General features: G+C 53.3%; 3 protein-coding genes across 7 annotated transcripts; 1 reads left to right on the top strand and 2 right to left on the bottom strand.

The window, feature by feature from the left end:
- Window positions 1-100,368: 100,368 nt before the first annotated feature.
- On the bottom strand, window positions 100,369-114,251 carry SLBP (stem-loop binding protein). 2 transcript variants are annotated; one of them, XM_053577803.1, is made up of 8 exons: window positions 114,062-114,251; window positions 113,794-113,910; window positions 109,098-109,202; window positions 106,155-106,214; window positions 105,713-105,850; window positions 104,586-104,735; window positions 103,218-103,284; window positions 100,369-101,324 (listed from the first exon to the last, which is right to left on the bottom strand). In XM_053577803.1, the coding sequence occupies exons 1-8, from the start codon at window positions 114,118-114,120 to the stop codon at window positions 101,208-101,210; spliced, it is 813 nt and encodes a 270-aa protein (XP_053433778.1). In that variant the 5' UTR covers window positions 114,121-114,251; the 3' UTR covers window positions 100,369-101,207. The 2 variants fall into 2 exon arrangements, with proteins under 2 accessions (XP_053433778.1, XP_053433779.1); XM_053577804.1 differs by lacking the exon at window positions 109,098-109,202.
- A 2,939-nt stretch (window positions 114,252-117,190) lies between these two features.
- Window positions 117,191-123,259, bottom strand: TMEM129 (transmembrane protein 129, E3 ubiquitin ligase). Of its 2 annotated transcripts, XM_053577801.1 has the most exons (4): window positions 122,171-123,259; window positions 119,301-119,775; window positions 118,702-118,861; window positions 117,191-118,622 (listed from the first exon to the last, which is right to left on the bottom strand). In XM_053577801.1, exons 1-4 carry the CDS (start codon window positions 122,574-122,576, stop codon window positions 118,374-118,376), a joined length of 1,290 nt encoding a protein of 429 aa, XP_053433776.1. In that variant the 5' UTR covers window positions 122,577-123,259; the 3' UTR covers window positions 117,191-118,373. The 2 variants fall into 2 exon arrangements, with proteins under 2 accessions (XP_053433776.1, XP_053433777.1); XM_053577802.1 differs by lacking the exon at window positions 118,702-118,861 and having other exon boundaries at window positions 118,357-118,622.
- A 50-nt stretch (window positions 123,260-123,309) lies between these two features.
- TACC3 (transforming acidic coiled-coil containing protein 3) lies at window positions 123,310-140,977 on the top strand. 3 transcript variants are annotated; one of them, XM_053577795.1, is made up of 17 exons: window positions 123,310-123,528; window positions 124,178-124,708; window positions 124,821-124,983; window positions 125,115-125,257; window positions 129,229-130,239; window positions 131,194-131,269; window positions 131,416-131,548; window positions 133,305-133,357; window positions 133,750-133,853; window positions 135,330-135,417; window positions 135,713-135,820; window positions 137,198-137,274; window positions 137,356-137,399; window positions 138,213-138,373; window positions 140,176-140,282; window positions 140,376-140,496; window positions 140,569-140,977. In XM_053577795.1, the coding sequence occupies exons 3-17, from the start codon at window positions 124,822-124,824 to the stop codon at window positions 140,632-140,634; spliced, it is 2,454 nt and encodes an 817-aa protein (XP_053433770.1). In that variant the 5' UTR covers window positions 123,310-123,528; window positions 124,178-124,708; window position 124,821; the 3' UTR covers window positions 140,635-140,977. The 3 variants fall into 3 exon arrangements, with proteins under 3 accessions (XP_053433770.1, XP_053433768.1, XP_053433769.1); XM_053577793.1 differs by lacking the exon at window positions 124,178-124,708; XM_053577794.1 differs by lacking the exons at window positions 123,310-123,528; window positions 124,178-124,708 and adding an exon at window positions 124,009-124,118.
- Window positions 140,978-141,311: the final 334 nt, after the last annotated feature.

Genomic DNA, 141,311 nt, shown 5'->3' with positions numbered 1-141,311 from the left:
AGAGAAGATTTCAAGACTTCTGGGAAAATAATATCTTGGTGCATCTAAGAATCCATTTTCAGTCAACATAAATATGTTAACTGCCAATCTTCACATGGAAAGCACAGAGCTGCAATCTGACATTCAACATAAAGAAAAATTTGGTCATATCTCTTTACTGGACTTGTGTGGGCCCTGTCTTCCCAGAGACAAATGCCCCTCACTTCATAGTCCCACTTTGGTCATGTTGTTGCTTTCTGGCAGCACCTACATTTGCGAGCAACTATTTTCAAGAATGAAGTACAGTAAGGGTAAAATTAGAACCAAAATACCTGATGAGCACCTGAAGAACTCACTGAGAATTGCAACAACTTCCAAACCAGATATTGATGCATTAGCTTCTCAAGTACAATTTCTAATATCCCAATAGCTTTCTGTTGCCCGTTTAACTTCTATTATTAAAAAGAAAGAAACTTTATTACTTAGATAGATAAATTTTCTATATTACTGATTGCAAACTTGGGATCTGCTCTATGATTTTAAAAGACTCGCTGAACAGGCCTCTGCATAATTAGGATTATTATGTTAGGACTTTATTGCTTATCCGTGGAGGGGGGTTATCACAAAACTTACGTGCAGACCTTTATTTGCTTCATCAGCATTGTTGGCCCTTAGGTGTCCTCTTTTTGAAGCATCTGAGTTTCTTACCAAATTTTCACATTGTGTTATCTTTTTCTTACAGGTTTGTAGCAGTCCTTGTGTGTTGTGATAATACAAGCCCTTAGATTATGATATACAGTGATTTTCATGAATAAAAGCTCTGAATTTCTAAATTTTAAAATAGCTATTATTTTGTGTATGCTATTTAATATTTTTATTCCCCAAGGCCATGAAGACATTTTTTCTATGGAGTCAAATTTTCAGTTTATTTCATATGGATACCAGTCATTCCAGCACCACCTATTGAAAATATCTCAAAAAAGACAGATTTAAGACAGGAGCACCATGGCTCACACCTGTAATCCCAGCAATTTGAGAGACCAAGGCAAGGGGATGCTTAAGACCAGGAGTTCAAGACCATCTGGGCAATATAGCAAGACCACCATCTCTACAAAAATAAAATCAAGAAATTAGCCCGGGGTGGTGACAGGAGGCCGAGGCAGGAGGATCACTGGAGCTCAGGAGCTTGAGCCTGCAGTGAGCTAATATTGCGCCATTTTATTCCAGCCTGAGTGACATGGCAAGACCCTATCTCTTAAAAAAAATGGGTTTAATGTGACAATTTTGAGTATTTTATTACTAATTTCACATGAAGAGCCCTTTCAATCTTATCATTTTCCCTCGGTTGCTGAGGCTGTGAGTATGCATGTAAGACTGTGAATTTATCTTTTAACATTGTGATCAATTATGTCAGACTTACAGGTAAGTAAGTCTGTAAAACATAGCACAGAGAGTTACCATGTCTGAAAACATAGCACAGAGAGTTACCATGTCTGAAAACATAGCACAGAGAGTTACCATGTCTGAAAACATAGCACAGAGAGTTACCATGTCTGAAAACATAGCACAGAGAGTTACCATGTACCTTTCACCCAAGTGTTAGAATTTACCATACTTGTTTCCCACACCCTCCCTCTCATCTACACAGCGGGCACTTCGTGAAAACAAGGGCATTCCCCTACTGCAATACAACCATCAAAATCAGGGGATCACCACGCATAAAAGATTATTGTGTAATCTATAAACATTCGAATGTTGTTACTCGTCCTACTAACATTCCCTATATGTGTGTGAGTTTGTCCCCTCCTAGCCTTTCCACCGAAGGGCTGGGCCCAGTGACAGCCCAGTGACAGACACGACACTGTTCAGACCCTAGATGCCTCCCAAGAGCTGGACAGGAGGCAAAGTCCAGGGCTGGGCAGGGGAATCATCAAAGCAGAGAGAGCAGAAGAAGCACAAGAGTGACACACTGCAGCATCACTCCCTGGGGACAAGCCAGCTCACAGTGACACCCCACAGAGAAGCTCCCTGGGGTCAGGCCAGCTCACAGTGACACCCTGCAGAGACGCTCCCTGGGGACAAGCCAGCTGACAGTGTGTTGACAGCTAGCCAATCTTTCTTTACTTGGATTTTAAGATCTTAATTTTGAAGTAGTTGATGTTTATGTAAGACTGTGAATTGCTATAAAAGTTAGACAGCCCCTGCTCTGGGTGGTTCCTGGGTGCTCTGGACAAACGCTGCCCATTTTGGGCCCTTGCCCCGAAAGGTCCCATGTTCATCGTACTGATGGTGCAGAAGGTCCGACCATGTGGGAACCCTGCCATGTCTCCAGGCTGGGGTCGGATGGGGTAGGAGTCCCGGCACTAACCACAAGGCCACTCAGATTTAAGCCTCCTCCCGGAAGAAGCCACTAGTGCCTCTGCCTATGTCTGTCCCCAACTGTTTTTATCCAGAAACTCTTCACACATTCTGGGTTCTGACCCTTTGCTCATTCTATGCATAGAAAACTCCCCTCCCGGTGTATGTTGTGTCCTTTGATGGGGAAAGTTTGGGGTCACAGCAGCTGAACGTGGCAGGGCTGGCACTGGGTTGGGGGGCATTCAGTCTGTGAACACTGGGTTGGAGGGCATTCAGTCTGTGAACGCTGGGTTGGAGGGCAGTCTTTGGGCGCTGGGGGGCATTCAGGCTGTGGGCGCTGGGTAGGGGGGCATTCAGTCTGTGAACGCTGGGTTGGGGGGCATTCAGTCTGTGAACGCTGGGTTGGGGGGCATTCAGTCTGTGAACGCTGGGTTGGAGGGCAGTCTTTGGGCGCTGGGGGGCATTCAGGCTGTGGGCGCTGGGTAGGGGGGCATTCAGTCTGTGAACGCTGGGTTGGAGGGCAGTCTGTGGGCACTGGGTTGGGGGGCATTCAGTCTGTGAACGCTGGGTTGGGGGGCAGTCTGTGGGCGCTGGGTTGGGGGCATTCAGTCTGTGAATGCTGGGTTGGAGGGCAGTCTGTGGGCGCTGGGGGGCATTCAGGCTGTGGGCGCTGGGTAGGGGGGCATTCAGTCTGTGAACACTGGGTTGGAGGGCAGTCCGTGGGCACTGGGTTGGGGGGCATTCAGTCTGTGAATGCTGGGTTGGGGGGCATTCAGTCTGTGAACACTGGGTTGGGGGGCATTCAGTCTGTGAACGCTGGGTTGGAGGGCAGTCTGTGGGCACTGGGTTGGGGGGCATTCAGTCTGTGAACGCTGGGTTGGGGGGCAGTCTGTGGGCGCTGGGTTGGGGGCATTCAGTCTGTGAACGCTGGGTTGGGGGGCAGTCTGTGGGCGCTGGGTTGGGGGCATTCAGTCTGTGAACGCTGGGTTGGGGGGCATTCAGGCTGTGGGCGCTGGGTTGGGGGGCAGTCTGTGGGCACTGGGTTGGGGGCATTCAGGCTGTGGACAGTGGGTTGGGGGCATTCAGGCTGTGGACAGTGGGTTGGGGCATTCAGTCTGTGAACGCTGGGTTGGGGGGCATTCAGTCTGTGAACGCTGGGTTGGGGGGCAGTCTGTGGGCACTGGGTTGGGGGGCATTCAGGCTGTGGACAATGGGTTGGGGGCATTCAGGCTGTGGACAGTGGGTTGGGGGCATTCAGTCTGTGAACGCTGGGTTGGGGGGCATTCAGGCTGTGGGCGCTGGGTTGGGGCATTCAGTCTGTGGGCGCTGGGTTGGGGGCATTCAGTCTGTGAACGCTGGGTTGGGGGGCATTCAGGCTGTGGGCGCTGGGTTGGGGCATTCAGTCTGTGGGCGCTGGGTTGGGGGCATTCAGTCTGTGAACGCTGGGTTGGGGGGCATTCAGTCTATGGGCGCTGGGTTGGGGGGCATTCAGGCTGTGGGCGCTGGGTTGGGGGGCATTCACGCTGTGGGCGCTGGGTTGGGGGGCATTCACGCTGTGGGCGCTGGGTTGGGGGCATTCAGGCTGTGGGCGCTAGGCTGGGGGGCATTCAGTCTGTGGACGCTGTGTTGGGGGGCATTCAGGCTGTGGGTGCTGGGTTGGAGGCATTCAGGCTGTGGGCGCTGGGTTGGGGGGCATTCAGGCTGCGGAGATGCCACCTACAGGCTCATCAGCGCACCTGAAGATGACCTCAGTGTGCACTTGAGGGCCTGCTGGTGACAGCAAAAACCACACTAAGAAGCTTAGGAATATGCTTGTTTGAAATGAGTGAGTTCATCTCTCCCTGGCAGCCACACAGCCGTCTGCTGGGCTGCCCTCCTCACATGGCAGGACGCGGCTCCCACAGAGGAGGCTGGAAGTGAGGCCCCAGTAGACCAGGTCTGGGTAAAGCCCGCTCCTCTGGAAGGAGGAGGGAGAGAATATTGGGGCTCCCCATCCTGTGGGGATGCCCTTCCCCAGCAGAAGGGGTGGTGGATCCATCCCCACCCTGGACACAGGAGGTTGCACATCTCGGGGCCCCAGGTGCTGGCTAGAGAGACCTCATGGCGACCAATGCCTGCCTGTGTCCATCCTGGCGGTGTCCGTGTCCAGGCCCCACCTCTGCCATGGTTAGTGTCTCTGTGATACCCCAGGGATCTCTGGGACAGGGCACCCCAGGATGGCAGAGGAAGCCACAGGGCCTGTTGTGGGGGTTGCTGTTTGCACTTGGACACTGAAGCACCAGAGGTCCTGCTGGGCCAGTTGAGATGGCTCAGGGGTGTCTTCGGGAGTCAGGGCTGGTGGAGCAGGGGCCCAAGGGCAGTGGACACACCAGGCAGGTGCCAGCTTTCCCTCTTTGGAGCTGGCCTTTGCCTGGGCTCAGTGATGGGCGTCCTGGCAACTGGGCAGCCAACCAGGTCAGTCCTGTTTGAGAAGCCACTGTTCTGGCCACCCCAGGGCCCAGCCTCCAGCCTGTTCTCTCCTGCCTGAGTGCCCAAAGAGGGATACCTGTCCCCTGCCTCAGCAGCTGTGCCTGCTTCTCAGGAAATGCCCTGGAAGGGAGTGGGGCTGGCAGGCATCACGGGCAGCTCACCTGTCCACCACCCATGGTGGCTGACCACAGCCCCCCATTTCGAGGCTCCCTCCATGCTGTGCCCTCTCAGATCAAGCCACAGTCCTCTCACTGACCCCAGGAACCCATGCCAAGCTCTGCTTTGTCCCCAGAGGAGCCATCCCATAGCATCCATGGCCACCCACTCACCTGGCTTTGGCTTCTGAGGGTCAGGCTCTGGCTGTCTGGACATGGATTCTAGGGGCATAGGAGGGCTCAATGTGCCCCAGGAAAGCGCCAGGGTTCCTAAGACATGAGAACCCAGACAGGGCTCTCACCTACCAGAGGTGCTCCCTCAGATCGCCCCTCCCCATGTCAACTGAGGTGGGGCCCAGGGTGGGAAGACTGGGCAGTGGGGTTCTGGCCCCCACTCCAGAGGGGACCCCTGAACCCTGCAATATGGGCAAATGGCAGGGTCTGGGGAACGCAGCCAGGGTCCATCAGGAATATTTGTTCCTGGGGTCTCCAGTGCACCTGAGTGAGGCTGAGCTTACAAATTATACCCACTCTCCCACCCTGCTGTCCAGGAGTTTTCTCTTGCCTCGGTGGGCACGCTGGGCACCCAGGGCCAGCTGCCTGCACCATGTTCCCACCAGGAAGCCCCTTATCATATTTGGGCTCTTAATTACAATCAATACCCAGAAAAGCAGCTCTCTCTGCCTAGCCTCGCCCACAGCAGGGCGGTATGCAGATGTGGTAGCCAAGCATTGGCCTGGGGTTCTCATCAGCCCCAGCCACCCGCCTAAACACCGCTGGCCCCTGCCCAGTGTAAATCACACTCTTATTGCCACGGTGTCCAGGCAGTGGCTCCTGCTAAAAGCAGTGTTACTGTCTCCTAAATTCAGAGGCTGGTGATTGATGCCTCCTACCTGGCACACGCAGAAGCCACCATCTGCTTACAGGGAAACATAAACTTTGAATAAGTGCGTCCTGCTGATTTTAACTGGGCTAATTTATTGCTCACAAGCAAAGGAGCTGAGTTCTCAGGGACATCTCCAGCCGCCCGGAGCCCCCGCCTGGCCCTCTCGCCTGTACCTGTGACTTGAGAAGGTTGTGGTCAGCCACTGCAGGACATCACACCAGCCTTCGGCCCCCAAAGTGTGAGAGCAGGAGCTCAAGAAGTGCCTCCTGAAGGGGATTTATTTCTGAATCACATGCTCCCAGCCCAGAGGAAGCTTGTTCCCTTCACAATCAGCTCCTTCTTGTAAACAGGCTCTTTCTGAAACTTCTGCATGATTTTAATCACAGATAAGTTTCTCTTTAAAGGCCAGGCATTCATGCTTGGGTTGCTAAGCTGAATTCGATACATCTCTATGTTAACGGTGTCCAGCAGCTGGGCTTGGGCCACCCACCTGCTGGCCCAACCTGGCAGTCCAGGGTTCTGAGAGCTCCTCCGCCTAGAGGCACTGAGGGACCCAGCAGCTCCTGCTGCCTCATGGTAGTTCTGTGTCCCCTGAAGCCACAGCCAGGTGGGGAATGCAGTGTGGTGCTGGCCCAGACTTACAAGACAGACCACCTCAGAGGTCACAGGGTTAGGGGGACTCTGCTTCTGCCAAGGGGCAAGAGACGGGCCGCAGGAGGGAGGCTCAGCACAGAGCCAGCAGTCTCCCCCCTCCCCACCATTTCCTGCAGGAGGCATTTCCTCAGTGTTTCCTGCCCCCCACCAGAATCTCCACTGCGATTCCTGGACTTGTTCCTTCCCCATGTGGACAGCTAGAAGCTGAGAGAGCCACTCACTTGTCATTCTGGCCCCCAGACCAGCAAAGACCTCTGCAAAACCACCCCTGCCCCCTAACACCTGGGAAAAAATCCAGGTGAGAGACACCTGCCTCCTGGGGTCTTGGCACAGAGAGGTGTGGAGGGCCTATCTCCATCTACTGCAGGCCCGGTGAGCTCTGGGCAAGGGGTGCTTCAGAGGAAGGTGCTTGTGCAATGGTTGGGTGGACTGTTTACCAGCATCCATTGCATGCTCTTGCAGTGGTGTTGAATCCAGGGACACCCAGGTACTGGGGAGGCCTCCTGGAACCTCCTCCAGGGAGCATTCCTCCTTCTCAACACTAAAAGACAAAGCCCTGCCACCACGCAGTGACTCTCTGGGGCCTCATTGGGTGGCACCACACAGTGACTCTCCGCTGCCCTGGGTGAGCCCCTGTCCCAGGGCAGGCATGAGCTGGCGGGGCAGGGGACACCTGGGTCCCACTGGTGGCTGATGCTGCCCCAGGTGTCGGCCAGATGGTAACTGGCATTGGGCTCTCTTGATATACTGACCCTAAGGCCATAGTATGCTCTGAAGTGAGATGCTCCCTGGAGGAGGTTCCAGGAGGCCCTCAGCCTCCACCACATCCAGGCAACTCCCTCTATCTGACAGGCAACACATGCGGAGAGCCTGGTCCTCCCCGTCACCCTGTCCCCTCTCAGCTCCCAAGGAGACCTCAGGATGGTGCACCCTCGCAGGCAGCAGGCCAGGTCCAGCTCTGGCTTTGACAGGTGAGAGACGAGGCCACAGGCCAGGCAGGCTCCCCAGCAGCAGGTCGGCTGCATAGCTTTTGGCCATGGTTGCTTGTGGGGGGAAGGGGGAGAACATTTCTGGCTCCTGCTGGGGGTCCCTCCATGGACTTGGGCCCCAGAACCCCTTGGCAACTCACAGGGTGCGGATGGTGAAGTGGAGGTGGTGAAGAGACAGTTCAGCTTTTGCTGAAAATGTTATGAAATGGCTATTTACTTCCATTTCTGGGGCCCCCAATGCCCCAACCCCCACACTCCACAGGGGCTGGCATGCTGGCCATCCAGCTTCTGGGAGTACGCAGCAGGAAGTGAATGCCCCATGTGACTGAAAGCAGAACCAGGCCACCCCACCCCCAGGGGTCCTCATGCTCCCCAGCAGGGGACCTCGGCCCTTGCTGCAGTCATTCTGTCCACACCTGCTCATGAGGGAAGCTGTGAGAGGCACAGCGCACATGTGTACACAGTTGCACAGTTGCCCCCCACGCACACACACATGCGCACGCTCACACACACACAAACATGAGTGCACATCCCTGCACTAGGCACCCTCCTTCCACCCTGTGGGTCATTGGCTGAGAAGCGGGGCCTCTGCCCTGAGGCCTTGGGGCAGGCACCGTAGGTGTCCAGGGCTGGTCAGGGGCATAGTGCTAGGCCGTGGATGTGTAGGCTTCTGCCCCAGTTCCAGATGCTTTGGTCTCCACCTTGCCTAAGCCTCTGACTTCTGACTGCCCATCTCCCCCATAGCCTCCTAGGGTCCTATTCAGGGTCTATAGTCTTTTGTGAGTCCTAGCCCTTTTCAAAGCCAGTGTAGGAAGGACCACTGCCTTCCCTTTACAGATGGGGAAACTGAGGCCCAGTGACATGCGGCGAGTGGCCAGGTCACACTGTGAGAGGTCAAGGACTGAAAATAAAAGATTATTCCAAAACATGAATGAAAGGGAACAGAGTCCACATTCTGTGTGGGCAACATCAGCCTTTATTTCCACCCAGGTGTGGGTGAGCTGAGCTCCAGAAGGATGTCACACGTGGGCTGAGGTGGATGGGGGTTTTAAGGGTCAGAAGGATGGGGGTTGGCCCATTCCCCTTTCCTAGGTGGGACATCAATTTGGGCAGGTCCCTACATTTGACTCTATCACACTGGGGTGGTGTCTTCCTCCCAGGACCCCCTGTGGCCCTGAACACAGAGTGCAGTCCCCAGCACTGTAAGTTGGAGGTCTCTGACCTGACATTTGGACCTTTTGTGCTCCGGGCCCACCTGGGCCGTGGCAGTGGCCGGTGGGCAGTGCTCCTGGCAGGTGTGGAGGGGTAACTCATGACAAAGACAGTGAAGACAAGAGGTGGGTCTCCAGTTGGGACATGCAACTCTAGGGCAGCCCTGAGGCCCTGCTATGGGCTATCGGGAGCAGTCCATGTTACGGAGGGGGAGGCCTGACAGCTGCCCATTGGGCTTGGCCCCAGAGAGCTCCTTCCTGTGGCTATCTATGCCCTACCGGGCCCTGGGAAGGCCTGGTATTTCTCACATGGTGAGACACTGGTGCTAGACCTGTGACCTGGGGCTATTGGGCAGGGGCTATGGGGGGAGGGCCACACAGGGAGGTCCACCCTACCTCCCCAGCCTAACCTGTGTCAGGAAAGGTGTCAACAGAGCGGAGCTAACCGGTACCTGGGCCAGAAGGTGGGCACAGGTGTGTGGTGGGGGCACAGCGGGAGGGGTACAGGTGTGCTGTGGAGTTTGACAGGGGGTAGGAGGGCTTGGGACATCCTCCTTGAAATCACCTCTGAGGTCAGCATCAGGGCAGGACCCCAGGTACGTGGGAGTGGCGAGGGGCCACAGTGGGCATGAGACTAGCACCCAGGCTCTCAGAGTGTCTGGGACTGACCAGTAGCTGGGCAGAGACCCAAGGGCCCAGGCCCGGCTGCCTGGCTGGAGAAGAACAGCAGGGCCCAGGAGGACCAGGCACAGGCGGGCCCACCTGTCTAGCTCCCCTGCCTCAGCTCCCTACAGAAACGCTGCCCAGGCCGCAGGAGGCCCCCCAACCTGCCGTCTCAGTGATTTGGAAGTGTAGAAAATGGGATTACCCAGGAACAGATGTGCACAAAGGGGGTGAAATGGAAAGAGTTGCGTGGAGCTGCCTTTGATTACCTCTGACTGCCGGGCTGTCCACGCCCCCCCAGTGGGCGACTAAATTCAGCGAGCCCGTGAGCTGGCGCCTCATTGAAATTGAATTGATACTTTGTGAACTTCATTTGTGAATAATGTGATCTGACAGGGACAAATGTGACGGGGAATTGTTTTCAAACCTCCTCCAAATGAAACTTATTATTGGGTAAATACGATCCCTTTGTCTCTGGGCCTCTCCCTTCCACCGCCCTGAGTGTGCATCAGCCCTGGAGGTAATTGAATTGGGGGTGGGGCGTGGTGGGGGTGGGACGGTGCCCCCCCTAGGCCACAGGGCAGAGCGGTGGCCTGTGGCCCAGAGGCTGCCTGCCCAGCCTGCCCAGCCTGCCCCCACCCGCATCAGGCCTCAGATGTCTTACATATTAATTTCCCTTTGCAGAACATTTGCCGAGCGCAGCTCAAACCCAGTTAGCGGGATTGATGAAGGCGGCAAAAGGATACGACGCACGCTGATTCCACCTTTTCAGCTTCGATTAGCTCAGCCAGGGAGTTATTCCCGTCAGAGCTCTGTTCACCATTACGAGCGGCCAGCGGGCGGACGGGCTGGGAAGGCTTCCTCAGCCATTACCCTAACAGGAAGGTCCCTAAAGGCAGGTGGCACCCTGCGTTGTGCGCTGCTGACGGTGGGTCCTGCTCAGACCTGGCAGTTCCTCAGTTCCTTCCTCCTTCCTGCTCTGCCGGCTGGTTCCTGCACTCCTCATCCCTCCCTGGCCCCGCAGAGCCAGCACATTCTGAAGATCCTGGGACGTCATCCACCTTGCTGGAGGGAGCGCCTCAGCTCAGACCGGGGCAGGCCCCAGTGCCCTGGCACCCCAACTTTCTGCCGTGGGACATCTGCATTTTGGGTGATAAAAAGCACCCATGTCAGTCTCACCTGTGCTCCCCATGTTCCTGGAAGGACCAGGATGATCTGCCTTTCCAGTCTCATATAGGGCAACTTGCATCATACCCCTGAGTCTTCCTTCTGCTCCTCCCCAGCCTCTCCTGTACAGCAGCTGAGTGGAGGGCAGGGAAGGACCCGGAAACATCTGCCCACACCCTGGAATGAAGGAGCCAACACTGTCCCCTGAGGACCGTGAGGGGGGACCCACAGGGGTGAAGGACAATCCGCTGGGACCCCACCCCACAGCAGTTCCAAGGGCTCCTCCAGGGCCTGGAAGCCCTTTCTTATTCTAACAGCCCTAAAAACACCGTTAATTTTGGGTCCTTACTATAGGTTTCCCTGGAATACAGTGGTTCTGGGGTCTGTCTCATCATGTCATCTGTGTTCTCTGAAATGCTGAAGGTTCAGCCCCTGGGACACTCGGGGTTTCTGGGCTGGAGCCTTGGGGGCCACATCATCCTGGCTCCAGCAGCCACCCAAGCAGGTAAGTGAGCTTGGAGCTCTGGGGCACTCAGGCCCCAACTAGAATGGGTTTTGTCCATGCCCCACTGTTTACCCTCACCACCCTCCAGCAGGGAGAACTTCCCGAGAGAGGTGGGCTGTGCCAGGCCCCTTGCCCCCACCCTTCCTTGGAGATAAGTGCAATGTGTTATAAGGCCACCCCTGCCCCAAGTGGGGTACAGGTCACTGAAGGTACATGGTGCCCTTGCCCCTGAGAGCGCTAGGAAGTTCATCTGTGACCATGTTCCTGCAAATCCCGGCCCGGGTTGAGCACCCTCCAGGTGACCTTGGGCACCCCTCCCCTCGGCATACTCCCCGTGGCATTCTTCTATGTTTGCTTTATGCAAGACTTTGTTGGCAAGTGACAGGCATCAAACTGGGACATGGCCACAAACACACTGGGTTTATATCAGATCGTGGGATTGACCGCACCATCTGGGCTACCACCACCAGGGACAGCCCTGGGTCTGTGCCTTCCAGCCAAGGGGAAAGAGGGGTGTTGGGGGTTGGGGCTGTGGGTGTGGTCGTGTGGAAAGGGCATCAGGGGGTCAGATGGGTAAAGGGGTAGGAGGGGTGGGGTGGGCAGAACTCTGGATCACGTGACTGTGAGGAGCTCTCACTTTTTTTTAAATAATTTTTTTTTTAAAAATTGTATTTACTTAGAAGCATTCAGAATGTCAACAAAACAGCTGCAACTTTTTTTTTTTGCAATTATAGAATGGTATTCAGTTAATAGAACAATTATTTCGTATAAGCTGCATCAGAGACAACTGAAGATGAAAAAACTACCATCCCCATATATAACTAATTTGTACTGTGCACCAACAAGAACCTGCTTTAAATTTCCATGCCAATTTACAACCCACATACTGTACCAGGCAAGGTTTGTGGCTATTGAAAATACCACCAGGACAGGGCTATCTAAAGACACATTCAGTAGTGTATTAACAATACCAAAAAAGACACTGTACAGTTTAAAAATGTTACACAACCTTACATTTCAATTTTTTTCTTTAAAAGGAGTGAGTTGTGTACAGGGGGGTTAAATACTTTATAGACAAGAAAAAAAAAACTTCACTAGAACCAACTTATTCATCATCTTCTTCACCTTCCTCCTCATCCTCTCCATCTTCCTCATGTTCCTCTTCTTCTTTCTTTTTCTTGCTTTTTTCAGCCTTGACGACTCCCTTGTTTGCTGTGTCAGGCTTTCCTTTACCTCGGTCTGCAGCAATATCCTTTTCGTATTTTTCCTTCAGCTTTGCAGCCTTCTTTTCATCAGGCTGCTTGTCATCCGCAGCAGTGTTATTCCACATCTCTCCCAGCTTCTTTGCAACATCACCAATGGACATGTTCTTTGATTTGGGGGCAATACAGAATAAGAAAAAGGCCGAAGGGGGCCTCTTGGGTGCATTGGGATCCTAGATCTTCTCTTTTGTTTCCCCTTTAGGAGGGATATAGGTTTTCATTTCTCTTTCATAACGGGCCCTGTCCGCCTCTGCCATATCTTCAAATTTTCCTTTCTCTTTAGCAGACATGGTCTTCCACCTCTCTGAGCACTTCTTAGAAAACTCTGAGAAGTTGACTGAAGCATCTGGGTGCTGCTTCTTGTGCTCCTCCCAACAAGTTTACACAAAGAATGCCTATGATGACATTTTGCCTCTCAGCTTCTTAGGATCTCCTTTGCCCATGTTTAGGTATTTTTCCTCAGGGCACAGAGTTACCCAGTGCCCATCTGGCTCTCACTTGCCCCGGCGCTGTCTCTATCAGAGCTCTCACTTCTTGAGCTCCCTGTTCCCCAGGACTGGGGGTCTGTCCCACTTCCGCTCTGTCAGGCTTACAGCCTGGTGTACTCTGCCCACCTCCTCTACTGCCCCAGGGCACACATGCCCTGAATGCCCTCTAGGACTCCTGGGCCTGGGGGTGAGCTGAGAAGCCCCCTGCATGCTCTGGGCTATTGGTCTCCAGGCTCTGACAATTTCCCTGACCTGGGCCCCCGACCTAGGGCCAGGGTCCTGACAGGGCCCCTGCCCTGGTAAGACTAGGCCCAGGTGTACACCTAGCAACAGAGGGAGTCTCTTTCCAAATGGCTGCCCGTCCATTCCACCAGACACCACCAATGAGGGCAGCCCAGGAGAGTCAGACATCCCAGGACCCCAGGATGGGGGACCATGGGCCCCTGACACTGAGGTGTTGAGTGAGTGAGCAGTGTCATCCTCCCCCAGGACACCAAGAAGTCCCCTGGTAGAGCCCCACAACGGACATCACGTGCACACCCTGGTGTCCTTCTTGCTTCCCCCCAGCCAAGGGGCTGGGCAGCTGCCACTGACACTTCCGAGCCACCAAGGGTGTGAACACCTGGGACAGGCATTGAAAGGGGTGGAGACAGAGCCCAGAAATAAGGGCAATGCCTTTGGTGGGCCTTCCTGAGAAGGACAACACCTGTCCTGCATGATTCTTACCCAAAATCCATGAGGGAAAAGACTGACCTGGGTCCCAGGACATTCTACACAGGCCTGAATAGCACTCTTCAGAGTGGTCAGGGTCCTGAGGCAAAAGGACGGCCCAAGGACCAGTGTAGACGGGGCTCCAGGGGATGCGATGGCCATGTTGCTCTCAGAACAGAAGCACGTGGGTGGGAGGCTGGTGGAGACTGCTCAGCAGTTATCTGCCCAGCAGCGATGTCACCACTGACCTGTGGCCACACCAGATGTCAGCACCTGGGGAAGCGGTATATGGGAACTTTACTGAGATTTTTTTGGTAAAACTAGTTCAAAATTAAAGGTTTTCAAAAACTTTGAAAACGGGCATCTGTTATGTGTTGGCTTATGTGCCTTGAGAGGATGTTGGTGTCCCAGAACCTTGGAGAGTGACTGCATTTGAAGAGGGGTCTTTTCAAAGGTGATCAAGTTAAAATGAGGCTATTAGGGTGGCTCTAATCCAACATGATGTGTGTCCTCATAGAAAGGGGAAATTTGGAACCAGACATACTCAAGAGGAGAGTGGAGAAGGCAGTGGCCAGGGTGAGGCTTCCACATGCCCAGGAGCGAGGGACAATCTGCCTTAGAGCCTAAGTGCCATGGGGTGAGGAGCTTTGCAGACTAAACACATTTGTGTGATCCTCCATGTGCTGGGCCCCAGAAGTCTCAAAATATAATCTGTTTTCCTTTTTACCTGGGCCAGGTTGAGGGCACAGATGGGGCTCCCAGACCTGTCACTCCCTTCCCTGGGGGTATGTGGGTGGCTTTCAGGCACCTGCTACTCACAGCCCATGAATGGCAAAGAGGGCGGCTGTGGCCTCTTGCCCTCTTGGGTTAGTAGCAGACTGCGTCTCACCTGCAGCCTACCAGGGAAGCCCACCCCACTTCACTGCTCCCACCCAGAACCTGAAGCTCCAGTCCTAGGAACGGCTCCCTGAGGCCAAATCTGCACTTTTATTGCTGTGGGAAAATTCTGTTTGAACCAGAGATTACTATTCTTCTTCCCATGCCAGTCCCCTGAAGACCTGGCAGGTGGTGGTGGACCTCAGGTGTCAGCCACTGAACCTCGAGCTCTAGTGGGTGAGGGCTGAGTTTACTGTCATCCTTCCATGTTAACCCCAGGGACATTGCCACCCCAACCTGACAGCCTGGGGCTCCTGATCTGGAGGCCAAGGAGTACTTCTGGCACAGATTCACAGCAGACAAGCCGCCTGGTGCCCAGAGAGGTGTTGGGGGAGGGCAAAGGCTCTGGGTGTGCAGGGACCATAGCAGTCCACCTGCTTGTCCAGAGCAACCACTGCTCTGAGCAGCTGCTAGACTGGGACAGTGATTCAGCCTCCCTGTTGTGAGCCAGGTACATCCCTGTCACCCTGGGCAGGGCAGTACCACTGTCAGTGGCTGGAGTTCCCAGGGCTCTCTCCCCCCAGCCCAGAACCAGCCTGCCCTAGACTTTCACTGATGATGCTCCCAGTCTTGGGGACCTCACCAATCCCAGGCAAACCAGTCCACTTGATCACACTGCCCAACTCCACACTGGCACTCAGCCCTGGGTAGAGGCCTCCTGTCCTCAATAGGAACTGACCCACCAGCCCGAGCCCTAGCCCCAGGCGGTCAACATGCATTGACTCATGTGGACTCTAGGACATCTCAGGCAGTGAAAAGCTGCTCTTGAAGGCTTTTCTGGTTTTTCCATTTAGAAAGCAGAGTGAGGTTATAAATCAGAAAAGTATTTATAGGAGACACACAGCTAGCAATAACAGGTTTGAGTGGCCAGTGCGTCTCTGTGACTATTTCATCTTCCACGCTAACTTAAACACAAGAAAAAGGGCTTTCCAGCCCAGGGCTCTGCTGCACGGCCGAGGGGGCTGAGTGCATTTGTAATAATTCATAGACTTCTCCCTTTCATTTTTCTGCTGCCCGGGAATTACATCCACTATTACAATGTGCTGTGACTGCCTAGCCAGACACAAACTTGCTCAGATACAAGCGGGAGACCCAGGCGGGGTGGGGTTGGGCTCACTGTGTTGGACACGCAGAAACTGCAGGGCCCCTGAGCACTGGAGGAGAGAAGATGCTGTGAAGACCATTCCTCGTTCTGGCCAGCACTGGTGGCTCTGAGATTGGGTGCCAGTTCCCAGTGAGGAAATTGCCCAGTGTCTAGTCCCCTGGGCACTCCCCCAGGCACCCTAGGGGCCCCTCTGGCTCTGAGGTGATGGCTGGGGTGCACTGCCCCAGCTAAGAGGCACAGGAGACCCAGACTGGTGCTGGTAGGTAAGGCCTGCTGGGGCGGGGGGTGGGGGTGATGGAGAGCACCAGGAGATACTCCACCATGTGGCCTGGCCCTGGGCCTTCCTTACTGAGGACCCAGTGGTTCCACTTCCCTTCCCTTTTGTTACCAAAATCCCAAAGGCCACTGGGGCCAGCCTGTGGCCACATAGAAAGTTGGGGGCAGAAATGAAACTCCTTCTCCCCCAGGCTGTAGGCCAGGGAAGTGGCAGGAGGGGCTGAGCCAGGCCTGAGGCGTGGGCAGGCCCCTCCCTGGCCCCCCACACTCAGAGCTCACCACCACAGTCAGACCAGGGGCTGGGAGGGCCCGAGCCCAGGGGCCCAAGTGCTTGGGACACAATGCCAACACCACCTCCTCCAGGAAGCCTCTCCTGCCTGTGCTGCCCAGCAGTGGCCCTGAGCTGACCAACTGTCCCCTGAGCCCTTCCAGCCCTGGGAGTGGTCACTCAGCTTGTGTTACCCTCTAAGACTGGGGACATTTCTGTTCGAGTCCCAGTGGCTCTCCCGGAAACAGCTGCTCAATGAATGAACATATGAGGCCCCTGCTCAGGAGTCCCGATTTGCTGCCGTGTCCTGTCCCCCATTGGATAAGGGGTTGGGGGGATAGAGCCAGGCCAGGTGTCCCACAGAGGGGCTGTACCTAGGGAGATGGGGCCCACTCTGGGGCTTGGGTCCTGCTGCCACCTGGCCAGCCCCTAAAGGAGGGCAGCCTGAGGCCAGCCCCTGCCCCAGCGGGGCACTCTCCAACGGTGGCAGAAGTGCAGTACAACCTCAACCCTTGCACAGACAGGAGACTGAGGTGGGGAAAGAGCTGGAGAAGAAGCAGGCCTGGAGCCCATCCATCCCCAGGAGTACAGACGCCTGGGAGCCACAGCCTGCCCTCAGCTTGTCTGGGCTTATAGAGGCCTGGGAGCCCCAGGGGCTCAGTGTGGTGAGCTTCCTAGCTCCTCTGGGTCCTAGGGCCCACCTACCTGGCCTCACCCTGCCCACCGATGCTCAGGCCCAGGCTAGGGGCTGGCTCAGTAAGGAGTTGGGTGGGCAGGGCAAGGTGGCAAGGGGATGTCAGGACCCAGCCCTGAAGTGGGGATGGATGTGGTTGAGTATGGCTGGAACAGTAATGAAGGCCCGGCCCTGACCTAGCTGTGTACACGTGTGGGTCACCGCACCCATGGAGCCAACAGAGTGGGCAGGATGCCCTAGAAGGGCAGGACAAGAGTGTGGCTTCCTCAGGCAGAGGGCCCCCATGTACCTACAGATACCTTCAGGCAGATGGCCCCCAGAATCACCCCAGACAGCCCTGGACAGCCCCCACTCACCCACCCATGATTATCGGCCCAATGGCCCAGGCACCACCCAGACCCAGGGCCTAGATCCATGCTTGCAGCACACCTACCCCCAAGAGACCTGCCTGGCGGAGCCAGGCCCAGAGGCCCCCTTCCAAGCTGCAGAGACAGCTGGAGACAACACCTGCCCTCCCTCCTTTCTCTGTCCTCCCAAGAGGCAGCCGTGGCCAGGGGAGGGGCCCAGGGGCAGAGGCTGGAGCTCCCAGGCATGGTGCCCTCTGCAGCCAGAGGCTCCAGGATACGGAGACATGAAGTTTGTCAGGGGCCTCTCATGGATGGGGGACAGGAAAGGTATGGGCTATCCCTGAAAGCAGCCAGGACCTTGAGGTGGCACCGTTAGGACCCAGCATCAGGATCAAAAGCTGCTCTGCACTGATGTCTCTCGCTCCCACCTGGTGCGCTGATGCGCTAGCTCAGAAATACAATATTTGAAATGTCTTTTTCATAAAGGTCTTTATGGGTTTGGAAATTTAAACACCACAGAGCCTGAGTTGAATTGGAAAGCAAAAGTCTCTAAGCTTGTACATCTTAGAGGAAAAAAAATTCAATTAAGTGGGATTTTAGCTGTTTCAATAAAATTGGACTCTCCCTTTTCAAGATAAGAGCTCTCCAGCGCAGAACAACCTTTATGCGCCAGAGTATCCACTTCTCCTAAAGGCATAATCCTAGCTCAGGACACAATACCCACAACAGGAAATCAATGTATAGTCGAATCAATTTGAAAATATAAAATAAACTAATATATGAGTGGAAAATTGACTTCCTATGGATTAAAAGCGCACAAATACTAGAAAAACCTAGCATTTTAGCAAGAGGAAGTGGCTAGGGGGTGGGGGTCTGGGGAAAGGGCCCTACAAAGCTCTCTTGGCCTAGAAGACAGGCATTGGGCCCAACCCACCAGAGCAAAGGCTGCTGTGGTCCTAGAAGGATAGAGGTCAGGTCCCCAGCACCAGACACCATGCTTAGAGTTACGAGTGCATACAAATGCTGCTGTCCTAACCACTGACTTGAGTGTGTGACTGGACGTGTTAAAGGGCGTCAGAGTGGTAACCGCTGAGGTTAACACCTCTCCCTGCCAAAGCCCAGGACTCGCCATAGCCACCAGGTGGATGCAGGGAAGACCCCATAGGCCTGTAAATCTCTGTGAGGTCCTTCTCTGACACACCCACCCAGTCCGGGTGCCTGGCACAGGAATGTCCTTCTACCCCACGGAGGGGCAGGCCTAACCAGTGTGGGGACCCTGGACCTAGGGGTGGGGAAGAACCCCCCCAGCAGGCTGGGCCTGGGCAGGGGCCTGCGCCCCACTGAGGTAAGCCCCGTCCTACCCGTGGATGGTGAAGAAACCCGGTGGGAGTATGGTTGGAAAATGCCCCCTATGCCCAGGAAGGACAAGATGGTATGGGCAGAGGCTCCCAGGACGAGGACCACCATGGAGCACCAGACTGGGGCTGGAGCCTGCCCTGCAGGGTATGACTGGGGCCTCCCGGGCCTCTGCAGTCTGCACAGCTCTGTCTCTCACCCAGACACTGCTCCAGCCCCCACGCCCCATAGCCCCCAGCCCCTGCTACCTCCTCCAAGGAGCCTCACCCGTGCCCTGGCCTCCTCTTGGACCCTGGACCCCACATGTCCCCTGACCTGGACACCCACGGGCAGTGTCGACTCTGCTCCTAGAGCTACACTGTCTGTCCCCCTCAGTTCCCCCATACTCTGCCCCGTCCCTCGTTCCTCATCTCCCCAGCTGGCCCCTGTGGCCACACACCCCAGCCTGTCTACTCAGTAGGTTCCCCCCTATTGGCCTCAACGCCAGCAACTCTCTCTTGGTTTGTTTTGGTCCCAAATATGCCACCTAGGGAACAAGAGCCAAGTAGAACAAGACAAGCAAAGGGTGTCCCTTTTGGGTCCCACTTAGGCTTTTGGTCAAGGGTGCTGGCTTTGTCCCTGCCTCATCCTGGGCTAGGCTCTGACTGCCATCACATCCCTGGGACATCTGCCAGTCAGGCCTCTCCCTGACCCTCCATGCACTCAGCAAACCCTGAGTGAACTTGTAAAGATAATGAGGAGAAAACAGCGGTGACAACCGAAGCAACATTCAAGGTACGGATCACGGGCCTGCCGGGTGTGGTCCCAAGGATCTCCCTGGCCTGTAGTGTGACAATAGAGCCCCACATGAGCACTGGAGCCTTACCCAGACCCTGGGAGGAAGTGCCCTTCTTGACCCATTTTACAGAAGAGTAAACTCAGGCCTCCGGGTCTTAGGCTGGGGCCTCCTTCAGAGAAGCCCAGAGAAGTGAAGTTGTTGGGAGGAGCCTAGGGCTGCTGAGGACCTGACCCTGCCTGCCCTTTTCCCCCAGCCCTCGGGCTCTGCTTGCCTGGCCCTCTGTCCTGCTGCCCACTCTCTCTGCAGACTGTTCCTCCCATGTCTCCTCTGCTCACAGCTCCCAAGTGGCCCCAAAACAGATGTGTCCACATCCAAATCCTTGGGGCCTGTGAATGTGCCCAAATTCTGGAAAAGGGTCTTTGCAAATGTGATTAAGGTAAGGATAAGGGTGGGCCTAATCTGGTGACTGGCTTCTGCAATGGAAAACAGCAGTGATTTTTGAGTGGCGCCTGTGACTCAAAGAGTAGGGCGCTGGTTCTTTGCCGGAGGTGGTTCAAACCCAGCCCCAGCAAAAAACAGCAAAAAAAAAAAAAAAGAGAGCAGTGATTTTCAACTCGTGTGCCCTGGCACAATGGTGTGCCATGAGAGGATCTTAGGTGTGCCTTGAAAAATTTTAAATATCATTAATTAAATTATTTTCAAAAGAAATTCAAAGCATAGTAAGTATATTCTTTTTCTTACTCTTTTTTTGATCAACATATTTAAGCGTGCCATGGAAAATTTAACTATAGGTTCAAGTGTGCCCTGAGATAAAGAAGGTTGAAAAATACTGGAACTGTGAGGTACCAGAGCACAGAGCAGGACAGCTGAGGCCACAGGCAGAGGTTAGAAGTCACAGTGCTACTGCTGCAAGCTGGGGATGGCAGGGACCACCATCTCCTCCTGAAGCTGAGAGGCAGGCGGATCCTCCCCGGAGCCTTTGGGGAGTGTGGCCTGCCCACGCCTAGGCCCCAGACTACAAGGGGACTCTGCTGCCTTTAGCCCTGCCCCACCCCAGTCAAGGTCCTCCTGATACTCCCCCTGCCCCATCCCCACCCACCCTCAGGATCTGCTCACACTCCCTCCTCTAAGCAGCCCCACTGGACTGCTCCAGCTCAGAGACCCACCCTCCCCTATTCTGCTGCTCTACCTGGCTATGCCCTGGTCTCCTGACAGCAGGGCCCAACAGCATCCAGGCCAGGCACCTGGTTCAGAAGCACATGCAGCTCCTGGGAAGGCCATTGCCCTAACAAGCGGGGTCAGGGCAGGGGAGGTAGCTGAGACTCTCAGCCCCGTCAGCTGGACACGTGCCCCAGGCTCATTAGTGGAGTTAATGGTTAAGCATATCATGGGGAAGCTCACTTTGTAAGTGCCTGAACAGTATGAATTAACACCAGCAGGGTGGATTTGGGGATAAATTGGGCAGTCCCACTGGCTGCATCCAAAGCCTGGCAACAATAGGTAAATTAGGTCGTCCTTAACTTATCGAGAAGGAAAAATGCATAATTGGCAACAGTGTGGTAGAAAGATGATGGTTATTTACAAAAACCACCCTGTTTGCAAATTTGTGCGGAATTGTTTCTAGCAGAGCTTTACAGAGCTATCTGCACATTATCTCCGCCCGAGAGTCCTAGACCTGCATATTAACTAATGTCTGAGGTTTAATTGGAAAGAGAACGGGCCACATTGTAAATCGCTTTTCTGTTGTCTGTCTCTGTCTCCCTGCTAGGCCCAGATGTGGAGGCAGTCAGGGCCAGCAGGTGGATAGCCAGGCCCTGCACTGCCCAAACCACCTCACCTCCCTCCTGAAAGCCTCACACTCACCACAGACCCGGCCTTGGAGCACACAGCCACACCCATAGCAGGAAGTGGCCCTCGTGGGTTTCAGGTGGCCACAGGCAGGGGATATTTGTAGCCCTGAAATCCAAAGAGGCTCAGTGGCTGAGCCTGACCACAAGTCTATCTGGTAGGTCTTTCTTCTCTGGATTGACTATTAAAACAGGGAGGGTACAGAGTGACACTGAACAATGGGTCACCAGGTAGCTCCTGGGTGAATGCAAACAAGGGTGAGCCCACTTGGGCCTTAGCCTCACACAGACCCAGTGACAGTGGGGTGGACAGGCCCCTGTCTGCTCTACTGTGCCCAGGCTGGTATGGGAAGTGGGCAGGGGTGCTCAAGAGGCCTGGAGGTGCCCACTGCCCACCGTGCCAGGCCTCAAAAGTTCTGAGAATGCACAGGGAGGGCAACATCTGAGCCATAGATGGCTAGGGCGCTAGGCCCTTCTACAGGTGGCCTCTATACAGGGCATACCCCTGCTGCCCCTGCACAATGCCATCTGCACACGAGGGTGCACCTGTGGGCTTGTTCAGTTTGAACCAAGGACCGAAGTGCCTCCAGTGCCTAGAGCCAGAGTGGTAGGAGCTTTCCCTGGCCAAAGTTGTGTTTTTAACTGATTCATATGCTTTGTGACACCCATGTCTGCATAATGAAAAAAATGTGTGCAGAGGCTCAACGCCTGTAGCTCAGCAGCTAGGGCGCCAGCCACATACATTGGGGCTGGAGGGTTCTAACCTGGCCTGACAAATGACAATGACAACTACAAAAAAAAAAGTGGCTGGGCATTGTGGTGGGCACCTGTAGCCTCAGCTACTTGGGAGGCTGAGGCAAGATAATCGCTTAAGCCCAAGAGTGTGAGGTTGCTGTGAGCTGTGACACCATGGCACTCTACCAACGGTGACATAGTGAGACTGTGTCTAAAAAACAAAAAAATGTATGTAGAAAGGCTCAACGTAAAAGGCCAAGCTGTGGGCAGGGCCAGGGAGCCCCCACTGTGGCCCCACATTAACTTGGCTATGATTCAGAACAGACATGGCTGAAGACCTCCTTCTGTAACCTCTTCCTCACACCACAGCCCTCTGCAGTATGGCCTGAAGGCCTGCACCCCGCTTTTCTGCCTCAAGCACCGTCCTCCCCATCCCAACCCCCATGCTAAGAACTGCCTTCTCAGACCTTCCCTCCCCTCCTGCCATAGCTGTTTTCATTTCCTCATCCCTTGCCAAGTCCTGTCTTCCTATGAGGCTGTAGCCAGCACTCCCTGGGCCCACATGGAGACGAGACCATCAGACGCACCTGCTTGTTCTCTGAGCTTGGTGCTCCCTGCCTGCCACATTCTGGGACGCAGCTGTGTCAGAACAGTCCTGCCCTCTGCAACTGACCCCCAGTGGGGATGGGGTTGGTCCCAGCCCAGGTGTGGTGAGAACAGAGAAGGTGGAACATGTGAGGGATGGGCCAGGTGTCACTTGGCAGCTGCTCCAAGCCAGGAACAGCAAGAGTAGAGGCCTGAGGGGCCACGCAGCAATGCCTGACATCAGAGGCATAGCCAAGTCCCATGCCATCCTGACATCAGAAACATAGCCAAGTCCCATGCCACCCAGAGGGGAGGAGAGCCGCAGGGACCTGCCCAGGTTGTAGGACCCATACTGGGCAGCAGCAGGTGACAGGATGGGACTTCACTTCAGCACCATAGCTCTGGCACCATGTGGGACACAGGACTCATAGAAGGCTCTACAGGAGAGGGTGGGTGCTGAGGATGGCCCAGAGCATAGAGGTGTGACCATAGGAGTGGTACTGGAATGAAGTGGGCAGGAAAGCAGGTGCAGACTCCAGGGCCCACGGGGTACACCCTGGAGCACTGGAGTGACCCTCGCTGAGGGGTTGGTGCCTCAGCAGAGCAGGCAGGGCGGGAAACCAACTTTGCCTCTGACCATACAGGAGTGAAGATTCTCCAGGATGACCAAGCAGAACATCAAGGGCGCAAGAGGCCCAGGATGGAGCGGGGCACTAAGCCCGCAGGGGGCCGAGGGGCCTGGCTCGGGTGGGGAGAGCAAAGCCCTGAGTCCATGCCCGAGCTCCAACAGGGAATTCACCCGCCGGTGTGTACCGAGGGCGGGGGGCATCTGTACATGTCTATTGTGTGTCCTTACGTGCCTATGTGTGAGATTCACGTTTCTGCATAGTGTCTCTGACTATGTTCATAAGTGTGGGTATTTCGTGTCTCTGGGTGAGTATGTCCACGTGTGTCTTGTGTCGGCCCTCCTCTGGGTGATATAGGCCTGGGGCTGCCGCAGCAGGAGCCAGGGTGCTGGGGGCTGTCCCAGACTGAGCCTCGTCCCAAGCCCTATGCAGCCCATGCAGCTGCAGGGTGCGGTCCCGGGGCCTCTGGTCAGAAGGCCAAAGTGCCCACCTCTGCCACAGACCCCGTCAGCCCCAGCAGAGTGTTGATTCTGCACTGCTAACTCATTGATCGCCTGGCCCGGGTTAATTAATTAATTAGGGCAGCCGCGAAGGACAGTGGGCTAGAGCCTAGGGAATGATCCCACCACCGAGAGCTTTATTAGTACATAAAATGAGTGTTTAAAACCCACACGGCCACAGTGCACTGTGAGGCTTTTCATTAAACAAACCTATAAAATTACTTGCCTCATTATGTATTTTCTCGACTTCCCCTGCCTTTGGCACTCCCTCCCCACCTGCCTCCCAGCGCTCTAAGTGCCTATTTGAAATCAATTTCTCTAATAATGGACTTAATGAGCTCATCAATTAGGGCTGCCATAACCGAATGTCGCGGGCTCTGCGGTTATCAGTTAAACTCTGGAACTAATTTCCACGCTTCATCCATCACGGGGCGCCCGCATGCGGGCTGCTGCTCCGGGACGATAGGGAGACCCCAGGCCCTTCCCTCCAGGCCTCCCCGGCAGTCCCCAGAAAGGACAATGAGGACAGACGCCCACCTGGCCCAGCACAGCCGCGCACAGGGTGGGCGCCGGCAGTGTAATTAGCAGTAATGGATGGCCGGAGAGGCCCAAGATAACGCGTGTAGCTCCACACAGAAAGTCCCATTAGGCCCTTCTCAGCTCGGCATGCCGCCTTCCTCACGCTGTCTTTGCCCAGCCCTTCACATACTGTCCAGTGCTGCTCGAGGCCGGCTGAGGGGTGCTCTTGTCCCCTTAACCCACAAGGAAGCGCGGCCAGGGCAGGCAGAGTTGGAGGAAACCTGGGAGATGGTGCAGCAGCCGCTAAGAAGGTTCCAGAAGCTGACTAGGGAACGTCAGGGAGGGAGAGACAGTCTCCATGGCTGCGTGTCCCACTCTGGTCTACCCCCTTACCACCTGGAGAGGGACAAGGGGACAGTCTGAGTGTCCCCAGTGCCACACACCTGCTGGGCCGGGAAGTGAGCCAGGGGCCCTTACCTCAGGGTGCTCTTGGGAAACCAAGGCACAGAACTTGTTCTCCCTGCCAAGCCAATGACGGGGGGTCCCTACACTGTCCCTCACCTATTCCTGGCCTAGCAGTCATCTGGCCAGGGTTGTGGGGGCTGTGTGTGCCTCCTGATCCAGTTGCCCAGCATGTCCTCCCTACAGCACCTGCCAGCCCAGCTGCAACTGAGCACCCCTTCTGCTGTCCTGTCTGGAAAAGCCTGAATGGTTCAGTGTCCCCAGGATCCCTACCCTGTTGCAGCACCAAGGCACTATCAGGGAGGGACTGGGGGATGCCGGCAGGGCACAGGCTGTGGACTGAGGGATGAGTGGAGTGCCCCCTCTTGCCCTGGGTGTCCTAGTGTCTCCCTTAGCCCATTGCTAGCTGTAATTTGTCATAATCAGCCCAGCTTTTCTCATTAGCACGAGGCCATTAGCCGGCTTTATCAGCAGCTGGAGGCATCTCAGCCCAGCCTAGCCCTTCCCCAGAGGCACCTCCAGTCACCCTCGGGGTAAAGCAGCAGTGACCTGTGGCCCTTAGTCCTCTCTGCCCCAGCAAAAGCACACCATAGCCCAAACCTTGGGGTGAACTGAGGTGGGGTCCCAGGAGACAGCCCCACGGAGGGATGGCCCTGGCGGCCCCAGCCCTGTGAAGTTACCCCTGTGGAAAACTCACAAGACTTGAGGGCACTATGTGCCAGGCAGCAGCCAGGTACTGGAGCACAACCCTGGACCTGGCATTGGAGTGAGGACTCTAAGTCCAAAGGCTGGTCCAGGGTGACAAGGACTGTGGAGATGCCAGGCAGAGTGAGGCAGTGAGTAGGGAGCACAGGACACACTGCTCAGGCTTCTGTGATATGGCCAGAGCCAGGTGGCCTCTGAGCAGAGGAGGGTGCAGCATGTGCAGACGAGGAGCAGGTGCAGAGGAGGAGCACGGCAGAGGAGGGGCATGTGCAGAGGAGGAGCATGTGCAGACGAGGAGCAGGTGCAGAGGAGGGGCATGTGCAGAGGAGGAGCATGGCAGAGGAGGGGCATGTACAGAGGAGGAGCACAGCAGAGGAGGAGCATGTGCCAAGGAGGGGCATGTGCAGAGAAGGAGCACGGCAGAGGAGGGGCATGTGCAGAGGAGGGGCATGTGCAGAGGAGGAGCATGTGCAGAGGAGGAGCACAGCAGAGGAGGGGCATGTGCAGAGGAGGAGCACGGCAGAGGAGGGGCATGTGCAGAGGAGGAGCACAGCAGAAGAGGGGCATGTGCAGAGGAGGGGCATGTGCACAGGAGGAGCACGGCAGAGGAGGGGCATGTGCAGAGGAGGAGCATGGCAGAGGAGGGTCATGTGCAGAGGAGGGGCATGTGCAGAGGAGGAGCATGTGCAGAGGAGGAGCACAGCAGAGGAGGGGCATGTGCAGAGGAGGAGCAGGGCAGAGGAGGGGCATGTGCAGAGGAGGAGCACAGCAGAAGAGGGGCATGTGCAGAGGAGGGGCATGTGCACAGGAGGAGCACGGCAGAGGAGGGGCATGTGCAGAGGAGGAGCATGGCAGAGGAGGGTCATGTGCAGAGGAGGGGCATGTGCAGAGGAGGGGCATGTGCAGAGGAGGGGCATGTGCAGAGGAGGGGCACAGCAGAGGAGGGGCATGTGCAGAGGAGGGGCATGTGCAGAGGAGGAGCACAGCAGAGGAGGGGCACAGCAGAGGAGGGGCATGTGCAGAGGAGGGGCATGTGCAGAGAGGAGCACAGCAGAGGAGGGGCATGTGCAGAGGAGGAGCACAGCAGAGGAGGGGCATGTGCAGAGGAGGAGCATGTGCAGAGGAGGAGCACAGCAGAGAAGGGGCATGTGCAGAGGAGGGGCATGTGCAGAGGAGGAGCACAGCAGAGGAGGGGCACAGCAGAGGAGGGACATGTGCAGAGGAGGGGCATGTGCAGAGGAGGAGCACAGCAGAGGAGGGGCATGTGCAGAGGAGGAGCACAGCAGAGGAGGGGCATGTGCAGAGGAGGAGTATGTGCAGAGGAGGAGCACAGCAGAGAAGGGGCATGTGCGGAGAAGGGGCATGTGCAGAGGAGGAGCATGTGCAGAGGAGGGGCATGTGCAGAGGAGGAGCATGTGCAGAGGAGGAGCACAGCATAGGAGGGGCATGTGCAGAAGAGGAGTATGTGCAGAGGAGGAGCACAGCAGAGAAGGGGCATGTGCAGAGGAGGGGCATGTGCAGAGGAGGAGCACAGCAGAGGAGGGGCATGTGCAGAGGAGGAGCACAGCAGAGAAGGGGCATGTGCAGAGGAGGGGCATGTGCAGAGGAGGAGCATGTGCAGAGGAAGAGCACATGTGGAGGGCGTGGGTGAGTCCTGGCTGATGTTCTTGGACATCAGTTGTGGATGCTACCTGCACTAGGGTCCAAAAAGTAGATATCACTATAAATTTTCCCAGGTGTTCAGAATTGTTCATGGGATGATCCATCTGCCCCAGCAGGACTCTGCCCTCCACTTGTAGACAAGGAAAGAGTAAGGGGCAGATGGTGGAGGCCCACTTGGGGCAGTGGCTCGCTAAGTTTAATGTGAATGTCTTCCTTCCCACACAAGGAGGTGCCAGAGTCTGTCCTTTCCAAGTCGAAACCCTAGTGCCCCTTCTTTGCCTGCATCCTTACAGTTAACAGGGGTACTGAAAACAAAAGCCTGAGCAGTGAGGATTGTGTGAATAACATGAGCACAGCACCACACATCAGGCCAGCACAGAGCAGCCGCTAAATGTGTGTTAGTGCTGCCACTGCTAGAACGTGACACTGGTAATAACCACGCCCATGGTGCCACCTGCCACTGCTGAGAACATGACACTGGTAATAACCACGCCCATGGTGCCATCTGCCACTGCCGAGGACATGACACTGGTAACAACCACGCCCATGGTGCCACCTGCCACTGCCGAGGACATGACACTGGTACTAACCACGCCCATGGTGCCACCTGCCACTGCCGAGGACATGACACTGGTAACAACTACGCCCATGGTGCCACCTGCCACTGCCGAGGACATGACACTGGTAACAACTACGCCCATGGTGCCACCTGCCACTGCCGAGCACATGACACTGGTAACAACCATGCCCATGGTGCCACCTGCCACTGCCGAGGACATGACACTGGTAACAACCACGCCCATGGTGCCACCTGCCACTGCCGAGGACATGACACTGGTAACAACCACGCCCATGGTGCCACCGGCCACTGCCGAGGACATGACACTGGTAACAACCACGTGCATGGTGCCACCTGCCACTGCTGAGGACATGACACTGGTAATAACCACACCCATGGTGCCACCTGCCACTGCTGAGGACATGACACTGGTAACAACCACGCACATGGTGCCACCTGCCACTGCTGAGGACATGACACTGGTAATAACCACACCAATGGTGCCACCTGCCACTGCTGAGGACATGACACTGGTAACAACCACGCGCATGGTGCCACCTGCCACTGCTGAGGACATGACACTGGCACTAACTGCGCCCATGGTGCCACCTGCCACTGCCGAGGACATGACACTGGTAACAACCACGCCCATGGTGCCACCGGCCACTGCCGAAGATATGACACTGGTAACAACCACGCGCATGGTGCCACCTGCCACTGCTGAGGACATGACACTGGTAATAACCACACCCATGGTGCCACCTGCCACTGCCGAGGACATGACACTGGTAACAACCACGCGCATGGTGCCACCTGCCACTGCTGAGGACATGACACTGGCACTAACTGCGCCCATGGTGCCACCTGCCACTGCCGAGGACATGACACTGGTAACAACCACGCCCACGGTGCCACCTGCCACTGCCGAGGACATGACACTGGTAACAACCACGCCCACGGTGCCACCTGCCACTACCGAGGACATGACACTGGTAACAACCACGCCCATGGTGCCACCGGCCACTGCCGAGGACATGACACTGGTAACAACCACGCCCATGGTGCCACCGGCCACTACCGAGGACATGACACTGGTAACAACCACGCCCATGGTGCCACCTGCCACTGCCGAGGACATGACACTGGTAACAACCACGCCCATGGTGCCACCTGCCACTGCCGAGGACATGACACTGGTAACAACCACGCCCATGGTGCCACCGGCCACTGCCGAGGACATGACACTGGTAACAACCACGCCCATGGTGCCACCGGCCACTGCTGAGGACATGACACTGGCACTAACTGCGCCCATGGTGCCACCTGCCACTGCCGAGGACATGACACTGGTAACAACCACGCCCATGGTGCCACCGGCCACTGCCGAGGATATGACACTGGTAACAACCACGCGCATGGTGCCACCTGCCACTGCTGAGGACATGACACTGGTAATAACCACACCCATGGTGCCACCTGCCACTGCTGAGGACATGACACTGGCACTAACTGCGCCCATGGTTCCACCATGGCTGATGCTATCCACTGACCCTAACTCTGCTGATGGTGAGACTGCGGCTGACACTAACTACTAACTGTGCTGATGGAAGCACCAGGTGAGGCTGCAGCCCACGAACTCTCCTGTCATAGGTGAGAGGCAGGCCAGAAGAATAGGTAAATCCAGACTTCCCAAGGGCCTGAATATCAGAGGGAACCTACAGGAAAGGAAGCCTTGGGATATCGGGCAAGGCTCCAGGTGGGGGGGCTCTAGATGGGGAGGCTGTAGGTGGGTGGAAGTCCAGGTTGGTGGGGAAGGGGGAGCTTCAGGTTGGTGGGGTACCTGTGGGCTCCAGGCCGACTCCTCTCCTGGCTGTTAGGGAATTCCTGTGAGTCAGCCTGACCCTTGTGAACCTCCATGAACTCATGATCCTCCATGAACTCAGCCAGGGGTCTCCAGCCTGTGCCCCCTCATTTTTCCGATCAGCTCTAGATCTTGAACCCAGGCTCCACCTCAGCTTCCACCTTCCCTCTTGACCTAGACATTAGGTATCCCAGTCCTGGCTGCCACCCTGCCCCTGCCCCTGCCTCTGCCCCAACAGCCCTGCCTGAGCCCAGCCCCACAGCAGCGGCCCTCCTCAGAGGAGGGGGCTCTGCAGCTCAGTGCCCAGAGGAAGGCAGGGAACAGAGGAAAGGGAGGGCTGGCAGGTGGGTGAGAGGCGGCCCTGAGCAGGAGGGATATGGGTGGATATGGGCGTGAACAACACCATCTCACTCCTCACTGCGGAGGGCAGGGTAGCCTCACTCCTCCACCCTCTGCACTTACCCCATGGAGACAGTCTCTCACAACACTCCCCCCATGCCATGCCCCACCCCACCAGGCCCATCTGCTAGGAGCCAGAATCCCCGAGGCTCTCTTGAATCTCCCCTTGGCATTTGTTCCAACTCTGCTGAAACCACAAACCAAGCCAGGTTTGGGGGACTGGAGAGGCCCCTAATGACAGCTCAGGTTTAGGCCTCATCTGCGCCCATCTGAGGGCCAGGACACACATAGAAACCTCCGAGAGGATCTTCCAGAGGAGCAACCCCCAGGCCTTCCGCCCTTCTCCTCTATATGGGGGTGACACACACTGTCCACATATGTGGACCAGAAGGGCTGGGCAACACATGGCATCAGCCAGGGCAGCCTTAGGAAGGGCCTCAGTGACATCACTGGCTCAGCCTCACCTGGGCTTGCAGGGACAGACCCAGCATGTTGTGTCTGGACCACAGGCAGCGGGTGATGCAGCCAGCAGAGCTGCCCTCCCCCCAGGAAGCAGGGCCTGGCAGGGATGGAGTTAAAACTGTGGTGCCTCCCAGGCCTCCCTCCCCATTCCCTTTGAAATGGCTCCCTGGTTCCAGAATGACTCTGGCTTCCCTCTTAATCTGTATTTTACGAGTGAGAAGCTTTGCATTATGCAAATCGTTAGATAGGAACAGGTGACATTTCAGCAAAGAACATGAGCAGCGGCAGCCGGCCAGGCGGGCTGCTGATTTAGACATTAGTATTTGTCACCAGGGTGGTGGGGCGGAGGGGGACTCGACCACTGAGTGCTCCTCACACCTTAAGGTGGAAGTTTCAGGACTGGGCTAGGCCCACACACCCTGCAGCCCCATGCTCAGCAGCACCTCCCAAAGTCCATGGGGCCCAAGGCAGGGCTGCACAGCCCCACTTCACAGATGAGGAAGCCAAGGCATGGCAAGGTGATGGCTGGCCTGGGCTCTCTGGCTAGTGAGTGGGACAGGACCCAAGCCAGCCGGGTCGTGCATTTGGCTGCACAGGGCCCGCTCCCCAGGGCTGCACAGCCCATTCTGTGGACTGTTCCCCAGCAGAGCCCCCTCCAAGCCTCACCCACGCCCCGTTCCATGCCCCTGAGCTCTCCTGGGCAGGCACAGTGCTGGCCATCCATCATCCTACTGTCGGATGCACCCACCGTCTATTTCCCAGGAAGTTGTTGGAGAAGAGGTGGAGGGGAAGCGGGTAGCCTCCATACTTCTGGCTGCCAAGCCACCAATTTTCTGGCTGCCTGAGGCTGCCTGCTCTCTCCTCTGCTCCCTGAGCGCCAAGCTCTGATGGGAAGTAGGGAAAATTGAAGTGTCGATCCCAGTGGCCAATGAGACTGGACACCACGGGGACTTCAGGGGCCAGATAGGCATGGTGCCCACCAAGGCAAGCTCTCTCCTGGAGACCCATGGCAAGGCTGTCAACTGGGCTGGGCCATGTCACAGCCAGGCATCACGGCACAGGCCCCACAAAGGGCACAGGTGGCCTAGCCTGCCAGGATCTCTGGCCAGCTGAGACCTGAGATGTGTGCCCTCTTGGGTGCCTGGCTCTGCTCTGCAGGACCAGGCCTGGCCCAGGCTCTCCACTCTGCCCCTGCCATCAGAGCCGCCCTCCTGAGTGCTCAGAGGATCTTCAGGGAATGTCATCCTAGGCTCCCACTGCTGTGAAACAATTGGATTTGTGGCCTAAGTGGAAGGTTCAAAGGCCTTCCAGCTCAGACGGCCCCTGCACACCTGGTGTGCAGGATACAGGGCAGGGATGGGCACAGGCACAGCCAAGATGGGTAGCGCTACAGTGCAGGAGGCCCAGCCAGCACCATCCTGCCCCCAGGGAAGAAGAGAGGGGCAACATGGACTCTGGTGGGAGCCTGTCCTTGCTGAGCCAAGCAGCCTGGAGGGTGAGTGAGCCTTACCCATCCCTGGGGACCCACGATGCCCCCAGCTTCAGGCAAGAGTACAGGGCATGGGGGCACTTTCCCTTAGGGAGACTTTGGGGAAGAAGTGAACACACAAAGAGTGCCATGGGAAAGGGAGGGCCCAGGACTCAGGAAAAGCCTAACATGGTCATCTGTCCCCGAGGCCACAGGAACAATGGGGAGCCTGACCCTGCCTGAACCCCAGCCTGTCCAAGCCTTGACCAGGCTGTTGCAGAAGAAAATCCTGAACGCACCCAGCTCAGGGGCCTGTTTGAGGGCTCCTGTGTCCCTGATGCCCACTCAAAGGCCCACAGTGCTGGAGGTGGCTCAGGAGGTGAGCAGGGCAGGATTCTGCTCCAGCCTGGTGGCTCCCCTGCAGCTCACAGCCTCACAGCCCCACAGCCTGATGCCCTGGGAGACTGGCCTCTCTGTGGACCCTGTTATACCCAGTGGGACCCTTCATATGGCAGAACTGTGCGCACCAGTTATCTGCGGTGGGGTGAGTAGGGTATCTCCTGTGGCTACAGAAGATACTCGCTATATGAGCAGAAGTGGGGAGCACAGGGCAGATGGCGCTCTGCAAACACCCCTTACAGTATGTCATTTGGCCACTCAACAAACACCATGAGTAGGGTAAAGGCACAAGAGACAAGGGAAGCAGACTGCAGTCAGGGCCAGCCATGCCCTGGGCTCACACCTGCCCCTGCCTGACCACGGGGCTCTATGGCTTCCTCTCAGTGCCAAGGGCTCACACCCCTATCCCCAACTGATCCCCATAAGTGGCCCAGCCATCTCTCCCTAGGGCAGAAAGAAGCCAGCTGTCCCCAGAGACAGGAGTGAAGGGAGCACCAGGAGCCCAGGGAGGCCACTGGGACTGGATTTGATCCTAGAGTCCCCCACAGGGGGGGAAGGGGTGGGTGGAAGGGAAAGGCTGCCCCACCGTTGGCGCCGGCCCACGGGGTGAGGGGTGTGCTGGGTCACTTTGACCCCCATCTCCAGTTCCCAGGGAATGGGGTAGATGGTGGCCACCTCCCCCAGTAATCTAGCCCCATAGTACAGCAGCCTGGAGCTGGGCGAACAGCCAGGGAGGTGGGCAGGGGTGAGCCCAGCCAGTGTCCACCAGTGTCCACCAGAGTCCTGGCCAGGTTCCCCCCAGGCTGCCTGGGGAGGATTGCCTATGGTCTCTACCTCCACAGCCCTGTGCCAGGGGTGGTAGGTGCCAGGCCCAAAGCTGGTGCCCTGGCCTTTTTGCCCTGAGCTCTTCTGCTCTTCCCCATACTAGTGGTTAGGGTGGGTGGGGCCATCATGATGTTTCCCTGCACAGATGTTCATCTCCACGGCTGCTCATGGTGCGGGGTGGGGGTGGGGGGGCTTCATCAGCAGGGGATTGGGGAATGAGGAGGGCGGAGAGTTCTATCACTTATGGAGAGACCCAAGCCACTCTCAGGAAGCCCCCCAATCGGCACTTCTCCCACCAGTGGCTGGGACAGCAGCCACCTGGGTCTTCCTCACCCTGGAGCAGGTGTGCATACAGCTGGTGCTCAGTGAATAAGGCCACACATGGGCTCGTCTTTTTGTTTCCTTTTGAAGTGCTCTCCTGGCTGACCCCTGGAAGGCAATGGGCCCTGCCTCACTCTGCTGGGGCTGTGCTGGAGGCCAGGCGCTCTGATAGCAGGCAGGAGACCCAGCACCCTGAGCCCCCTCCCAGCCCCAGGGACCCACTCGCCCACACAGCAGAGGGCATCAGTCTCTTTCCAAGGAGTACCCTGGAGCTCTGCAGTGACATTTAAGATGAAAAGAAAAGGGAAATGTTCACTGCTCTAATAGTGTACGGTCAGGTTTGAAATTAGCATTAGAAAAGGAAACAGGCTCCCTTATCACTGGTGGGAGTCGTGTGGAATGGGTTCCTTACCACCCCTTTGTCTATTGTCAATAATCACTTACCTTCAGGCTCATAAATGTCATTCTTGAGGTGCTCACAAACAGCCTGTTCCCTTCTTAAATTAGCAGTAGAGGTACTTGGGTGATGAGCTCTCCACCCAGATGATGGAAGGCTGGGGTCTGCAGGAAGCACCAACCCTCACTGTCCTGAGGACAGGACAGTGGCCACACTCCCAGCTTGGAAATCACACAGAAAAGAGCCGCTTGGTGGGAGAAAGGGTGGAATTTGAAGGGGGGAAGTGTCTCCAGTGCCAGAGGACCTGCAAATCTCACCCGCTGCCTGCCATGGGCCACCTAGTCCCCATGAGCCAGTGTCAGCAAGCCTCTTTTGAGGCAGGTGGCAGCCCGAGTGGGACCGTCAGGCAGCAGCAGCTTCTCAGCTGGCCCTGCACACACAAGTGCACATGCACCCCACACTCACACCCTTGCACTTGGAGTCCCCAAATACACAGCCCTCCAACTAGCCCAGAGGCTGAACCACTAAGGTATCTCTCCACACCTGGCTCCCTTCCTACCCCTCCCGCATCCCAGCTCCTCCTTCATCTCCAGCTCCCTCCACCCTCAACAGCTTCCCATCCCAGCTTCTCCCTCCTCCCCAGCTCCTCCCTCATCTCCAGCTCCTCCCTCATCTCTAGCTCCTCCCTCATCTCAGTTCTTCCTCAAACCCAGCTCCTCCCTCATCCCCAGCTCCTTCTCTGTCCTCAGCTATACTCCACACCACAGCCAGAGTGAATGTTATTCCACTTCTCAATTAAGAATGATTTTAGATTTACAGGTGAGTTATGGAAAGAGAGTGTATAGCATTCCTACCACACACACCACTTCTCCCAGTGTCTGTCCTCCTTGCATCTGTCACCACTCAGCATCTTTAACTGTACTAGCCCAGACCAGGCTCTGATGTTCTGCTTTCTTCCCAGTGTCCTTTCTTTGGTCAAGCCCCACGCTGTTCCCTGAGGCCCCACTGTTCTGTTTGAGGTAGGCAGCTTCAGGGTATGCCATGGTGTCTTGTCGTCCGGGCTTGTCTGGCATGTTTCAGGGTCTGACTGGCATCTTGGTGCCCCCCCACCCACCAAGGACAGGAGTGGCTACCAGCCTCTCTTTGGTCATGAGTTGCTCCTCCCAGTGACCTATGCCTGGGGGTCACTAGTACAGCCCCCTCTTGAGGGGTCAGCTCCTTCTGGGGAGTCTGCTATACTTCCTGAAGCCCTTCTAAGCCAGAGCTGGCTTGGCCCCCCAACACACATCCAGGCCCCAGACCCAGAAGCCAGGGTGGTCAGTGGGCTGCTGACTGCCCTGCTGTGGACAGCCACCTAACCCTCTGGCTACAGGCAGGTCTCATAAGGGACACAGAGGTCACAAATGTGCGGAGAAGCAACAGGTTGGCTTCACAGGCAGATGCCACAGAAGCTCCAAACCCAGGTCCTGAATTTCTAGAGACAGTGAGAACAGCAGCCCTGCTTGGGGAAGGGGACATGTCTACCCGGCAAGAAGAATGGGGTGCAGCCCCCTGGAAGCCACCTGAGGGGGAGGATGAACTGCACAGACACACCTGGCTGGGCCTTGGTCCCTCTCTGGAGAAAGTGCAACCTAGATGGGAAACCATGGCCATAGGATGGACATTATATGGACTCAGCCTGAGGTCCAGGCACATTCTGAGCCTCATTCACTTCCCCCATCCCCATGCTGTGCCAGAAGAGGGAGACAGGCTGGGAAGATGGCAGGGCATCCTTCCAGGGGGTCAAAAGCAATGACAGGAGCAGACCGGTGCCCAACAGTGGGCAGCATGAGGAGAGGGAGTGTCCAAGGTATGGCCAGAGGCAGGAGGCAGGATGGGAGGGCTGTGGCAACAGCTGAGTAGGTGGGGGGCTGTGCAGCTATTGGGGGTCCCCAGGGTACAGAGCAGGAGAGATCAGTGCTGGACACTGCCCCTAGGAATTCCAAAGGGCAGCCAGGAGAGAGAGATGGGGCTAAAGATAAAGGCTTGGGCAGTGTCCCTCCACGTGGACAGGAGATGGTCTGATGCCAGGGGTCCCACCTGAGTGAGGCTGAAGAGGGAAGGCCTGTGTGGGTCAGCTATCTGTCACCACCCAGGAAAAGGCCTGACATCCCAGGGCCTAAATGAACCAATCTCCTTGCCAAGGTGCATTAGTAGGAGACTAGGAACAGCGAAATGGCCCTGGGATCCTAAGGGTGGGCTGCTGGGAGAGCCATCCACTGTGGCTGCCTAGCCCCACAGATGGGGAGTGGGAGAGGAGAGGGCCACCCTGAAACCTCAGGAAGAAAGGACGGGCCCTCCCAGCCTGGGCACCTGAAGCCCTGCAGCCACCCAGATCACAATGGCCACAGCAGGGTGCAGATACCACGGTTGGGGTGGAGCCCTACAAGGTGGCTGCAGTATCCTGCAGCCCCGCCTGGGCAGTGATTCCACCTTAAATGGGTTTGATCAGCCCAAGCACCGTGGCCGCATGCTAATATCGGCTCCAATAAAGAGCAAATCAGGCCCCCAGTCGACTGGTCTTATCACACAGTCAGAACTGATGGCTGCAGAAGTCATAAGGATCCCATTTAATCTCGCGTCTATCTATCACGGCCGTCTTCCTCCTCTTTGTGCTGGGGTAATATGTGCTCATTACGGAAGCAAAGCAGACCTGGCATGAATAAACGCGGGATGAAGTGCTCACTCGGAATGTGACAGCATGATCAGTGGCAGCAGTAATCGCAGAGAATCGAGGGCTAAATTATTCCATAACCGTGATTTGAGGGGACAGCCTGGAGCACCCCACAGCTGCCTGCGGCGCAGCGACGTGTCCTGATAAAACATCCTTCCCAATTTACGGGGCCGCGCTTGACTAATCCGCCCCGGCGCGCACACTGTCTAATCATGCCATCGGCACGCAGGAAAGGGTTCGATGGGGACTCAAATGGAAGGAGATTGGAAAACTACCCTCAATTGAAATTACATTTGTAAATGAGGCAGAGTTTTCTGTTTGGAGAGTGAACGTTAAGGTAAATGTACCCAAGAAGTCATGGCAGAGGCAGCAGCGGGTGGTGGCAGGGCACATAGGACGTGGCCCTGCCAGGGGTCAGGGGTGCAGGGAAGGAAAGGGTCAAGATCCACATTCTGTAGAGATGGCTGGAAGTATCTTGGCCCCAGGGATATGAAGGAAGACTTGCTGGGACCCCAAGGAATCAGCCTAGCCTCCCAGAGATGGCACCCCACTTTCCACCTCTAAAGTGGGGTACAGGTAGCCCTGGTGAGGGGGCTGGACAGGACAGACAACCAACCTCGCCATCTTCCCTTCCTTCCCAGCTGAAGCTGCTCAGTCTGTGTGGTAGGGAGGGCTATGGTAGGAGTTGGGCTGGTAGTAGAGGCCCAAGTCATGTCCCTAGGTCCAGGCACTCTTGCTGGGGACACTCTCAAGAGTGCAAGTGATGGGGGGGTGCCCCACAGGGTGGCCACATCACCCCAGTGGATGGCTATGATATTGGGATAGTGAACCATGGCTGAGGTGACCTTGGGCCCTAGAAGTTTTGGCTCCCAAGATGGACACAGGGGCTGTGCTAGGGCACAGGGGAGCCACCGTCCAGAACAGGGAGAGCTGGGCAGCAGGCAGGGCTGAGCCGAGGGCATGGCACCTCATGCCAGGGCCTTGGCTCAGGGATGGCCTTGGGGCCCCAGCCGCTAAAGGTCCCAATGTCAGCCCAGCTCTGTGTACCAGGGGCCATGACCCCCCACTCCCTCACCCTCCCCCCCCACCTTCCCCACCTCGCTCCCTCTGCTGCTGGCCAAAGTGGCCCCAGAAGGAGGTGAGGTGCCCACAGCTTCTCCTCACAGGCCTTTATGTAAATCAAGGCCTAATTAGCCCATCCCGGGTTTGTGTAGAATATCATTTTTTTAATTACCAGCCCTGGGCAGGTTTGGCTGCTGCGTGTTGTGGGGCCAATTACCATAAATCCCTTGGTAACAATTAACAATGTTGGAGCCTCAGCATGTATTTCCAATGTTATAATTATGCGTGGCGCTCTTGTTAATTGGCCTATCTGACTCTGTACTTTTTATGCTGCTCATCTGCTCATTACCAAGGCCATTTAATTCAATTAGCACCTTAATTAGAGGAACAGCCTTGTCCAATGTTGGGGCCTTGTCAGGGAACCGGCCTGATGAGCAGAGACAAACGCAGGGTGCTGGGAGGCAGCCCGGTCTTGGGTGCTGCTGGGGGTGCTGCCAGGTTGCCCCAGACCCCAGCCACCCTTAGAGGCCATGAGCCCAGGAGGCCCCTGGAGTGACTCCTGCCCCAGCCCTGCCAGTGCCCCCATGACCTCCAGGCTTCCCACTAGGTGGGCCTCCTCTCAGCCAACACCTCCAGCCATCCTGAGGCTGGACACAGCCCCCAGACAGCATGGTCCAGGCTGGGTTTTGTTTTGTGCCAGTCTATTGAAATCGCTATTCTCTGCCTATTAATTCTCCTAATTAGAATTAAATGAAGCATGCTAAATTGCTAGATTAACCAATAATTAAGCAGCCACCACACTAAAACTGAACACGATGTGGCCGGCAGCCCCCTCTGCCTCCAAGTGTCAGGGGCAGCCATGACTACTGGACAGGAAAGACCCAGGGGCTGCTCAGAGAGACAGCAGGGACTGAGTGTGAGTGTGAGCAGTGGCTGCAGGAATGACAGTGAGCATGGTGGAGCCAAAGGTAGGGGGACCCTAAGGGTGATGTCCCCATCCTGATCTGGAGTGGACCTAACCTGGGACGGTGAAATCATGGTGTGGGGAGGTAGAGGATTGTCCTAAGACCCAGTAGCAGCTCTGCCTATTCCCAGTTGGAGTGCCCTACCCACTAAGGCTGCCCCAGGAGGTCACCCCCACTACCTGCCCTGGACACGGAAATGAAGCTCAATGGAGGCAAGAAACTGGCCAAAGCCCTTCACCAGCTCCAGGAAGGAAGGGGAGGAGTCATCTGTGGAAGATGGGAAAGGGGACACAAGTTCCCCCAACAGCCCTGTGCCCCCTGCCCAGCCTCCTGTAGCCCCCAGGCTCCCCGCCCAGCATTCCTGGTGCCCTCCACGCTCCCCCAGCCCTCCTGCAGCCCCCCTCCTCCCGCGCCCCCTGCCCAGCGTTCCTGCAGCCTGGCCCCCCATGGCGGTCCCTGCCAGGGTTCCTCGCTGTGTCTGCGGGAGCCCCCTGGCGGCCGCCGCTGCCACCGGGCCCGCCGCAGGACACTGCACCTGGCTCTCTAGTGCCCCCCCGACCCCCCGCCCAGGCCCACTCTGCTGCGGGACTCTGCAAGTCCTGTCCGACCTTGGGCCCCCCAGTGCTGAGTGACCTGTGCCCCTCAGGAACCAAGCCCCACCCACCCTCTGCACCCCATCCCCGCGTGTCCAAACGCAGCGACCTGGTTGGAGGATTGTGCTACAGCCCCATGCCGGCCTTGAGGCCTAAGGGTCACGTCAGCAAATCTAAGCTCTATTTCCCCAGTGACTCGCCAGCTGTGTAACCACAGATTGCTCACCCTCTCTGTGCCTCGGTTTCCCCACCAGTGAAAGGGGGTTGCGGAGAGAATTAAATGAGTTCCCACTCAGAACACCGCGAGACACGAGGTACAGTCACGCGTGTCCGCGGAGCACCTCCTCTCACGGAGACTCACCCGGAGTGCGGCGGGTGTAGGAACCGGGGGTGGGGCAACTTGGCGCCAAGCCCAGAGAGACCTCAGGCGGTGGTTGGAGCATGGCTGTGCGGTAAGCGCGGCCTCCAGTGGCCAGCCTGGGTCCCCAGTGCCGCGGGACCTGTGCGTGCAAGTGGAGGGGAGCCGCGTGCACCTAGGAGATACAGCTCGGAGGACCCCTGCAGACTCGGCGTCCCCAGGGCAGACCGAGTGCTCCCGGCACAGAACCCGTGCTCCCCGCGCACACGCTGTGCTCCCGCAGCGCACACCCGCGCTCCAAGCGCAGACCCGGCGCTCGTCCTGCTCTCCTTCTGGGCGCGGCCCCCACCCGACCCGGCCCAGCGCGGCCACCCCCCTCGCCACCCCCTAGCAGGGCAGGCCGTAAACCTCCTCCTAACAGCCCTGTTCCTGCAGCTGAGAGATACTGACTCGGAGGAGAAACAATGGCACGAATAAAATAAAAATAAAAAAGTTAATTATCCTTTGTGTTTGTAATTTAATTAAAGATGCAGTAAAGTTTTACTGTTTTTCCAGGTGATGATGTTTAGAGCCCCGAAAAGCTATTTGTGCTGGTGAGATTAAAGTGCATTTTAAAATGTTCTTCGAGTACTTTCACATTTGTTGATAGATTTTTAAATTAAACTTTAAATTGTAATCTAAATTACCTCCAACAATTCATGGTCCCTGTAATGAACTCCCACCGTTCCCGCTGTCATCCGTCGATGATGGAGTGTGAGCCGCCCCAGCCGCGAGCGCCCGGGAGCTGCGGCCCCGCGGAGCAGCCCTGAGCCGAGGCCGGGCAGGCCGGAGGCGGACGGACGGACCCGGGACAGACCCGGGCGGACGCTTTGGCGGGGAGAGGGGTGCACCCGCCAGAAGCGCCCAGAACCTTCGGGCCGCGAGGGCAGCAGAGCAGAATCGGGAGCCCCGACCCCTCCAGCCACCACGCCCCCTGCCGGAGCCCCGGCAAGTGGAGGCCACGCCCCGTAGGCCAGGCCACGCCCCCGCCGTCTCGGGGGCCTGGCAGGCTGTGAACTCTCAGACCACGCAGAATTTGATAATCAGGCCCCAAAAGTAGAAGCTGAAGCCAAACCAATTTTGAGTTTTTAATTTTCTCTGAACGTCTTCCCGAATGTTTCATTTTTTAAAGTTTGTTACCTGAGTTTTCTCTTCCTGCACTTCTTTAATAATATTGGCAAAACCTACTTAGACTTTTAGCGTGTATTTGTGTTTCTAATCAGGCAAAATATCTCCAGATCAGGGATGTGGAGGTCCTTGACCACTCGGCAGCCAAGCTTTGCAGTGCCTGGGAAGTGTCAGAACAGCAGGAGAGTTCGTTTCAGCATCTGGTACCTAGCTAGTGCTACCACGCATCCTCACCGCCCACTGCCCCTCTGTCCCACTGACCAGTTCACAGAGCCGCAGTGCCCACGCCGCCTCCCTGCCCTGAGAAACTGGGAAAATAACCACAAAATGGGTCAGTAGACCATCTTGGCTCACCATGGATTGGATCTTAGAGTCCCTACCTTGACGGGAGGGGTGCAGTGGAATTTTGGGTCTCTGGGAGTTAGCAGCAATTCAAAGCCAGTGTCCAGTCATCCCCTCAAAATTTGGGCACTTCCTCTTCTTCAGTACACAGGCACCAGCAGCAGCACTGGTGGGACTTGATCTACCTCCAACCAAGAAACCCTGGGTCATGGATTGATTTGGCCTGGACCTTGGGGCCAGTTTCTCCTTGTGGAGACACTCCCCAGACCCTAGGAGGCTGCCTATATTTCCTCCCTGGGGACACCTTGATCAACTGGCCACCACCAAAGATCTCTGCTGTGGTCCAGACGTGCTGAGCCAGCCCATCCTGCTGGACAGCATGGGTCACGTGTCTCTGCAAGCTTCCTCTTAGCCTCTGCTGTTCTGGGGCCTCAGTGGCACACAGGAACCAGCCAACCAAGCCACACAGGGACACTGGGCTATTCATTCTCTAATCAGCACCTTTGGGTCAAGGACCACCTCCCCCCACCTCCTCCCTGAGCTTCTTTGGAATTACACTACAGTCAGAGATGCTTCCAGCTAACTTCTTTCCTTCATAAGGGCCAGACACACATAATGTCCTAAAGGCTTTCCCAGCTTCCCCTCTTCTAATCCCACCTGTCATCTGTCTCTCAGAGGACCTAGAGCAGTGGCTTAGAGAGGGAGCTGAGGAAACAGGAACTGAGATGGGGTGGTGGGGCCAGCCCACTCGCCCCCCCAGGTGAAAGGATGCCCTCCAGATGGTGGACAGAAATGATAGCTCCTGGCTGTAGATGGGTCCCAGTGAGTCAATATCTCACAGGTGGTGACCTGAAAGTACTCAGGGTACACCAAGGCTGGTGTGGTGGCTCAGGAGTTTGAAAGATGGGGGAACAACACCCAAAGGACAGTGGAGTAAGGTGGTCACTACAGTTCACTGAAGCTCTGCAAAGGGATTATGAGAAACTGAGGCAGTTAACCAATAGCAGAAGGCTAGACATGAGAGCAGAGGCCCCCACAGTCGGCAGAGCACCCGTGTCTCCTGCAGGGCAAGGGCAGTCACAGCAGAGCATCAGACTAAGGACCTAACTGCGACAGCCTGGGGCTCTGGGATGTTAGACGACTAGGCAAGGGCACATCTCTTCCTTGGAGGGCAGGGCCATGAATCATGGGAGGGGATGTCAGCATAGAAGCCTGAGGACACGGGCTGCAGACCCCTGAACACTCCGGGTGTGGCAAGCCAGCATTCACAAGAGCCAGGACTTCTTCTGCGAGTAAGATGCCCCCCAGTTACCCCCCTAGGAGGCAGCCACTTCTGAGCTGTCAGGACAATAACAAATGTTAGCCCCTAGCTTGACTGGTGGTGCCCGGCCTGCAGAGGGAGGCAGGACTCCCCCAGAAGAGTTGCCGAAGAGCTGCAGTGAGGGTGCGTCAGGGATTTCTAGGATCCAGGGGCCACACTGATGAGCAAGAATGCATCAATTTGGAGGCTTTCTGGGGACTCTGATTGGCTATTTAACATCCTGGCGAGGACCTGAGCAGTGGTGCATACTCTCAGCTGAGTAGCTCCTGGGAGCCACTCAAAGTGCTTATCGGTCAACTCTCAGTGAAATGGCAAAGCCTGGTTGTCCTGGGAGGAGGTAGGGGAAGGGCAGGTGTGTGGGATGGGCATGTCATGAGGGCTGGAGACCCACAGATCATGTTTCCTGGAGGGCCCAGAGCACACCTGTCACCAAGGCTGTCAGCAGTGTGGTGAGGAGGGGACCAGCATCACTGAGAGAGTAGGCTGTCCTCTGCAGGCCAGGGGGATGCCAGAGCAGGGAGGGAAGAAGGGAAGCAGGGAGGTGGGGCCCCAGGTCAGATGCCTATGAAGAAGAGGGAAGGAAGGGCAGCAGAGGAGTCTCTGGCTGCAGCACAGTTCTAAGGTTGTTCGGCAAGGTCAAAGTCATAGACAAAAGAGTCCTGAGTCTCCCCTGGGAACCATCCATGTGCCCTGCGGGCCCCGTGCCCTGCACTTACAAGGTGCAGGGAGTTTGTAAAACTCCCCAAAGTCCTACAGCTGTTCAGGAAAGAGCCCCTCTAGTTCTCCTCCCCCCTGCCATGCTCAGTGACTGTTCCTTGCTCCTTGGGGATGTGTGAGGGCAAAATTTCACAATGCAAGTAGAGCATCCAGCTTAAAGCTTGGCCCGGAGCAATGAAACACCCAGGTCTGCCAGCTTGGGTTACCTGTGCCAGCTCATGGGGCAAGGGTTGCTTTCACTACCTGCTGCCAGGGTGCTCCAGCCAGACGGGGCTCCCTCTCCCCACGTCAATTCTGGGAACTAAACATAACAATCATCTAATTTTTGCTTTTCTGGCGGGTGCACAGTTCATCTTGTAGTTGTTTCTGCTGGTGTCCTTTGCTCCACTGGGGAAGCTGGTCGACTGTCTGCCCCCCAGCTGTTCACGTTCTCTCTGATGACGCCTGTTCATGTCTTTGCCCATTTTTCTTTTGGAAGCCTTGTCTTTTCAAAGATGATTTATGGCAGTTTCCTGTATATTCTATCAATCCCTTGTGGGTTTCGGATGTTACAAATATCATCTGTTAGTCTGTCACACATTTGCTACATGGTCTATTGAATTCTTTATCAAACAGAACCCTTCATTTTGATATAATCAAAACCATCCATTTTTCACTTTATGATTTGTACTTTTGGAGTCTTGTTTAAGAAATCCTTTCATACCCAAGGTCACAGAGAAATTCCCCACCATTTTCTTCTTTAGCCTACACTTTTACCATTAACATTTAGGTATTTTATCTCTCCGTTTAAGTTTCCCTTTGTATGTGGTATGGGGTAGGGATCCTACTTTGTATTTTTCATAAATTGAGCCAGTTTTCCCAATATTATTTTTTCCAGTTACTATTTGCTGCATAAAATTATTTTAAACCCTACAGCTTAAACCAAGCATCCTAGTTTGCCTCCATTTCTGAGCACTGGGAATTTGGGTGGGGTTCAACAAGGGCAGGTCTGTCTTGGGAAGAGAGAAGAGTTGCATGAGGCTGTGGCCAGATGCCAGCTGGGGCTGGAGTCACCTGGGCTGGAGTCATCTGGGCTGGAGTCACCTGAGCTGGAGTCATCTGGGCTGGAGTCACCTGGGCTGGTCTGGTTGGTCTCTGACTTGGCGGGCAGCTGCCACTTCTGGTGGCTGGGAACTAGGCTGGGCTGTTAGCACAAGCACATACATGTGGCCTCTCCAGCACGGTGGTCTCAAAGTAGTCAGACTTTTATTTTGTGTCTGGTTGCCTCAGAGAAGGTGACTCCAGAGAACCCGGCAGATGCTGCCAGGCCTGCTCCAAGGCATAGCCTCAGACGTTCCACACAATCACTTGTGTTGCATTCTGTTGGCTACAAGTGAGTCTTTAAGGTCAGTCCAGAGAAGACAGACTTTACCTCTCAGTGGGAGCAATGTCAAGATTTTGCATACCTATTATTTATATTTTAATTCATTAATTTTTAATTGATGAAAATTGTACATATGTGTAATGGACAACAATGAAATATGTATACATTGCAGAATGAGTGAAATAACATATGTATAACCTCACATACTTAGCATTTCTTGTAGAGAACACAAAATCTACTCTGTTAATGATTTTCAAGAGTATATCATCAGAGCCCTCTCCACACATGCACACAGCATGGAGACACCACTTATGAAGCAGAGCGTGCCCCTGATTTTGGACTTCCCAGCCTCTAAAACTATAAGAAATAAATTTCTGTTGTTTATAAGACAAAAAATAAAAGAATACATTAACCAGTAGCAGTGTGTACTGGGAGGTTCACTCAAAAGGTGGCCTTGATCTAATGAAGGCTAGTGTCACAGAGCGACAGGCAGGGCGGTCAGAGTGAGAGGCAGGAGCACAAGGCCACTCTGAAGTGGTACTGAATTTGAGAATGTTGTGGAAGTACCACAATGGAGGCGTGTGCAGCAGAACCTCCACACGCCTGACACCTGCACACACTCGTGGTAAGTTTGAGGCGTGTGGTGCTATGTGTGACGTGCACAGGGAAGACCCAGGAGGCCTCGCACAGCAACACGTCCTGCTGCTCCTGCTGTGGTGCTGGACAGTTCACACACGGCAGTCTGCTGGACTGTGTCCGCACCAGGCAGGAGTTGGTGGAACGAGCATACGATGCAGTCTTAGAACAGCGAAATGGAAAGTTTCCATCCGAAGATCATTTCACGCACTGAGATGTGAGAGCTCACCTTGGTGAGAATTTGCCAGGACAACGGACAGGACGAAGACGTGAGGTTGAGTCCCCCCAGCTTCCTCTGACTTAAGACCCCTTGACTTCTACCTGGGGGAGCCTTAAAGGATATGGTGTGCCCTAGAAAAAGGGCCACACTGGCGGCACTTCAGGAAGAAGCTGAAATGGCACACACAGTGATGTGAGTGGAAGCTTTTGTCAGCATTGCTCAAGCAGCAGTCTGCATGATCAGAAGTGTTTGGACACTGGCGGTGGCTGCTCTGTGCACCTCTCATAACTGCACAAATCAAATGTGACTTGTATTTGCGTTTGTTAGCAGTGTACATGAGCATTATAGTTTTAATGCAGTTTTTTCCCTTTAAGATGTGCAGACATAGTTTTGACACCCTCCATTTGTGCCATGCTTTCTTTTTTTTTTTTGTTTGTAGAGACAGAGTTTCACTTTATTGCCCTCGGAAGAGTGCTGTGGCATCACAGCTCACAGCAACCTCCAGCCCCTGGGCTTAGGCGATTCACCTGCCTCAGCCTCCCGAGTAGCTGGGACTACAGGCACCCGCCACAGCACCCAGCTATTTTTTTGTTGCAATTTGGCCGGGGTGGGGCTTGAACCTGCCACCCTCTGTATATGAGGCTGGCACCCTACTCACTGAGCTATAGGTGCCGCCCTGTGCCATGCTTTCTTTATCCACTCATCCCTTGATAGGCATCTGGGCTGTTGAGAATGATGCTGCCATGACCATGGGAAGGCAGACATCCCTCACGGATATCAACTTCATCTTCTTTTGATATACACTCGGAACTAGAATTGCTGCATCATATGCTAGTTCAATTTTTAGTTTTGTTTTTTGAGACAGAGTCTCACTCTGCTACCCAGGCTAGAGTGCTGTGGTATCACCCTAGCATGCAGCAGCCTCAAACTTCTGGGTCCAAGTGATCCTCCTGCCTCAGCCTCCTGAGTAGCTGGGACTACAGGCTCCCACAACAACACCCAGCTAATTTTTCAATTTTTTTTTTTTTTGAGACAGAGCCTCAAGCTATTGCCCTGGGTAGAATGTCATGGCGTCACAGCTCACAGCAACCTCAAACTCCTGGGCTTTAAGCGATTCTCTTGCCTCAGCCTCCCAAATAGCTGGGACTACAGGTACTTGCCACAATGCCCAGCTATTTTTTGGTTGTAGTTGTCATTGTTGTTTGGCAAGCCCAAGCTGGATTCGAGTCCACCAGCTCTGGTGTATGTGGCCGGCACCTTAACTGCTTGAGCTATAGACACTACCAATTTTTCAATATTTTAAAATAGAGACAAGGTCGTGCTCTTGCTCAGGCTGAGCTCAAATGATCCTCCCGCCTCCCAGAGCGCTGGAATTACAAGCAAAGATTTACTATGTCACCTCTGTTAAACAGCAAATCACCCCAAATACACGGACTTGTCTGGGGGATCTGTCTTTGTGCCAGTGCTGTCAGCTCTGGTTCCCTTTTCACGTCTTCAGAGTATTTTTTTTGTTTGTTTGTTTGTTTGTGGGTTTTGGCCGGGGCTGGGTTTGAACCTGCCACCTCCGGCATATGGGACCGGCGTCCTACTCCTTGAGCCACAGGCGCTGCCCCGTTCAGAGTGTATTTTAATTAACGTGGAGCAATGTTTCCTTCTTTTGTTCTTTCTTTTCAAAAAACATCTAAGATGTACATCAAAAAGGATACTCATTTTTTTTTTTTTTTTTTTTTTGTAGAGACAGAGTCTCACTTTATGGCCCTCGGTAGAGTGTCGTGGCCTCCCACAGCTCACAGCAACCTCCAACTCCTGGGCTTAAGCGATTCTCCTGCCTCAGCCTCCCAAGCAGCTGGGACTACAGGCGCCTACCACAATGCCCAGTTATTTTTTGGTTGCAGTTCAGCTGGGGCCGGGTTTGAACCCACCAGTCTCGGTATATGGGGCCGGCGCCCCACCAACTGAGCCACAGGCGCCGCCCAAGATGCTCATTTTTTAATGGAAGTTTTAAGATTGGTTTGTTACATTTCTCAAAAATCTTTTATTTGAATTATATTTAATTTATTGGTAAATTTAAGGAACACCAGCAGACTTGCTGTGTTGAGTCAGCCACTGAGAGCACCACATGGCTCCCCACGTCCTCAGGCCTTTGCAGCAGATTGGAGTGTCTTGTTCTATGTAAGGATGTGATGAATTCTCCTTAAAAGTAATTCCTAGGTTCTTTACTGTTTTAATGCTACTGTGGTGATTCCTGTTCTCTATTTACATTTTCCAACTCTATATTACTGGTCCAGAAGAGTAGTGATTTTTGTGAGATAATTGTAGTGATTTTAAAAATATGTCCACAGATTCTTTGATACTCTTGACAGATTTTTCTAATGTTGAACCATCTTTGCATTCCTGGAGTAAACCTATTTGATAATGATTTTTTAAGATATGCACTTAGGGTTGGCTATATTTTATTTATAATTTATGTCACTAGCTCATGAAAGGAGCTGGGGGGCTACCCCTTGCTTTCTGTTTTGTAAGAGAGCTTGCATAAGAAATAACTTATCATTCATGAAGATTTTTAATGGAGAATTGTTTGCATTCCACTTCAATTTTTTTCATGGACAGTGGTCTTTTGAATTTTCTATTTACTCTAGTATCCATTTGGCATTTATATTTTTACAAAAATGAATTCAATTTATTTAGGCTTTCTGGCTGCATTAGTGTACGGTCATTCATGATTCTCCCTTTATTGTTTGTGCAGTTATTTTCCATTTTTCATTCCATGTTTTCCTCACTTGCTGCTTTTCTCTTTTGTTGACAGTCTTGTCACGGGTCTGCCTGTCTTACTATATTTACAAAGTCCAGTTTTAGCTGTGTTAATGTTTTCTGACTCTAATGTTAAAGCTGTTTTCTATTTCACTGATTTCTGCTCTCATCTTTTCTTACTTGCCTCTTGTTTCTTTAGATATATTCTTTGGTTATTTTTCTAGCCTCTTGAGTTAACATGCTTTGCTCACTTCCTTTCAATCTTTATAAAACCATAATTTTTTCTCTAGGTATTGGTTTAGCTTCATCCCACAACTCCTGCTCTGTAGTACTTTACGTGTTTTACAATTTCCTTATGATTTTCTGTTAACCCAGGGGTTATTTAGTACTGAGAATTTTTTCTTCCCAGACATCTGGAATTTTTTTCACTGTTCTTTTATTTATTTTATCACATCATAGTTAAAAGATACAATCACTATTATGCTAATTATTTGAAATTTATCACATTTTCTTTTGTTGCCATCATGAGCAGTCTGGCTCCACTTTGGTTCTTTTGTTTGTTTGTTTTTGTTTTTGAGACAGAGTCTCACTTTGTCATCCTCAGTAGAGTGCTGTGGTGTCACAGCTCACAGCAACCTTAAACTCTTGGGCTTAAGCGATTCTCTTACCTCAGCCTCCCAAGTAGCTGAGAGTACAGGTGCCCACCACAACGCCCGGCTATTTTTAGAGATGGGGGTCTCGCTCTGGCTCAGGCTGGTCTCGAACTTGTGAGCTTGGGCAATCCACTCACCTCAACCTCCCAAGTGCTAGGGTTATAGGTGTGAGCCATTGCACCAGCCTAGCTCAAGTTTTTGATGTCTGGCTGCTGACAGCTTCCAAGCCTCCCCCAGCCCCTGCCCTACTTCTTCTCCTTGTGCCTATCTGGAAATGCTGGGGAGAAAGCCCAGGTGCTCCCCCATTTGGTGCTAGTGGGAAATTCAAACCATACGAGGCCCAGCCTGCACATATGAACTCTTACCCAGCCCTTAACCACAATGAAAACCTCCCCTCCCCTGCTTTCTCAAGCTTGGGAGGCCTGCCCTGTGCTCCTGGGAGACCTCAATTATGCAAACCATCCAAACTGTCATGCACTGTAGGTGTGCATGTGTAGTGCTACCAGTTCCAACATTTGAACTGACTTCTGGGTAGGGAAGTCCACCAGTCACTGCAGGTGACCATAAGAGTGGCCTAGTATGTGGACTATTTCTGTGAATAATAAGTTATATACAAAAGACACCTGTATTCTCCATGAGGTCTGTAAACAGATAATATATGTAATTCAATTAGTTTAGTAGGCCATTCGAATTCAAATATCTATGCTTACTTTTATATATTTAATCTATCATTTTATAAGTTTATTAAAAATTCTAAATACCGGGCGGCGCCTGTGGCTCAGTGAGTAGGGCGCCGGCCCCATATGCCGAGGGTGGTGGGTTCAAACCCAGCCCCAGCCAAACTGCAACAAAAAAATAGCCGGGCGTTGTGGCAGGCGCCTGTAGTCCCAGCTGCTCGGGAGGCTGAGGCAAGAGAATCGCGTAAGCCCAGGAGTTGGAGGTTGCTGTGAGCTGTGTGATGCCACGGCACTCTACCCGAGGGCGGTACAGTGAGACTCTGTCTCTACAAAAAAAAAAAAAAAAAAAAAAATTCTAAATACCATATTTAGTTATGTATTTCTTCTAGTAATTTTGTCAGTTGTAGTTTTACATATATTTTAAGAATATATCATTTAATGCACAAATATATATATAGAGAGAGAGACAGAGTATTACTGTGTAGCCCTGGGTAGAATGCCATGGCATCAAAGCTCACAGCAACCTCAGACTCTTGGGCTCAAACAATGCCTCAGCATCCTGAGTAACTTTTAATGATTTTTTAAAAATCATTCTATGTTTCTTGATTCTTTGTCCTTTTGAACTGGTGTCTAATATTCTTCTTTGTCTCTTCTGAGTTTTTAGCCTTAATTATATTTTATCTGATGTTAGAATCACTATCCCTAATTTCTTTGTTCTTATTTACCAGATATAGATCCTTTTCCATCCCTTGACTTTCAATATTTCTGCGGGGGTTTTTTTGTTTTTGTTTTTTTTTTGTAGAGACAGAGTCTCACTTTATGGCCCTGGGTAGAAAGCTGTGGCATCACACAGCTCACAGCAACCTCCAACTCCTGGGCTTAAGTGATTCTCTTGCCTCAGTCTCCTGAGTAGCTAGGACTATAGGCACCCGCCACAACGCCTGGCTATTTTTTTGGTTGCAATTCAGCTGGGGCCGGGTTTGAACCCACCACCCTCGGTATATGGGGCCAGTGCCTTACCGACTGAGCCACAGGTGCCGCCCTATTTCTGCGATTTTTCCTTTAAAATGTGCCTTTTATAAACAACATACAACAGCAGTTTCTTTTTCTTTTTTTTTTAATTTATTATTAAATCATAGCTGTGTACATTAATGCAATCATGGGGCACCATACACTGGTTTTATATACCATTTGACATATTTTCATCACACTGGTTAACATAGCCTTCCTGGCATTTTTTTAGACAGCAGCTTATTTTTCACCTAATCAATGAATCTCTGCTTTTAGATCAGTGAGTCTAACTCATTTACATTTATTGTACTGTCTGTTGTAATAGAATTACTATTTCTGCCATCTTGTTCTGTATTTTCGAATTTCTATACACTTGTGTTTTTTCTTCTTTTTTGCCTTGCCTACTTCTCTAGGGCTGAAAAGATTCTGCCTCTCTCTCCTCTTCAACTCCACACTCTCCAGGCTAAACAGCCTTAGTGCTACAAGCATAAGGAGGGGATGCACTACAGACATCCTGCATTCCAGGACCTTTGGGGGAGAAGCAAGACAGCGGGAAGAGGGTGTTGGCCGAGGCATGGTGAGCTCTACAAAGACAGGGTGGCAGTCCTGCTGCACCTGCAGCATCCCACACAGTGCCCACCTGCACACCCAAGACTCCAGTCTGTGTCACGGTGAGCAGATGAATGAATGAGTTTCTTCTGAACACACAGTTGTACCTGAGGCCCTGCCTTACTTGTGCTCCTTCCAGCTATGAGCTCAGGGTCCATCCAGGGGGCTGAGAATCCTGAGAGGAAGAGTGTGATCCCCTCCAGAGGTGGCCAGGGAGCCATCTTAGCAAAAAAGGAAACAGAGTCCCTGAGCTAAGGAGCTCACCAGGAGCCCATGAGGTGACCCCTCCACAGCTCCCCATTTTGACAAACGGGAAGCTTGATGGACAACTCCTGGCCCCATGCCCACCCCTTCCTGATAGCTGGTACAAGTATTTGCAGACTCATCCTTGGGTGCAGGGCAGAAAATGAAGACTTTGAACAGAGAGAGTTAAATGGAGAGCAGAGGCTTAAGCCCAAAGCAGTCGGTCACCCAGCCCATAGGCAGGAGCCCAGCACCATCTGGCTGGATGATAAATGGATGCTATTTTTAAAGGGAGACACTGCAAAGATCATTTCTATTTGTTTTTGTGGGGTTTCGTCTAGGCCACTGTGCCTACGTATTAATGCGACTCTCTGAGGAAGACAAACTGGAGGCGCTCGGCCCTGAACCTGCCTGATACCATCAAGTGCCACAGGGGAAAAAAATGCCACCTAATAATCTCGTGAAGGTTTTCTAAATTAAGACCAAACTGATGACCTGCAGCGTATCACCCGCATCAGCACGTCCGGCACGGGGCTCCCATCTGTCTCCCCGGACACGGAGTGAAGGCTCCAGCAAGACAGTGTCAGGAGGCGTGTATCATAGCCACGTGGCCTAGAGGGCATGGCTCTCATCAGTGGCCAGGCACGTGGGCTGAGACCACACAGACCATGCCCAGAGTCCCAGAGGACAATGGCCCAAGTTCAGGGTTCCTGAGCAGAGTGAGAGGGTGCGAGTGGGTATTGCTAGGACAGCACCTGTCTGCCCACCAGGTCCTTCTTCCTCGAGCCAAAACAAACGACTCAGGACTGGGTCCTCTGAAGGCTCAGAGGCCATGACTGTACCAGCCTCTGTGCCCCTGTGCTGTGCTCCAGCCAAATGTTGACCACATTCAGGGCACAGTGGCTCCCATCCAGGCCCTGCTCTCCAGGCAGAGACAAGCCCAGGGCCATAGGACCCAGAGAGTCTGTAAGCCATGGGACCAGAGGGGCAAGACCACCACTGGCAAGGGGAACTTGTAAGTAAGGCCAGCACTGGGGGAGGAGGGAAGCTAGCTCAGGGCTAGGGGCCTGCTGCAAAGGCCCTGCTGTGCAGGAGACAGGGTGACCTGCTACACAGGTGCCTGAGCCCGGGACTTGGGGCAGCCCCCCTGACACTGGCCCCACAGGAAACTGGGGTGTGTTTGCTACCCATGGGTGCTAGGTGGAGGGTTGGGGGACAGTGGGGGCTGATGGACCCTGCTCCTGTCGTCACCAGAGCCCTTCCCATGAGGCAGAGCAGCTCACTGCCCTCTCCCCAAAGAAGCCTCCCAGCCTCCAGGTGCCCAGCACCTGTTCCTTTTCTCCTAAGGGGAAGCTCAGGGCTTAGAGATCTTGGCTCCAAACCCCACAGAGCCTCTCTCGACCCAGCTGGATGCACAGGGCTCAGGTGTTCGCAGAACAGCAGGCAAAGGTATCCTTCCATGTGGGAGCAAGTGACAGCAAGCAAAGACCAGGCACCAGGCCCGGGGGCCAGTGGCACCTGAGGCCTCAGTCCACCCTCCAATCTCCAACATGGGTCTGGCATGTCCAAGCAGGGAGGCCAGGTGCCATGCCTGTAGCTCTGGAGGTCTAGGGTCAGCACCTACATCTTCACCCACCTAGAAGGGAACCCCCAGGATGCAAGCCCTGGGAGGCAGGTCAGCACCTAAGGGTGGGACAGCAGAGGTGGGACAGCAGAGGTGGGACAGTGGCCTCCCTCAGGAGGCCTCTCAAGGCCCCCATACTGGAGAGCTCAGGGGCTGGGGCTGCTCCTAACATCCTGCCCCACACCCCAACCCAGATCCCCCCTCAGCAGATCAATAGCTTTGGAAATCTGAAAAGAGCCCAAACAAAGAAGTGGGCTTGTAAGTATCCAGCTTGTATCAGCTGATAAATGGTCCCCTCTTTAAGGGACTTATCTCTTTAGGACTTGCGGGATGAGGGATGGCGTCATTTGTCCTGGCGGCTCGTCTGGGCCAGCCAAGCCGGATCTATTTAAAAGATAGTGCGATACTGTCGACAGCAATAGACAGGGTAATTGCAGAGCGACTGCTGGGGTATAAATTACATGGCTCTAAGTGGTGGAGTGGCCGGGGAGAGTGGAGAAATTCCTGACAATTTACTCGTCCCTCTGCCCCGCCACCAGCTTATCACGGGCCAGCAGAAGAAATGCGCTCCGGGTGAAAAAATTAAGTATTGATCAAATTAACAGTTTTTACTGATCTTTTTAAGGGAGAAAAGGCGTGCAACAATTAAATTTAGAACACAAAGGACGGGGCAGGATAACTCTTGACCCTGTGTGGCAAAGTCTGTGACACCAACAAGCAGGAAATATAGTCGGGCAGGACACCATCCATGGGAGATTTACCTGATGGAGAGTGGCCACTTCTTGGCCCATCTCCAGGCGCCCAGCTACAGGGAGGGACGCCTTGGGGATCTCCGCACCAGCACAGGCCAGCTGAACTGGTGGCCAGGTTGACTGCCCCTTCCACTGTCCCCAGGCCCTCTCTGAGCAGACTCCCTCCTCCTTCAGGACAAGGCAGAAGGCAGGATGGCCAAACAGGGCTCCATAGGTCACCAGACCACAGCACAGCATGGAAGTCTTCCTGTAGGCAGAGGAGGCAGGACCCAACACAGCCCGAGTTTCATCACTCGGAACCCCGGACAGAGGCTGAGCACCCCCAGCTCCAGCTTCCCCTCAGGAGAAGAGGGCGCTCATGGGCCTAGCTCCCAGGGGGAGTGTGGGGTATACCAGGGAGCCCCCAGCGTGGGGTGGCAGTGGTGGTTGTTATTATTTTGGGTCCTTTTTTCTATCTCCTTTTCAAAAATTTGGTAATGTGGATCTATGGTTTAATCATTTTAAAAGATGTTTAAGTTCTAGAAAGTTCACACCTTCATCGTGTGTCAAAGGAGGACCCTCTGGCATAGATGGGAAAGTTCATTTCTGCACATGCCCACCTGGCCACTCTACTGCCCCATTCCCACCATTCCCAAGCAGGATGGACACAAGGCTCATTCACCCAGGATGGAGCAGGGCACTGGGGAGGCCCACAGAAGCCAGGGCCCACCTGGGCTCACAGGGCAGGAGACACCACACTCCAGTACAGGAAGGCCACATGGCCCCGGCCACACCTGCTATAAGAGTCCTTCAGTCGCCTCTTTGTACAGAAACCACTGCAATCCTGAGTGCCTATTGGACAGTGACAGTGAGCACCAGGACAGCTCCCAACACCCAGCAGCACCCCCCCCACACCACCATTCTTCCATATCTCAGGCTGAGAAAGGCATCACAGCCCTTTGCCCCACTGGGATGGCAGGTCTGTGCCTCCCCGGCAGTCACAGCTGGAGCTGCCCCTGTGCCAGGCTTGCTAGTGCTGGGCACTGCGAGCCCACGGACACCTTCAGAAGGTGGGGAGGGGGTGCTCTGAGGAATTGCCACTGGTGCGTAATAGTGTCAAACGTCAGATAAGTAATGGCACCAAGCAGGGTTTGGCCCGGCTGCTGCCCTTCCTACCAGGATAAGCCTGTCTAGGACCCTGGACTTCAATGCCCTGAGAGGGCAGCAGCACAGCTGCAGGGCCTAGCCAGGCAGGAAAGAGTGCTGGGGTGGGAGCCCCCATACAGGCACCACCTCTGCAAGCCCACCTGTGGTCCACTGGGGCCCTTTGTCTCATCTTCTCCCTTGTCCTGTCAGAGGAGAGTCCCACCCAGAGCCCCAGACTGTTCTTCTCTGTGGTCCAGACTCTGAGCATCCCTCAGAACCAAGAGTGACTCCCAGGTCGCCACCAGCCCAAGACCAGGCTGAGCTTAGTGGGTACCAGCGGGACAAGAGTGGCTGTTCTGCCTCTGCAGCCGGCCCCTGCTCCTGGGCTGGGCTGACATGCACACGGCGACGGAGGGTAGAGCTGGAGGCCTGCTCAGGGAGTCTGGGGCCACTCCCAGGCCACCCACAGGGATCACCATGTCTGGGGCCACTCCCAAGCCACCCCCAGGGCCACTCTTGTGGCCAGCCCACATGGTATCTCCACGTCCTCCAAGGGGCTGCCATGCTCCCCTGAGACTTGCTGTTCCTGAGAGAGGCAAACCTTCCCCTCAGGCCATCCGTGCCTCACACACTCCCACTATGCACTCCCTGCAAACGGGACCCATGCCCAGCAGCCAGGAGGCCTTGGGTGGTGGCCCAGGCAGGACCTCAGCAGCACCACCCTGCACAAAAGGCCACTGTGCCCAGCTCTGGTCTGCAGTGGGGCCTGAGCCTGTGAGAACTGGGGCTTGTCCACAAACCACATGTCCGGGGTGATGTCCAGGAGATAGGTGGCTGAGTCCAGACTGAGGGGCAGGGAGCCTGCCCATGTCCTACATAATTCCATATTGTTGGGAAGCTTTATTACTACACATCGTGGTTTGTTTTGTTTTTGAGATAGAGTCTCATTCTGTGCTCTAGGTAGAGTGCCGTGGCATCACAGCTCACAGCAACCTCAAACACCTGGCTCAAGTGATCCTCCTGCCTCAGCCTCCCAAGTAGCTGGGAATACAGGTGCCACCACCACAACTCCTGGCTAGTTTTTCTATTTTTGGTAGAGACAGGATGCTTTTTTTGCTCAAGCTGGTCTTGAACTCTTGAGCTCAAGCAATCCACCTGCCTCGGCCTCCAGTTTTGTTTAATTAAAAACAAATAGGCCAGTGGGAGGCTGAGGCAAGAGGATCACTTAAGCCCAAGAGTTTGAAGTTGCTGTGAGCTGTGACACCATAGCACTCTACTCAGGGCAACAGCTTGAGAATCTGTCTTGAAAAAAACAAAAACAAATAGGCCAAGCATGGGCAACAGAGAGAGACCCCATCTCTAAAGGGAAAAAAAATAATAATAAAGAACAGAAAAGGAAAGAATATGTATTTACATGCATATTGATGAGATGTGATGTATAGTGATAGTAGTGATGAGAAACAGCACAAAGTACCCAACACACCTTCCACCCACCTGCCCCTCGTGATGCCTGGGGTGGGCCGTGTGAATCTCAGAGATGCATCCCTCCCTCCACCTCACGGCCACCCCCAACCCTGACCAGTGCTTGCCTGCAGCCCGTTTCTACAGGACAGCTTATTCCTCTCAACGTGTTCTCTTGGGTCCAACCGTAGTTGCTCCACTCAGGGCTGGGCCACACCCCCTGCCATCAGGACACCTGCGTGTTTCCAGTTTCCAGCTGTGTCATTTTCAAAGTGAGACGTCCTTAGAGCAGACGGACAGAGGGAGACAGAGAGAGAGAGACAGTGGGACAGAGAGAAAGATAGGGAGAGAGATACAGAGAGACAGACAAGGACGAAGAGAAAGAGCCACTCTCAGAGCATGCAAGCTCATGAGCAGCTCACACTGTGCACTCTGCAGTGTCCCTGCATTATGGCTAACCCCCCCACTCCAACTACCAGGCCACCAAAGCTCAGAGAGGGGACAGCCCCTCCCCAAGACCCCAGGTGCCAGACAGCTGCTGTAGGTCTAGGGTCCCCCGTGGGCATCTGAACACCCCTGGCATCCAGGCAACACTTGGCCCCACTCAGAAGACGCCTGCAGGCCACAGTGTGATACTAGACCATGTCCTCTGTCAGAGGTGCTGCTCAGGGATCCCCTCACTGCTCTTGCACCCCTCCTCCCCACCCACCCCTGCCAGGGTGGGGACCTCCTAAATTCTAACCTAGCAGGCCCCAGCGTGAGGCCAGTCCTGAGAGCCTGTCCAGGGTCCCCCACTCTCCAACTTCACTGCACCCCACATGTTGGCCCCTGATACAGGCCTAGCACACACAACTGCCAGTGGGGCTGGACCCCTCTCCCAGGCTAGAAATCCGCACAGCGAGGACCAAGCTCCTGCCGACTTCAGGGCCCTAAAACCCACAAACCCCACACAGGTTGTGCCCCCCTGGATGCCTGGTCCCCAGATCTCCTTCAGAAATAACTGAACACAAACGATGGCTGTCCCTAAATGGTGCCAAACCTCCGAGGGGCTCAAACCCAGGGTCTGTGCTCCCACAGACCCTCCGTCTAGCTCAGGCCAAGTGGCTTCAAAAGTGGCCCAAGGCATCATGGTCCATTGTCCTCAACAAAATCAAGGACATTGAGGGGACTATCTTATGGGGGAAGGTGGCAGGAAGCCTCAGGCCTTTGGAACCACAGCCTGGGGCCCCTGTAAGCCCTGGGCCTGTTCCACAGGAAGACCTGGAGGGTGCCCTTCAGGAGCAAGGCCATGCCAGGCCAAGCCAAGAGCCGTGGGTGACACAGAAATGTGCTCCAGGGAGGAGCCCCCAAGCCCAGCCACCCCTCTCCCCTGCTCAGGCGAGGAGGTGACAGGGCGAGAGGAAACGGGAGACACACAGATCCAAGATCCCGAAAGTGGCACTTTGGGAAGATCCCTGCAACCATGGCCTGAACAAACAAGTGGGGCCCCACCACACACTGCTGGGAGCAGTTTAGTGAACGGGACAGATTTCAAAACCACCCTCCCGTGCAGATTCCTGGGCAGGGTAGGGGGCAGGTGAGGGCCAGGACCCCCACTCTGATTCAGGAGCTACTTCAACGCATCTCCTCAGAGCATAGGCTCGCAGGAGTGATGTGACCCCAAACAACAGGGAGGCAAAGGGAATTGGAAATACAACAGGGAGAGAGAGGAGGCCGTGCTCACAGGCTACGCATCCCTCAGGAGACAATTCTTAAGCGTGAAGAATTGCTGTCGCTGGGCCCTTCCAGAACGCAGCCTCCTACGTTTGATGCCTCTTCTCTGCATAGTAATGTGTCTTTAAAAAAAAAAAAAAGAGCCACTGATATATGTTACAAGAAGTGTATCTCTTTCACCAAGACAGAACATTTTAATTCCCCGACACCTTTTAGTGATTGCTTCAATTTCCGAAGATTTTGATAAAATCATGCGGTTTAAGAGTCGCAGGCTGGAGCGCCAGCGCGGGCAGCACGTAATGAAAGCTCCAGTTTCACAGCCTCCATCTGACACAGCCCAGCACCGGGGGCTAATAAACGCCGCGTGATAAATGTTGGAGCCACAATTGTAAAAATATACTTGTAATTGGGTTAATATGCCTTAAAATACTACCCATCAGTTATCTTTCTCCCTGCTCTGCAGCGTGCACAGGGTATGGGTGGGGGCAACACACAGCCCCCTCACTCCTGCCTCCCGGCTGGCAGATTCTCAATCCCCTGAGCCAGTGAGTTGGGCGCTGGGGGCACTTGGCTGGGGATCGAAAGCACACAGAACACACGGGGGTCTGTCGGTAGGGGGGTCCTGTTGGTGGGGTGTCCCATATGGCCCCAATGGCAGGGAACTAGTGGCTCCCTCCCAGGTTGGGGTGCCTGCTCCTGCCTTATGGGTCTGGAGAGACCTGCAGCATGCTCCCCTCTCACAGCCCCCCACCTCCACTGCCCTCCAGGGGCACTGTCCCAGAAGGCTGGGACCCCAGAGATCAGAGGAAGCAGGGTGCTAGTGAGGCAGGGTAAGGGGAGATGGAATTGAGAGCAAGGGGGCTTTGTCTCCTCCGCCCTGAGGGTCCAGCAGGCACAGGGCCAACTGCAGGGTGATGTGGCTCTGCCCTGGAACAGCAGCCAGGGATGCACCAGGCCCAGCCTGCCTCCTCCTTTCGTCCCCTTGTAGGAGCCGTGAGGCCACAGCATGTCCTCTGCAGCTGCTAAGAATCTGGAGCAGGCCCTCAGGACCTCGGCCATGGCCTGGCCCCACTGGTGTCCTGTACATGTCTGTGGGCTCGGTGATCAGGTGGGTGAAGGGCTGGCAAAATAGATCCCTCTCCATCCTCCCCTTCTCTCTCTCCTTTCCTTCTTCCTCCTGGAAGGAGACATGGTTCTCCCAGGGGGCCCCACACCCACACTGAACCACCCTGGTGTGATGGCAACGTAAATTATCCACTCCACCTTCTGGGCCTGGAGGCAGCCCTGGAGGGAGGGCCATCACCCATCAGGTTGGGGGGGTCAGTGCCAAGCCACCACATGCCCAGGACACCCTGCTCTACCACCCCAGACTCCACCAATGTACCACCCCTGAGCCCCCTGCTTTGTCAGCCCACAGTGCTCCCCAACATGCCATCCCTGAGCCCCCTGCTCTGTCACTCAGGGTGCCCTCTAATCTACCACCCCTGAGCCCCCTGCTCTGTCACCCAGGGTGCCCTCTAATCTACCACCCCTGAGCCCCCTGCTCTGTCACCCAGGGTGTCCTCTAATCTGCCACCCCTGAGCCCCCTACTCTGTCACCCAGGGTGCCCTCTAATCTACCACCCCTGAGCCCCCTGCCCTGTCAGCCAGGGTGCCCTCTAATCTACCACCCTTGAGCCCCCTGCTCTGTCACCCAGGGTGCCTCTAATCTGCCACCCCTGAGGCCCCTGCTCCGTCACCCAGGGTGCCCTCTAATCTGCCATCCCTGAGCCCCCTGCTCTGTCACCAGGGTGCCCTCTAATCTGCCACCCCTGAGCTCCCTGCTCTGTCACCCAAAACACATCGCTTGTGGCATCACCCTGTCCTGTGAGAACCTGCGTGCACTGCCCCCTATCCTCTGGGGGCAAGCTATGTGCCAACAGATAGTGCAGGTGTCCTGGGACTGCCTTTGGAGGCCACAGTCTGGAAGGAGGTGCCAAGGGGCTCAAGCCTCCTAGACCACCAAGTAGAGGCCCTCCAAGGCCCTGGACACCTGTCCCCTCATGAACCCCTAGGATGAGCCGGACAAGGGCTGCCCAGGCCTCCAGACTGCTGTCCTCTGGGCCTCACCTGTCAATAGGACCTGAGACCCTTCCCCACTCCACCCTCCCCCAGAGTGGAGGTGGTGGTGGGATCAGCTGGGAGGCTCTCCAGACCTGTCCCACATGACCAACCCCTGCCATGGCCTGGGCTAAGGGTGGATAGGCAGGCCTGGGACCTCCCGGGGGACCTCAAGCACCACGGCAACCCTGACACCCACCTGGGTCCCCACCAGAAGAAATCACATGTTCTTAGGCACTGCTTTCTGTGGGCCTTCCCCCCACACTCCAGTCCTATGATGGGGACACCAGACAGTAGGCCTTGATCTTCCAGCCATGCCAGCCCACAAGGGTATCCATTCGCCCTTCCATCCACACAGGCCCAGGCTGAGTGGGCAGCAGAGGAGCGCCATGTGACCCAACCCACCTTCCCCAGGTCCAGCCCTGCTCTCGTCCCCAGGCCTGTGAGGACTGCTCCCCTCCCAGGCATACTGTACCTCTTCATCGTCTGTCTGGAAAGTCTGCAGGACATGCTCCTTCTCCATCTGCAATACCCCACCCTCGAGGCCCACCAGGGTGTCCATTCCCCAGGAGCAAAGTGTCTCTCCCAGCCTCCTGTGCCACCTACTTCTGGGCCGTGAGCTCCCTGAATGGCAAGGATGTGCCTTTCCTGGGGCTCTGGGCTCTGGCAGGGTCTGACACGTGGGCCACCTGCCCTGAAATGCCGGATGGAGCCAGGTGGTTTGGCAAATCCACCTGCCTGGTGAGATGGCAGGTGTAGCCTTGCGGGGCTGGTCGGCACTCGGGTCTGCAGCCCCACCCCAGGGCCAAGCCTGCCTCGGGGCAGTGTGGTCCTCACAGAGGCTGCGCCAAGGCTGGGTACAGGGGGGGGTGTAATTGGATAATTCCATTTTAAGAGATCAGGGGAGGAAGGCCCTCCGGGGCTGAGCCCCCACATCCCAAAATTGCCTCCAAATGAAAGTCTGTTTAGCAGCTATGGGGGGAGGGGGTGGGGGTGACAGCCCCTCTGTCAATTCCCAGGCCAGGAAGGAGATGACAGGCTGGGGTCTCTGGCCCACACAAAGACTGCGGCAAATGAAATGGTATTTGCCTGTTTATGTGAAGAGTGATGAAACTTTAAATGAATCGCTGACCTTTCTGGAATGACAGGTGACCCGAGAGATATCTGAGGTGGGTATCGGCAGCAGCCTCGAAAATTGCTCCTGCTGCCCGAAAATAAACAATAAGAGACCAAATGTGGTTTGAAAAAATTGACTGCCTTCACCATGGGGGTGGGGGGTGGCAGGGGAGAAAGTGGGTGATCTCCAGCCACGGCTGACAGCTCTCCCCTCCCTGCACAGGAGCCAGGGAGCCAGGCATGGCAATGTGGGCGCAGTAGCCCCAGGTCCCAGGGATCTTGGCCCATCCACCATAGGGAAGGAGGCACCACTGAGGACCCACTGCCCACGGGGGCCGGAAGGAGATGGGGAACCATCTAGCCAGGGTCCTCATGGTGACAGCCCACCAGGGCAGCAGTTCTCACAACCCCAGGGATGTCCCGTCCTCTAGCCAGGCCAGCCTCTGGGTGCCTGGGTCCTGGGAGCCCACGCACCTGGTTGCCTCACCTCCATTTTTCCTGTCTACTCAATGGCCTGGATGTGAACAGTGTGGGACACTGAGCTCCCCTGAGGGGAAACCCAGATCCCAGTGACATGAGGAAGCAGGGTCTATGGGAACCACCACATGCCTCAGTTTCCCTAGGGTGACATGGGATGGCAACAGCCAGGAGGGCGACCACGTCACTCCACACAGCAGGAGGCAGGGCCAGAATGGAGCCAGGACCTGCTGAGGTGCCCTCCAGGCCAGCAACAGGAGCCGCCTTGCTCTGAAGGCCCACACAGCTTGGCAGCATAGCTTTGGGAGTCTGAGGGTGGCCCCTGGAGCAGCAGGCCCTGCAGCACAAGTTCACAGAGCCGGGACTTATGGCCCTGAGGCAGGTGCCCCAGCCTGCTGCATGCTCTCTCTCAAAGTGGGGGTCAAGAATGCTTCTAGCTGTCCCAGACTCAACCCAGCAGGCCAATCCCAAGGAGAGGAGGTTTGTAGAATAGGAAGAGATGCCAAAATGTGTCCCAGAGTACCCCGGCGTGTATCACCCTAATGGATGGTCAGAGCCCTGAGCAGTGTCACCTGCCAGAGAGAGCAGCAGGCAGCCTGTAGCCATCGACACAGGGCTGCCGCCAGCCACTACCTTGCGGGCTATCAGAGATGAGAGGGGCTGTGGCTACCTTGGGGCTGCCAGGCCTGAACAGGTAAGCCAGGCCAACATGCTCCCTCCTTGGCAACAGTTCACAGCATGGCCACCAAGATCCCTCCCCCCAGTTCCCCTGTGAGCCCACAGCCAAGCTAGACCCCTGAAGTGTTCAGCAGCTCAGACAGGCCCCCAGTCCTGCCCACCCCACACTCTAGGAGCCCCCAGGGAAGGTCCTGTGCCTGGAGAAAGGGCCTGGCTGGCAACCTAAGAGGCTCCCAGGTGGGGGGGGTAGCAGCGTCCCACCAAGCGCCATCTAAGGACCCAGACACGGTTCTGCCTACCTGGGGGTGCTGCAACACCTGAGCTGAGGGTGTGAGACCAGAGTGGGGGATCTGTACCAGGACAGGGCCTTGGAGTGAGGGCCTCAGCGTGTGGGGCTAGGGTGTGCTGTGGCCAGGTCCCAGGACTCCCAGGTCAGCACACACCCACAAGGGCGCATGGGGTCCTGCTTGGGCCCTATGCCCCCAAGCCCCCGACTCCTCTGCAACTGGCTGCAACCTCCTCTTCTCTGGTGGGCCCCAGCCCTCCTCGGGAACCCCTCCCATGCCCTGCTATGTCTCCTGCCCTCAAAGTACCTGACATAGTCATCCCCCATGCCCCCTGGAATGGGTCACTGCTGCCGCTGCCCGAGATGAACCCCTGAGTTCCCTGCCGCAGAGGAACTCAACTATGCTGGGCTGCCACCCTGGCCGCTCCCTCACTTGGCCCTCTAGCCAGATGTCAGTTCCCCTGCAGCCATGTCACCCACCCATGCCTCCCTCTGCTGGGGAATGCTGCTATTGGACACAGCAGGTCCCTCTTTCACAACACCCTCCCAGCCACCGGCACCACCCAACCAGTCCTGATCACTTCTGCATCAGTGCCCTCTCTTGCACCGCAGCCTAATAAGCCGCCCTTAGGCCGCAGCCTAATAAGCCGTCCTGGCACATGCGCCACATCCAGACACACAGCCACAGGGCCAGCTCCTCTCCCCTCTGCTGCCCACGCCCCACCTCACAATGCCTCAACCACAGAAGCTCAGAGGCTGGGGCTGCTCCAAGTGAACCAGACATCGTCACCTGCACAGACATTTATGGTTGACGCTGGCTGTTGGCTGGGTCCTCAGCGGCAGCTATATCCACGAGCCTCAGGAGCAGGTGCCCCACAAAGTCCAAGAAAGCAGTCTCACTTACCACAACCCAGCCTGGAAATCACCCAGCTTCACTCCCAGCAGAGTTCCAGTCAGGGGCCCAGGACCTCACCTTGGAGGGGTATGGAAGGCCCGGGGGAGAGCGCGCAGGGATGGGTGTTGCTGCAGCCACTTCTGAAAAATGTCATCTGCCGTCATCTGCCCTCTGACAACAATTTCTATCCTCCCATGAGAAAAAAACTTCCCTCCAAGTTTTACCCCAGCCCCCACAGCACCAGCTCAGCCTCCGCTCAAGGTCCCATCAGAGAGATGCTGTCCTAGAGTGGCAGAGTGACCAGTGGTCTTAAACACCTGACCTCAAACGATCCTCCTGCCTCAGCCTCCTAGAGTACTGGGATTACTAGTGTGCTTTCTTTGTTTTTTAAGCAGTATTATTGTGATACAATTGGTCTACAAGTGAACTATGGTGGGGCTGCTATCAGAAATTCTCTCAAAACCTGAGTTTCCTGTGATTCTGATCTGTTTACGCCATTAGATAAAAGTCACAATACTGATCAAGATAAACTCTTCTCCATCTTGGACTCCTGGGGGGCTGCTCAGACAGCAGAGACAGTGCTGGAAGATTGTAGAAGCTCTGTTGCTTGATGGGAAGGACCGGGCCACATGCTCCACTGCCAGAGTCCACATCACTGCCACATCACTCACATAGGGGGTCATAGTGTCTTTGCTCTGTGTCTGGCTCATGTCACGTAGCATGTCCTTGGTTTATCCTGTTGTTGCAGCTGGCAGGACTCCCTCCTTTTTCGGGTTGGCTAATATTCCATCACACGGGTAGACTACATTTCACCATCCCACTCTGCCGGCGGGCACAGCCTGCATCCACCTCTCAGCTATTGTGAGTGAGGCTGCTGTGAACGTTCGAGTCCCACTTTCAGTTCTTTTAGGTCTATGCCCAGAAGGAACTGCCAGCTCATACGGCAATTCTAATTTTTCAAGGAAACGCCACTGCCCCATCTTACATTTCCACTAACAGTGGACAAGGACTCCAGTTTCTCTGCGACCTCACCCATCCGTTTTCTGGGTTTTAGCAGCAGCATCCTAATGAAGGTTTCCCCACTGCTCCATCACTATGGGCATGTTCACCCCCCCAGGAGGTGGGGACACCTGTACACTGGACTCCAGGTCATTCACCCACTTTCCTTCAGTCTTCTTCTCTGGACCCACACCCCACATGACAGCCTTTCATCTGCAGGTGCTTCTGGAAATATTTGTCATAACTCTGATACTCCATTCACTAAGGTGACGACCACCAACTTACCCACAGAAGTGACTGTCCAGTCAGTGTGGAGTTTCCAGGCATCTGTCTCAGCCATGTTTGCTTGGCAACTGGTTTGTGACCTCCACAAGGCCACACACACCCTGCATGGATGAATCTCCTGATCCATACGGGTCACATGGAAACCAGGCCATGCCAGGCCTCAGCTCCTCAAGGAGGACAGAGGCTGCTGACAGAGGCCCCAGGGCCCCACTTGGCTCCCTTGCCACAACCAGCCTCTCTGGTCTCCTTAATGTGCTCTCCCCAGATCCTCACCCTGGCTTCTGGAGAGAAGGCTGGTCCTGGAGCCACCACCCTGGGATTTCCTTCCCAAGGGGCTATGACCTGAAGCTGTGTGAATCTGTAGTTTCCGTAGGCACCAGCTCAGTGAGGTTCAATGGCAGGTGGCCTGTCTATCCCCAGGGAGGGCCCAGTGGGTGAGATACCCAGATAGAACAAGACCAGGTCAGCCAGGGGCCCAACCCCAGCAGAACCCTCCAACAGCGTACAGAAGGTGCAGAGTAAAGGCTCCAGTGTGGTCCTGACAGATTCAGACCCACAAGCTGGACACAGTGGTCTGCAGGGGAGGGCACCAGTGCTGGGGAAGTCAGGCAGGTAGAGTCCAGGAGGCCGGGCTCCTGAAGGGACATGCGGGCACAGGATAGGGGCACATAAGCTTCCCCAGGCCTGAAGACAAGGCGGGGCCCAGACAGGTGCTGGGTCCCCTTAGTCCTCAGAGGGAGTAGAGAGAGGAAGCCGGAAAGGGCCGGAAAGGGCTTCCTCTTTCCACTGGGTTGGGGGGGGAGGTGGCAGCAGACCCGAGGGGGATAGGCCTGTGGTCAGTTCTGGCTTGAATCCATCCAGTCCTGCCCTGGCAGAGCCCTCAGCTCCCCAAGAGGCAGCAGAAGCCTCTGCTCAGGGATCCCCAGGGCTGGCACTGCTGTCCAAACCCCTTTCCCAGGCTCTCACAGGCCCTCCCCAGCCTCACCTGGCCAGGTGGGAAGGCCATGGGTGGGCAGGGCCTGACGCCCTCTGCTGCTGCCAGCATCTGCAGCCACAGCCTGTTCATCAGCCCTGTCCTTCACCCGTCCCTGCTCCTCGCCTGAGGGAAAGCCATTTGGACCTGCCCGAGCTGAACAATACAATATTTCTGTTGAGCTGTGAAGTTGATTAATAATTTGGAAATGAAATCAATATGGGCTCTGCCGCTTGTTCCTGGTGTATCCTATGCACGTGGCGTAGGCTGAGAGGCCACCAGCTTACAGGACAGAGGTTACAAGGCACCAGGGATGGGGCCACATGGCCTCAGAGACTAGGCACGTCGGAGGAACAGGGGTGGGGAGATGGGCAGCCCAGGCCAGGCCAGCTGGTGAGTAGGAGTCACGGCTGCTGCCAAGGTCCAGGCCTGGTTTCCCTCTCAGGAGCCCAGGAGGCTACAGAGCAAGTTCCCTGCAGTGATTGTCCACCCCTACCTGGGTCCCCACACTCCAGGATGCAGAGCTTGGGAACCCAGGGTCCTTCACCCTCCCTCCAGCTCCAGAGGCCTCAATATCCACATTCTCCATCTCCCAGCAAGCCCCAGGGCCACCCAGATCCGACACCTGCCCCAGGGCCTCCCTTGAAGCCAGGCCTTTCACTGACGCCATGTGGGTAAATGGCTCAGCCACTGCAGCTCCCCTGAGCTCGTGGTCACATCTGGCCTCCTGATCGTCACACTGAGCTCCCTGCCAACTCGTTTTTATCTTTCCTAACATGGCACTCGGGACAGTGGGGCCTGTCCACAGATATCCTCAGACCCTCCTTGCCCCACCTAATGTGCTGTATCTCCCATAACCCAACCTGCAGGAGCCCAGGGGCAAGGCTTCTCCATGCTGTTCCCTCCTCCTGAGGACCCCCCAAACTGCTGGAGGGAAGACCTGCCCACCCCTCAGGACCTCAAGTTCGGGCAGGTGAGCACCAAGGAAACAGATACTTGGACAATGTGGCACAGAGGGTGAGGCTGCAGAGATGGGACCTGGGAAGCCAGGGGGCCCACCTTTGGGCAAGAACAACAAGAGACACCCCAACTCTGGGGGGAGGCCCAGGGCCTGGAACAGGGAGGGCAGTGGGGAAGCCTGAGTGGGGGGAGCAGCAGAGATACCAGGCAGAGAAGTGGGATTGGGAGGGATGCCCCAGAACAGGTAGGCAGTCCTGAGCTGCAGGAAGGAGATTTAAGGATGTCCCAGGCTTGGTGGCCATTCCACTGTCTTCATTGGGCCAAAGAGGCAGCTATGACCATAAACCTGGTGCTGAAGGAGCATTTCCCAGGCCCATCTCCAGTGGACGGCTCTATCCCAGTACCACGGCATCCTGACATCCCAGCCCAGCCTGCCCATCAGGGTCGATGCCCTGCCCCACCCTTGCACAGAAGCCCTACCCTGAATGCCAGCCCTCGACCCCCAGGCTGGGCTCCAGCTGCCCACCCTCCTGCTCCCTGCCCCATGGATGCCCCCACAGTGCCCATAAGGACTGGACTATGTGGAGAGGGAGTGGACCACATGGCCTTGGACCCTGCCCAGTGATTTGGGCAGATCCCTGAGGCACCTCACAGAACAGAACCCCCAGGCCACACTGGGGACAGTCTCCATCACCTGGCACAGACAGGGTAGGGAGCGGGAGACACCCTGATGCCTCCTCCCTCATACAGGCAGCTGGGCTGCGCTGGCCTCCGCCACGCATCCTGCTCAGCAAAGTCCATGGAGCACAGGGCAGGCTGTGGCGTGGTGGGGTTCTGCCCCTGGGCCCTGAGAGACCCCAGGCCATGCTTTGGTGTTCAGCAGTTAGTCTGCCCCCAGGAGGTCCCTTGTGCCAGAGACCAGCTCTAGAACCCAGAGTCAGGCTGTAAAGGGCAGCTCAGGCCTGGCCCAAAGGCTCCTTACCAGCTCTCAGGGCAGAGCCCCAAACTGTCTGTGGCTGATACAGCTGCAAGGCCATTCCTGAGCATGGCTGGTGCATGAGAGGACAGGCAGCCTCTCTGGCCGAAGCCTCACCTGTCCCCACCTAGCCCAATACAGCGGGGCACTGAGGCCCTGAATCTTGAGTCCGTGGTCTCTGTCCACTCAGGAGACCACAGGCTAGCAAGGAGTGGTGAGGGCCTCCTGCCCCTGGCCATGCCAGAGACCCTCGGCCCAGGCTGAGAAGGTGGTCCCTTTGCCAGTGTGTGGCAGCAAACAGCAGGCACCGTCAGAGAGAAGAAACGACTCCAGCCATGTGGCCACGTCGTCCGCTGACAAGCTCCCTGAGAGCCAAAGTGCCTTGACCTGCGCCAGGCTGGGGGTGGTTTTATAGGCGCCATTGACCAGCAGCATTGATCTCCCAGAATGTATCGCACAAATCATTTTGCACTAAACTGCGGAATCGATGGAGAAATCTCCCGGAAAATTTATATTAAAAGTCTCTGTTTGCCTAAATGAGTTCCCTGTGCCCATATTGAATATTTGGCTGATGAATTGAATGGGTTTAAATTTGAACATTGCAGACCCATTAAAGAATGAATTCTTAAATCAAACCCTGCCATTTATGATTGAAATGAGATTTCCTCCACGATGGACCAGCCTCTATATAAATCAGCTGTGCGTTTTATACCGAACCATAAACAAGATATAATTCTTTTAAATACACAACAGGTGCCTTAAATCTTTTGATGCATCTTGTATTTATCTGAAGTGTGGATTGCTGTATTTACACCGGGTTGTGCGGGGAAGTGAAGGTTAAAGTTGCCACACTCCTGGGTCCCATCACCCAGAGCCTCTATAGAAGCCAGCAGGGGGCCAAGACAAACCCAGATTCAGGGCGCCACCAGAACTCTCAAGGTGAGCTCAGTCCCATCTGACATACACACTGACTTGCACTCACACAAAGTACCAGACACACAGACTCACACAAGCCCTCCTGCATGCACACACGCTTGTGCACACCAGATCTGTATGCTTGCACTGACACACACATCACCCACATGAGCATGAACGTGAACAAGTGTGTGCACTGTCGCACATTTACACACACAGGGCAGGTTCACAAATGCACACATGTACACACCTGCACAATAGGTGGCCCATGAGCAGGCCATGTAAGCACACTCACGTGCAACCCCAGAGGCCAGGGCTCACACACACTCACAAAACACACACACTGACACACACAAGCACACGCACAAGGCAGATGACCAGACACACACACCCACACCCCTGCACAAATTCCCCAACACACACGTGCACACACACATGCACACAAGCTTGCACAGCACACACGTGCTCATATGATGTGCATACACCTGTGCCTGCACCTGCACACACACGCCCTTATCTCCCAGCCCTCCCCAGCCCCGATAGCACCCCCACCGGCAGTACAAGCTACTCTAGAAAACAGAAAACAAGGAAGCCCCCACCTCTACCACAAGGCAGGTGTGACTCTTGTCTTAGCCCACTCTTGCTGCAGTAACAATCACACCCAAGGTAATTTATAGGCATAGAAATTTATCTCACAGTTCTGATGGCCAGGAAGCCCAAGGTCCAGGTGTCGGCAGGCTGGTGTCAGCTGAGAGCTGCTCTCTGTTTTCCAGATGGCACCTTGTTGCCATGTCCTTGTGTGGCAACAGAGTGGAGAGCAGAGCATTCTGCTCCAGCCCTCCATAAGGGGGTGGATCCCACCCATGAAGCCAAGCCCCCAGTTCCTAGTCACCCCTAATGCCCCCACCTCCTAATACCGCTGCATTGGGATTAAGTTTCAACATGAAGACTCAGCACCTGTAGCTCAGTGGCTAGGGTGCCAGCCACATATACCGGAGCTAGCAGGTTCGAACCCAGCTTGGACCTGTCAAACAACAATGACAATTACAACCAAAACAATTAAATTTAATTTAAAAAGTTTCAACATGAACTTTGGAAGGACATAAACACTCAAACCATAGCAACCCTGATGCCAAAATAAAGCACACGCAGACAGCACAAGAAAGAAAACCATGTGTGTGCATGAGATGCGGGCAGTGTGTGTGTGTATGTGTAATATGGAGGATTCTACAAATGCCACATGTGTGGACGTCTACCTCCAGTGACTATGTCACAAGGAAGGCATACGTTTTAAATGAATCACTGCTAACCAGACCCAGTGGTTCAGTTTAAATAACACTTGTCACATACTCCAGGGTGTTTCCACCCCAGAAAATGTGTCACTGGGATGTGCTCCATCCAGAGCCTCCAGGAGCAAAACTGCGCACAGACACAGGACATGTATCTCGTAAAGTTCAATATCCCTGTTTTTTTTTTTTTTTTTTTTCTTTTGGCCAGGGCTGGGTTTGAACCCGCCACCTCTGGCATATGGGACCGGCACCCTACTCCCTGAGCCACAGGCGCCACCAATATCCCTGTTTTTAAATAACTCAAAAACTAGGAATAAAAGAGAAGTGGATTATTTTATGCAGAGAAATATAACTACATCCCTACCTCAGATCACACACAAACATCTAGAGGCTGAGATCACATCAGTGAGTTTTAGAAACCCACATGGAAAAGTCAGGGATTGTGAAAGGAACAGCCCACAGCACAGAGCAGCCAGCTCCCAGCAGAGTTCCAAGGCCACCGTGAGGGGTTGTTGCTAACAAGGGTCAGATGCAAAATCAGACACACAGGTGCCTTCAGAGCAGCAGGCTTGGGAAGGTCATATGACAGCCAGTGAGGCAAGGGCAGAGGAAACAGGGACCTGCAAGCCACACCTCGTGCAGCTGACCCCAAAGGCCAGGACTCCAGAAACGGGGTATCTGCTAATCCTCAGGCTCCACCACCAAGCTCACAGGAGCTGCACCAACGACAACCCAGCATCCAGAATACCAGAGGGAGGTGGCCACGAGGCTGTTCTCCCCACACTCAGTGGATGAGCTGGATGGTGCTGCATTCTCCTGATTCTGTCCAGAGACTCTCTGTGAACCTGTCAAGCACACACTGACCACTGCTCCTAGGGGCCACATTGGGCACGTTGCCATGAGCCTCTGGTCACATTTTCACCCATCGAGCAAAACACAGACCTGCTCCATGTGAGGCTCTGTTTCGGACACCTCAGGGACAGGTACTGCTGACCCACGCCTGGGGGAGGCTCACCTACGTGTGTTTTCTCTGTGAGACTCATCATGGCCTCTTGTGCTGGGGACATAGGACTGGACTCAGAGCTATTTCAAATAGTCTTTTTTGTTTGTTTTCTTTTCTTTTCTTTTCTTTTTTGAGACAGAATCTCACTCTATCACCCTCAGTAGAGTGCTGTGGCATCATAGCTCACAGCAACTTCAAATTCTTGGGCTCAGGTGATCCTCCTGCCTCAGCTTCCTGAGTAGCTGGGACCACAGGCGCCCGCCACAACGCCAGGCTAATTTTTCTATTAGTAGAGACAGTATCTCACTCTTGCTCAGGCTGGTCTTGAACTCCTGACCTCAAGGGATCCTCCTGCTTTGGCCTCCCAGAGTGTTGGGACTACAGCGTGAGCCACCACACCAGCCTCACTTCAGTTAAACCCCCAGAAAACAGCACATGAGAGTAAACCATGGCACAAACAGACCACGGAAAAGACTCTTGTCAAGCTGAGGGAACAGGAGAGTACAGGCTCCACCTCCCTGAGAACACGCCCACCGAAGGGCTCGAGTTTCTCACTCTCTGTGCCTGTCCCAGGATGACTGTGGCGGCTCCACAACTGGGACGCCGACGCATTGTAGCACAGGGGCAAATTCACTTATTTACAAACCCAGACTGGGAGGGTAGACTGTGCTAACCAATGCAGCACTGTGCCCTACCCCAAAAAGCCACATGTGAGCTGAGCCTTAGACCAACCACATTGTGGCCAGGGCTGGCAGTGCTGTGGTGGTGCTCTGCAAACAGTGGTCTGGCCATTTTTATAGAGACCAACTGTTCAAAACTCAAGGCCCAGATGCTGCGCGTCCCCGGCCTGCTGTCCAGACCTTGCTCAACCCAGCCTCAGAAAGTCAGCTCCCTGTCTCCCCAGACCACCTCACGTCCACCTACAGCCCTTGTCATGAAGCCAGCCAGCCCAGTGTGGCTGGAGGTGCTGTGAGATGGGGAAGGCAGGACAGCAGGCTGGACAGCGGTGGGACTGAGCTCTCAGGGCAAGCCAAGTCAGGTGGGGCCGCTCAGAGGACAGGGAAGTGTGAGGCAGACAAGCCGGGCAGAGCGAGTCAAAGAACAGGGAAGTGTGAGAAGAGAAGACGCACGGACGTGGACACCACAGAGCAGGGAAGAACAGACGCACAGATGTGGACACCGCAGAGCAGAGAAGAGAAGATACACGAACGTGGACACCACAGAGAACAGAAGATGCACGGACATGGACACTGTAGAGCAGAGAAGATGCACAGAAGTGGACACCACAGAGCAGGGAAGAGAAGATACACGAACGTGGACACCACAGAGAACAGAAGATGCATGGACATGGACACTGCAGAGAAGAGAAGATGCACGGACATAGACACCACAGACCAGAGAAGAGAAGACACATGGACGTGGACACCACAGAGCAGAAAAGAGAAGACGCACGGACATGGACACCACAGAGCAGAGAAGAGAAGATGCACGGACGTGGACACTGCAGAGCAGAGAAGAGAAGACGCACGGACGTGGACACTGCAGAGCAGAGAAGAGAAGACGCACGGACGTGGACACCACAGAGAAGAGAAGACGCACGGACATGGACACCACAGAGCAGAGAAGAGAAGACGCACGGACGTGGACACCACAGACCAGAGAAGAGAAGACGCACGGACGTGGACACCACAGAGCAGAGAAGAGAAGACACATGGACGAGGACACCACAGAGAAGAGAAGATGCATGGACGTGGACACCACATAGAAGAGAAGACGCACGGATGTGGACACCACATAGAAGAGAAGACGCATGGACGTGGACACCACAGAGAAGAGAAGAGAAGACACATGGACGTGGACACCACAGAGAAGAGAAGACGCACAGACGTGGACACCACAGAGAAGAGAAGAGAAGACGCACAGACGTGGACACCACAGAGAAGAGAAGACGCACAGATGTGGACACCACAGAGAAGAGAAGAGAAGACGCACGGATGAGGACACCACAGAGAAGAGAAGACGCATGGACGTGGATACCACAGAGAAGAGAAGACGCATGGACGTGGACGCCACAGAGAAGAGAAGAGAAGACGCACGGACGTGGACACCACAGAGAAGAGAAGACGCATGGACATGGACACCACAAAGAAGAGAAGACGCACGGACGTGGACACCACAGAGAAGAGAAGAGAAGACGCACGGACGTGGACACCACAGAGAAGAGAAGACGCACGGACGTGGACACCACAGAGAAGAGAAGACGCACGGACGTGGACACCACAGAGAAGAGAAGAGAAGACGCACAGATGAGGACACCACAGAGAAGAGAAGACGCATGGACGTGGACACCACAGAGAAGAGAAGACGCACGGACGTGGACACCACAAAGAAGAGAAGACGCATGGACGTGGACACCACAGAGAAGAGAAGACGCACGGACGTGGACACCACAGAGAAGAGAAGACACATGTACGTGGACACCACAGACACACTCAATCCTGTGGCTGCCACAGGAACTGAGAGACCCAAATGTGACTGTCCTCCTAGGCAGAGCCTTGTGGTCCACCAACCTCTTCCAGAGCAAACACCACTGAACTTACCATGCCACAAAGCCGCCGAGTCTCCCCTTCCCGGCCTCCTTACCTTCCCAGGGATGCTGACCACTCTGAGTGGCTCACGGCCCCTTGAGGGTCCTCCCAGAGGACACTCTTCAGACAAGACCACAGCCCACGTTAGCAGCCTGATGGCGCCCACTGAGCCGCGTGGCTATTAAACTCGGAAGTGATGAGATGATCAACGGTTGCCGCGTTAGGCAAATGGCTGGGGGTGATTTGCTGTGCAGGAGCAAGCGGCAAGTATACAGGGATCCACACAACAGCCACCAGGATGAGTAAGTGGATTAGCAACACGGCAGGATATGAGGTCAGCATACAGATGTCAATTTTATTTCTATAAGCTAGCAGTAAACTGTAAGAAAAAGGAAAAAGTATTAATCTATTTGTATTAGCAACCCAAAATAAATACATGGCAATAAATGTAACAAAACAAGATGTGCAAGACCTCTATGCTGGGGATTGAGAAATCCACATCCGGGATTGCAATACTCAACACTAACATCACAAACGTCACCACCATCAATAAGAAAACACTGCCAGCAACGAGACAAGCAAAACACCATCGAAGCCACCAACAATGCCACGAGTACAACCGATGACAGAAGAACACAAATAACACCACCACCAACAGCAACAGCGAAAGGCAAGAGGGCTTATGTGAGCAGGAGGTCAACTTCTCTCTCATGAGGCAAGAGTCAGGGGTGGTCAACCAGGGCTGGGGTGGGGCCTTTATAGCCATCAGATACCCAGGCCCCTCTGCCTCTCTGCCCCGCGTACCTGGTTTCCTGCCTAAGGTCACCTCATGGCTCAAATGGCTGCTGGAGCCCCAGCCATCACATCTCCATCTCTGGAAACAGGAAGCAGGCATGGTGGAAGGAAGCATTGTCCACTTGAGTCGGTCACTTCTAAGGAGTCTTCCCAAAAGTTCTGCTCAACACCTTTACTCACATCTTATTGGTCAGGGCTTAGTCACATGGCCACACTCAGCTGCAGGGAAAGTTGGAAATAGTGTCCAGGTAGGTGAGGGCCCAGCAGCTCAGAGCAAGTGCCTATGGGATGGGTCCACCCTTCACCTGCTGGATGAGGATTAGTCTAGGTCTAGACAAGCCCCTCCCTGAGGGACCCAGGCAGCCCCACACCCTGCCCTGGTTGTCTTCGGGCCCCACCCTCCAGCTCCAAGTCCCCAGAGTGGGGCCAATGCCTGGTCTTGTGGAACCCAGCACTGTCACCAGGGGCCGTGGCCTGGTAACCCTGAGTTTCCACCCACTACACGTGAATGTGTCCCCAAAGTCCATGAGATCCCCAGTGTGGGGTGTAGGGAGGTGGGCCCAAAGGGAGAGTGAGCGGATTAGGGCCCCCCAGGAGGGGCCTGTTCTGGCCCCTTCCATCTTCTGTCTACTCTTCTGCCTTCCACCACGGTGTGACAGAGCAAGAGTCCTTCACCAAGAGCCAGGCCCCTTCTTGGACGTCCACCCTTCCAGACATGAGCTAACACCTTCTGATCACCACCAAGCAGCCGTCTGAGGTGCTATTACAGATGAGACCAAGATGGTGCCCTGCGGGCTCTTCAGAGCCTGGCCTTGGATTGCACTGTGCAGCCAGTATGACTGTGGCCACCACTCAGAGCCTCAGCATGGGGACAAGGACAAAGGTGGTACCTTCCTTGTGAGCCACAGTTGGGCCTTAGCTTGCACAGGTACCTTTACTGGAGTTCCTCTGTGGCCCCACAGGCTCCCAGCTGAGCCCTCCCTAGGGGTAGGGCCCCATGACCTACTTCCACTGAGCCCCTCCCCACCAGAGCCTCCCAGGGCCACCACACACAGCCCTGACACTCAACCTGGCCCAAGTGCCAGCTCCCAGGGTCCCATGGAACACACATTTCCAAGCCCTCCACACCTGAACCCTCCACCAGGGCTGCGTCCAGCTGCAGATGGATCCAGAGACCTGTTGAGGCCCCTGGGTTAAAGCCTGTCCACCTCATCCCTCCAGAGAGCACTCAGCAGAAGCTCTTTCTAATGCCTGAGGGACAGGGGCTGTGAGGCTTGGCAGTGGCCAAGGCCCCAGGGCTTGTCTGTGCTCTATTGGGACAGCCACTGGCCAAGAGGCTTTCAAGAATCACCTGGCCACCCACTGTGGGGCTGCCCACCTTCCCAGGCGGCCTGGCTAACACCTCCCGCAGCAGGCAGCGGCTGCACACTGACCTTGTGGTAACCCGAGTGCCATCTGTCAGCGGCCGGCCGCCAGGCTCCGGAACACTGCAACAGCTCATCTGAATTCAAATTACCCCAGGAGCGCACGACGGTGCCAGCCATAACTCAGCGCAGCGAGGAGGAGCGTGGCCCGCCCGCAGATTGGACATTACCATACATTCCTGGGGCGTCGGACAGGGCTGCTAATGAAAATATCAATCAAAAACTCGGCTGACTTAATGGTCAATTTAAATTAATTAATTGGGGAGGAGAAAAAAATTGAGGCGGGCAGCATTGACGGGCTCCCTCTCTGGGCCAGGAGGAGTTCAGTGCCACTGGGCACAGCCCCCAGGCCAGGAGTGGGGCAGTCCCCCCCAGGGTCCAGGGGCTGGCGCCTGCCTAGGAAAAACACAAGGCCCTGGCTTCCCTTCCAGGTCATCTGTGGGTGGCCTGTACTACTGTCTGCTTTTCCATTTGGAGGGAAAGCTGGTGGCCTCTCACCAGGTCCCCCTCCCATAAATTTCTGCCCAGCAGGACCAGGGAGGGGCCAACTCAGCCCCCCTTAGCTCAGGTCTCCTTTGGGTCTTGTCACCTCATCCCACATCCTCCACTCAGGACACTGCTGGGCCAAGGGCAGGTAGGGCTTGCTGGACTCGAGGCTCACTAGGGATTCCCCAAGGTCAGGCGTCTGCTGTGACCTCGAGGTCCCTGGAACCTCCAAGTGAGCGGGGGCCCCTGCTCAGAGATGCTGCCTGCGTAGTCCCAAGCCCCCACAGAGAACTCACCCCCTGCTAACCAGCAGAGACTGAGCCGTGTGCCTGTCCATGGGAGGGTCCCAGCCAGGGTGTCTGAGGGCAGGATTGGCCCAGGCTTGGCAAGGAGCTGCCACCAGAGGGCAGAGTGAGGCCGGCCAGGGCTATGGTGGACTCAGGCCAAGGAGGGCACAGGCAGGACTCAGGTCTTTCAGGACACTGCGCCCCACCAGCCTCTAGCCTGTCCAGCCACACTTCCAAAGCCCTCAGCCACCCCATCCCCACAGGCCCAGCAGGGGGCACTCAGGGCCCTCCCAGCTCAGCTCCCAGTCTGTTCCAGCCAGGTGTGTTCCTGCCCATCCACGGACACATCTCCGAGGGACATTTATGGACTAAGGACACTTTGACAACTGCAGGGTCAGCACACAAGGAGCCTCAGAGCAAAGGACCCTAAGGTAAGGGCCTACTCCACCTACCCCACCAGGCCCCACCCAGGCCTGACAGGAGGCCAGGTGGGAGTGGCAGGTGGCCTGAGCCCATCCTACTTGTCCTCAGCACACCTAGACCAAAGTCTCAAAGCCAGACAGTGTCCACATGGGGTCCCAACAGCCAGAGTTGTAGCTGAGGCCAGCCTGGGAGGGCCAGGGGGAAGAGTCCAGGGCCCAGGGGTTTCCCTGGCTTCTGTCCCTCCCCTTCTCTCACCACTGGGCCCAGAAGCAGCCCCTTCTGGGGTCTCCACTCAGCAGATGGCGCCTCCTAGGTCACACGGAGACCTAGGACTTGAGCTTCAAGGCTCTCCCACACCATGACATGACCCAAGGAGGGACCAGCTCTGCCCGTGAGATGTGGGGCATCGAGCATGCCTTCCTTCTTGTGGGTCAACACCTGCCTCACACCTGCAACCCCTCTGGGGTCACAACCAGAGGCCCCCAGATCATGCCTAGGGACACCCTGGGGTCATGCCCTCAGCCCACCTGGGGTCCCACCTGCAGCCCACTGGAGCAGCGTGGGCAGGAAAGGTGGCTGCAGCTACACCCTCTCCCAACCCCGGCCCCAAATTAACAAGTCCCCTTGATGGCCTGGTCTCCATGGGGTGGGCCATGGGGGCCCTTCCCCATCCCCCCCAGATGGCCAACATGCACTCTCTGATACAGCACCTGGATCCCCTCGAGCTGACGCCCAGGTCACTGAAGCATGTTTCTGGGGCACTGGACACCAGAGGAGGGAACCCCATCCCCACCACACCTAGGCCAGAGGGCCTGCACTCCCGCACCCCGGCTCCAGGACTCTCAGGCCAGCGTGGGTAGGCTGAGGCCGTGGCCACCAAGGGGCAATCTTTGGTGCCACCCAGTGGCCACTGAGGGCATCTCATGAATTGCCATGGGGGCAGCACTCCCTTGACCTTGAGAGACCAGTAGGGAAGCAGAGCTGCTGGGTCTCAGGACTTGCTCTGGGGTGGCCAAAGCCAGTCCTGGGCCTGGACTGTGTATCCTAGGGGCCTAGCCAGAGGCAGTTGGGACCTTGGTCAGGATACATTCTGGACACAGTTAGCCACTAGCCACAGTCCCTGTCTCAGTGGAGGTCCTCCTGGCTCCACCAGTTCTGGGGCCCTGCCTGGGAATAGACGGGGATCATGCTGCCCTTGGCTTCTGTCCTGCATGCACGTCCTGCCTGCGGCTGTCCCACAGCCATGTTAAGGGACACAGCCTGGGAGCCCACTGATCACACACAGGTACAAATGTCTTCGAGCTGTGAAGCCCAAGTTACCATTGACCAGGACAGGTGACACTCAGGCCTAGAGCCCCCAGGGCTCCCATGTTGTATTCCAGGGCCCTCAGCCCTGAATCCACAACCTCAGAGGTGACCTCTTCATGCCAGGATCCCCGGGGCTGGGCCACACTTGTTTCTGCTACGCCTCCAGGTTGAGGGTGCCCACAAGCCCCTCCATGACCTCCTCTGTGCCTGGGTGCACTTCCCTCTGGCTCAGTGGGGCTGTAGGGTGGGGTGTACTCACACTCCCCAGCGTAGACACCCCCCCAGACCTTCCCCACCCCTGGGACCAAGCCCGACCTGCCAGGCCTCCCTTCACACCCCTCCAACCACATGCTCCATCCCAGATGGCCCCTCTGTGCCTGGATCCTGGTGCCTGCAGAGCTGCCTCTTGCCTCACTCACAGCCTGGCAGCCCCGGGGACTGGCACACAGAACTCTCAACAGACGGAGCTGCCTGGCCTGGGAAGGCCTTGTCAATACCCTGCTGGGTTGAGGGGCTCCCGGCAGGGGACCAGGAATAGCCCTGGGGCAGAACAACCCAAGCATGGCTCTGAGAACAGGGCTGGCCAGGCCCCACCCATATGCTCCTTTCCAAAAGCAAAGGCAGAGCTAACAGTCCTGCCTAGACGGCCTACCCCAACCTCACAGCCCCTCAGTTAAAGCTGTGGATTATTTAGACAGACCTGGCCTGAGCAAGCGGTGTAGGGCTCTCCTCTCCCCAGGCCCTCTTCGTCTCCATGCCCCCGTGTTGGACACCCTGTCCTGACATGGCCGGCAAGGGATCGTGAGGGTCTGCCCCTGGACAATGGAACCAACTCCTCATAACACCATCAACCATCCCCTTCTCAGCCTACCCACAGGGAGAGAGTACAGGACAGCCTGGCCTTGGAGCCCCCACTAGACAGGCCAGATCCACCCCCTGCAGCCTGCCTGTACACTGGCTCACTCCCCAGAAGCATGGAGAATGTTGTCCATCCCCCATACAGATGCACACACTGAGTCCCTAGTAGCAAGGGCTCACTCAGGGTCACACCCAAGCCCTCGTCCAGTGCCTTGTGTCCTCCTATGGCTGCAGAGTGCCCCAGCCAGGCCCAAGGGATGGCCATGCCTACCAGGGGCCTCCCCTGGTTGGTGACTGAGAAAGCTGGCTTCAGATGCAGACTTCACATAAAGGGCCAGAGCCAAGGTGCTGGTCCTAGGGGCCGCATGTTCTCTGTGGACATGCTTCAGCACAGGACAGCCATGTGGGGCATCCATAGAACAGGATGGACTGGATCTGGCTTGTGGATCTTGATTATGAAGAGGGCAGAGCGTGCCCAGGCTAGAGCTCTGGGTCACACGGAGCCAGTAGCAGCCACGCTCTTGGGCAGCACAGCCGTGGCCCACACACCCACCCCCCACAACAGCGAGAGGCCAGGCCCAGAACCTGCTTCCAAACATGCTAATGGGCCAGGTGGGCGGAGCATGTCTGCAATCCTAGCACTTTGAGAGGCTGAGGCAGGTGAATTGCTGGAGCCCAAGAGTTGGAGGTTGCTGTGAGCTGTGATACCATAGCACTGTACCCAGGGTGACCGAGTGAGACTCTGTCTCAAAAAAATAAACAAAAAAGGCTGGGTGCAGTGGCTCACGCCTGTAATCCTAGTACTTTGGGAGGCTGAGGCAGGTGGATTGACTGAGCTCATGGGTTCAAGACCAGCCTGAACCAGAGCAAGACCTCAACTCTAATAATAGCCAGGCTTTGTGTTGGGCACCTGTACTTCCAACTACTTGGGAGGTTGAGGCAAGAGAATCGCTTGAGCCCAGGAGTTTGAGGTTGCTGTGAGCCATGATGCCATAGCACTCTATTGAGGGTGACCAAAAAAAGAAAAAAAAACATGCTAATGGAAGTCAGGCAAAAAGACCCCACCAACTCCTGGAAATGCCCAGAAAGGCAGAAAGCAGACTGCAGGGGGCAAGGCTGGAGGTGGGGTCTGCTAATGGCGGATTCACTTGGGGGCAAGGGGCAAAATGTTTGGAACCAGACAGGTGGTGAGAGCACAGCCTGTGAGTGTGCCAAACGCCAGTGAACTGGCCCCGAAAATGGCTAGTTTTGTGTGACTTTGACCGCAGAAAGTTGTAAAAAATAATTGAGATAGCTCAAATACAGAGTGATATAAAATTAATACCCATAATCAACAAATTTCTTATCTACCAACAATAAAAAGATGTTCCCAATAAACTACTGTGACACTCAAGAAGGAGAGCGAGGGATGGCTCTGATCCCACCCACCCTGCCCACATAGGAGGGGCTATTCTGCATAGGAGGGGCTGAGGCCGGGGAGCCCCTCACCCTGGGCACTGTGCCTGTCCACCGCCACGTCCAGGCCTGCTTTCCAGCAAGGGCCCCTGTGAACCCCACATCACAGGCATGGCCGGGACCTTTGAGGCTGGCATTCAGCCAGGCTGTGGTGACGTGCCCCACCCTCTGCAAGTTAGGGACAGTGCTGTCATTGGCATCATGGTTGTTCCCTGAGGTAGGGCAACTCCTCAGGCCTCAGCCTCTGTCCAACATGAGGCACACGCCAGTCCCATGCTGAGCAGAAAGGATTTAACTGCAGGGGCAGCTCTGTGACACCATGCCAAGGAGTCTCTGAGATGCCCTAGTGACCCCCACTCCTGGGGTCCACCCTGAGTGCGGGCTGGACCCAACAACTCACTTCTAGAGAACAAAATTTGGCTGAGGTGCTGGGTGTCAGTTCTGGTCAGGGCACGAGCAGAAAGTGACTTCTGTCTTGGCTGTACCTTGCTTGCTCACTGGCCACTCACAGGAAAGGAAGCTGCCCCACGGAGAGGCCCCAGTGGCCAGGAACGCAGGGTGACCAAGGAGAGCCATCAAAGGCAGAAATTACATAGCACTAACAGTGTGCACAGGAGTGATGACACCTGTGGGGCTGAAAAACAGTGGGCCGCAGTACCCAGACACAGGACACAGATACCACAGGGCAGTTTCTGGAATTAAAGTGATGCAAGGGCCTGGTGCCATCCAGGAGCAAAGATAGGGATGACGTTCAGACTTGGACAAGCTGGGCACTTGTTAGGGTTTCCAGAGCACCAGTTACAGAGCAAAAATGGAATCTGTAGCACCTTAGCGGAGAAGACAAAAGGCACATAAGAGATGGCAGAAGTTGGCATCACAGCAGCAAACACGAGAAGCTGCCAGCTGCTGGAGTGAGGGAGGAACAGCTCCAGTCTGGCCTATGGGACCTGACACACACCGCAGGGGGCCTGGACACCAACATATGGTGACTTCCACCGTGCTAGTTAGAATGAAGGGATAGCAAAGTTCTTTGTTCCCATGCTAAAAAGAAAAACTCATGAAATTTGACACCCTGATTTGCTTGGAACTGTTGAAGAGCAGTGGCTGCAGGAAGCCCTGGAGAACGCAGTTCCAGAACTTGCCTGGCAGATCCACATGAGGCGGGTGCCCGGGTGGGCATAGCTAGTGTCGTCACAGAAGACGCTCCTCGGGACTGGGGCCATCAGCCAGGGAGAGCAACAGCATGAACTGCCCAGCAGTCTCGCAGCTGCGACTCTGGAGGTCCAGGCAGAAATGTCTGCCTGAACCCACCACTGGAGCTGCCCTACTAGCACTGGCAGGGGAACCCCCAAAGGGAGCCCCCAAACCACTCCAAAGTGGGGCCAGTGAACAGCTGGTGATGAGACCAGAACATCTCTGAGGGAGATGACATGGAAGCTCTGATGTCCTTACCATGGACAGAGAGACAAGGGGTGCTCCACCCAGGCACACCCACCATGAGGGGGGTCAGGTGACAGAGTTTATGTGAAGTTTAAGGAATTTGGCTCAGGGCAGGGCTGTGATGTTTTTGTTTGTTTGTTTGGGGGAGTTTTGAGAAAGAGTCTCGCTCTGTTGCCCTAGATAGAGCGTCGTGGCATCATCACAGTCCACAGCAACCTCAACTCCTAAGCTGAGGTCCAAGACAGTGGTCTTCCTGTCTCGGCCTCCCAGAGTGCTGGGGTTACAGGTGTAGCTGCCACGACTAGCCTGGTCTTTCAGTGTTTTGAGCAACAACCTGAACACCTTTCTCAGTACCTGGAAATGTTCAAGGTCATAACTTGGGCTCCAGCCTGTGGGGAAAACTTACATATGGCCAGGTCACAGGGCAGCCAGGGCACTCTGTATGTCTGTCAGGATAAAGAAAGAAAGATGGGTACAGGGTAGCTGGGAGGGCTTACAGAAGGGCAGAGAGAACGCTACAGAGACGCTGAAAAATTAGCTCAGGCTAGGCGTGAGTGAGACCCTCTTTCAAAAAAAAAAAGCAGCAGTTTAAAAACCAGCCAGACAAACATGCAGGCCAAACACAATGAAAAGCCACTCTGCCAACTTCTCATCAGAACTACACAAGTCAGAAGATGATAGAATTGCCTCTTTAAAGTATAGGAAAGAAAAGATACCCTGGAATTCTGTGTCTGGCATAACTGTCCTTCAAAAATGAAAAGGGCGGCGCCTGTGGCTCAGTGAGTAGGGCGCCAGCCCCATATGCCGAGGGTGGCGGGTTCAAACTCAGCCCCGGCCAAAGTGCAACAGATAAAAAATAGCCGGGTGTTGTGGCAGGTGCCTGTAGTCCAAGCTGCTTGGGAGGCTGAGGCAAGAGAATCGTCCAAGCTGCTTGGGAGGCTGAGGCAAGAGAATCGCGCAAGCCCAAGAGTTAGAGGTTGCTGTGAGCCGTGTGACGTCATGACACTCTACCCGAGGGCGGTACAGTGAGATTCTGTCTCTACAAAAAAAAAAGAAGGAAAAATAAGATATTTTCAGATCAGTGAAAGCTGAGCAATCAGACCCAACTAAAATAAATCCTAGGGTGGAGCCTGTAGCTCAGGGAGTAGGGCACCGGTCCCATACACCAAGGGTGGCAGGTTTGAACCCGACCCTGGCAAAAACTGCAACAACAACAACAAAAGAATATAATAAAACATTAAAAAAAATAAAGGCTCAGCTCCTGTGGCTCAAGCGGCTAAGGTACCATCCACATACACCTGAGCTGGCGGGTTTGAATTCAGCCTGGGCCCACCAAACAATAACGGCTGCAACCAAAAAATAGCTGGGCAGTGTAGCAGGTGCCTGTAGTCCCTGCTACTTGGGAGGCCGAGGCAGGAGAATGGCTTGACCCCAGGAATTGGAGGTTGCTGTGAGCTGTGATGCCACAGTACTCTACCCAGGGTGACAGCTTGAGGCTCTGTCTCAAAAAATAAATAAATAAATAAATAAAATAAATCCTAAAGGAAATTTTCAGGCTAAAGGGAAAGCAGACCAGACAGAAGCTCAGATCTACTAAAAAGAATAAAACACATGAAAAACAGTAAACATGTGATTAAACAGGACACAAAAAATATACATGCCAGGCAGATTGACCACAATAAAGATGATGATCTATATTAACCTTAGACAAAATAGAATTTAAGGCTTGGCACCCATAGCACAGTGGTTACAGTGTCAGCCACATACACTGAGGCTGGCAGGTTCAAACCTGGCCCAGGCCTGTTAAAACAACAATGACAACTGCAACAAAAAATAACCAGGTGTTGTGGTGGGCACCTGTAGTCCCAGCTACTTAGGAGGCTGAGGCAGGAGAATCACTTAAGCCCAAGAGTTTGAAGTTGCTGTGAGCTGTGACACCACAGCACTTTACCCAGGGCGACATAGTGAGACTCTGTCTCAAAAAAAAAAAAGAATTTAAGCAAAAGTCATTACTAGAGACAAAGAGGGTTGATTTGTAAATTTTTTTTTATTTTTATTTTATATATATATATATATGTTTTTTTTTTTTTTTTATTGTTGGGGATTCACTGAGGGTACAGTAAGCCAGGTTACACTGATTGCAATTGTTAGGTAAAGTCCCTCTTGCAATCATGTCTTGCCGATTTGTAAAATTTTTTTTTTTTTTTTTTTTTGGTTTTTGGCCAGGGCTGGGTTTGAACTCGCCACCTCCGGCATATGGGACCGGCGCCCTACTCCTTGAGCCACAGGTGCCGCCCGATTTGTAAAATTTTTAATTCAACAGACACATATTAATGATTCTAAACCTGCATGTGCCCACACAACTAGGAGGAGAAACAGACAAACCAGCCATCACAGACTCTGACACAGCCATTTATAACTGATATATCAGGTACATAAACACACCAATCAGGATAGAGACTTTTACACTACATTCAGATCTTAGAGCAGAGGCCCTCAAACTTTTTTTTTTTTTTTGCAGTTTTTGGTAGGGGCTGGGTATGAACCTGCCACTTCTGGCATATGGGGCCAGCGCCCCACTCCTTTGAGCCACAGGCGCCGCCCAGGATCCTCAAACTTTTTAAACAGGGGTCCAGTTCACTGTCCCTCAGACCATTGGAGGGTCGGACTATAGTTTAAAAAATAAACTATGAACAAATTCCTATGCACACTGCACATATCTTATTTTGAAGTAAAAAAACAAAACAGGAACAAATACAAATCACACCGCCTCATGTGGCCCGTGGGCCGTAGTTTGAGGACCCCGTCACACATTGAATACTGCAAATATCTTCAGAAAATATATCCTTTTTATGCACATGTGGGATATCTCTGAAGTTGACCACTTAGGAGCTAGGCATGCTAGGCACACTTGTCATCCCAGCTACTCAGGAGACTGAGGTGGGAGGATCACTTGAGCCCAGCAGCTCGAGGCTGCAGTAAGTTGTGATTGCACCACTGTAGTCTGCTGGACAACAGAACAAGAGCCCATCTCTAAAAAAATAATGACCACATTAACAAACCCTCTATCATAATGCAGGTAAGTTAGGTAACGGCAACAAAACAGAAAATGAGGCTTCCACAGGCACGGCTTCAAACCCATTGGGATGTCAGCTATCAAACAGAGAAACAGAGAATGTGGCAGGATGTGAGAAACAGGAGCCCTCATGTACTGTGGGTGGAAATATAAAACTTTGCAGCCACTGTGGAAAACACAAAAAATTAAAAAGAAGGCCGGCAGCATAATGGCTCATGCCCACAGTCCCAGCACTCTGATAGGTCAAGGCAGGAGGAGTGCGAGACCAGCATGGGCAGCATGGCAAGACCCATCTCTACAAAGAATAGAAAAATTAGCCAGTTGTGGTGGTGGCACCTATAGTACTGGCTACCTGGGAGGCTGAGGCAAGAGGGCTGTTTGAGCCCAGCAGTTGGAAGTTACAGTGAGCTGTGAAGGTACCACTGCACTCTAGCCTGGGTGACAGAGAGAGACCCTATCCATCTCTTCCCTATTCCCCCCCAAAATTAAAAACATAATTACCATATGATTTAGCAATTAGTATATACCTCTGAGTATATACCCAGAAGAACTGAAAGTCAGGTCTTGAAGAGCTGTATGTTTGCATAGCCCTGTTCACAGCACCACTACTCACAACAGCCAAGAGGTCCACTGACAGATGAAGGGGAAAACAAACTTGGTCTATCCAGACTTTACTCAGCCTCAAAAAGCTGAGAAGTTCTTGGGCGGTGCCTGTGGCTCAAGGATTAGGGCACCTGCCCCATATACCGGGAGTGGAGGGTTCAGGCCTGGTCCCGGCCAAAACTGAAAAAAAAAAAAAAAAAAAGCTGAGAAGTTCTGACATGTACTCCAACACAGACGAGCCTTGAGGACATCATCTTGTGTGATCCCACTTCCCCGAGGCTCCTGTGGCAGGCAGATCCACACAGACAGGGCACAGAATGGTAGGCTCCAGAGCCAGGAGAGCTACGGGGGGGTCATCGCTCAAATGGGGACAGAGCTTCAGTCTGAGAAGATGAAAGTTCTGGAGACAGTTGCACAACATTGTAAATGTACTTAAAATGGTTAAAATGGTAAATCTCATGTGTATTTTACCACAATAAAAAATGTTTAATATTTGGAGATAAGAGTCTTTAAAGAGGTAGTTAAGCCTGAACGAGGTCAGTAGGGTAGGCCCCAACCCAACATGACTAGTGCTCTTATGAGGTTATGACACAGACACACACAGAGGAACGAGGACACGGGATGACACGTGAGGACACGGGAAGAAGATGGCTCCAGGCCAAGAGGAGAGACCTCCAGAGAAATTGCTCTGCTGACACCCGATCTCAGACTAAAAGGGTCTAAATTTCTATTGTTTAAAGCTGTCCAATCGGTGGTATTTGTTACTATAGTCCAAGCAGACTGATATGCAGATTAAAGAAAAATATCACTAACCAGGCATTGTGGTGGGCGCCGGTAGACTTGGCTGCTTGGGAGGCTGAGGCAAGAGATTCGCTTAAGCCCAAGAGTTTGAGGTTGCTGGGAGCTGTGACGCCATGACACTCTACCCAGGACAACATAGTGAGACTCTGCCTCTTTTTTTTTTTTTTTTTGTAGAGACAGAGTCTCACTTTATCACCGTTGGTAGAATGCTATGGCATCACACACAGCTCACAGCAACCTCCAACTCCTGGGCTGAAGCGATTCTCTTGCCTCAGCCTCCCGAGTAGCTGGGACTACAGGCACCCGCCACAACACCCAGCTATATTTTGGTTTGCAGTTCAGCCGGGGCCGGGTTTGAACCAGCCACCCTCAGTATATGGGGCCGGCGCCTTACCGACTGAGCCACAGGCGCCGCCCGAGACTCTGTCTCAACAAAAAAAAAAAAAAAAAAATCACATCATCATAAAAAAATAATAAAATTCAACATCCATTCATGAGTTTTATAATTAGCAAACCAGAAACTTTCTGTTTGAAAATCTTGCAGGGGTTGAGGTTGTAGCCCCAGCACTTTGGGAGGATGAGGCGGGAGGATCACTTGCGCCTAAGAGCTCAAGGCTGCAGTGAGCTAGGAGCAGGCTTAGGCAACAGAACAAAACCCTGTCTCTACAAAAACTTTTAAAAAGTTAAATTTAAGAGGCTGTGCCTGTGGCTCAGTGGGGAGGGCACCTGCCCCTTTTTCCAAGGGTGATGGGTTCAAACCCGGCCCCAAACTGCAACAAGAACATAGCCGGGTGTTGGGGCAGACATCTGTAGTCCCAGCTACTCGGGAGGTTGAGGCAAGAGAATCACCTAAGTCCAAGAGCTAGAGGTTGCTGTGAGCTGTGACGCCATAGCACTCTACCAAGGGTGACAAAGTAAGACTCTGTCTCAAAAAATAAAAAAGCTAAATTTAAAAATAAAAATGAAAACCTCTAGGACCCCTTCTCTGGTGCTTGTGACCCCATCAACAGGCCCCTCTTGGAGGCTGGAGGTGGGGGTCATGGACGCCACAGCACAAGCTCCACCCTTAGTGACAGAAGTTCCTTCACAAGCCCTCCAAGCACAGGGGCAGGCCTTTGCTTCCACCCTGATACAAAAGGAGAGTGTGGGTTCCCATCAAGCAGTCCTCGCCACCAGGTTGACCCACAGGGCATGCCCCCAAACAAGGTCAAGGCTGTTCATCGTGAGCTCCACAGCAAGGAGGTGGGCCTGGACCCTATCTAGAGACCCTGGATCAAGTGGACAAAACTGGAATGAAGATGAGGGACTCGATACTGTCATCAATATCCTTGACTGGGCAGACGTGTTCACAGACCCCACATCCCCAGATGGTGCACTCACCTGGGTGTGAAAGCACAGATGTGCACGCATGTGGGCCTGGACTGTGCACCTTTGTGTCCACGCTCCTACGATGGCGCATGCACGCACACACCTGTGCGTGCAGACACACTTATTACACCTGCACACATAAGCACAGACACCAATGTGCACAGACATAGACCCACAGATGGACACATGTGCATGCACACAGCCACACCTGCAGGTACACAGGCACACACACCCTCCTCAGACATGTGTAGACACACACGCTCACCCTGCAGCTGTACTTGCACACATACACAAAGACGTGCATGCATGTGCCCATGTGCACGGACTTCTGCACACATGTGCACACACATGCATGCAAACTCATGCACACACAAGCATGTACCTCTCTACATTCCAAATGGTAAAATATTTACAGGCCTTATTATTTAAACCAATGCAATGAACCTAGAAATTAATGAAAGGATCAAAGAAGCAGCCAGATGATTTGGAAATTCAGAAATACTCTCCTAAATAATTCCTAGGTCAGAGAGTAAATAAAGTTCACCATGACAGACGATTTTACAATTATATAGAAAGAGAAACTGCACGTCCACGGAGGCGGCTTCAGGAGGAGTTGGCGGAGAATTCACAACCTTAAATGTTTTTATTACTGAGCAAGAGAGGTTGAAAATAAATGAACTAAACATTCGACACAAGGAGGGAAAAACAGAACAATAAAGTAAATCCACGGGAGGCAGGAGGGGGTGGAATAAAGATAAAGGCAGAATTAATGAATTGGAAACAAGAAAAATGGGAGGGCCTATCAGTAAATCCAAGAGCTGGTTCTTCAGAATAAATAAATAAAAATAAACAAACCTCTGACCAGTCTAATCCAGAGAGAGAAAACAAAAGCCCAGAGGACCAAGAAAGAGGGAAATGAAAGCGGCAAAGGAAATTAAAAGTGAAAAGTCAATACATTTGATGTTCTCAATAAAACTGACGATTTTCTAAGGTAATATAAATTACCAAAATTAGCTTAGAGAAAGGTTTTTTTAAAAAAAACCTCTATCCATAACTGCAGAAAAATTATTAAAAGGTGTACAACTGGGGACCCAGCTGCAGGGACTCACTTGTCATCCAACACAGGGCCAGGGCAGAAGCCCACCAAGGAAGCCTGCTGGGCACCGGGTGGGGGTCCAGGGAGTGGCAGAGGAGTGAGGGCCTTCTCTGGACTGTCCAGAGGGCCAGGGTGTAGGCTGTGGACCAGAGCTCCACAGTGGCGTCTGCCTGCCTGCAACCCTGATCTTGGGGTGCGGCAGGAGGGCCTGAGGTTCTCTGTGCAAACAAGACCTCATGTGGGGGTCAGACAGAGTGAGGGCAAGGGAGGAGTTGCTGCTGGGGCTCCACCGAGGCTCCTGGGTACAAGCAGGGAAAACAAGGAGATGAGAGGTGCCGGCCCCTCAGTCTGACTCAGCTCATAGGGCCAACCCAAGGGGCTTCTACCCACCACCCCAGCCATGCAGGCAGCCAATGATCAGCCTCTGCCCCTGCTCCTGCCTGGCGCCCATATCAGGTCGCATGTGCCTCGCGCGGGAACTGGGGAGGGTCTTTCTTTCTCTATTCTGTAAAAGAAACTGAAAGACCAGGACTTCCTTTCTTATATATTTTGTAGAACATGCCTATAAAACTATCTGGGCCTGGAATTTTCTTTGCAGGAAGATTCAAAACTACTGTTTCAGTCTGTTAAGCGGTCACAGGAGTATTTGTGGATTCTCTTTCTTCCTGAGTCACTTTTCCACTAAGTTGTTGGCAATATTCTCTGATTGTCTTTATGAGCTCTAATCCATCTGTAGTTTTGTCCCTCTTTCCATTATTTCCTTTGGTCCCTGCACCCTGTATCTCAGTTGCCATGGTCTTCTCTGCTTCTCTTATCTGGCTTCAGGCTTCAGGCTTCCTCTTACGTTTGTCATCCTGGCTCTGCACCCACAGTGAGCAGGAGGTGTCACCCACACTGCCTTGCTGCAGAGGGACTCAGAGGCCTTCAGAGCTGCATCCCCCTTCGGGTAGCAAAGGAGCTCTTCCTGGCATCTCCACCAGCAGGCAGCCCAGCACTGAGAAGCAGGCAAGGATGTCAGAATAATGAATCTATATGGGCAATCAGGCTCAAAGCAGCACAAGTCCAGGCATTGTGAACAAAGCCACCTCCAAACCGCAGCCCCTCCCAGAGTCCCAGGGCAGGGCCCAGCCCATCCAGACTTGTCACTGGCCACAGAGTGGCCCCAAATCAAATGTGGACGCCAGACAAGCTTCTTCATGGCCTCCATTCCAGTTCCTAAAGCATGAGATGGGGAAAGCAGCTTTTCAGTATCTCTTTAAAGTCTGCTGTGTAGTGAAAAGACTCCACCCTGGTTATAACTGTTTCCCAGTATCAGAACCTAGAGGGCTGAAGCCCTTCCCACCATATAGCACACAGGTTTGTTTTTTGTTTTTTTTGCAGTTTTTGGCTGGGGCTGGGTTTGAACCCACCACCTGCAGTATATGGGGCCAGTGCCCTACTCCTTTGAGTCACAGGTGCTGCCCTCCTGGTGTTTTGTTTTTTGTTTTTTGAGACAGAACCTCAAGCTGTCACCCTGGGTAGAGTGCCATGGCATCACAGCTCACAGCAACCTCCAACTCCTGGGCTCAAGCGATTCTCCTGCCTCCGCCTCCCAAGTAGCTGGGATTATAGGCGCCTGCCACAATGCGCAGCTATTTTTTTGGTTGCAGCAGTCATTGTGTTTGGCAGGCCCAGGCTGGATTCGAACCCCGCCAGCTCAGGTGTATGTGGCTGGCACCTTAGCCGCTTGAGCGACAGGCGCTGAGCCTCCTGGGATGGTTTTTAAGAGGAAAAAAACTACAGTCAAGTCCACCAACACAACTAAACTATGCACATCACAAATCCAAGTAAGGTCAGCTAATACAAGAGCACTCGACTCCCGGTTTTCTGAGTTTTCTTTTTCTTTTGTTTTTATTTATTTTTTTCTCAAGAAAGCACTGGAATAATAGCTCATACAGTAGTTGTACATTAGTTACTAACTAGTGATTGCAAGTGTAGTGGCTTCAGAACATGTCTGAAGAGTCCTCAGTGCTTCTCCCATGGAAAATCTGATTCCCTCCTGGAACAGGAACAGAGGTGGGGGTGACTTCCAAGACTAAAGTGGATAAGCTATTGCAGCTGCCTGGCTCTGTGGGGACACCGCCCAGGGAACCATGCTGGGAGCCACCATGTTCAAGTCCTCCCAGCGCAGGCACCAACTGCAAGAGTGAAGACCCATTCATGACAAAAAGTAACAGCAAACTCAGAATAGAGGATGCTATGGTTTAAATGCTTCCCCTCTGAAACTCTGATGTTACCAGTATTACATATTAAGGGCCATCCCTAGACATGGGAGTGAGCCCATACCGAAGAGGCTGATACAGCCTGTCCTTCAGCCAAGCGAGCACATGGTGGTCCTCCTTCGAGAGGACACAGCAACAAGGCACTGCCCTGGAAGCAGATATTAGGCTCTAATCAGACATCAAACCTGCAGGAGCCTTGAACTTGGACTTCCCAACCTCCAGAACTAGAAAATAAATTTCTATTCTTTATAAATTACCCGGTCTCAGGTACTTTCTTGTAGCAGCAAAAACATTCTAAGACAAAGGAAAACTTCGACTTGATAAAAGGTATCTATTAAAAACCTACAACTAACATCACATTTAATGACAAGAACCTTGAAGCTTTTCCACTCAGGAGCAAAGCTGCTGTTCAACATTGGGCTAGAAAACCTGGCTGATGCCGTAAGACAAGAGAAGGAAATAAAATGTATACAGATTGGGAAGTAAAAACTAAAATGGTTCATTCACAGATGATTTATAACCTATGAATTTATAACCTAATCCGAAAGAATCAACAAGATAACTCCAGGAACTAACAAACCACTATTTAGCAAGAATACACAAAAGCCAACTACTTCCTATATACCAGCAAAGAACAAATGAAATCTGAAATTTAAAAACACAATACTACTTATATTAATACCCCCCAAACTCAATACTTAGGTATAAATCTAATAAAATATGCACAAGATCTATATGAAGAAAACTACAAAACTCTGATGAAAAGAACCAAAGAACAGATATAGAGCTAGTCCATGGGCAGGAAGACGCCACAGGTGTCAGTTCTTCCCAACTTGACCTCTGGATTCAAGGCAATCCCGGTCTTTTTAGTCCATCTAGCTGCTACAACAGAAGACCATGACCGAGGTAAGTTATAAACAATAGCAATTTATTTCTCACAGTTCTGGAGCCTGGAAGTTCCAGATCATACCACTGGAAGATTTGGGGTCTGAGGCCAGGTGTGGCGACTCCTGCCTGTAATCCCAGCACTCTGGGAGGCCAAGGTGGGCGGATCGCCTGAGTTCATGAGTTCAAGACCAACCTGAGCAAGAGCAAGACCCCATCTCTAAAAATAGCTGTGTGTTGTGGCGGGCATCTGTAGTTCCAGCTACTTGGGAGGCTGAGGCAAGAGGATGGCTTGAGCCCAGGAGTTTGAGGTTGCTACGAGCTATGATGCTACAGCACTCTATCAAAGGTAACAAAGTGAGACTTGGTCTCAAAAAAAAGATTTGGCGTCTGGTAAGGGCCTGCTTTCCGGTTCAGAGACAGCTATCTTTTCCCTATGTCTTCAGAGGGTAGAAGAAGCAAGGGAGCTCTCTGGGGTCCCTTTATAACATACTAATCTCATCTCACTTAAGGCTCCACACCCATGATCTAAGCACCTCCAAAGGCCTCATCTCCAAATACTATTGCACTTGGAATTAGATTTCAACACAGGAATTTTGGGAGACACATATACCACCATCAATTGAAATTGCAGCAAAAGTTCCCTTGTGGATAATGACCAACAATTCTAAAGTATATGGAGAAGCAAAGGATCCAGAACAAGCAACACAACATTGGAAAATATGGGCGGCACCTGTGGCTAAAGGAGTAGGGGGCCAGCCCCATATGCCAGAGATGGTGGGTTCAAACCCAGCCCCGGCCAAAAAATTGCAAAAAAAAACCCCAACATTGGAAAATAACAAAGTTGGAAGGCAGACACTGCACAGCTTCCAGACTTGATATATAGCTACCTGTAACTAAGGTGAGTAGTGTTGCAAAAGAACAATCAGATCAGCAGAACAGAGCAGACAGAAATAAAACCACATAAATATAGCTGCTTATCTCTGACAAAGGAGCCAAGGCAACACGGTGGACAAAAGATCACCTTCCGTGGCGTCCCAGATCACAGCAACCTCTAACTGTGAGGCTCAAGCCATCCTCTTGCCTCAGCCTCCCAAGTAGCTGGGACTACAGACGCCTGCTACAACACCCAGCTATTTTTAGAGATGGGGTCTCACTCTTGCTCAGTCTGGTCTTGAACTCCTGAGTTCAGGCGATCCACCCAGATCAGCCTCCCAGAGTGCTGGAATTACAGACACGAGCCACTGTGCCTAGTGACAAAAGATCATCTTTTCAACAAATGGTGGTGAAGCAACTAAACACCCACATGTATAAAAATGAATCTAGGGCGGCACCTGTGGCTCAGTCGGTAAGACGCCAGCCCCATATACCAAGGGTGGTGGGTCCAAACCCAGCCCCAGCCCAACTGCAACCAAAAAATAGCTGGGCGTTGTGGCGGGCGCCTGTAGTCCCAGCTGCTCGGGAGGCTGAGGCAAGGGAATCACTTAAGCCCAGGAGTTGGAGGTTGCTGTGAGCTGTGTGAGGCCACAGCACTCTACCGAGAGCCATAAAGTGAGACTCAATCTCTACAAAAAAAAAAAAAAAATGAATCTAGACCAGACCTTATGGTCTTCACAAAAAAATAACCCCAAATGGATCACAGACCCAAAGTAAAATGCTACAGGAGAAAATCTAGATGACCTAAAGTTTGGTGGTGACTTTGGAGATGTAACACCAAAGGCATGACCCAAGAAAGAAAGAATTGATAAACTGAACTGTACCACACTTAACAATATCTGCTCTGCAAAGCCACTGTCAAGAGAATAGAGACAAGCCATAGGCTAGCTCCAACCTGTAATGCCAACACTTTGGGAGCCTGAAGCAAGGGAAATCACTTCAGGATGGGAGTTCAAAACCAGTCTGTGCAACATAGCAAGAACCCATCTCTACAAAATAAATAAATAAAAAATATCCATGATGGTATCTATATCTAGTCCTAGCTGTTCAGGAGGCTGAGGCAGGAGGGTCACTTGAGCCCAAGAGTCTGAGGTTGCTTTTGAGTTATGATGCCAAGGCACTACCCAGAGCTACAGAGTGAAACTCTGTCTCCAAAAAAAAAAAAAAAGACTTAGGGCAGCGCCTGTGGCTCAAGGAGTAGGGCGCTGGTCCCATATGCCGGAGGTGGTGGGTTCAAACCCAGCCCCGGCCAAAAAAAAAAAAAAAAACACACACACAAAAAAAAGACTCAAAAAAAAAAATTCAAAACTGTTCCTTCTACCTTTGGGGACCCACTTTTATCAGCGACAAGCTCCAGCAATACAGTGAGGTTTTTTGGTTTAGGTTTGTTTGTTTGTTTGTTTGTTTGTGACAGAATCTCACTCTGTTGCCCAGACTGGAGTGCTGTGAGTGATGTCATAGCTCACAGCAACCTCAAAATCCTGGCCGCAAGTAAGCCTCCTGCCTCAGCCTCCTGAGTAGCTGGGACTACAAGCACTGGCCACAACCCTCAGCTATTTTTCTTTTTTTAGAGACAGGGTCTCACTCTTGCTCAGGCTGGTCTTGAACGCTTGAGCTCAGTTAGTCCACCCACCTCCCAGAGTGCTGGGATCTCAGGGGTGAGTCACTGAGCCTGACCCCAGGAGCACTTTCTTGAAGTCAAACTAATCCATCCTAAAAGGTCTCAGTTCTGAGAGATCATCATAAAAATATCAAGTGTAAGTCAAGTTTGAGTTTAAAATGAAAAGTAAAGTCGTAGAGGCTTAGATTCAAAGAAAACCTACCCAATGATGAAATTCAAACCTTCAGGTCATTTTAACACAGACTGATGACAAACTTCAGATCTGCGCCCAGCCGTACTTAGGCTAAGGGGAAAACAGAATCCAGCCAGGAACCCAGTGAAATCCGTCTAACGCCCCTTCCCGCTCACGGGAAAAGTCTTTCAAGGACTTTCGCCTCCGCTTTCAAGTCGCCGTCCGCAGGTCGCTGGGAGTGTCCGGCCTCGCTGAACGCCGGGTTTACAGAGTCACAGACGATACCTGAGCCCCGGGCCAGCGCGGGTCCCCAGGATCAGCTCCATGGGCCGCCGAGCACAGGTGGCTTCCGCACGTGTCGGGGCCTCGGGGGGCACGGGCGCCTGGGCCTGTCCTTAGGGGTCCCGGGGTACACGGGCGCCTGGGCCTGTCCTTAGGGGTGCCAGGGTGCACGGGCGCTGGGGCCTGTTCTTAGGAGTCCCGGGATGAGAGGGGCCTGTGCGGATCTGGGGACGTCTCAGGCTGCCAGGGGGCCGGGGCGGGTCCGAGGGGTCGCCCGCACGGCTCAAGTTCCAACACCCAAACCCCTGTGACGGGCTTGCGCTGGGAACTGACGCGCGCCTACAGGAGCAAGACGCGACGCGCAGGGCGCGGAGCGAATCCGCACAGGCTGCGTTCCTCCCGCGCAGCCGCCGCCGGCCCGAGCCCCGGGGAACCCGCGGTCCCCGCAGGAGGGAGTCCCGGTCCCGCGCTCCTAGCCCTGCCCCCGGCGCGATGCCGAGCAGCTGGGCGTGGAGTCTCCCTGCACCGGGACAGGGCAGTGGGGTCTCCGTCCCGCCTAAGCCCCGCTGTGTGGCTCTAGGCAAGCCACTCGCCCCCTCGGGTCCCACTTCTGCACGTGCGACGGGCTGGGCGCTGCGAACTGGACCCCTCGCCGGTGCCCCTGAGAGCCTGGTGCTTGGCTCCTGTACAGCTGACCCTGGGGCCTGGGCTGCTTGGAGGTCCCAAGAACAAGCAGTGGAAGGCGGCCACACTCTTTCCGGGTCTCTGCCTGCCCCTTCAGTCCCCCATCCTGAGGGGTGAGGATGTCTCTGGGTGGAGACTTGTTCCCAGACACCCGCCCAGGTCTCCATCCCCAGGTCATGGGCCGGGTTATCTAGGCATCAGATGACTCCGGGTGGGGCAGAAAAATGCTCCCACCCAGGGAGAGGGGGTGGGGGGGCGTTGGAGGGGCCTTGGGGACCATACTATCCAGAGCGCCTTCATTTGAGTCCTCAAGCGCTGAGCTTTGCCAGAGGGTGGTGAAAAGGAGTGGGTCAGAGGGGAGAAAGCCACGTATGCCTTGGCCCCCTGAAAGGAGCAATGACTAGGCCCGCAGTGGACACTAAGGCCAGACAGATGCATAGAGGCCAAACAGTGCTTGGGGGTGGAGAGACCTGGGTGAGACCTTTCACCCCGGGGCACCCTAGGGCTGGATGCTAAGGGAGACAAGGGGTCCTAGGGATCAGGCCAGCCCAAGCAGGTTCTGGGCCCAGCAAGGCTAGCTGATGCCAGGATGGGCTGCCACTTTCACCTCAAAAAGCAGACACCCCAGCACAGCCAGCAACCAATCATCCAGGCCAGTCCCCCTATTTTAATCCCCTCGTCCAACCTTCAAGCTGAGCTGGCCAGGTCACCGCAAGGCAAGTGGCTTTGTGGGCCAGAGCAGGCAAGGACAGCAGAGGATACGGACACCTAATGGGCACCTGTGCCAGGGACAGCCCCTCCTGAGTTGGGTTTTCTGGCCTAGCCCATCTGGACCTGTGACAACAACCTCAAATCACCAAGGTCACCTGTGTATGTCAAAGCCGTGTGACTAAATTATATCCACCTGTCTCTGTCAACCCTATTTAAATGATCACTAAAGGCTTTTAGTGGATTGAGAAAGAGTTTGTGCCCCACTAAGGTGGTATCTCTCTGTCCAGAGCAAACCATCACAGCACCGTCCATCAAGCCCTTGCTATGTGACAGCCTACAGGAAGATGTTAAATACCTCCCCACTAGGCCAGGTGTGGCAGCTCATGCTTGTAATCCCAGCACTCTGGAAGGCTGAGGCAGGTGGATTGCTTGAGCTCAGGAGTTCGAAACCAGCCTGAGCAAAAGCAACACACACATGTAGCCATCACTACTAAAAAGAGAAAAATTAGCTGGGCATAGTGGTGCGCGACCGTCCCAGCTATTTGGGAAGCTGAAACAAGAGGATAACTTGAGCCCAGTTGTTTGAGATTGCTGTGAGCTATGACACCATGGCAATCTGTCCTAAAAAAAAAAAAAAAAAAGCTGGGCACAATGGCTCACACCTGCAATCCCAGCACTGTGGGAGGCTGAGGCGGGAGAACTACTTGAGCTCAGGAGTTCGAGACTTGTCTGAGTGAGACACTGAATCATTAAAAAAATGAAAAACCCAGCTAGGCACCAGGGTGAGCAGCTATAATCCCAGCAGCTTCCAGAGACAGAGGCAGCATGATGCCCACAGCCTGAATCTGAGATTGCAGTGAGCTATGACGCCACCACACTCTGCTCAGGGCATAGGGTGGGACTCTGTCTCAACAACAACAAAAAAAAAACTGAAATCAGGTATTCAGGCCAAAATTTGTACATGAATGTTCATAGCAGCATGATTCACAGTAACCAAAAGGTAGAAACCACCCAAACGTCCATAAACAGATGAATGGATAAACAAAATGGGGGTTGTGAGCTATCCAGTGGAATATTATTCACCCTTAAATAGGAAGAAAAATTTGACACATGATACAACATTGATATACCTGAAAAACATGTTCAGTGAAATAAACTAGACACAAAAGAACAAATATTGTGAATATTTTATATATAAAATATCTAGAATAGGCAAATTCATGGAGACAGAAGGTACAATAGAGGAGGTGGTGAGGGTACTGCTAAGGAGCACAGGGTTTCTCTTTGGGGTGATACAGATGTTCTGGAAGTGGTGGTAATGGTTGTACAAACTGAATATACTAAATGCCACTGAATTACACATTCTAAAATGGCTAAACGCAAGACCCTATCTCTAAAAAACTATAGTCCTAGCTACCAGGAGGCTGAGCCAAGAGGATCACTTGAGCCCAAGAGTTTGAGGTTGCTGTAAGCTATGACGCCACAGCACTTGAGAGATGCTGTCAAAAAAAAAAAAAAAAACAGCTAAAACGGTCAATTTTTTATTCAATCTTTTGAAATGGGGAAAAGGGCCAGGCGAGGTCCCACATGCCTGTAATCCCAGCACTATAGGAGACCAGACACTAGAGGGCAAGGGTTCAAGAGCAGCCTGTGCAACACAGCAAAACCCGGTTCTCTAAAAAAAAAAAAATAGAAAAATTAGCTGGGCGTGGTGGCAGGCACCACTGGAGAGGTTAAGGTAGGAGGAACACTTGAGTGCAGGAGTGTGAGATTGCTGTGAGCTAGGCTGAGGCCACTGCACTCCAGGCTGGCCAAGAGAGCAAGACCCTGTCATCCACAAATAAAATCATATGCAGATGGGTGATCAAATAGGCACAGCTCCTCCACCTTCCCCCCAGGCTCTAAGCAGATAGCTAAATTGCTGCTATGCGAGCCACCTCCGGTTCGCCAAGTGCCGCCAAGTGCCGTAGCAGGACATCACCAGCAGATCTTTCGGATTTGCCCATATAAAGTAACAGATCCTAGAATTCATCACTTATTCAGGAGCCACCACATGAGCCAGAAAGCCATCAGGGGCTGGCCTGTGGCTCAGGCAGAGGCTATCGACCCAGCTGGGAGATTCTGTCCACATTTTCCGATCAAAGGGACATAGGACTCAGCAACTTGGTGGCAGAAATGCTGAAAAAGAGAACCTGAGGTCAAGATTGTGACAGGCCAGCAGGAAACACGAGAGGCTTCACAATACAGGGAGAGAAGTTAAGTCTGAGGATGTGGGATGACAACGCTGATAAGCTGACCCCAGCTATGCATGGAAAGACAGGAAAATGACTCACCCACGCGGACGAGATAGCAATCAGCCTAGGATTGTGAAGAATTAATCATGCTGGACAAACTTAATTTAGTTCTGACATTTCTGGGTTCAATGTACAAGAGTCAGGAATAAAGACAACTCAATCCTATCCTATTGGTTATTTGTAACACTCAGAGAAAATACTAGATTACATTAACAGCATTAAGAAAGAGGCAAGCACTCAAGTCTCAAGATTGATTTCCTTGGTGCGTAAGAACATTCCAAGAATTTAAATGTGAAACAAAAGCCAGAACCCGGGGAGATGCTTCTGAAGCCCAAATCAGGCCTCACGCCCCTATTCAAGACCCCAGCACCTGTCTCACCTGGGCAGGTCAACGTCCTGCTTGCAACCACATCCACCCCTGACCTCGCCCATCACACCCCTCTACACAGCCCACCCTGGCCAAAGATTATTTATAATCCTCCAAAATTCAAGATATGCCACTCTTCTGCCAAGGCTTCCAAGTTCCACCCCTACCACAGGGTCAGCCGTGGGTCCAGAATGTCATCTGCTCCCATGTGGACAGGGTTCCTTGGACATGATTCCTTAAGGTCAGATCCTAGGGCTGAGTCCCCTTGCAGGTGAAGACCTCAGAACCGCCCCCCAGCACTGCCAGGCTACACACCTCACAGCACGGGGCACAGACCTAGAGTGCCCGAAAAAACACTCCCAGGAGCCACTGGTCCGCCAGGCAAACGTCATATGGAGCAGGACGCCACAAGGGCCTGGCCTTGCTCTAGGGCCTCCCCAGGCTTCTGGGCAACAGACCCCACTCTAGAATTACCCCTCCACAGAGAATCACACCTACGCCCCCAGCTTTAGCACAGATCCGTCTTCCTGGCGTCCTCTGATGGACCTTTGCCACCTAGCAAGGCTATGGACACCTGAGAGTGCTAAGTGCCGCTCTTCCTGGTTGGAGCCCTTCCTATGCTGTTTCAGCTTTTAGTGAAAGGATTCCAGGAGTTCCTGCCTGGAGAGCCCAGCCACACCTCCCAGCTCACTAGACATTTGCTATGTTCCCTGCCATAGTGGATGGAGCCTCAGGGTCACTACACAAGGACCCGCTTTTCTCTCACCTTCCGTATTATCCCCATCTTCCTGCTGGTCCTCACTCGCAGCCTCAAAGCTGAGGCTTTCCCCAGCAGTTTCCTCAGACTTGCCCCCAAAGTCCTTCCAGGCCTCAGGATACCACCATTGACTGTCAACATGCTACACTCCCACCCCAAGGCCACAGCACATCTCAGCTCAAATGCTATCCCATCCGGTGTCTCCCAACCACTCCACCAAGTCCCTTGCCTGGTCTACCTGACACACACTACCTCATCTCAGGCAGTCTCCTGTTGTGCTCCAGTGTTTCCCACACCCTTACCTGACACAGGGTTCCATTGATGTGTTAACGAGGAAGGGCTTCTGCCTTTTCAAACTCCTGCCAGAGCCCATTTCTTGCTTGAAGCGAGCCCAGCATTAATTCTGAAAGACTGTATCTTTGAGACATGTGACCATGGCCCATGGACTGGTAGCCACATCTGCAAGCAGCTTCCAGAGTCCCAGATGCCCTATGGAAGGCAGGCCGGTGCCCCTAAGACTCGTGACTGGGCCCAACGCTGGCTGTGCTATGGGGTCTGTCCCTGTCGACCCCAGGTGCTGAGAAGTAGGAAAGGTCACCTGCTCCATACTGGGTCCAGACATAGCCTGAAGGAGCTCCACACCCATCAGACGCACCTTCCTTCCCCCATGCAGGGCGGAGCACGGAGTCAGCATAGGGGAGCACACAGCGACCTCTCGAGCGCTGCCCTCACCTCCTGCCACACAAACGCTTCACACATGAAAGAGACAGTGATCCACAGACACAGTGCTCACAGCACCACCCACCTGCAACATCCTAAGTCAGTTACAGAAGGTTTCCTTTATTTTTGCAATATCATTGCATATAAAAGCAATAGAAACGTTAACAGTCTTAACAAGAAGTTTACAATTGAATATTTGAACAGAAAACTGTACACAATATCATTTACAGCAATTTTACATAGTAAATTAAATGACTGCAAAAAAAGTTCTAAATCCCTCTGTTGCCTTATATTGGAGTAGTCTAGATAAAGAGCCTACCCGGTGCTATTCACGAGCACCAAATTAAGACTATGTAACTGACATAAAACCCATTAATTTAATAAGTGTAACTGTTCAGAGCTCTAGAGGAAGAAAAAAACCCACTTGAACATGTTCATAAAAGGTCAAAAACTCAGTCCCACGAAGACACATAGGTGTCTGGCACAGAGAATGCTGCCCCTAGACTGGTCCCATGAATTCATGGTTAAATGCAAAACAATCCTGACAAGAGGCAATTTAATGTTTAAAACATTGTGGAAAACCTATTAAAGGATACATGTAAGTTTAACCTGGACGGTCAAGATTAAGCAATTAAGTTTCTTGCAAAACTGCTTCAAGTCCAATTTTTCTTGGATTTAGCTTCATTAACAATTTAAAACATGCAAAATACACTCACTGGTACATAAAACTAATGTTTCTTATGACAATAAGGCAGGAATAACAATCCATCATGAGATCATGAGCTACTAACAGAGAAACCATCCAGGTAGAAGGGTGTGATACATGCTTGGCCTCACTGGCCTCCCACCGGGCACAGGGGCACCTTTTTCTCTGTTGGCCCACGTGGCACAGCTAGCTCATGGCCGAGAAGTCTCTCAACGGTTCAGTTAAACAAGCTTCCAAGTCAAACTCGTCCTCCACTTGGCAGTCCACGTGCCTGACCTTGGTGGGTGTGCCAGAGTAGACATCCTAAAAAAGAGAAACAGGGGTCATGCACACGTCCAGACGACAGACGCCACACACAGGCCCACTTGCTCCACCACAGAGGGAATGGTGCATGCTCCCTGTGCCCAGCATGCTCCTGTGTCACTAGGTAAGGTCATATGAAGGTAGAAGGCTGGCAGCAGGAGACGCAAAGCAGCTCAATGAAACTCATGGACAGTGAGGGACATCCCACAGTAGCTGAAGTGTCGGATTCCTACCCAACTAAACTACCCCCACCCCAGGTTAGAATCAGCAGCTCAGAGATGCCTCGACATCAGAGACATGGTATTAACAGGAGCTGTCAGGAGGACCAGGCACAGTCGCCACCGTGACTTGTGGAGCAGAATCACACCAAAATGGCCACACCACGCACCAGCCAAGGAAAACCTGCCTCAGCACGGAGGTCTGGGGACTGAAGACAGCCCATCTCCCCTTCCCCAAGCTCATCTCGACCCTAAAGCAGAAGGCACCTCATACACCCCACAACTTATTTGCATCACACAATTTACAGCATGTTAAGGTGTATAACTCAATTGCAACAGATGCCGATGATACTGCAAAGAGGGATCATATGTACCATTACCGTATAATGTATGAAGTTAAATGATTTATAAGCACAGAAAGAATTCTAAATGTCCTCTGGTCAATACCACTTGAATCATGCCATAAACTTATAAATCAACACGTATCCCATGGCATTACTGCCCAAAGGATCCAACCTCACTTAATCCTTAAGGAAACAACCAGCAACTCAAATTGATGCTGCTTTACAAACACTAAACTGATCCTCTTCAATGAAATGAGTCCCTGTCATGGGGAAAGGCAGGGGAGCCTGTTCTAGGTAAAAGGGGGGGGGGGGGGAGGAAGGCACCATAGTTTAAGTGTGTGATCCTTAATTAAGTTCTGCACCAAAAAGGAAAAATACTCAAAAGGACATTATTGAACAACTGGGAAACCTGAAATGTGAACTGCTTATCAGACAAATTTTGTGCATAATACATTTCCCACATGTGATAACTACACTGTGCTTACCTTAATCTTAAAAGACAGAATTAGTAACATCAAGTGGCAAAACCACTGCCACTTCCAAGTGGTTAAGGAACACACAAATACCAGATAGCCAAGTAAGGGTTTGCTATATAGATTGTTTTTCGAAACAGTTTTAGAGAAAAGGCTTTTCCAAGTACCTACTTAGTTCAGCCTTCTCTCCTCCCTTCTACACATCTAGCCACTGTTAATTGGAGGCTCCCAGATCTCTCACCAGGACTCCAGCCTCCGCATGGCCTGGCTCCCACATACCCATGCAGTCTCCGCTCCCTTCTCCCCCAAGGGTTTCTCATTTACCTCGAACTTCTGACGGTGCAGCTAAAATGTCATAATCTGTTTCTTGAACTGGAATAAGAGTTGCCTGCCACAACACCCTGCTATTTTTAGAGATGAGGTCTCACTCTGACTCAGGCTGGTCTTGAACCTGTGAGCTCAGGCAATCTACTGGCCTCGGCCTCCCAAGTGCTGGGATTACAGGCACGAGCCACCACGCCCAGCCTCCCACCCCTTCTTTTTTTTTTTGAGACAGAGTCTTACTTTGTCACTCTCGTGCCGTGGCATCATAGCTCACAACAACCTCAAACTCTTGGGCTCAAGAGATCTCTTGCCTCAGCCTCCCAATAGCACATGGCTATTTTTTTTTTTAGAGACAAGGTCTCACTCTTGCTCATGTTGGTCTTGAACCTGGAGCTCAGGGCAATCCACTAGCCTTGGCCTCCCAGAGTGCTAGAAATACAGGCGTGAGCCACTACGCCCAACAAAGTGGCTTATGTTATCAACAATTCACCTGAAACTCCCAAGTTGAATGACACATCCAAAGAAAGTACTTACGAAGTCATCCTGAGAGCTCATCTGGGGCTCAGAGCCACTTTCTGGGGATTCCAGGTCTACAGGGTGTCTGTGAAGTAAAATCCAATAGTGTCAGCCTGGCTTCACAGTAAGTAGGCTGGTGAGCAGCAAAGTTCTCTAAGTCTGTGCCTTAAAAACCAGCTCTACCCACATTCTCCTGCCTGAATGATATTGACATTGCCCTTCCCACTGGCCAGATCCAACCCTGGCCCAATCAATCCAGTAGAGACAAAGCTAATAGTGGTTACAAGTAACAGGAAATCTACCTGCTGGACTGCTACAGGATTCCAGATCCCTTAGGGACACTCCCAAGTTCCCTAGGAGCAGGGCACTTGAAACAAGCTCAGTTTTTGAGGGAAGGAATGAACACCGTGACAAACCAACTGTACACTATCACTAACTCTACACTATCACTATCCCATTTTCTATTCATAGAGAACAGCACAATGGTTCATGCTGGAAAGAAACCCACATGAAATTTGTCAGGCCAAATGTGTAAGAAACCCATGTGAAATTTGTCAGGCCAAATGTGTAAAGCCACGTAAGAAATCATTTCAAATATGCTGCTTTCTAATAAACTTCCCAGCACAAAGAAACTTGAAATATTTGTTGAATGTCTAGATATGTCTGAGGAAGGAAGAAGCTCAGGACCAGAGGGAACTGAGATGAAACAGAAATGGCCCCCGAGGGGGACAAGCACAAGAGCCTCCTAGACCCTTGTAGCAGGGGACCCACTGTGCAACCAAGTTCAAACCTGAGATACTTTCAGTTAGGCCCAGGTTTAAAAACTGAGAAGGAAGATAAAACTTTCCTTAATAACACTTTTTATTTACATAGCTCAACATAAATGAGTCAAATATTTTAGGACGTTTCCATCTTTATTTTTTTTTATTTATTTTTTCAGCCTCCCAAGTAGCTGGACAAGCATCCGCCACAACGCCTGGTTGTTTTTTGATTATAGTTGTTTGGCAGGCCTGGGCTGGATTTAAACCCGCCAGCTCTGGTGTATGTGGCTGGTGCCCTAGCCGCTAAGCTACAGGCGCTGAGCCAGGATGTTTCCATCTTTAAATAAACAAACAAAAACAGCCACCATGTATTATTCCCAGGTTTATTGAGTTCTACCTTTTCTAGCTACAAAACTAAATTCAATCCAGGAAATCAACTCCTCACTCCAATCCCACCTGCCCAGTTTCACACACTGTAGAGAAACAGCCATGGTACAGCCACTTTGCTCCCTCCTGCCTGTCAGGGACCTAAACCTATGACAACCTGCCTTGCAAGTGACACGCAGAGCTGCTCAGTCACGCACCAGTCAGAGTAGTAGTAAGTAGGGAGGCAACCAAGACATACATTTCCTGCAAATCACATCCTTCTTCAGCTGGAGGATCCCAAAAATGCAGTGCCACCTTCCAGAGTCTTATCTGCTGGTCCCACGACCGACGACTATACTTCTTAAACTTATTGGGCGTCTTGGGATGGATGCCAGGTTGCCGAAGGTGTCTACAAAAGAGCAATACCACCCTCACAAGCCATTCACACTTGCACATTAGCTTTAAGATTAACTGAACTTTGAAATCAGTGTTATTCTAAGAATCATGGATCAACTTGAAGAGTATATAAAATGAGAAAGTAATGTATAAAACTATCTCTTCAAATCTTACTATTCTCTTGCATCTATATTCCAGAAAACTAAGCTTTAAACTATATTCTAGAAAACTGCCAAAAAGTTCAGGCAAACTCTAAAGCTTCCTGCTTATCTTTTGTGTCAATGTGTTCCAGGGACTGGACAGATAGGAATGTGCCACTTACAGAAGATGGAGCAATGCTAACGTTCTTATATCAGATCCTGACAATCTTATATATATGACAGAACTTTTGTCGCCCTCTGTGGAGTGCTGTAGCATCACAGCTCACAGCAACCTCATCAAATCTCTGGGCTTAGAAATCCTCTTATGTCAGTCTCTCAAGTAGCTAGAATTACAGGAGTGTGCCACAATGCCCAGCTAATTTTTATATTTTTAGTAAAGACAGGGTCTTGCTCGTGGCTCAGGCTGGTCTCAAACCTGTGAGCTCAGGCAATCCTCAAGGGAGCTCAAGGGATTCACTGACCTTGGCCTAGAGTGCTGGGATTATAGGCATAAGCCACTACACCCTGCCTAAATCTTGACAATCTTTATCTTGAACTTCATTTTCTTCCATCGTTTATTTTAATAACTCTAAGACCCGAGAAAGAAAATGTTATCTAACATTCAAATTATGAAGATGATTTTATTTTTAATTTTCATGTCCTCTGTTTTTTAGTTGCTAATCCATTCTTTGTATCATAAGCTCCTGTTGAGTCCTCGATAAACAGTTCTTCTCAAGCATGAACTATTCATACATGTAATCCCTGCATCAGATGTACTGCCTAATCTAAACAACATTACAAATGCAAAATCCCATGACTTGTTCAGAACATGCCACTCAAGTCAGACCACCTTGGGACTTCTTTAATATAGCGATCATAGGCAATTGTGTTCTTTCCATAGTTGATCTGTTTCTGTCTCCTCATCAGGACACTTTCATCTGTCTCAAAATCAGCTGGGACTGTAGACATGGACTCCTTTGAATCAGAACTGAAAAATGAGAGTTAACAGAACAAGCCTTACAATTAAGACCACTATGGTGAGCCAAGAAAATGCTGAAACACAATAATGAAAGAGGGCACATCCTCCAGATTCCAAACCTTATTGTAACAGAACAGTTCACAGTCTATACACATGGGAATTTAGTACATAACAGACACAATGTTACAAATCAGTGAAGAGTGGTAATGATTGATACATGCTATCACCATCACCAAGTATTACTCATCTTTTCTCAATTCTTTTCATTAACAACCTACAGATCTATGGAATTAGAGATGTTAACAGCCTTTACCTTCCTGATGATGATTTTCTCTCTCTTCCAAATTCATTTATGAGAAGTTTTCTTTTATATCTGAGGAAAAAATATTGCTGTTTTTAGAAAGGTATAAAAATAAAGTACCAGTTCTGACAAAAGTCCATCCTGAAACCCTCAGGTATCTCCTACATAACACAGAGGTTCCCTGAGCCAAAAGAAACCTTTAACAGCTTCAGCTTAAGTAGTAAGACTCACACAACAAAAATTTATATCCCCAAGCTCAGAGCCTTTTTCTTCAAAAAATAAATTTAAAAGTTTTCATTTTTCAGGGCAGTGCCCATAGCTCAGTGGGTAGGGCACCGGCCACATACATGAGGTTGGTGGGTTCGAACCCAGCCCAGGCCAGCTAAAAAACAACAATGAGAACTGTAACAATAAAAATAGCCGGGCGTTGTGGTGGGCGCCTGTAGTCCCAGCTACTTGGGAGGCTGGGGTAAGAGAATCGCTTGAGCCCAAGAGTTTGTGGTTGCTGTGAGCTGTGACGCCACGACACTCTACTCACTCTACTCAGGGCAACAGCTTGAGACTCTGTCTCAAAAAAAATAATAAGTTTCCATTTTTCAAATACCTCCATTACTAATGAGATATGTTCTCCTCTAGTCTTGGTAAATGAACACACATGCCTTGTTCCTGGTGAACTTCATGAGGCATCAGCTTCCTATTGCACCAACTACCCAAACCTAGCTTTGCAAAAACAGTATGATGTCACTCAAAGGAGCCTAAAAAGATCTAACGTTAAAACAACTACCCACCTCCAGCTAGAGGTTCATTCAGGTGTCTGAAAGATGCCACATATCACTGTGGCTCCCAACTCCCTCCAAAATCTAAAAGCTGTCCCCAAGTCTGCTATAGTACCCAGTAAAGTTTGGATACCAAGTAATAAGAAAATAATAACCTGTATCTAGAACAGCCATTGTTATATGCAGTCTACGTTACTCTCCTTGAAGAATAATAAGCTAGCTTCGCACACTCCCCTTGCTGTAGGAAAGCAAACTGGCCTTAGCAGACCCCGGGGCCAGGAAGACAAACCATCCAAGATGTACAAAGCAGCAGCTTCCATCAGAAAGGGTATCATCAACAGGTGACCCATGACAACATTCTGGACACGAGTTTTCCAAAACAGGACAGTCCGTAGACGCAGGCCCACAAGACAACTGAGGAACAGAGAGGGGGCTACACACAGCACGGTCAAGACAGGTGGGGTATCTGTACGACCCACGGGTTGAGAACAGCTGCTCCAGCTAGTGGTAACTTGGGGGAGCAAACAAGACCACAAGTATTCAAGAACTGTTGGTGTAATACTCATGAAGAACAGAATACAGAAACTGTACAGATCAAAATTCCAATTTTATAGTTGAGAAAGTCAACACCTATGCAAAAAAAAACAATTCATTCAAAACACTGTGGCCAGGCCAGGTTCGATGGCTCAAACCTGTAATCCAAGCACTCTGGGAGGTCACTTGAGCTTAGGAGTTCAAGACCAGCCTGAGCAAGAGAGAGACCCTGTCTCTACCAAAAATAGAAAAACTAACCAGGTGTGGTGGCAGGCACCTATAGTCCCAGCTAGTGAGGAGGCCAGGAGTTTGGGGTTGCTGTGAGCTATGATGATGCCACAGCACTCAACTCTAGGGCAAAAGAGTAAGACTTGTCTCAAAAAAAAAAAAAAAAAAAAAAGAAAGAAAGAAAAGAAAAAATTGGTACCCAAGTCTATAACTCCCAATTCATTCTTTCCATCCAAGGATACAACCCGGCCGCACATTTTGATACCTAAAAGAAATTAAGAATGACACCTGAATGATCAACAACCAATTCCCATGAGTTCCTATACCTTTTCAGGAGGCAGCTATAAATACCATCACTGAATGCTGAGAAGAGGGTGGGAAGGTTAGTCCTATTCCCCTGGCTGACATACCAGACCTATTTTCTCATCAGAATTAAGAACTAACAAAGATCCTATTTGATTTATTGGCCACTTGGCAGCTAAAAGTCTCTCATAAAATAGTTCAGCAAATTATGAACCATAGTTTAATTCAAAGTTCATTTAGCCAGATTTGGATTGGATGGCCTATATCAAAGGAGAAAAAGGATCAAAAACATCAATGATTTCATCAGAGGAGATTACACAGTATTAAGGATGCATTATACAAATAGTAATGAGTCAAGGGAGAGGAAGTGGTTTTCAGTTTGAGAACTTGTATAAACAATTTGTGTACAACTGCAGTCCCTGAGCTAGGGACCTCTCCCTGAACACCAGCATTTCTGAGCTGTTACCCGAAGCAGGTATTAGTCACACCTGGTTGTGAGCACACCCCCACTTACTGTGCTGGCATGAGGACCACATGGGGTCAAGTGGTAACACAACTGCAGAAGGTCCCGGAGAGTCCTCTTGTGGCAATCCTGCAGCACCACTGCACACCCACTTCCACTCTCGGAGGGATCACCACTAAGATGACAGTGGTCCTCAGGCTTTGAAGAGTACTCACCCCATTTGCAGGGCCAGGGAGGGACCTGAGAATCTGAATTTTTTTTTTTGGAGACAGTCTCACTTTGTCGCCCTTGGTAGAGTGCCTTGGCGTCATAGCTCACAGCAACCTCAAACTCTTGGACTCAAGCAATTCTCTTGCCTCAGCCTCCCTAGAAGCTGGGACTATAGGTACTCACCACAACATCAGCTATTTTTCAGAGATGAGGTCTCACTCTGACTCAGGCTGGTCTCGAACCTGCCTCTGCCTCCCAGAGTGCTAGGATTATAGGCGTGAGCCACCATGCATGGCCAAAAGAATCTGAATTTCTGACAAGTCCCCAGGAGTTGCTGAGCTGCTTAGCATTTTGAGAAGCAATGTTCTAAGACGCACCTCAAATTTAACGTACAACTGAAAACACCACAGATAACACATTCAAAATATTCCAAATGTATACCTTGCCATTTCCTTGTTAACTCTGGTCCTCATCTCATCTTCCTCAACTGCACTTGCCCAGTCTGAACATCTAGAACGGGGCTTGGGGCCTTCAGGAGTGGTAAAGCTGTAATAAAATGAAAATGCACATTTGAACCACAATACATACTTTGAGTTTCCTTTCCAATTGTAAGTCAAGAAACAGTCATGAAGGGCGGCGCCTGTGGCTCAGTGGGTAGGGCGCCGGCCCCAAATACTGAGGGTGGTGGGTTCAAACCCAGCCCCGGCCAAACTACAATAAAAAATAGCCGGGCGTTGTGGTGGGCACCTGTAGTCCCAGCTACTCAGGAGGCTGAGGCAAAAGAATCGCCTAAGCCCAGGGGTTGGAGGTTGCTGTCAGCTATATGACGCCATGGCACTCTGCCGAGGGTGATAAGGTGAGACAGGAAGGGAGGGAGGGAGGAAGGAAGGATCATGAAAATAAAAATTCCAAGGCTGTATGGAGAGTGCCAAGGGAACAGGCTTCAGAGTTGAGGAGTCAGAGGTCAAAGAGACTCTGCTCCATAACTCACTTGTTCACTGAGTTTGGGCAATTTGCTTAAAGCTTCTCATTAAACATCTGCTACCTACCACGTGCCAGCATTGGCTAACTCCTGGGGACGCAGTGAAAGCAAACCAAGTCAGCAAGTCACTGTTAGCTCTGAGAAGAGCACCTAACATGACTCACTATATTTGCAATATGAGTTTTTTCCATGAGTTTTCAAATAATTTCAGATAATACACATTTATTACTAAGCACAGTGACCAGCACACGGTAGGACCTAATATGTGGCATATGTGAGATATATAGTCACTAATTACATGCATGTAATTAATTCAGAATATATTACCTCCAAATTAACACATGTATGGGAGGGCAATAAGTATATATCAGAAGATGCACTAAGCCTTAGTCTACCGGTAAAGACAGCCCTGATAGTTGAGTTTAAGCTAATTCAGGAGCTCAGTTCTACCTCAGGCTTAAGGAAATTTCTAATCATGATTAGGAAATTTGAGAAGGTAAAAAAAAAGATGACACAATTTGAAAGCTTAAAGCTCAATGCCAAAAGTTCTGGCAGTCAGAATTGTTTATACTTATATTAGATGTAAACTTACATTTTTATTTTTCCACCCCTTTTTTTTCTTTTTCTTTTTTTTGAGGCAGAGTCTCACTTTTTCACCCCCAGTAGTGCCATGGCATCACAGCTCACAGCAACCACAAACTCTTGGGCTCAAGCGATTATCTTGCCTCAAGGTACCTATTCACCTATCTTGCTGAATATAGGCACCTGCCACAACACCCAGCTATTTTTAAAGATGGGGTCTCAGCTCCAGCTCAGATCTGGTCTTAAACTAGTGAGCTCAGCAATCCACCCACCTCGGCCTCCCAGAGTGCTGAGACTACAGGCGTGAGACACCTTGCCTGGCCCTTTCAACCCCATTTTTCTACTGCCCACCACTGATATATCAAAACTAAACACTAATTCCAACTACACCAAATAAGCAATCTCATATATTTTAGTAGTGAACAAAATGATGTGCTTCATAAATGCAATTGTAGTAACAAATGAATAATCCTTTTATGTAGTTATTGCTTCCTACCAAAGTAACTTAAATTTCTAAAATTGGAAAAGTCTCATATCAAATTAACTAACTAAAAGTTAAATGGACTCAGTAATTGTGTTGCAAATAAAGAACCAAATGGATGCTTGTCCAGGATTGGACAGTGACATCCTCACTAGTGTATCAAGAAGTTCAAGTCTGGGTCTCCAGCAAGAATCTGAACTATAAGCTGAGACAAGGTCTCACTCTGTCACCCTGCTGCAGTGCAAAGGTGTTGTCATAGCTCAGCGCAATCTCAAACTCCCACGCTCAAGCCTGTCTCACAAATAGCTGGGACTAAGGCCCATGACAGCACATCCAACGAATTTTTGTATTTTTTGTAAAGACAGGGTCTCACTATATTGCCCAGGCTGATCTCAAACTCCTGACCTCAGGTGATCCCTCCACCTTCCAAAGTGTTGGGATTGTGATGTGAGCCACCATACTGACCAGGAATAATTTAAAAAGTACATATGAAATAACCTTACCCTACATCTCATGTTTGTGTACCTTTTATGGAACTAAAGTCCATTTCTTAGACAGGTCATACTCAAAATCTACTCTATCATGGGACAAGAAAGCCCATTCTTTACACTAAGCTAACCTATTTCCAAAAGAACCACTTCCTGTCCTACTCCATCAACAAAACAACCAGCACACCCCAGCCCCTATGGAGATGTAATTGACACTGTTTGTCACGTACCTCCATGCATGAACCACAAAAAGCCAATACCAAGTGCCACGGCCCCAGGACAGAGCACATTCCTGCCATGTTGGAGGAACAGGCTGGAAGAATACTGGTCCAGTTACCAAGGGTTTCATGTCTTATCTTTTTTTTTTTTTTTGAGACAGAGCCTCAAGCTGTCGCCTTGGGTAGAGTGCTGTTGCATCACAGCTCACAGCAACCTCCAACTCCTAGGTTTAAGCGAGTCTCCTGCCACCGCCTTCCAAGTACCTGGGACTACAGGCGCCAGCCACAATGCCCAGCTATTTTTTGGTTGCAGCTGTCATTGTTGTGAACCTGCCAGCTACTTATCTCCACTTTTTTTGTGTGTGTGTGGTTTTTGGCCAGGGCTAGGTTTGAACCCACCACCTCCGGCATATGGAACCGGCACCCTACTCCTTGAGCCACAGGCGCCGCCCTATTTTTTTTTTGTTTTTTAAGAGACAAAGTCTTCCTTTGTTGCCCTCAGTAGAGTGCCATGAAGTCACAGCTCACAGCAATCTCCAGCTCTTGGACTTAGGTGATTCTCTTGCCTCAGCTTCCCAAGTAGCTGGGACCACAGGTGCCCGCCACAACGCCTGGCTATTTTTCTTTTTTTTTGGTTGTAGTATGGCCATGTTTGAACCCGTCACCCTCTGTATATGGGGCCTGACTGAGCCACAGGTGCCACCCTATTTCCACTTCTTTTTTTTGTAGAGACAGAGTCTCACTGTACCGCCCTCGGTAGAGTGCCGTGGCGTCACACGGCTCACAGCAACCTCTAACTCTTGGGCTTACGCGATTCTCTTGCCTCAGCCTCCCGAGCAGCTGGGACTACAGGCGGCCGCCACAACGCCCGGCTATTTTTTTGTTGCAGTTTGGCCGGGGCTGGGTTTGAACCCGCCACCCTCGGCATATGGGGCCGGCGCCCTACTCACTGAGCCACAGGCGCCGCCCATCCACTTCTTATCTATGTAAGGCAGGCCACTGGAGGGCTCAGAGTTTGAAATCATCTTTCACACCTAGCCCTGGGGCTGTCCTAGAACCTCTCCCACACCTGCCCCCAATCCCAAGTCTATGTGCTGATAACTCACAGGGTGTCTGGCAAAGCCTCCCTACCCAGACTCCTAGATCCCATTATCTCCTGGACATCTGCACTTGCTGTCTAAGTAGCTTCCCTCTCCACGCAGGTCTGTTCCACTCCTATTTCTTTATCCTAGAAATGGCCCCACAATCAACACAGGGATTTGGGCCTAAACACCCAAGTCATCTTCGATGTTCTTCCTGCCCCCAGCAATTCACTCAGCAGTCCCTACAGATCCTGGTCCAGTAATCTATCCTGAGCCTGCATTCCCTACCACCTTCACAGCTTGCCTTGACCAAGTCACCACACTCTTTCACTGGAGCTTAGCAGCAGCCCTTGCCCTTATCCTCTGGTCACTTCACAAACATCCCCACCTGTGAGCTTTGGCACATGGCTCCTCACAGGGATCTGCACAGAGATCATCCCCATTTCCTCCCAGTCACCACCAGAAGATCCTCCAGGAAAGGCCTTCCCTGACCATGGCCCAAACAGCCCCCCACCACAGGCACCCCCCTCCGAGTTACTGTTTGACTTGCTGTCCGACCACATCACGTTAGAGCACAGAACACAGCACTTGTTCCACTCACTCACACAAGCTGCCCAACCTACAAAGTACTCAGGTCAGCACACAGAAGCCCAGCACTGGAGACCAGGCTGTCACTCAACACCCTCTTCCAGGCCCTTGGCTTAGGCCTGTAATCCCAGCACTCTGAGAGGATCGCTTGAGCTCAGGAGTTGGACACCAACCAAAGTAACCGGTCTCTACTAAAAATAAAAAAAAAGAACCCCGCACTGTGACAGGCTCCTGTAGTCACAGGTACCCGGGAGGCTGAGGCAGAAGGATCTCTTGAGCCCACAGTTTGAAGTTGCTGTGAGCTATGACACCGCCGCTCTCTACCTAGGGCAAAACAGTGAGATCCTGTCTCAGAGAAAAAAAACAATCTCCTTCCACCCTCCAGCTCCTCCTCCAAATTGACTCCGAAGAGCGAACTACGGACGCCCGGCTACCGCACCGCACTCTAGGTCCGCGCCGTCCCCGCCACACTCCCCGGGCACGCGCATAAACCTCCAGGGCGCCCAGCAGCGCCTCCCGGCCCGGCCGCAGTGTCCCCGCCTGAAGCCCCCGACCGCCGCGACCGCCTCCCGGTCGTTTCCCTCGCACAGTAGCGCAAGTTAGGGACAGAAACACGGCCTTCCCTTTTGAAAGCGGAAACAGAGAAGCGCCCACAGCAGCTTCTCCGAGGGCCCCACGCGCCCTTCCAGACCCCGCCCCAGCGGCCTGCGGCCCACCTCTCGGGCCTGCGGTCGGCGGCGCGGCGCTCGTCCTGCTCGGCGTCCTCGGGCTTCCTGCGCCTCCCGTCGGCTCTGCGCTTCCGTCCGAGGCTCCATCTCGCGGGGGACGGCGGGCTGGGGGCAGAGACGCGGTCGGCGGGTCTCGGATGGCCAATGGCCCCCGGCCCGCAGACCCCCGACCCACACGCGACCCTGATGGGCCACCGCTGGAGCGCGCGCCCGGCACCAGACGCGGGACCCCCGCGGCCGCGCGGCCCGGCCTCACCTCGCGTCGCCGTCACAGCGGCTCCCGTAATTGGACGGGCTTCGCGGCCGGCAAGCCATGACTGCGGCGGGAGCGCGGGCGCGCTGGGCTGCAGCGGCGGCGGCAACCTGAAAAACAACCTCCCCGCGCCGGCGCCGACTAGCTCTATACTCCCCGCCCCCAACAGCCTTTATAGGGTCGCCGGCCCCGCCCCCGCCGCGCTCCCGCGCGCTCCGGATCAGGTGAAACCATTCCGCCCAGCAAGCGGGGGCGGCCCCTCAGCTGCGCGGGCTCACGGGGCGACTAAAGCGAGACTCAGGCCACAGATCAGTAGCAGGCAGGTTGGTATCACTGACAGACGCCCCTCTAGCTGTCTCAGGAGAGGTCAGAGGAAAAAGTTGCCCCTGCACTGAGGCAGCTGGGCCGCCGTGGGCCCCTCGGGCGCTGAAAGGTCGCGCCTTCGCGGGCGGGGGAGGGGCATTGGCGGGAGATTGGGACACGCGCAACGCTAGCGCGGGGGATGGGAACAAGAGGCGCATTCCGATTGGTTCCAGCCTAGGTTGGGCACAACTCCGCTCTGGCGGGAACCCGGAACCAGGAAGGTGGGGTCCTTTGAGCCGGGGTTGGTGCCGCCCGACCCAGCGGACTGCGGCCGGCCTGGGACTCGTGGCTAAAGATGAATTCGAAGTTAGGGCCATCCCCAGCTCCTTCTGCAAAAGAGAAGATAAAGGCCTTGGGCACCTGTGAAAAATTAGCCCCACATTAAGGAAATTCGTTGCCAGCCTCTCATAAGGACACGCAAATTGTCACAACATCTGGCGCTTGAAACTAGCACTAATAATGAATTACAAGTTTATCTTTACAGGTAACAACTGGGGACACAGAATCAGGCATTCTTCCACCTACCCAGGGATGTCTGTGTAATTGATGTTTCCTTCACTCCCTTTTTCTCTAATAACATTCTCCTTGTTTTATGTAAAATGTGAATTTCTTGGACCTCACAAGAACGTAGTAACCACATTGCAGCGTTAGCCCCTTCTCTCTGCCTTCAAAATGCTGAAGGTTACAGGCCGGGTGCAGTGGCCTGCACCTGTAATCTCATCTCTCTGGGAGGCAGAGGCGATGGGGTCCCTTGAGCTCAAGAGACCAGCCTGAGCAAGAGGGAGACTCCCCTCTCTACTAAAAATAGAAAAACTAGCTGGGGGTGATGAAGGGCACCTGTAGTCCCAGCTACACGGGAGGCTGAGGCAGGAGTATCGCTTAAGCCCAAGAGTCTTGAGGTTGCTGTGAGCTAGCACTGAGACTGTCTCAAAAAAAGTTTTGGAGTAATCTAAATTTTAGACTTCAATAGTTGAGCAGCACACTGGTTAGGGCAGTTGCACTGCCCTCCCTGTTGGCCACTGGCTGAACTGCTTATCTCCACCCTTGTTGTTCCCTACCAGGTGCCTGCACTCACAGGCTCTCAACTTGTGGATTTAAGGAGTCAGTCCCACCCTCTCCCTGTTTCTGCAGTCAGCTGGGCTTGCCTGGGGGTGAGATGCTTGTAGACTTCCCACCCTGTACAAGGTTGGACAACCTTTTCACCCAGGTTTCCAGGTGAAAAGAGTAGGCAGTGAGGTCAGAGGTCAAGGAGGCTGAGCCCCAGGGAAGGTTTGGAATCCTACTTACCCGCAGAGCTTTTGCACATGCTGCCCTCAGGACAGCGCCTTGGTGTGCCTTCTGCCCCCTCCGTTTTGAATTCAGGAAAGTCACCCCCAAACTGGGATAAGCCACATCCTGTCTCCTGTTCCTCCCAGGCTCCAGGCATCCCCACATTAAGGAAACTAGTACTAATAATGAATTACAACCCTCAACACAGAACTAAAGGGTCCCCAAGTGCCTGTGAGCCCTAAGGTCTGACACAGCCTTTCAGTGCGTGTTTCTCAGTCCCTATGTTGTCATCAGTTGAAGCAGCGCTGGCCTGTATGTGCAAAAAGGAATAAAGGTGACAACAAAGTCCCACATTGGAAAGAATCAGAAGGCACTTTTCTTGAAAGAGGATTCAGAAAAAGAATCAAAAGACCCTCAGAGCCCAGAAAATGCGTATCCACTTGTCCTGTTTTTCAAAGAGGTTACAGGAACTGCTTCCCCCAAGAAACGTTCTGTAGGTCAAGGAGCACGATGGGAACAGTAGCAAGTGCTCACTGGCTATGAGGGTGGAGGGGCCAGTACCATCAGGAATCCCAGGGTGCTGCCCAGAGAGCCTGGCCAAGGTGAGACCCAGGGATGAGCTAACCACAAGTCCTGCCTGGCTGCCCCTGGTACTCCACTGGCAATTCCTGGGCCACCCGACCCACAGCAAGGCTAGTAAAGATTGCCCCACAGGACATAGCTTCTAGCACAAGAGTAGATCAGCAGGGGCCACTCACTCACTGGGCACCAGTGTGTGCCCCCAACAGCTCCTGCATCTGGAAGCAACCACAGTGATTTTCCACCCCCAACCCCACCATAATGCATGACAGGAGACCTCCAAGGGCCCAGGCTTCCTATACATAGGAGAGGAACAAACGTTGTTCCTACAGGTGGCCCTGGGGCATCCAACTAGAAATCAGGGGACACTTCCTGCGGTGCCAGGTTCTTGACCAATGTTTTCCTCTTATTCTGAACAACATGCGCTCATTGACGTGTGCACGATTCTGCTTCTAAGAGGACTTCTCCAGCATCTCCCAGCTACTTCCCCAGCTGTTACAAAAGCGGATTCTCACTATGTCACCCAGGCTAGAGTGCCACCATGTCAGCCTAGCTCAAACGATCTTCCCAGCTCAGCCTCTTGAGTAGCTGGCACTACAGGTACCACCATGCCGCCAATTTTATTTATTTATTTATTTATTTTTTGTGGTTTTTGGCCGAGGCTGGGTTTGAACCCACCACCTCCAGCATATGGGACTGGTGCCCTATCCCTTTGAGCCACAGGCGCCGCTTTTCTTTTTTTTTCCCCCAATTTTATTTTTAGTAATACAGGGTCTCTCTCTTGCTCAGGCTGGCCTCAAACTCCTGAGCTTAAGGGATCCTCCCACCTCAGCTTCCCAGAATGCTGGGATTACAGGCCTGAGCCACAGCACGCGACCCAAAAGCTTGGTTTTAACATCCGGTAAAGCAAAATACAGGATATCACTTCAGACTAACATTTTTATTAAGTACTGTGTCATTTAACTACAATAGATTTGTCTCTATAAAACTAAGTAACTTCTCTTGTAGTAAAAATAACCCCTAAACATCCGACCCCTCCTTGGCCCTTGAAACTCTGGACTGAGACTGAGTGACTCCTGGCCACTGCCCCTGAGCAGCGCAAAGAACCCTATGAAGCTGAGTTTTCTCTGCTCCCAAATCCTAGGGCCAGGTGCAGCCTTGGGCAAGTCAGTCCAGCTGAAGCTGTCACCCTTACTTGAAACAGCTAAGCTTAGGGGTTCAGGACTACAGGTGAAAGTCATCCTTCACCTGTGTCACAGCTGTGCCCAGGGCCTGGTCAGCATCTTCCCTGCCCACCCCCCAACCCACACCCATCAAAGCCTTGACCATAGGGGGCATCCCCTTCTGAACCAGGCAGAGCCTGCAGCAGTGGCCACCCCAGTGTGCATTCCTGGGAAGGAGAGTTTTCTGGTCCCCATTCCCCACCAGGAGTCTGAGGCCTCAGCCTTCCTTAGACTTGTGAGGGCAGCAGAAGGCACCAGGTATAAGGCAGATGCCCCTCCAGAGGCAGGTGGCCCCATGAGTGGGGGCCGCCCTGACCTGCCCTTCCATCACCTCCCGCCAGAAAGGCCAGGAGTATTCCCATGCTGCAGAGTGCACTATTCTCCACCCTCACCGTCAGGCTCTGACTAGGGACTCCAAGCAGCCTCTGTAGTTGGGGAGGGGCCTACAGCACACGGCCAGTTCCAGGAAGCAATGGGAAAACAGACCACAGCTACCCGGGTGAATCTGAATCTGACCGAGAGACGGGTGTGCTGCAAAAATTTAAGGCAAGTGGCCCAGGTGAGGAGCAGATCCCAGGGTCTCCCAAAGGACAGCTCTGGGGATGGGGCCCAACGCCTCATTCTCTGTGTCCAGTATTTGCCCCTACCTGGAGACAGGTGAAGGAGGAAGGGAAGAGAAGGTGTGAAGACCCTTCCCACTACCACTGGGGGGCAGTGTTTCCACAAGAATTTCTTTTTAAACAAAACAACAAAGGCAAAGGCAGCCCCCTGCAGGTTGAGTGTGCTTTGAATAGAGCCCTTGGCAGTGGAGGCCTGGCTGCTCTGCCATGCCCCCAGGGCCAGTGGGGCCTCGAGCAGGCTCTGAGGCCCCAGCCAGCTGCTCAGCGCACAATGCACACATCCAGGATGCAGAAGCGGGCACGACAGGTGGGGCAGGGCACACGGCTGGCCAGCCAGGTGTCCGGACGCTGCGGGTCCTGACGGCTGGCAAACCACTTGCCCATGCAGGTGAGACACCACATGGGGCGGCAGTAGCACTGCTGGCACTCGCCCACAGCCACCTCCTGGCAGGTCTTCACCAGCTTCACACTTGCACGCGTCTGCATGCAGCCAATGCAAGCCTCCAGCTCCTGCAGGCAGACAGAGAGTCACTCAGAGCTTCGGGACAGCCTGGGCCCACCCTCCAGCCTGCACCTGCCAGCCACCCACCTGGCTGCTGGGCACCGAGTAGGCTGGGTTGACCTCCACCAAGGAGGCGAACGTCTCCAGGAACAGGTCGCCCAGGCTCTGGCGGATGACCACATTGGCTGCGCTGCGAATTGGTGCTTGAAGTTTCTCACACAGTTCCCCATACTCCGCCGAGTTTAGCCTGCAGAGGCATGGCCTTAAGCCAGAGCCTGGCCAAGACCCTGGGGCCAGTGAGGAGAGAGGAGACCCTAGCTGTGCCCCAAGGGGGAATGGGCGGCCACCCCCCCCAAGCACAAAAAGATGGCCCTGAAGCCAGAGCCTGCTCTGCACCGCTTCAGGGACAGAAAACCTGAGTCAAGGCAGTCACTGAGCCTGTGTGCCAGCACTGTCCCCCAAATGCTCCCCAAAATGTGTGAAGGGAGCTCAGGGGAAGCCAAAAATGTGGAGGCTAAAAAGGACCATGACAGAAAATGATGCTGGAGGGGTCAGTGGCCAACATGTCCTAGACGCCTAGTACCATGCAGGCCAACGCCTGTCATGCCCCATGCCTCCCTGGGGCATGGAGGCCAGAACCTGGCACTGGCTTGACACACACACTCTGGAGGCGGCCTCACTCTTACCGGATGTCAAAGGCCTGCACACCGGGGCTGGCGCTGGCCACGCGGATGGTAAGGAGCTGCACCGGCAGGTTGGAGTCTGGAGAGAGCTCATGCTGCCGCGACTCTGTCACAATCAGGTGCACATCCTGCTGCTGGGCCACATGCACACAGTACGTGGTCACCTTCATCACCCATGTGTCTGTCACAATCACTCGGGCGCTTGGCACCCCGGTGGCAAACTTGTCAATCCGCCGGAACTCAGTATTGATGGAAGAGGCCACAGCCTGCCAGCCAGACTGCGGGAGAGCATACAGTGCCAGGGTGCGGGCCAGTGGGTGGCGGGCCCACTGGTCGAAGGACCAGTAGTAGATCAGAGTGCAGGCGAGGGAAGGTAGGGTCACAGCCATCAGGAGAAAGAGCCGCCAGGCCTCTGGGGCCTGGCTGGGGGAATAGAGCCGCTTTTCTGAGGCAGCAAAGCACATGCCCACATAATAGCCTGCAAAGGATTAGATGCGCTCAGGAGAGGCCAGGACTGCTAGGCCACTGTGCCACCCCTAGTGGTGCCCACCTCAGGGCCACAGCATCTCCCCTGTGCCAGGGGGTGGGGGCCCCTTCTTTTCTCATCCCCAGCATTGGGCCTAGCCCTCCACCCTGGTCAGTTACCACTCAGTGCTTGCCCACAGCAGTGGTACAATGTACTAGAGGAAAATGTTTTTAATTTACTGCTTTAATTTTTCACAATTAATGAGTATCAAAAACTACAAAATCGGCTCAGCGCCCATAGCGCGGTGGTTGCTGTGCCAGCCACATACACCGACGCTGGCAGGTTCAACTCTGGCCCAAGCCAGCTAAACAGCAATGACAACTGCAACAAAAAATAGCCGGGCGTTGTGGCAGGCACCTGTGGTCCCAGCTACTTGGGAGGCTGAGGCAAGAGCTTAAATTCTCATGTAAGCCCAAGAATTTGAGGTTGCTGTGAGCTGCGATGACACAGCTCTCTACTGAGGGCGACATAGTGGGACATTGTCTCAAAAAAAAGAAAGAAAGAAAATCTACAAAATCTAAGAAAAGCAAAAATAAACAAAATCCACCTCCTCTGAGGCAGCAGGTCAGACGTGGTCACCCCAGAGCTGGATGTCTTGTGTGTGAGTAAGCAAGTGCATGAAGGGCCACAGCATGAGGCAAGGGAGCCAGATCAAAGATGATTCCCAAGTCCGGAGTGAATACCAAAGATGCCCAGGGGCTGCAGGTTCTAGTTTCAAAGAAAATAGTAAACTTTGGACTTGGCGCCTGTAGCACAGTGGTTACAGCGCCAGCCACATACACCAAAGTTGGCGGGTTCGAACCATGCCCGGGCCAGCTAACCAACAATGGCAACAACAAGGGTGGTACCTATGGCTCAAAGGGGTAGGGCGCTGGCCCCATAGGCCAGAGGTGGTGGGTTCAAACCCAGCTCTGGCCAAAAACTGCAAAAAAAAAACAACAACAACAAAATAGGCAGGCATTGTAGCAGGCACCTGTAGTCCGAGCTACTTGGGAGGCTGAGGCAAGACAATCACTTAAGCCAAGAGTTTGAGGTTGCTGTGAACTGTGACACCACAGCTCTCTACCAAGGGCTGCATAGTGAGACTCTGTCTCAAAAAAAAAAAAAAAGAAAGAAAGAAAAATAATAAACTTTGGAGAAAGACCCCTACATTTTCAGGTAATCTGTTACATAATAAGTAACATGTCTATGAGGCTTGACAATTTTCTAAGAAGGTTACAAATAGGGTGGTGCCTATGGCTCAGTAAGTAAGGTGCCCGCCCCATATACCAAGGGTGGCAGGTTCAAACCCAGCCCCAGCTGAACTGCAAAAAAATAGCCGGGCGTTGTGGTGGGTGCCTGTAGTCCCTACTTGGGAGGCTGAGGCAAGAGAATCGCTTAAGCCCAAGTGTTGGAGGTTGCTGTGAGCTGTGTGATGCCACAGCACTCTACAGAGGGCCATAAAGTAAAACTCTGTCTACAAAAAAAAAAAAAAAGACAGTTACAAATAAAAGCTCTTCTGTCCCCAGCTCCCAGGGGCCCAGGCTGCTTCATCCCCACATTAGTGAGATGCCCTTCCTGGGTCTACAGAGCTGTGACCATGGTCGAAGGGCCACCTGCGTCTGCACCCATCTTCTAGCCAGGTCCTACCTGATGCCTCTCCCCATCCTCCAGCCAGCTGGTTCTTGACTAGCACCTGAGCCAGAGGCCCCCAGACCAGGCTATCCGCCTCTGCCTGCTCTGCCCACACCCATCCTCCATGAATCCTCTGACCCCTACCGTTGGAGTCGGTCTCCTGGCATGTGGGGAAGGGCTATAAGGTGGTAGGGTCCCCCACAGCTTGGGAGCTGCTTTTTCTTTAACAACATTCTTTTCACCTGTTATCGGCAAGCTTGCAGTTTTTCCTTTTTAAGTTAATCTCTATCCCAGGTGTTAAGATTTATGCAACCCTGTTAAGATACTGTATAAAGCTGTTTCCATGGTTGGGGTGCTGGCTGCAGCCATCAACCGAGTCATCCTTCCAACACCATCCTATCTCTCATCTCCTGTCTTTCTTTGCCTCCCCCTGTCTTTCTGGCCTTTATTTCACCATTTCCACTCAGGTCAACTCTCCCTCCTCGTGCCGGTTCGCGAGATTGGCAGCTGCCGCCACCACCCCACCCCACCACCCCACACACACGGGCTGCCGATCTTGCGACTACAGCCACGCCGGCGGTTCAAGACGTGAGTCCGGCGGGCCTAAGCATCCCTGCCCAGGGTCCTGAACTTGGGTTTCTGGCCGTGGTGAGCCAGCGCTGGCGGGGCTGCCCACCCCAGAGAAGCCCGGCCGCCCCTGATCCCGGGCGGGAAGCCGGAGGCGGCGCCTCACCAAGCGGCAGCAGCGAGTGGCACAGCAGTGTGGCGGCCGTGCGACGCAGGTGGAAGGGCACGAAGGCGGCGTCCTCGCTGCCCAGCCAGCCTGACAGCAGGTTCTGCACGGTAAGCCCAGCCGAGTGGAACTCATTAGGTGTGAACACGAAACACACGGCGAAGACCAGGTAGGCCAGCGTGAAGGTCACCTCGGGGCTATCCATCGCGCCGTCGCCGGAAACCGCCCAGCGAGACCTTCCACCCTGGTGCGGGCGAGAGACTGCAGCGTCCAGTCCCAGGCGGGTCGGTTGCAGCCACCGCCACCGCCGCCGCCCGGCCGCCGCGGGGCACTCTGGGAGATGGAGTCCCTCCCTCACGTCATGCCGCCCCCTGATACATTCTGGGAAATGAGTCAACTCCGTCATACCGCCCACAGGGCGCCCCTACCACGTCATGCTGGCCGCGGAGCGTTCTGGGAGTTGGAGTTTTCCCCTCAACCCCACGAGGCGGCCGGAGGGGCGCCGGGGAAGATTTAACCCCCTCCCCGCCACCTTCACGCCTCCCGCGGGGCATTCTGGGAGATGGAGTCCCTCCCCACACTTCATGCCGTCCCCGGTGCAGTCCTAGGCGTTTCCTCGGTCAGGCCGCTCGCGGGGCACTCGGGGAGAGGGAGTAGCCACACACACGGCAGTCTAGGAGATGGAGTTCTCCTTCGTCACGCCTCCCGCGGATCATCCTGGGGGATGGCGCTCCCCTTCGTCAGTATGCCCACCAAGCACTCTGCGAAATGGGGGTCCCGCTGCCCGGCCGCCACCGACTCTGGGACACGGAGCCTTGGAGACCCCAGTCCAGCCAAAAGCCGAGAACTGTCCCGACAGTCCCCACTACGGCGCGGCCTCCTCAAGGCCGCCCTATGGGTGGCGCTACACTTAATAGCTGGGGGAACTTAGGGCCGAGCCAGCGTCTCTCAGCCCCAGCCATGCCGCGCAGCCCAGTCGCTCCCGCCGCAGCGCCCGAGAGCCACGGGACCGTAGTTGGTCCCGCACCCACGGCTCGCCGCCAAGCAGCCACTCTCCTCGGCGAGCCTGCGGTCTCTAGCACCAGCCACCTCCAGCCAACCGGCGACCCCGGAAGCGGAACCGCAGGAGCGCGAGGGGCGGGGCTGGATAACAGGGCTTCCCATTGGTCGCTCGCGTAATCCCGCCCCGGCTGCTCGCTGATTGGTCGCGCGGAGCCAACCGTCGGCGTTTGAATTCACGGGCGCGGCGGCGGCGACTACCGTACTCGGTTACCCGGACTCGACCCCGTAGGAGCGGCGCAACTTCCTTCATTCCTCGCTGTGGCGGCGCGGGTCCGGAGCCCCGCAGTGGCGGGCAGGTAGATGGGCGGCTACCGTTTCCCCCTCGAGGGTCTCGGGTTCTCGAAGAAGATCCCCAGAACGTGGCTGCCGCCGGGCTTGGCCCATCGGTTCCCGCCGGTCGCGGCTCCCGGAAGTGTCCCCTCCGCCCGCCCCGCCGCGCCAACGGGCCCCGCAGAGCCCTGCTCCGCGGTCCGGAGCTCACTCGCGCTCCTCGTGTGGGCTCCTGTGCGTGTGTCTCTCGGAGCCTTTCGCCAGGCCCGGCCCCGGCTTCGGCTCCGGACTCGGAAATCAATAAAAACCTCGCCTGCCGGAGGCTGGCATAAAGGTTTTCTCGGTCACCATGTCCCTAGTTCTAGGCTTGCGCACCTCAGGCTCAGGGAGCACCCGCTCCCCGTGCCCTTTACCCGGTTGTCCAGGAGGTCTCAGCCTTGCCTTTTGACTTGTGATCGCTTTTCCCCTCCACAGGCCTGCATGGGCCTGCTGTCCTGGGCAGGGTCTTGCCTCCTCTGCCTGCAGGACCTCCTGGATTCCCCACTTCTCTCCTGCCCTTCTCTGTCCACCAGCACATAGTGGCCTAGTGGCCTTCTCGGGACACTTCTGACCTCCCGTAAGTGGCCGTGGTGCCCCTCTGGGCAGGTTGACGTTTGGTTCTCTGCCCGCCCCTAGATCTGGAACCCTGTAGGTGGAAAGGGTGGAAAAACACATCAGTGACTAGTGTGAGAACCTGAGAGGTAGGTGTGGAGCATTCTGGGCCTGACTGGAACCCCTGCTGTAGAAGTTCCCCCCGGACACCCACCCAGTAATTGGCCATCTCCTCTGAGCCTCTATGCTTTTGGCACCTCATCTATGCTCTGTTCCCTCTGGTACCCCATAGCACATGCAGAGTCCTGTGCCAGACCATGGCTGCCCTGGTTCTTCTGGTTTTCCTGCAGGCCAGAATTTCCCATCTCCTTTCCCCTGACAGAGTAATCCAGCAGTAGGAGTTGTTACCAGGACTTGGGGTTTTGGGTTTTTGTTTTTTGTTTTTTTTTTTTCTGTCATCTCAGCCTGAAGCCCTTTTAAGCTCGTAGTCCCAGGAGTGGAAGGGCTGCCTGAAACTCCCCCCGCCAGGCTGGAGAGTCAGAGTTCCTGAAGCAGGCCAGGTGCCCTCTCTGAGGTTTTCTCTGCCAAGCTTAGCAGAGGACGCCTGTGACAAGTGTGAGCTCCAGGGTGCTAAGCACCCCTGTTCAGGAAGGGGATGTCTGCGCCTGGGTCACATCTGTACCCAGATGTCATCCTCACACTGACACAAGATGTTTTGCTTTTCTAGAATGAGTCTGCAGGTCCTAAATGGCGAAAATGTCACCAGTGAAAAAAGTACAGAAAGCTCCGACTTCCTGTTTTCACCACCACAACTTACCGGAAGCTTGTCTGTTCTTCGTCCATCACAGAAAGAAAATGTGCCACCTAAGAACCTGGCCAGAGCTATGAAGGTGAGTGTGGACTCTATCGTGTGTGGCCTATCAGCTTGCCCTGGGATCTGGTTCTCTGATGACACAGAGCTGCCAACATGGTTGTAAGGATATGAATTAGCAAACAGTGCTTTCTCCTCACTCCCTGACAGGTGACTTTTCAGACCCCTCTGCGGGATCCCCAGACACACAGGATCTTAAGTCCCAGCATGACTAGTAAACTCGAGATGCCTTTTGTGCTGTATGACACCACTGGGTTGGAAAACTCTCACCAGGTCTGGACACAGAAAGAGAAGTAAGTGTGGGTGCTATGGAAGGTACTGTAGCTTCACAGCCTGTGATGGACCCTGCAGGGTATTCTGTCACATCCTGCAGATTTCTCCTTGTTTCTAATGAGTTTTGTGTTGTTATTGTTGGGTTTTTATTTTGTTTTGTTTTGTTTTGAGGTAGAGTCTCACTTTGTTACCCTTGGTAGAGTGCCATAATATCATAGCTCATAGCAACCTCAAACTCTTGGGCTCAAGTGGTCCTCTTGCCTCAGTTTTTCTTTTTCTTTTTTTCTTTTCTTTTTTTTTTTTTTTTTTGAGACAGTCTCACTATGGTGCCCTTGGTAGAGTGCCGTGGTGTCACAGATCACAGCAACCTCAAACTACTGGGCGTAAGCAATTCTCTTGCCTCAGCCTCCTAAGTAGCTGGGGCAACAGGAGCCTGCCATAACGCCCAGCTTATTTTTTTGTTGCAGTTGTCATTGTTGTTTAGCTGACCCAGGCCAGGTTTGAACCCACCAGCCTCAGTGTATATGGCTGGCACAGTGACCACTGTGCAATGGGCACCAAGCCTCAGTTTTTTTTTTTGTTTTGAGACAGAGTCTCACTCTTGCCCAGGCTAGAGTGCAGTGGCCTCAGCCTAGCTCATAGCAACCTCAAACTCTTGGGATCCTCCTGCCTCAGCCTCCCAAGTAGCTGGGTATATGTTCCTGGCTAATTTTCTATTTTATTAGAGAAAGTTTCTCTCTCTTTATTTATTTATTTTTTTTTTTTTTTTGCAGTTTTTGGCTGGGTCCAGGTTTGAACCCACCACCTCTGGCATATGGGGCCAGCGCCCTACTCCTTGAGCCACAGGCACTGCCCGGAGTTTTTCTTTTTTTTTTTTTTTTTTTGTAGAGACAGAGTTTCACTTTATTGCCCTCAGTAGAGTGCCGTGGCATCACACAGCTCACAGCAACCTCCAACTCCTGGGCTTAGGCGATTATCCTGCCTCAGCCTCCCCAGTAGCTGGGACTACAGGCGCCCGCAACAACGCCCGGCTATTTTTTTGTTGCAGTTTGGCCGGGGCTAGGTTTGAACCCGCCACCCTCGGTATATGGGGCCAACGCCCTGCTCACTGAACCACAGACGCCGCCCAAGTTTTTCTTTTTTTTTTTTTTTTTTTTTTGTAGAGACAGAGTCTCACTTTATGGCCCTCGGTAGAGTGCCATGGCATCACACAGCTCACAGCAACCTCCAACTCCTAGGCTTAAGCAATTCTCTTGCCTCAGCCTCCCGAGTAGCTGGGACTACAGGCGCCCGCCACAACGCCCAGCTATTTTTTGGTTGCAGTTCAGCCGGGGCCGGGTTTGAACCCGCCACCCTCAGTATGAGCCATAGACGCCGCCGAGTTTTTCATTTTTAATAGACATGAGGTCTCACTCTTGCTCAGGCTGGTCTTGAAATCATGAGCTCAAGCGATCCACCTCCCTCTACTTCCCAGAGTGCTAGGATTCAGGTGTGAGCTGCCATGCCCTGCCCCTCTAATGAGTTTTTGACTATCAACTACTCAGAATAAGTTTTAACTTCATACTTCACTCCGCTCCTGTGCCCTTGATGTCCAATTAGTTGGCCTCAGTCTGTTTCTCTAACTCATTAAAATGTCCTGACCACACTCCAGGAAATAGCAAGCTGCAGTTTCATTTTCTGTTTAATTTTGCTCTTCTCAGCACTTGGAAAGAGGAGACAGAAACCTGCATGCAGAGAAGTTGCTGTATTACCAGTCAGAATGTGTGTGGGCTGTGGCTCACACCTGTGCTCCAGCTCCTTGGGAGACTGAGGCAGGAAGATCATTTGAGTCCAGGAGTTCTGGGGTGCAGTGTGGTGTGTTGATCAGGTGTCCTTGCTAAGTTTGGCATCAGTATGATGACTTCTCAGGAGCAGGGGACTACCAGATGGCAGAGGAGTGAGTGAACCTGCCCAGGCCAAAAACAGAGTGGGTTGCAACTCCCTGCTAAGTAGAACATGTGTGGTCAAAGGGTTGTGCCTGGCAGCACCAAGCATATCCTGCCTTTGCCTAGGAAGGGTAGGCCCTGGAGGCAGTGCTTCCTGCCTTTGCCGAATGTGCCTACATTCTCACATCCACAGTGGCAAGAGCCTCACAGCACAACTTCCTACTAGTTTTTGCTGACTTAACTGTTCAAGGCTCTTAAATAAGTTTTAGATGTACAGAGAAAAGTACAAAATTGCACTAATAAGCTCTCCACTTAAATAAAATGTCACCAACAAATATATGCAACTTTTTCCTGTGTCCTCTTCTGGCCCATGTGCCCATCTATGTGGGACAGAGAACACAGAGGAGCTGGGAAGGCCTGGGAGCAGAGTCCTGAAAGACTCAAGCCACGAGCATCTCTGGGCTTGACATCAGTGGCTCAGGCTCCCGCTGTCCCTGCCCTATGACTGTCTTATCTCTTTTTAGAACTCTGCTATGTGCTGGGGACCATGTGAAGCCCAGGGGGCAGTCTCTTCATGGAGCCCCTGGGTCAGCAGGAATGAGACCAGAGAGTGGCGTCAGGTGGCTGGCTGTCAGTGCATTGTCCCCAAGTATGGCTGAGGTGGCTATCTGGAGGTCACCACCACCAGTATCAGCTGAACAGACAGCAATGGTGACCAGTCCAACAGGCAGGCAGTTCCTCACCCTCAATTTCTTAGTTTTAGCATTTCCAAACTTGAAGAGTTGGGAGAGATGACAGGGAGTGCAGGGCCTTCCTCTGAGGCTCTAGACTGACTTAGCCTGGCTGTGAGAACCCTGCCTCTTGAGAGCAACAGAAGGAGGCACATCAGCCCATGCCCTCAGCACTATGCCAATAAGCCTGTCAGGGCTCTGTAGCCTTTGTGCCCAGCCACCCTGCATTAGATGTGAGGCATGGCAGGACAGTGGTCCCATGTGATAGGTCCTGGGCCAGTGTAGTCACATCCGAGAAAAGAGTCGCCAAGGCCAGCTGCTCAGGCACTGCTTGGTTTAAGGGCTCCATCACTGATCCTAGCTGGCCTCTCTTCAGCAAAAGTTTGAGCAGCACAGAAAACCTTCACCTGGATGATTGACTTGTCACATCTCTGGTCTCTCAGCCTGCATGTCCCTAGATGGCTGCCAGCACTAATCTCACTCACAAATCCTTGGGTGAGATTTAGGCCAGAGGACAGGGTTGACTGAACGTTCTTGTTTTCTGCCTAAGCTAACAGATGTTGTAATTTAGGATCTTTATGATAGGGAATACCCCTTCGAGGACTAGAAGCACAAGATAGAAATAAAGTTTTATTACTATACCCACTGGGGATACATAAGTGGCACACCTGTTGGCCACACATGGAATAGCAACCCACGGAACAGCAACCCATACAGCACAGGTGCTGAGAGCGTGGCAACCAGCAGCACATCATGGGTTGCTTTGAGCTCAATGGCAAATGCCTAAGCTGTCCCTTTAAAGGAAGTGGCAGGAAAGTAGGGAGCCCCCATCTACATGGTGGGGGAGAAGCCTCCAAGATTATGCCTGGCGTGAGCCATTTGGGTGTATCCACCTCCTAATGCCCAGTCAGCAACCTGTGCTGTATGGGTTGCTGTTACAGTTGACGGGGGTGGGAGTGTGGGGGGGTTCCTGGGCACTAGACCACTCCCATGGTGACCGGGACTGTTTGAATAGCAAAGACCCTAAAGGCACAGGGCAAATGGGGATCCGGCACCTAGGAAGGCATTTGGTGAATGTGAAGAAATAAACAGTCACAAAGCCCACCACAACTGGAGACACTGTGTCCGGCGTCCCACCCCACTAAGGGGTCAGCATGGCCAACCAAGTGCAGAGGGAGCTGATCACCACCTCGGGGAACCTTGCTGAAGAACTGGGAGTTGGGGAGGCGCATGGAGCTGGGAGCTGTATCCAGGGTGATGGGTCCTGCTTCTGTCATGGCAGAGTGACATGAGAATTCACTCCAATTAATGTTAACTAAATCTGTTTTTAAAAAGCCAACAGTTTATCAAGGAAGTGGACTCCAAAACGACCAATGGAATTTTGCAGAAACAAGTGGTGGCTGGTGCTGACACTGCTTCAGGAAATAGAGCTCCAGCCTTTGAAGGTGGCACCTCCAGGGAGCTGGGCCTGGATCCCCCAGCTAACCCAGGGGCTTCCAGCTCTCCTCAGAGCCCAGGAAGTCCCAGAAGCCAGATGGCATCTTCGAAGAAAACTGGCAGCCCTGAGCAAGCGGTGGAGGAACCTGCTAGAGCTCCTTCCTCAGACTGGAGTGTGACACCCTTCTCCGAGACCCTGGGAGACCCTCCCAGGACAGCAGCCATTGTCAAAGCAGAGATTCCTCTCAAGGCTGAGGGAGAAAATGCAAGTGGCCGGGGCTGTGCCTCCTCAGCCACAGCTGCTGCACCTCTGATCACAAGCCCCAAGGGAGTGTGTGGAGGGGTGTCCCCTGCAGGCCTGCCTAGTGAGGCCCCAGCCTCCCCTGGGGGCGTGGGCACCCCCATGCCAGCAGACAGCGCCCAGTCCCTCACCCATCCTGAGAATGCACCCGCACCTGGGCCCCTGGTGGCTGACAGGGCCACAACCCTGAGTCCTAGAGAAGAGGCCACTGGCCAAAAGGCCAACTCCTGGCAGAGTGAACCCCTAAGACTAGAATTTGATTTTTCTGATGGTGTCACCAGCAAAAGGGCACCCCCACAGAAGAGACTTGGAAAGAGACCGGGCCTCAAACCCCCCTCAAAGAGCATGGAGGTGGGGCAAGAACAGGAGGCCAAGGAGGGAAGCACAGGTAAGGGGCAGGCTGAGCACCCCAAGCCTGCTCCCTGGGGCTCTTACCACCTCAACTGGGACGAGCTGGGTGGCCCAGACTTAAACCCATTTGGAGGCGACGCCGAGTCTGCTGATAGGGAAGCCAGGCCCCCAGGAAGCTCTGAGACCATGCCAGCCCAGCCTGTGGCTGAGCAGCTGGGAGCTGGGCCTCAGGCCACCGAGGACTCAAGTGTGAGCCTGTAAGTCTTGCGGGTAACAGTGTTGGGTGGGTGCTCTGTGAAGTGCGTGGTCAGGGTCCAAGTCTGGAAATGCTACTAGGACGTTTCTTTGTGTCCAGAGAAAACCCTGAGGAGGGCCCTCTGGGCAGACATAGGGCTGAGCCGAGGAGACAAGGCTGTGGCCAGTGCTAGGACCTTGGCCTCTGTGCACTCAGTTTAAGGAAGAGTCAGATTGGCTCAGGGGAAAAGCAGAAAGTGCCAGCTCAAGAGCAAAACCCTCTCCCCCGGCCATGATCCCTCCTCAGGTGAACCTGAATTAGGTGTGTTATGCCAGCAGCCAGACACAGTGATCCCCTCGGTCTTTGCGTGTGCCTTCTGGTGGAGCTTGTGGCTCTGCTGGCTGTCATCCTACCCCGCCCCCCCACCTTGAGCAGCCTCCAAAGCCGGTCTTTGACTGCCATCCACTGCCTTCCTGAGGCCGTACCCATGGCTTGAGCTGCTCTGCCAGGGGATGGATTGTCTCTTCCCACCTCTTGTCCCCCCAGCCCTTTGCTGATTTTTTTTTTTTTTCTTTTTTGAGATAAGAGTCTTACTCTGTCATCCTCAGTAGTTACAGCTCATAGCAACCTCAAACTCCTGGGCTCAAGCGATTTTTCTGCCTCAGCCTCCCAAGTAGCTGGGACTACAGGCCTGAGCCCCTACACCAGGGCCCTTTACTGATTTCACAGTCAAAGGACTATGTGCATCATCTTTGCTGGCCCACTCCTCCCATAGAGCAGGGCACCTGCTTTTCATTCTGAGTAGGGTTGCTGAGGGTGGCTCTATGACCAAGTCCCTTGGGCAGCCTCTGTACCTGGCACACTGGAGCCTGAGCACTGACGTGACCATACCATGCAGGTGGGAGGCAGGTGGCCCCTCAGTGGCTAGAGGCCACAGAGCCAGGCACCCAGCCGTCTACTGACTCTGTCTCTCCAGGCAGCTGTTTCCAACCTCAGTGGAGGACACACCTGTGACGCAGACAACAGCCGAGACCCCAAGTGCCGACAGTAAGGTGCGCATGTGAGGGCAAGTGTTCTGCTCTTATCTGTGCAGAAAAGCATCAGGGTGTGGGGAGGCACAGGTGAACTTGAGGTGATAAGGGTGGGACACCCTGCTGTCCCCACTCTGGTCCCAGAGTGACCCTTACCTTCCCTCCAGGCGGGAGACAAGAATTCTTCGGACACATCGGCTCCCATGAGCTATCAGGGCAGTGAGGCTGGCCTCCCCACTCATCACGGGCCACAGCCTGCCTTGGAGCTGAGAGAAGAGAGCTTCAGAGACCCTGCTGAGGGTAAGTTGCCTTGGGTGGACATCCTCTGATGTGTCCCAGGAACACTGTTCAACAGCTTGACTTCCCTGTCATAGGCAGGTGATGGTCTCACCAACTGGTCTGTCTCCTCATGTTAAGTGACTTATATACAAACCTCTAGCTTATCAAAAGGTGGGCATCCTCTGTAGGACAGGGCTTATCCCTTTAACATAAAGGACTTCTAGGAGTGGAAATTGCATAAAAACCAGCAGAAGATGTAGATGAGGCAGTCCAGACATGCATATACATGGTCATCCCTGGGATGCATGGTGATCAAGGAACAATGACAAGGTGAGAAGCTTAATCTTCCAATACCAGCCTGCAGTCACTAGAGCAAAACGCTTCAGAAGAGACACAGGAGAAAAACTTGAGCACTTGTCATGAGGCTGGTGCCAGAAACCAGCTGTGTCACAGCGGCTGAGCCACATGGAACTTTGTTCACTCTGTTGTTCATCATCGGACTCTGGGTTGTTTCCACTTTTTAACTGTTGTGAATAATGCCATGAACACCCATGTCTTTTGTTCTTTGATCCATCTTGAGTTAACTTTTGCGTATGGTATGAGGCACCTTTGGTTCTGATTCATACTTGTGTTTTCATTTCTTCTTCCTGTACACCTGGAGGGGGACTAGTAAATCATGGTGACCCTGTGGTCAGCTTTTAGAGGACATCCCAGCCTGTTCTCCAGAAGGGCTGTACCGCCTCCAGTCCACACGGTGCAGGGGCTCCACACCCACACTTATAACTGTGGCACTTGTTACTGTCACACCACCAGCCACACCACTGTGTGTAATTTGTATTTCCCCATGGCTAATGAACATCTTTGGGGCTTCTAAGAGTTTTTTGTTTTTTGGGTTTTTTTTAGAGACAGTTTTATTTTTTCACCCTCGGTACAGTGCTATGGCATCACAGCTCACAGCGACTTCCAGCTCTTGGGCTTAGGCGATTCTCTTGCCTCAGCCTCCTGAGTAGCTGGGACTACAGGCACCCGCCACAACACCTGGCTATTTTTTTGTTGCAGTTTGGCTGGGGCCGGGTTCGAACCCATCACACTCAGTATATGAAGCCAGCACCCTACCCACTGAGCCACAGGCACCGCCTGGGGCTTCTAAGAGTTTTATAGTTGTAGCTCTTCCTTACATTTATTAGGTCTTTGATCCATTTGGAATTAATTTTTATATGTAGTATGAGGTACCCTTAAGTTTTTGTGTGTTTTTTAATTAGTATTTGTTAGAGATATCTCACTATGCTCCTCCACTAGCAGGCATAGACATAGCACACTGTATCCTGGACCTCCTGGGCTCCAGCGATTATCCTCAGCTTACTCTTAGGTTGTTTTTTTTAACCAAAGTTCATATTATCAGATCCTAAAACTTTTTTCTAAGGCAGTTTTAAACATTAGTTGTCAACTAAGGTACTTTTGCCCCCAGGCATCATGTTACTACTTGTCCAGTGGTAGGGGTGCCTTTGTCATCAAGTGAGTTGAGCCAGCCATGCTACTCAACACTGCAGGGAGTACCCAGGCCCCAGAGCAGGCAGCAGTCAAGTGAGAAATGCCACCTGAGGCAAAAGACCTTCGGTCCCAGGTGAGGAGGCTGCTGGCCTGGAGGCTGGGAATGCCTCTGAATTTGTCCCACCAATGTAGTCACTGGTTATTGAGCACCACAGGACACCCCCTCCCGTGAGGAGACCCCAGATATGGGGACATGGTGACAGTAGCAATGATGGTTCCCTCTCAGTTCTAGGCACGGGGGCTGAGGTGGACTACCTGGAGCAATTCGGAGCTTCCTCGGTGAGTCTCCTTGCACTGTGGTGGCAGCATGTGTCCGCAGAACACCTCCCCCGACACACCAAAATAGCCAGATGGTTCTTCAGCGTGGGGCATCACTGGGGACCTAAGTTTCTCCTGACTGCAAAATAGGCATGATTCATCCTGAGTCTCTCTAGGTCCCCCTTTTCCTACAGTTTCTCCTTAACGTGGTGGCCTGGGGTCCTAGCCAAGTCCCAACTTAAGTGCTCACCCAAAACAAACTGAACATGTGCTGCCAGGAACGGTGGCCCCTGGGCAAGGTTGTGGATGACTAAAGGCAGGGATGGCCCTGGTAGCCAACTCACCCCAGGACTATCAAGATTTTTGTTCTGGGACAACAGTGATACCTGCTGACTTGCCCTGTCTTTCCCCAGTTTAAGGAGTCAGCCTTGAGGAAGCAGTCCTTATACCTCAAGTTTGACCCACTCCTGAAGGACAGTCCTCATCGACCAGAGGCTGTAACCACTGGGCCAGACAGGTACCCACCCCCATCTGTGGGGCCTTTAGTACAGGCTGGGGAGATGGGTGACTGCTCCCAGGTTGCCATATGATCAGAGACTTCCAGACTAAGGGGACAAACATATTTGTTATGTAGTTACTGTAGAACAGCGGTTCTCAACCTGTGGGTTGTGACCCACAGGAACTATATTAAAGGGTCATAGCATTAGGAAGGTTGAGAACCAACTAGTTCTAGTTCTGTTTGTTCTAGAGTCTAGAACAAAAATCAGCAAACCATAACCTGAGGGCCATACTCCACCATAAAAAAATAAATAGTTTATAAATTTTTATTTGCACATGGCCATACCCATTTCTTTACAAATCATGGTGGCCACTTTTACACTGAGCAGTTGTGAGAGGCTGTGTGACCTTTACCTCCTAAATGCTTATTGGCAGGCCCTTTGTGGAAAACATGGGCTGCCCCCTGCTCTGGGAGGAAACATGGTGCATTTAGTTAATTTTGAGGAGAATGATTTTCTAGGCCTTACATGGAAGCCATGAAGCTGAGGGGGGAGGTTTGCTGCTTAGCATTGTGAAATTAATCCTCTGACCATGAGTGATCACACAAACAAGGCGACAACCAGCTCAGCCCAGTCTGCAGTGGCACTAAAGTGGGCAGAGCTCAGTGGGAGGGACAGGCAGGTGTGGGGGGAGGGGCTGGGTTTGCTGGGCACAGTTCTGCAATTTCTATTGCAAACCTGATTTTATTGGTATTTTGGTTTTTGGTTTTTGTTTTTTTGAGACAGAGTCTCAGTATGTCATCCTAGATAGAGTGTTGTGGTGTCACAGCTCACAGCAACTTCCAACTCCTGGGTTTAGGTGATTCTCTTGCCTTAGCCTCCCAATTGGCTAGGACTACAGGTGCCTGCCACAATGCCTGGCTGTTTTTTTTTTTTTTTTAGAGACAAAGTCTCACTTTATCACCCTTGGTAGAGTGCTGTGGCATCACAGCTCACAGCAATCTCCAACTCCTGGGCTTAGGTGATTCTCTTGCCTTAGCCTCCCTAGTAGCTGGGATTACAGGCGCCCACCACAACGCCCAGCTATTTTTTGTTGCAATTTGGCTGGGGTCAGATTTGAATCCACCACCCTTGGGATATGGGACTGGCACCCTACCCACTGAGCCACAGGCACTGCCCTGCCCAGCTATTTTTTTGTTGTAGTTGTCATTGTGTGTGGTTAGTGCCCTAGCCGCTGAACCACAGGCACCAAGTCTGATTTTATTGTTTTGGGAGGTTTTTTTGCAGTTTTTGGCCAGGACTGGGTTTGAACCCGCCACCTCCAGCATATAGGGCCTGCGCCCTACTCCTCTGAGCCACAGGCACCACCCTGATTTTATTGGTTTTTAACTTAAAAAAAAAAAAAATGAGTTTGATCAGACTGGTCACACCTGTGCTTAAGTCCTGCTTGGTACTGAGAGAATCTGTGGTGACTAGGCTGCTCTGTTTGGCCTCAGCTTGCAGGACAAGGACCGGCCTTCCTCAGGAAACCCACCAGAAGCCACCCTTGTGGAGCTTGACTTCTTGGGAGCACTGGATGCACCTGTAAGAACTTCAGTCCCTCCTGAGTGGTCTCTGCAGTCTGAAGAGACGTGTTGGTTTAGGGGCTGTGTTCTGTTCTGGAGGTCAGAGCTTTCGGCTCGGTGGGGGGAGGGAGACCACTAGCCACTTGACAGACCTGAGCTTGTCACAGGTCCTTCCCTGTGCTGTCTCCACAAAGTCAGCTGGATGGACCTTCCCTCCCTGAGGGCAGGTCGGAGGTGGGAGACAGGTGCATTATAGGCTATGCTCCTCCCTGTCTCTCCCAGTGCATAGCCTCCTCATCTCCCTCTCCCTGCAGGTGCAGGGCCCATCCCTGTGCATCCTTGGGCCTGGGGGTCCACCTCTGCTTTCCACGGGGCCTATCCTGGACCTGCTGCAGTACAGCCAGAAGGACCTAGATGTGGCCGTAAGGACATGGGAATGGCTCCTCTATAAAACTAGTGGGCTGTTCTAGGGACTGGCTGGCCAGGCACGGGTAGAACCGAGCACAGGGCATATTCCCGGTCCTCCAGGTGGGTCACAGGTGCCTGTGCCCTCAACTACTGGCCCCCAACCCCGTAGCCCACCACTGCTGCTCAGGTAGCTGAGAATTCCAGGTTTCTATCCAGCATCCAAGCAGGTAGCTGCCCATAAGCTACCTCTCCCACATGGAGCCATCAGACGGCCTGGACTCTAGCTTCCTCTTGGGGTGACCTTGTAGCTTTAAGGGTAACATTTGCTGTCCTGAGCCCAGGTGTGGCCCCTTATCCTGCCCTTCCCTGCCAGTACAGACATGTCCCTGGGTAGCTGGAGCCTCACCTCCATGCCTCAGGATTGAGGGTCCTCTACTTATGTTTCCCTCTGTCCCCTCTATCTTCACCAGACACATTAAGGCTCAGCCTGTTTAAATCGCCTCCACTGGAGATACTGAAGGGCAGCGGTTCTCAACCTGTGGGTCGAGACCCCTTTGGGAGTCAAACGACCCTTTCACAGGGATTGCCTAAGACCATCTTGCATATCAAATATTTACATTATGATTCATAACAATAGCAAAATTACAGTTATGAAGTAGCAACGAAAATAATTTTCTAGTTGGAGGTCACCACAACATGAGGAACTGTATTAAAGGGTCGCAGCATTAGGAAGGTTGAGAACCACTGCTCTAGGGGCTGGTGTCTTTGGGGACCACTCTTAGCTGCCATCTTCCCAGCAGTCCCCAGAGAGAGGGAGCATGGGTGGCCCAGAAGGACAGCTGACCTGGCTGGGACTTAAGCCCCCAAGTCTCCTCAAGCCTGCAATGCAGACCCAGCAGGCCCCTACAACCCCATACCATGTTGGGACCCATCTGAGTGACCCCAGAGCAAGCCCAGAGGCCTCCTGCATCCAGCCCGGCCCTCAGGTCTGGCCTCACCTTCACCGCTGGGTACCCTTTACCCTATAGGCCTATGCTGCTGGCAGGCCTCAGGGTCTCTGGGCCCTGCCTGTCCACCAAGTTAACTAGAATTGTGTCACAGGAGCCCATGGGGCCCTGACAGGTGGACCCACCAGGTGGACTTGCACTCATTATGTGACTACTGGTTTCCTCTTGGCCTTGTGGTGACCTAACTTGGATGAAGCAGGTGGCCTTGGCCTAACCAGGGCTCCTAGGGTCCCCCATGTGGAAACCATGACAAGGCAATGTGGCCCCAGAGACCTTGGAGCTGGGCCCAGTCAGGTCCTCATGGGAGACACACACCATGGAAGGATCTGGTGGGGGGGGGGGTTTCAGGGTCCCACCTGCGACTCAGGTATGTGGTTTGCACAGGTGAAGGCAGCACAGGAGGAGAACCTGGAGCTGAAAAGCAGGTGTGAGGAGCTGCACAGGAGAAATGTGGAGCTGGGGTAAGTCTCACAGCGATGCACCAGCTCTGATCCAGGCTCATCTGGTGGCAGAAGGTCACGCTTGTCTGTTCTGTCCCACAGGAAGATCATGGACAGGTTTGAGGAAGTCGTGTACCAGGCAATGGGTGAGTGCCTAGGCCACCCAAGGGGTGCCACGCCTCTGCCAAGTGCCAGCCTTTTCCCCTCCCCCACCTCCTCATGACATCCCAGGCCAGTGGGCACTCAGTGGCGCCAGGTTAGCACTACCATCCCAGGGTCCCTCTTCCCACCACACAAGTATTCCCTGATAGCAGGCTCACCCTGGGATCACCCAGGTTCCAAGTTAAGGAGAAGCCAGCAGTCAGTGAGGCTGATGGCACCTGTGTGATGGGATCATGACAGGGAACCAGTGGTATCCCCTATGGCTGCTGCTTGAACCAGGCCTCTCCTGGAACAAGGGCTCAGGCTCTTGCAGGTGTCCCTGCCAAGACCTTGCTCAGGTTGGCTGTCAGCCAGGAGCAAGGTGACTTCCCCAGCCCTGTCTCTGAGAGCACTGCAATAGCATAGCCAGCAGGCTGGCACCCACCACACCAGCTCCCAGTTTGCAGGTTGTACCATACACCCTGAGGGTGTCCAAGTTCTGACTCTCTTTAGCAACCTCTGCTGCGGCATCCTGGGCTTCACTGTCTACTCCCTCTGGGCCCCGTGGAGCTAACATTGAGGGAACAGCTGTGTTCTGGGCTTTGTGTCAGATCTTCCACCTGGAAGATCACAGGTGGAAAAGGGGCTCGCCACCTTGAGGGGACAGCTGATCAGGGACCACATCTGCAGTGGCTCTCCCCTGAGCTCCTTGCCTTTCCTCCTGGCATCCAGTTTCCTTGCTTTATTTTCTTGGCTGTTTCTGGACCCCAGCATTTAGGTCCTCTCTAATCCTAAATGTTTGCTTTTTGTGTCTCAAGAGGAAGCTCAGAAACAGAAAGATCTTGCCCAAGCTGAAATCCAGAAGGTTCTAAAAGAAAAAGAACAACTTATTGCAGATCTGAACTCCATGGAAAAGTCCTTCTCTGACCTCTTCAAGCGGTTTGAGAAGCAGAAGGAGGTTATTGAAGGCTACCGCAAGGTACGCCCTTCTGCATCTTCACCACGTTGGCTCACAGGGCCTCACAGTCCAACCAACAGACCCTGGTCCTGTGCCCACCCTTCCCTTGCTGTGGGGCATAGAGTGTCCTATGAACAGGATGGGCTACTTTTGGGTGTGGGAGTCACACGACACAGCTGGTTTGCAAAGCTTTGGCTGACAGATGAGCAGAAATTCGTGTGGGCACACCGTTTGGAGGCTTGGCGGTGGGGGGGGGGGAAAGCAGGACACAGCAGGGTGCCATGAACATAAGTAGCAGCTGGGGCAGGTGCAAGGGGTATAGCTGTGCCCATCACAGGTGAGAACCTGCCTTCTAGAGAGGGCCCCAGGCCACTGCAGCATCTGGACTGTCCACTCTGAATAACAAGTCCACCGTGATAGAAGAGCCAACACAGGGGTACCTTAACCCTCTGATTGCTGTTGCCAGTGGTTTACAAGTAATGTCCAGTGCTGGACGACCAGGTGTTAGGAGGCAGGGAAGTCGTGTGAAGATCAGAACTAGTCATAGAATCAGCCCCACTGGAGCCGATCTGCCTCAGGGAGCAGAGTTGAAAGAGCTGGTGTGGCAGGGAGAGGCAGGCCCCCCCCCAGGACAGTGTCATAGGCGTGAGGGCCCCTTCCACCACCATACTGTTGTCTGCATCACTGACCTCGCCTCTCCCGGGCAGACCTGAATCGTGGCTCCCTCTGGGCACCTCCCCACTGTCTTGGGGGCTTCTCTGCACTTAATCCCACCTGGGGTCTACAGATCACATATATTCAAAGAAGTATGTCACTACAGACTGCAGAACTAGGAATTCTGAAATGAGAAATACAAAGCTAGAAACTCAGAATTCACACTGGCTGCCTTGAACGTTCACCCTGGAAAGAAGAGGGTGACTCTGGCCAGAGCCCCCAGGCCTAAGCCACACATAGCAGACCCCTCAGCTACAGGCAGATGGTTAGCAGCTTCCCATAGCTGCACAGTTAGCCGGAGGCAGGAACCTCAGCAGAACAACTTTAAAGCCTCCAGCAAACCAGTCTGGGACTGGGTGGGAAGCTTGAGTGACTAGGCCATTTGGGCAGGGAGCCCTATAGGAGGGAAATTGGGGTGGAGACCCTGAAGGAGAGAAGCCAGGACTGGAAGGGGATTGTTGATTGCCAGGTCCCCCCTGCAGGGCTGTGCCCCACTGGCAGCTCCTCTGTCACTGGGTGGAGCCCCTGTAGGGCTGTGGGGAGCAGTGTCCAGGTATCAGGTAGCCCCTGCTGCCCTCAAAGCAGGGCATTCAGCTTACAGGGGAGATGCCCAGGGGTGGGCTGGTCAGTGTTCCTGTTGCCTGATGCAGGTCCTGGCAGAAGTTGTGGCAAGAGGGGGCAACAACTGGTAAGGGCCCAAGGATAAGAACCAGCCCCCTAAAGAGCAGGGAGCCTGGGCCATCTAGAGCCTCTACAGGGGTCCTCAGGCTTTAAACAGGGACCCAGTTCACTGTTCCTCAGACCGTTGGAGGGCCAGACTATAGTTTAATAAAAAAAACATGAACAAATTCCTATACACACTGCACATATCTTACTTTGAAGTAAAAAAACAAAATGGGAACAAATACAATTACACCGCCTTATGTGGCCCGTGGGCCACTGTTTGAGGACCCCTGTGTGGGCTGGGGAGGGTGTGAGAGTGGTGGGGGGGCTTTTCACTGCTCATACCTCAGACATCCTTGAGGGGCTACAGTCTGCATCTGACTCCCAGGATGCCTGAACAGCTCCCTTAGGTCATTAATGGTTAATGTCTGCTCTTGTTCCTGAAGAATGAAGAGTCACTGAAGAGGTGCGTTGAGGAGTACTTGGTGAGGATTGATAAGGAGGGCCAGAGGTACCAAGCACTGAAGGCCCAAGCGGAAGAGAAGCTTAAGCTGTGAGTGCTCAGAGTGAGGGAGGCTCCAGGAAGGAGGGTCTAGTCCCTCGGCACCCTGAGCTCAGCCTCTGCCCTCTACCCTCACCTCTCCAGGGCAAATGAGGAGATTGCCCAGGTCCGGAGCAAGGCCAAAGCAGAGGCCTTGGCCTTGCAGGCGAGTCTGAGGAAGGAGCAGATGCGGAGCCACTCTTTAGAGAAGATGGTGGAGCAGAAGGTGGGACGCACATCGGGGGCCCCTCTAAGCATATTCTGTAGAGACCTACTTACTCAGCTTTTTCTCCTTCAGACTAAAGAAAATGATGAGCTGACCAGGATCTGTGATGACCTCATCTCCAAGATGGAGAAGATCTGACCAGCCGCCACCTTCCCTCCTGTCTTAGTTTTTATGTTCTTTCTACCCTCTTAACTTCCCAACTTTTTTTTTTTAAGCTAGATTGCATTTAAAAAGATTAAATAAAGTTTCTTTTTTTATTTTTTTTTTTGGCCGGGGCTGGGTTTGAACCCACCACCTCTGGCATATTAAATAAAGTTTCTCTTATGTTCAAACTCTGAGGTTACCTGGTATTGGTTAAAATGAAGATTTCCTATTTCCTGGCTCTGGCCTGAGTCTGATCGTGTCCACAGCCATTGCTGCCACGTGCAGTGTGTGAGTCCCTCTCCCTGCCCTCCAAGCTGCCCGCCTCCATCCTGCCTCCCTCACCAGGTGCTGTGGGACTTTTGCTGTGGTGCTGGCATAGGGACCACAGATTGAAATCCAAAGCAGACTCAAGTTTTCTTTTTTTTTTTGAGACAGATCTTCATGCTGTCGCCCTGGGTAGAGTGCTATGGCATCACAGCTCATAGTAACCTCCAATTCCTGGGCTCAAGCGATTCTCCTGCCTCCTCCCAAGTAGCTGGGACTACAGACTCCTGCCACAACGCCCGGCTATTTTTTGGTTGCAGCCGTCATTGTTTGGCGGGCCCAGCCTGAATTCAAACCCTTCCAGCTCAGGTGTATGTGGCTGGCGCCTTAGCCGCTTGAGCCACAGG

This window comes from Nycticebus coucang, chromosome 23 (assembly GCF_027406575.1).
Source record: "Nycticebus coucang isolate mNycCou1 chromosome 23, mNycCou1.pri, whole genome shotgun sequence".
Classification (NCBI taxonomy): Eukaryota; Metazoa; Chordata; class Mammalia; order Primates; family Lorisidae; genus Nycticebus; species Nycticebus coucang.
Note: the sequence above shows the minus strand (reverse complement) of the source record. Positions and strands in the feature narration are given on the sequence as shown.

Bases quoted from the DNA above. Each gene is read 5' to 3' on its own strand.
- TMEM129 (XM_053577801.1), bottom strand. From the start codon at position 122,576: ATGACGGAGTTGACTCATTTCCCAGAATGTATCAGGGGGCGGCATGAC. The intron at 119,776-122,170 runs GTGAGGCGCCGC...AATCCTTTGCAG, and splicing joins CCACTCGCTGCTGCCGCTTG to GCTATTATGTGGGCATGTGC. The intron at 118,623-118,701 runs GTGGGTGGCTGG...GTCTGCCTGCAG, and splicing joins ACTCGGTGCCCAGCAGCCAG to GAGCTGGAGGCTTGCATTGG.
- SLBP (XM_053577803.1), bottom strand. From the start codon at position 114,120: ATGGCTTGCCGGCCGCGAAGCCCGTCCAATTACGGGAGCCGCTGTGAC. The intron at 109,203-113,793 runs GTGGGCCGCAGG...ATTTTATTACAG, and splicing joins GCCGACCGCAGGCCCGAGAG to CTTTACCACTCCTGAAGGCC. The intron at 105,851-106,154 runs GTAAAGGCTGTT...CTCATTTTTCAG, and splicing joins AGAAAATCATCATCAGGAAG to TTCTGATTCAAAGGAGTCCA.
- TACC3 (XM_053577793.1), top strand. From the start codon at position 124,822: ATGAGTCTGCAGGTCCTAAATGGCGAAAATGTCACCAGTGAAAAAAGT. The intron at 130,240-131,193 runs GTAAGTCTTGCG...CTGTCTCTCCAG, and splicing joins GAGGACTCAAGTGTGAGCCT to GCAGCTGTTTCCAACCTCAG. The intron at 133,358-133,749 runs GTGAGTCTCCTT...GTCTTTCCCCAG, and splicing joins AGCAATTCGGAGCTTCCTCG to TTTAAGGAGTCAGCCTTGAG.